The sequence below is a fragment of the Saccostrea cucullata genome, unplaced genomic scaffold, assembly GCF_032062105.1.
Source record: "Saccostrea cucullata isolate Sc308-1 unplaced genomic scaffold, CSIRO_AGI_Scuc_v1 ctg1865, whole genome shotgun sequence".
NCBI classification, from domain to species: domain Eukaryota; kingdom Metazoa; phylum Mollusca; class Bivalvia; order Ostreida; family Ostreidae; genus Saccostrea; species Saccostrea cuccullata.
The window spans coordinates 1-131,861 of NW_026923196.1; the positions used below are offsets into that span (position 1 = coordinate 1).

At 34.0% G+C, this 131,861-nt stretch overlaps 4 protein-coding genes across 14 annotated transcripts; 1 reads left to right on the forward strand and 3 right to left on the reverse strand.

The window, feature by feature from the left end:
- Positions 1-3,325: 3,325 nt before the first annotated feature.
- LOC134263420 (dehydrogenase/reductase SDR family member 11-like) lies at positions 3,326-13,449 on the reverse strand. 3 transcript variants are annotated; one of them, XM_062745757.1, is made up of 8 exons: positions 13,218-13,449; positions 9,896-10,099; positions 9,436-9,530; positions 9,034-9,163; positions 6,407-6,496; positions 6,273-6,362; positions 5,343-5,408; positions 3,326-3,603 (listed from the first exon to the last, which is right to left on the reverse strand). In XM_062745757.1, the coding sequence occupies exons 1-8, from the start codon at positions 13,347-13,349 to the stop codon at positions 3,562-3,564; spliced, it is 849 nt and encodes a 282-aa protein (XP_062601741.1). In that variant the 5' UTR covers positions 13,350-13,449; the 3' UTR covers positions 3,326-3,561. The 3 variants fall into 3 exon arrangements, with proteins under 3 accessions (XP_062601741.1, XP_062601740.1, XP_062601739.1); XM_062745756.1 differs by lacking the exon at positions 6,273-6,362 and having other exon boundaries at positions 13,218-13,448; XM_062745755.1 differs by lacking the exon at positions 6,407-6,496 and having other exon boundaries at positions 13,218-13,444.
- Positions 13,450-17,235: 3,786 nt separating this feature from the next.
- LOC134263421 (uncharacterized) lies at positions 17,236-45,839 on the forward strand. 4 transcript variants are annotated; one of them, XM_062745760.1, is made up of 20 exons: positions 17,236-17,819; positions 18,538-18,621; positions 19,612-19,662; positions 20,143-20,307; positions 28,044-28,190; positions 28,379-28,424; positions 28,654-28,730; positions 29,429-30,193; positions 31,674-31,796; positions 34,019-34,093; positions 34,371-34,481; positions 35,590-35,771; positions 36,590-36,652; positions 38,616-38,717; positions 39,225-39,257; positions 41,553-41,666; positions 41,960-42,004; positions 42,121-42,211; positions 43,156-43,194; positions 44,197-45,839. In XM_062745760.1, the coding sequence occupies exons 1-20, from the start codon at positions 17,340-17,342 to the stop codon at positions 44,473-44,475; spliced, it is 3,072 nt and encodes a 1,023-aa protein (XP_062601744.1). In that variant the 5' UTR covers positions 17,236-17,339; the 3' UTR covers positions 44,476-45,839. The 4 variants fall into 4 exon arrangements, with proteins under 4 accessions (XP_062601744.1, XP_062601742.1, XP_062601743.1 ...); XM_062745758.1 differs by lacking the exon at positions 39,225-39,257 and adding an exon at positions 40,058-40,207; XM_062745759.1 differs by lacking the exons at positions 39,225-39,257; positions 43,156-43,194 and adding an exon at positions 40,058-40,207.
- Positions 45,840-47,850: 2,011 nt separating this feature from the next.
- LOC134263422 (WD repeat-containing protein on Y chromosome-like) lies at positions 47,851-82,443 on the reverse strand. Of its 6 annotated transcripts, XM_062745763.1 has the most exons (24): positions 82,397-82,443; positions 82,010-82,220; positions 73,177-73,238; positions 58,829-59,078; positions 57,879-58,025; positions 57,397-57,459; positions 56,926-57,154; positions 56,634-56,680; positions 56,136-56,273; positions 55,642-55,860; positions 55,231-55,422; positions 54,857-55,120; positions 54,518-54,682; positions 54,124-54,276; positions 53,494-53,678; positions 53,250-53,405; positions 52,932-53,068; positions 52,577-52,722; positions 52,034-52,204; positions 51,654-51,735; positions 50,105-50,283; positions 49,473-49,583; positions 48,969-49,118; positions 47,851-48,673 (listed from the first exon to the last, which is right to left on the reverse strand). In XM_062745763.1, the coding sequence occupies exons 1-24, from the start codon at positions 82,402-82,404 to the stop codon at positions 48,416-48,418; spliced, it is 3,723 nt and encodes a 1,240-aa protein (XP_062601747.1). In that variant the 5' UTR covers positions 82,405-82,443; the 3' UTR covers positions 47,851-48,415. The 6 variants fall into 6 exon arrangements, with proteins under 6 accessions (XP_062601747.1, XP_062601751.1, XP_062601746.1 ...); XM_062745767.1 differs by lacking the exons at positions 82,010-82,220; positions 82,397-82,443 and adding an exon at positions 78,335-78,410; XM_062745762.1 differs by lacking the exons at positions 73,177-73,238; positions 82,010-82,220; positions 82,397-82,443 and adding an exon at positions 69,425-70,531.
- A 7,163-nt stretch (positions 82,444-89,606) lies between these two features.
- On the reverse strand, positions 89,607-92,630 carry LOC134263414 (uncharacterized). The gene is made up of 3 exons (XM_062745752.1): positions 92,369-92,630; positions 91,702-92,069; positions 89,607-89,720 (listed from the first exon to the last, which is right to left on the reverse strand). Exons 2-3 carry the CDS (start codon positions 91,942-91,944, stop codon positions 89,607-89,609), a joined length of 357 nt encoding a protein of 118 aa, XP_062601736.1. The 5' UTR covers positions 91,945-92,069; positions 92,369-92,630.
- Positions 92,631-131,861: the final 39,231 nt, after the last annotated feature.

A 131,861-nucleotide genomic window follows, 5' to 3' on the forward strand; every position in this document is an offset into this window, starting at 1 on the left:
GTGGTCCTAACCTGTTGAATGGTGTCGTGATCACAAACACTAGACTGTAAATCAAAATTGGAAAAAAGTCATTTTTTTTTCAGATGAAATCCAAGTTATGTTAGGAACAGACCTTTAAGTTTATGTCTAGAGAAAGGCCGATGAAATTCAAAAATGGAGACGGGGTGCCTTGAATTACGTTCAGTCCGTAATGGTTGAGTCTGCCTAATCTGTTTCGTTTTGGGGCTGTATCTGCTATTCAGGAGTAGGCCTACTTACACCAATAGATTGAAATTTAAACATAGATTACACTTCTAGACAATAATTTGTGGCAAGTTGTTGCCAAAAATTTTAGTAGCAACCCCTGGATATTTCAAGACGATAACTGTCCTGCCCACATGTCAGCTACCTAGGGCTATAGAATGGAAACAACAAAATAATAACCCTTATTTAGAGTGGCCACCTAAATCTCATAGAAAATGTATGGAGATCAAGTAAAATTGAACTTTCAAGGGAGCAAGATAACATCAAAACAAGGCAAGAAATTATTGACTGTGTGCTGCAGATCTGGGGCCTGTTTTACAAAAGAACTTACGACTAAGACCAAAAACTTCAGATGATGGCAAAACTTTGCTCAATTAATAATTTTCTTTGAAATTGTTTGTGTAAAAATATCTTACCCCACTCCTTTTGAGAATTTTAAAATAATTTTTTAAATAAAGTTAATTAAAAAGTTATATGAAGAATTAAATTTGGTCTTAAGTCGTAAGTCCTTTTGTAAAACGGGCCCCTGGACGTCCCTCGCCCCTGTGTATATACAGGGTTTATACGAAACCTTACCAAACAGACTAAATACTGTACATAATTAAAGCTAAAGATCATGCCACTGTCCAAATACTAAAAAAATCAGAAGTCTGTAATCAACAATAGTAAGGTAAGTGGATTTTTTGTAACATTGAATTTTAGTACTGAGCAAGGTTGACATCATGATAACGTGAAACACTTATGGCACCACACTGTATGTTTAGGCGGCTTACCTTCCGAGATATTATATTATATAAGTAATTATTTGGATTTATTGTATGTTTAACTTCCCTCTCGGGAATTTTTCACTCATGGAGACGCCAACACTTGCCAGTAGAGAGCTACAAATTTTGTTCTATACTCGGTACTTAGGGCCATTAAGCAGTGGGGGATCTTTTTCGTGCCAGCACCTACTGCGACACGGGAACTAGGTTTATACGTCTCATCCAAAGGACCAGTCTCCACGTCCCATAGTGGAATTCGAACCCACGACGTGAGGATTGACTCCTTACTTTGCGACTCTAGAGCAGGTGCTCTAACCACTGCGCCACGCGGATGACAACTTTACTTGGACGACATTCTTTCAAAGTAAATTGTTTCATTGAGTCTGGAAAAAGCAAATGACTGTGGGATTTGAATGCCGAAAAAAGAAAACAATTATTAAACGCAAATAACAAATTAACCACAAAACTGTTGGTTTTGAAGCTAAAGGACAGATGTATGTACGAGGGGTTATCAAAAAGTTCGTGGACTAAGGCTATAACATTAGTACTATGTAGCTAGTCTGATCTTACAAAATTTTTAAGGATTATTAAACAACAAAAATATGAAATATTGAAAATTTTAGCTTGATAAGTTCATTATTTCCCAAATTATAATATAAAATAAAAACGACATTATATCATCAACCGTCGCCGTTTAGTTTTATGACGTTCGATACATGTAACGCCATTTTTTTTCAGTGTCTGCTTCTTCTACTTCATAGACTTATTTTGATGAGATTCCCGGAAGCTGAGTAAGGACTTCAATCTCTCTTGTTTATAAGACTTTACAATGTCATGAACAGCGGCTTTCATTGCATATACTATTGCAATTGGATTTATACAATGGGAGATCTTCGCTTTATTGTGCCAGCATATTTCGCTTTTTGGAGTTCAAAATCTACAACACATGATCAACGTCATTTTTTGACGTGATTAACTTTTCACATCTTGACTACAAATCGATATTTACTATGCATTCCTTTTCTTTCTAAATCTATTTTGGCGTTAGGAAACAAGTACTCTGGATGCATATTATTTCTCCCTAGCCAGTTTAAACATTTCGAGGTCTATACCATTTTTTTCAGGGGAAAAACTTTATAGAATGTTGGAAAAGGAAACCCCTCCACCCTTTTGACGTCATTTTCAAGCAATGTTTGTTTGGATACTCCATGTAAAATTTACCATAACATTTGATGGAACTTCCAGAATGAGGTAAAAATTCCACAATAGTGTCGCAACACATACCTGAATAAAAGCATTTTTGGATGTCAAATGTTCATATCAACATAAGTTTTTCTGTTCCACTTAAGTCGGAAAAAAACGTCGTTTTCGAGGTTGCGCCGCCTGCATGGACATACCATTGCTTACAAAAACATTACTAATTTATGAAAAAATAAAATTTATGATGTTGTTTAGTCTTTTGATAGAAAAGAGGATGCTTATTAGATATTTTAAAATTCATTGATATACCTATAGCGGTTCTAATTTTATGGCGCTAGTACACGAACTTTTTGATACCCCCTCGTACATGAAATATTCAGTCAATATATGTTATTAAAAAATTACGTTATATCGGTTAATTTGGTGTTAAGGGAGATGTAAACATTTATTTGATAAAATTTTTTTTGGAACGTTGTTAAAATAAATTATACATGAAATAAGGCTTTATTAAGTTTACCTAGTTCATTAGGTGAAATATTGCTGACTTGGCGTTAAGCAATCAATCATTTTCATAATACTTTCTTCAGGAAATAAGTTCAAAATTAATTCAATTACTTTATCCCCAGACAATTGCGATATAAAGGGCTTATAACTCTAATTGCAAAAAAACATGTTTAGCGATTACTTAATAAAACTTAAACCCAGTTAAAATTATTGACAAAGTTTTATTTCCTTAAGCTTGTGTTTGTTTGTTTCAAATTGTTTGTTTTCTTTGTTTGTTTGTTTTTTTTTTTTTTTTTTTTTTTTTTGTTTTGTTTAAAACTATATTTGTTTAAGAAAAAGAAAAGAATCGAAAAATTCCATTTATTAAAATAGTTACAAAATTTATGTCTTTTAAAAAAAAAAATTCATAGATCGTCGAAACTAACGTGACATTTCACATACCTTAAATAATAGCTGGTTTTGAAAAAAGAAAGCAAAGACCTTCACGCGACTATCAAAATGAAAGGGAGATATTGAAGGTTTGATTAATCAGATTAAACCTTGCCTTAAATTGCCTTTTTACAGAGTTTCCAACATTTCTTGTACTCCCTCAAAAATAAAGAGGAAAAACATGCTGAAGTGAGTAACCTTTTATTTTCTTTGAATCCAACAATATTTTCACTTCAGATCCGCAGTGTATATACATGTATCAGTGTACATGTAATATAATCACCGATAATGGAGGTACAAATATAGCTAAACTACGTAACCAGTGAAGTACTGTATACTGATGTATACGGATGTATGAAAAAAAAGAAATTAATGTTAAAAAAACAACTGTAATATTTTATAGATCTCCGAAATCATAGAGTTAGGATTTCTGTTCCGTAGGCCGCAGTCGGATATCGTGAATCTAAAACGTAAAAAAAAAAAAACATTTCATAAGTGACAAGATTTCAAGAAAATATTGACTCATTTTGAAGATCAAAGATGCATCAGCTGACAAAATTTGATGGTTCTAAGCCTCTTATTTGAAATTTTTAAGAATGCGTTCATTATTCAAAAAGTAGTTCGTGGTGACCTACTTTTAAGTTGTTGCATCCTGTGAAGGCCAAATCAAACACTTCCTATTAGCAAAATTTGCTAATATAACAAAAAGTAACAAATTTAATATTTGAAATATTAAAATAAATCCATAAATTCCAAAAATAGGTCTCAGTGACCAACGTTTTGGTAACCCCCTCCCCCAGGACCTAAGATACATCAACTGAGAAGTTTGATGATTCTAAGTCAATAAATATCTGCAATATTTAAATTCAGCTATAAATTTAGGTCACTGTGACCTATTTTTGGTTGAAGAAATGCATCAAATGTCCAAGTTCTAGGGTTCAATTTGTCCAAAATTGCCTCCTACATATATGTAAAGAATATGAAATGAATAATAGCAAAATTCTAAAAGTAGGTCATTGTGAGTAGCTTTGTAATAAATGTGTTTTAAGGCCTCAAGGCTTGATGATTCTTAACCTCTGAGTATAATAATGACCTTAAAATATTAGAAAGTTATTAGCCAATGAAATGAAAATGAATAACAGCAAAATTCTAAAATTATGTAGAAGCTATTTCATGATAATAAGTACTAGTGAAAATTTAGAAATTACACGTATCATATATCAGTGGCCTATCACTGTTCCTTGAAAAGTAAGCAACACTGATACATGTAAAACATTTGAAAATAAGATCAATCTGAGGTCAAGAAAAGGATGCAAGTAAAACAATCAATACTGTAGAGTGAAACTATTTACGAGTAACTGCAGAACTCTAACTCTCCGAAAAATATCATTTATACGGACGGGAGAGCTACAGTGCCACCCAATGAAAAATAGTGTTAATTTATTGCGCACAAATAGTGCGCGGTTTCTCGATTCATTTCTCCCTGTTTTTCAAACTGTAATCTTAAATTATTCCTTACTGTGTGTTTCTAACTTGTAATTGCTATTTTCACAAGAAAACTTTCCTTATAATCGTTGTAAATAGTCCTTTTATGTGCCTGAAAATTGAGATCATCGAAAATCTGCCCATGGTTTACATTTCCATTTCGGATGGCAATATAATTCGGTCCGACGCGCTTCGTGCAGATATCAAAATGAGAGTGCTTGATAGAGCTCAAGGGAACATTTTTAAATCGAGCTTTTGTACAGTTGGGGTAAGAATTAGGAGAACTTATTCCAATTTCGAGCGCAACTTAATTTTTTTTTTCTTCTATGGGTGTCACTGTAGCTCTCTGGTCATCCATCCTAGTTTTTTTTTCAGAGAAACGAACTACAAATCTACAGCTCATTTTCTAGCAATAGTATATAGACCAAGCATATTATATATTTAAATTGGGTGATATTGGGTTTCTTTTTGTAACCGTCTTTTTTTAATCAGTGAATGTGGTCTCTTAGTCTATCACTTTAACAAAAACAAAAACATGCAATTTTAAAATTATGTGTTTCAAGTAAAATATGGAAATGACGATTAGTTTTCAAGCTAAAAGTCCATTTCAACAGAGCAGAGCAAATAGGGACCTAAAAACATAAGACTTGGGATCAGGTGCCATGGAGGAGTAAGCAGCTATCAACCGCCGCCGAATACAGAAAAGGGAAAACTTACTTGTACATGTGGTGGTGCACTCAGTGCATATACAACTGCGTCTGCTATGTCATCAGCCTCCAAACACTAAAAAGTAAGTACCGGGTATATGTTATACTTCATTGCTAAGCAACTTAATCATTTTCTTGATTTTATACAAGTATTTTTTTGATATTTTTGACATATGTTAACTTAAGGATCAGATGTGCCAAACAAATGGAGGTAAACACAAGTTTAGAAAACTGGATAAGCAATTTTTTTCCTAAGAACTGGAAAATGAAATAGACTTGTAAAATATTACTAATACTAAAAAAAAACAAATATTGAAAATCACACTCATTAAAGGTTTACAGGTGTAAATTTCCAATATGGCTTGGTGTAAAAAATGTAATATAAACTTTAGAAATATATACCGAGCCAGGTGAATTTTATTAGGAAAAGCAAAATGGTATAAATCACCCTTATTATATGGGCTAATTTTGACCTTTTTGCTTTTCCTCATAAAACTCACCTGGCTTGGTGTATTTTTCTAAAGTTTATATTACACTTTTAGCACCAAGTTAACATATTCTGAAATTTATTCTCATCTGTAAACCTTTACTGAATGTGTTTTATCTATTTTTATAATTTTATTGAAATGCTACTAATATTTTCCAAGTATTTTTCATTCCAATTGTAGGAGAAAAAATTCAGAATTATCCACTTTTGTAAACTTGTGAAAAATTAAGTCTCCTGTAAAATTTGTTTGTAAATCAAAAAATTGTAAGAAACAGGAAGTAAAAAAAAATAAGGTTTTGGCCATCTTCAAAATGACGAAAACATTATCGCGGTACATAGCAGATAAATATTTTTCCTCAATCAATTTAGTTCAACTTTCAAAATTTTAAGAAAAAACAAACCTTTGATAAAGTAAATCTTTGAACAAGAAAAAAAAATTGAAATGCCCCTGACCTTGAGGTGACTGAAAATAGCTTGTGCCTTCTCTTCACTTTTGTGCATTCTTTGGTGGAATTCCGTGGCTACTAAACCAGGACTTACAGACTGTTAAGGTTAAAAATACATTAATTAATTAATTAATTAGATACCTGATACTCTGCATAAATTTTCTCTCCTTCCTCTCTACTTTTTGTTCGTCTAATTTCAAACTCCGTTTTCACCATTCCAGGACTGACCGCCTGTACATGAGTGTAAATTCACATTTAAATGTGTATATAATTATGTATATTCTCAGCTATAATACATGTACAATAGAGGGAACGTTCTGTCAGCACAGCCCCCCCCCCCTTTCAACCTCCTTTCAAATTCTTAACAAATTTTACAAAGAGGAACCGGAAAATCTTAAAACAAAATTACTTTTTTCAAGTTCTTTGAGATCAAAACAATATCAAAGCACAAAGTTTTATAAAAATCTATTTAATTTTGATTAACAAAATGGAGTTTTGATATAAGATTCACTCGAAAAAAAGTTTTACTTGTTGCTTTTAAAATAAGATATTAGATTAAGAAAAACTAGTAATTATTAGTAATCCATTTAGTCAGAATAGCAAGTAGATGACTATCATTGTTAGTAATTTTAAACATAATTAGTAATAAAGATGAATTCATTTACTCATGAAATGATTTATTAAGTATCAATACTTAATAGGAATTGTATTACTTAGTAAATGAACTACTCATTTTTAGTAGTCATTATTACTTAATTTAGAGATAATATGCTTTCTGTTTACTAATTAAGTAAATTGACTAAGTAAGTGTAATTCTGAAATTAATTAAAATCTAGAATTTCATTACTTAGGAGAATACTAAGTAAATGAAATACTTATCATATTTACTAAAATCAACATTATTTCTTTGTAATTGTTTTATTACATTTAGCAATAAAACATTTAATTCCAACATCAAAAGCCTTCTAAATTGAATAATTTGTATATTTTTAAGGACCATTTTAAAAATGGTTTAAAGTTTCAAGTACTTAATACAGCATTTTAATTACTATAACTTTTTTTTTTTTACATGAAGGAATATTTAGAAGAAAGATAACTCCTCCTCACAGACAATTAATATGAAAATTTAAGAATTCAATCCTGATAGTAATTAGACCACCATTTTTAAGTAATTATTTGTATTGCAACTGCTCTGAATTCTCCTTGATTCAGTAAATAAATTATAGTTTTAAGTAAATCAATTGTATACAATTTAAACAAGATGTGTTTGTGAAACACTAATGCCCCCCATATGGCAACATAGCAAAGGTTTAACTTTTCTTATATGCAAATTCAATATATTGGTATTTCTTTATATCTCAAAGGTCAAGGTCAAATGATCAATGTTATTGGTATCTAATGAAAGGTCCTGCCACAAAAAATACATATCTGAAATATGAAAGCACTAGCCCCAACCCTTCAGAAGTTATGGTCAAGTTTACCAACTTTGAAATGTAGATCAAACTCCAAGGTCAAGGACAAAGGGTCAGATTTGGTGGTACCCAAAGAAAGGTCTTGTCACAAGGATGAAATATGTGAAGTATGAATGCACTAACCCCAACCTTTGTAAAGTTAAAGTCAAAGTTTGCTTTTTAAAAGTGGGTCAAACTCCAAGGTCAATGTCAAAGGGTCAAAGTTCTTGGTATCTAATGAATGGTCTTCTCACAGGAATTATGAACACATTATTTTATTCACATATATGTAAGTATGAAAGCCCTATCCCTTATCGTTCAAAAGTAATGGCCAAGGTTAAAGTTTTTTCACAAGGATTGAAATCTCCAAGGTCAAGGTCAAATGGTCATGGTTGTTGGTATCCAATGAAAGGTCTTTCAACAAAGAGTATATATGTGAAGTATTAATGTCCTGGTATTCACTGTTAAAAAGATATGGCTAAAGAAAAAGTTTGGAATTTGTAAAGTGGGTCAAACTCCAAGGTCAAGGTCAAATTTGGCGATACTCAAAGATAGGTCTTGTCAAAAGGAATGGACATGTGAAATATGCAAGTCATACATGTAGCTCTGCTAAATCAAAAGTTATGGGCAAGGTTAAAGTTTTTGTGGACAAACAGAGAAACAGACAGACAGAGAGACAGACAGATGGACACGACAAAAACTATATACCCCCGAAACTTCGTTTACGGGGGCAAAAAAAATATTAGTTATATATAGAATTTAAAATTAAATTCTGATGTCTTTATTTTTTTATAATAGTACTAGACAGTGTATATATAGTAATTAGACTACCAGATTTAAGTAAATTGTTCTGCAGCTGCTCTGAATCCTCCTTGATGCAGTAAATAATTTATTGTTTTAAGTAAAACAATTAAATATAGCAATTTAAAAATATTTCAGTAATAGCTAGTAATTAGTGGTAAACTGTAAGTAAAAACCAAGTAATATGTTATTACTTACATACACAAATTTAAGTAAATATGAATTACTAAGTAAAACTTTTTTTAGAGTGAAATTGGTTTCACTTAATTATACTGTTGCACTTGAACACATCTAGAAATATTCCAGAAATTTTTTTGAAATTGTATGCTCATTTCTTGAATTGATGGGAGGGGAGAGGATGCAGAAAGATTATGAATACATTATTTTATTCACAAAAGGTAAATGGGATTGGGCAGCAGTCAACGCCTATTTTAGCCCTATAATTGAGTGCACAACGCAAACTTTTCTTATCATATTCTTACATGTACATTATTGTGATAAATTAGATTTTTTCACCGTAACACGTATGTGGGTTCCCAGTTGAACGAGTTCGTTCCTTATTCCTTCCAATAATGCAGATACAGCATATTTTGAAACCGAATAAAAATGTCCACCGGGATTTAGAACCACACGATGTCCAGACATACTGTAAAAGAAACATCATTCGAACACTTGTAAGAAAAAAATGTTTACTTTTTTCCGTGAGTGAAGAAGAAGAATGAAACCTATGGTTTCAGTGGTGTGTCAATTAGGTATACTGATAACAAAATTATTTTCAAAGTGCAAATTTTTGCAGGGCACATCCTAAGGACGCTAAATTAGTGATGCTTTAAAGCACGAGTAGAATTTAAAGGCTATAATAGATATACGCGAATATCAATATTCATGTCTTCCTTTAGGTTCACTTTTACATCTTACCTGTTGATAAGAAAAATATGACCATCGTCTACTTTATTTTTCTTCATCTGTTGAAAAGCTTCTCTGGTACAAATACAAGGGCCTAAAACATTCACCTATTAAAAATACATGTATATGTTGTAATATTATCTTAGTAGTCAGGAATTGTGCTTAACTTGCACATTTCATCTATATATCCTAATCATTTCCTCATATATCCTTAATAAAGAAAAATAAATTACCACCCCTCATCCCCTAAACACGATCGAATTTCCCATTTAAAAAAATCATATTAAGAAATTTCGACATGATCGAGATACATGTAGATTTCGAAATCTAAAGATAGAAAGATTTCGGTAATATTCGGTGACAAAGAATGGAAGCTTAAAAAATAATATATTGTACGGTACCATAAATTTCTCCATAGAATAGACACAAAACTCATAAAACTGATATATCAATATGTCTCTTAATAACGTACATCCAGCATATTCCGCCAATCTGCCGTACTACCAGACAGGAGGGGTGCGTTATGAGCTAATCCAGCGTTGTTAATACAAACATCCACACCCCCTAATTCGTTCTGGATCCGCCCAAACATGGTGAGAATCTCCTCTTCTTTCGTTAGATCACATTTCACTGGAATAAGTTGTCCCTTTTCTGATTTTAACTCGTTTTTTATTACCTGGAAATTTAAAAAAAGAATACCGCACACAATGCTACATCTTTGAAACCGTCATATCCCTTTTAACTTAATATATTTTTTCTACTTTGTATGTCCTTTCCCCATCTCATTTCATCCCAGATTGAATTTTTGCCTCCCGGCTTTGTTGTTGTGTACTTTTGCTTCCATTGTAAATCATGGGGAATAGAGGTGTCACATTTCAATGCCCGTTCATATAATTGTATTGTTAAAATTATGTATATAAGGGATGTCAAATCGTTGAATATTTGACAATCGGTTTTACTCGGACGATTTTCCGATCGAGTACCCGAGTACTCGATAAAATTGTAAAATACAGTGTGTAAGTATGTAAATTTTTATTGAGACTATAGGTAAGCCCAGATTAACCCCCATCATTAATTGATATTTTTTCACGTTTTCATGCAAGTAACATCATCGAGCCAAACGAAATTTATTTCTTGTCCTAACTTTATTTATAACAAAAATTAATCGACTAATCAATTAAAATACAACAATAAATACAAATGGTTAATTTTCAGCTTTAATAAAGGGGAGGGGGCAATCTGTAATGCAGCTTTGTATTGGTTAGAAAAGCGAAAGAGGATATCTTTGAAGAAACACAACTTCTCAGGATCGGTAGACTTGAACACAGTTCAGATACACATTTTCAAATTTATTTTTCCATTTTTATGTTTATAAACTCTTAACTAAAGTATTTTTAATAATTATCAAAATTTTGAATTTTAGCTGTCGATATACAGAATTAGAGCTCCAAACCTTTGTTATGTAAACAAGGCCCGTGCCATAATTGTATTTTCAATGGTGAAATATACTAAAACATGATCGTTCCAAGCAGATTTTTAAAATAAAAAAGTTAATTCTAAATACCATTATACAGTTTCTGGCGATTTGCTGAATCTCGATTGGTTATAAATATGATATTTTCTAGATGTGAACAAAAAGCAAGGCTCGAGCTTTGCCTACATTACGAAGAATTTTAAGTTCTGTATCTCCTTTGTAAATCAACAAAATAATTATGTTCAAATTTTTGCTGATCATCTTCAGTTGCCTTAATTAGGAACTGTAAACATTAGATTAATGGACAGGCCTTAAGATCACTTAGAAAAAAAGTTGATGTGTAGAACCGATCCAAAGGCCTGTAGATTAATGTATAAACTACATGTGGAGGTACTGTGAGCAATGAGCTCACTGAATGATACACCCGCCTCCCATATGAAAATATTGACAGTGTCCATGTTTTGCTGTGGGGAATTTTCCTCTCTTTATTGTTTTACGGTAACGTGAAAAGGGGAATTACTCGTGGTGTCCCAGAAGCCGCCACACTAATAGCAGTGTCAAGTTTTTCTATGGAAAACCCAAAATATGTGTCGGATCAAAAAGTGAAATAGCAGGTGCAGAATGACATTATGTAATAGAGATTCTCTGAGAGTCTCATCAAATTTCATTCAGTGGTATGAAAGGAGTTTCGGATAAGAGACGGGTACCCCAAAGCTTCAGACGGACGTACAGCTAGACAGACGGACGGACGGACGTACGGACAGACGGACATACCGATTACTAAATACCCTCCCGCTTTTTAAGCGGGGGTATATATAAAAATACACATACGAGTAACCGAGTTTGTGATTTTAGTATTCAATACTCGGACGTTCGATCGAGTACCCGGTTAACCGGGTACTTGCTGACATCCCAAGTCAAAAAATATATTACACATGCTATAGTAACCGAGTAGCGTTTTGTATCCGATACTCGGACGTTCGAGTTAACCGGATTCTCGTTGACATCCATAATCTCTCTCCCTCTATCAGAGAGAGAGAGAGAGAGAGAGAGAGAGAGAGAGAGAGAGAGAGAGAGAGAGAGAGAGAGAGAGAGAGAGAGAGAGAGAGAGAGAGAGAGAGAGAGAGAGAGAGAGAGAGAGAGAGAGAGAGAGAGAGAGAGAGTGGAGAGAGACGGTCAGAGAGAGAGAGATCCGTTATCTTAATTCATTTTTCACTGCATTTACTTAGTCCCTGTCTGAATTTAGTAATAGTACATAGTCAGGGATTTAAAGAGTCCCTATAAAAAGTTTAAACCAACGAATCTTTTAAAAGAAACTAGTAATCGAATAAAAGATCGGGTGTTTTGAAAAGAAGCGGTTAAATGGTCCGGTATGTAAAAAACTATATATATATATTGATTTCTCAGAAGACAGGCGCTTCTGGGGTTTTCCAAATCTTTGATTCTTAGAATTTTCATTGATAATCATGACGACAAGAAAACATATTTTTTTTATTGATCTTCAAAATATCTAATTAAAAAATGCATGAGCGCCCGCGCCCCTTCTAATATATCAAACCTAAAATAAATCATGGTTAAAATCTTAGAATTTATGAGCTTCTAGGGGTCTCACTCCCAAGCCTGGTCCCCTTGGGCGTCCATGCAGGCGACCATGCATAAGACCCCTACTTAAACACACATCCCACTTCTCCAGCCTGAGTCGTTAAATATTGGAGCCACTCTTTTATTATACCCCCCGCTTGAAAAGTGGGAGGGTATATAGTGATCGGGATTTCCGTCCGTCCGTCCGTCTGTCCGTCCGTCTGTACGTCCGTCCGTCCGTCCGTCCTTCCGTCTGTTACGCTTTTTCTCTTATCCGCAACTCCTCTTATACTACTGAGTGAAATTTAATGAAACTTTCACAGAATCTTTATTACATATTGCCATTGTGCACCTCCTATTTTACTTTTTTATTCGACACGTATTTTAGGTTTCCCAGAGCAAAACATGGACATTGCCATTTTTTGTTTACCTATGACGTCACATAATAGAAGCTTCTGGATAACATTTCATATGACGAGTTATTCCTCTTTACACATTACCGTAAAACAATATAAAGCAACACATCGACATTATGGGAGGCGGGGGGGTATCATTTAGTGAGCTCATTGCTCACAGTACCTCTAGTTTATTATTTGCTTGCTTCACGAGTTCAATTTTTTCCCCTAATAATACATGATGTATTTGCTATATGCTTTTGTAAGTCCTATACACATACAGTGTACATAATAAAACACTTTGACACCTACCTATAGATATGATTTATATTCTTTACACTAACCTCAATTTGTTGGACGTTTCTAGCACAGCCAACTACTTTCATTCCATGCTTAACGAGAGCTCGTGTAATTGCGGCCCCTATCCCAACCGAAGCTCCGGTCACCAGCGCTACCCGACCAACCCAACGTTCCATATTCTGTGTATCTGTTTAGTTTGTAGTAACTCTTCAGTCGTTATCATCTACCCTGGTCTAGCGAGCGAGTGTTTATGTTTACGCTGCCTCATGATCTAACGACCTAGATTCTATTGGAGCGGATCCAAAATTACCTTAAATTGGTAAAACCGTTTCTTTCCTTTGTCTCATATTCGCTATAAAACGATTCTGTTTTTTATGCGCCTGGATCGAAAGATCCGAGGCGTATATTGTTTTTGTCCTGTCTTCTGTCTGTCTGTTTGTCTGTTTATCTGTCGGTTTGTCTGCAAACTTTAACCTTCGACATAACTTTTGAACCATAAATGGTTGAGACTTCATATTTGGTATGCATACTCCACTAATTAAGCTCTTTCAAATGACACCAAGGTCAATGACCTTGTGACCTTGACTGTGACCTATATGCTAAAAATAACTTTTTTCTGCAAACTTTAACCTTCGCTATAACTTTTGAACCATAAATGGTTGAGACTTCATATTTGGTATGCATACTCCACTAATTAAGCTCTTTCAAATGACTCCAAGATCAGTGACCTTGTGACCTTGACTGTGTCCTATATGCTAAAATTAGATTTTTTGAACATTCACCATAACTTTTGAACAATGAAAGATAGAGACTTCATATTTGGTATGCATACTCAACTAATAAAGTTCTTTCAAATGACACCAAGATCAATGACCTTGTGACCTTGACTGACCTATATGCTAAAATAGTTTTTTTTTTAACTTTGTTGCCGCCGGGCGCATAGTGTTTCACAAACACATCTTGTTTTTTTTAATTCTTTCAACATTTTTTTGTAAATTTTGTTTCATTAAAGTTGGATTCCTGTCTTTTTTATGACTAATGAAATATTCAAAATGTATTTGCTTAGTGTATGACTTATGATATTATAAGGTATTTTTCTTGCCTCCTTATAATTATACAATCGAATGTTAAATAAAAATGGTAAAATAAATTTGAAATTTAGGAGAGAATTTAATTTTGGCGGATCGGTGGTGTGTCAGTAAAAATATCTCAATTTCTTTACTTCTCATACTACCAAAAAATGAAATTAGTCGCTTTTTTTAAACAATCGAAGACCTAAAAAAAAATTGACTAAAATTAAAAATAATTAAAATATATCAAATAAAATATAATTTTCCAAGCAAACTAAAATCTTGTTAGCTTTTGAAAGCTACATGTTCCATTTTCGTACAGATTTGAGTTAAAATTAACAAAATGTATTTGCACTTGAAACCGTTTACCGGAGGGTCAGTGCTAGTGCAGCGGCATTGTGACGTCACAATCAATACCCCAAGAACTAACGTTCAAAACATGGACCCACTCCACCCCCTCTCAATGAGAGAGTATATATATTATATTAAATATATCTCAACAATTCAGTTGATGTGTTTATCAATAGAATGGGATCACTTTTTAAATGATTTATTTTTTAAGATTCAATAAAGTTTTTTTTGTGCTCATCAAGAGTACATTTTGCCTTATAATTGAATTTATGCGCGCGCACCAATTAAAAAAATAGTTGCTCACTGGCGGAATTTTAGGGGGGCAGTGGGACCATACTTCTTGTGACCGCAAAACAAGTACAAAGGATTTTTATTCGACGTTGCTATGGGATGTTGCATTAGTTAAAGGTGAAGTAAAGAAAAAAAAGAAGACCATCTGTTCCATTTACCTAGGGCTTCTGGGCATAAATTGAATTAATGCGTTTAATTCAACATTGAAGATACTTTGTGATCCGACTCTTAAATTGAAATGAATTCATGATATTTTCGAATGAATCAAAATATGAAAGATATCTTTAACAAGCGGTAAGAAAGCGGTGGAGTTGGGGGTTACCAAAATTTTTTGCTATTGAAAATATTCATTGGAAACCCCTTAGCTCCTTTTATTGCGATATACATGTAGTGAAATTATGGTAATGGAGTAGCGTATAAATAAAATTAAATATTGAACGAATATTGAAACCTATCACCGTACCCAACCCCATCCCCACAAAAATATAAGTAGGATTTCGAGTTTGAAGACTTTTTTAAATAGAGATTTCCTTTTTTCTTTGCGTGCATGTTTTTTTTTTAATATTTAATTTTTTTTCATCATTTTAACTTACACAGTCAGGAGGATTTGTAGAAAAGATGTATATTAATAATTTATTAAGTGTTAAAAAAAAATAAGATGTATTTGTGAAACACTGATGTCCCCGCATGGCAACATAGCGAAGATAAAACTGTTCTTAAATGCAAATTAAATATGTTCGTACCCAAAGTAAGGTCTTCCCACAAGCTAGAAAAACAATTGTGAAATATAATAGACCTAGCAACTCATGTTCAAAAGTTATGGCCAAGGTTAAATTTTTCAAACTTAAGGTAGGTCAAACTTCAGGGTCAAGGTCAAAGAGTCAAAGTTCCACTTGTTGGTTTCTAAAGAGAGGTCTTGTCATTAGGATTATAAATGTGAAGTATGAAAGCCCTGGCCCTAACCGTTCAAAAGTTATGGCCAATGTTAAAGTTTTTAAAAAGGAGATCAAACTCCAGGGTCAAAGATTCAACGTTTTCCAATCCAATGATAAAGTCACGTCACAAGGATTAAATATATGAAATATGAAAGCCTTAGATCTAACCCTTCAAAAGTTATGGCCAGGGTTTGTTTTTAAAAGTAAGTCAAACTTCAAGGTCAGGGTCAAAGGATCACGTTTTTTGGTATCCAATGAGAGGTCTTCTCACAATGATTACAATTGTGAAGTATGAAAGCCCTAGCCATTATCATTCAAAAGTTATGGCCAAGGTTAAAGTTTTCTTGAAGTACTCAAGTTTCTAAAGTCAAGGCCAAAAGGTCAAAGTCGTTGGTATCTATATTAAAGGTCTCGTAACAAAGAATTAATACATATGTGAAGTATGAAAGTCCTGGTATCTACCATTCAAAAGTTATGGCCTAAGTAAAAGTTTTTGTGTAAAAGTGTCAGAGCGTGTCAAACTCCAAGGTCAAGGTCAAAAGGTCAACTTTGGTGATACCCAAAGAAAGATCTTATAATAAGAAATACACATGTGAAAAATATGAAAGTCATAACTCCACAAAATCAAATGTTATGGGCAAGGTTAATTTTTTTTGCGGACAGATAGACAGACCGTTAGACAGACGGACGGACACGACAAAAATTACATGTATATACCCTGAATCTTCGATTACGGGGATACAATTTAAAAAAGATATCTGATATGCCTACCAGAAATACTTTGTAGGTTACATGGTGTATGGAGGATAACTCTTGTTAGCTTAAAAGAATTTTTGAGTTTGTGTGTATATTATCTTAGAGATATCATATAGGGTTACATATGAGAGTTTGTACACGGAATGAGTATGGTTCCGAGATTTTATTGGTAAAATTGTACAAAGAACAAGGCAGTGAGAGACTCAGAGAGGGGTGGGGAGAAATATGGAATCTAGAATTTCTATTTTAAAATTATTTATTAATTATTATAATTTCCTTTTCTGCGATTTCATGTGCTCCTTAGTTTTATCACTGTATTAAATAAAATTTAATTAGTTTTCATGGCTTTTTAAAAATATATTGATTTGAAGACATCGTCTCTTTTGTGGTTGTTCGTAACAGGGTTTAAAAGTATTTTGTCGCTTCTTGTTGTCAAGAACAACCTAACTACAAACTAGTTCGAAATGCTACGCGCAAACAATAGTGCAACAATTGTAGAAATGAAATTCCTAAATTTTTCCTAATTATTTGATAAAATGTATGACGAACGATAAAATTTCATCTTATTATTTAAAAAAAATAATGTTTTGCAACAGTTATTCAGTGAAAGCATTCTAATAAATAAACCGGAAGTGAAAGGCGCATGAATACCAATTGTATTTCGAGAGGAACATCATGGGCATGGAGTGCGAAAAGTTGAATATATTTTAGTTAAACCTTCTATTCTCGTTATTGTCAGTCGGAAATTTACATTCACTCCAAAATGCCGACTCAAGTGAAGCTTGCACAGATGGTCGATCTGGCCCTTGGGACTCCAGAAGTCGGTGCTGTTAATTTTAATGTTTTACACAGTCTTTTACATGCTATGCTGAAAAAGTTGAACATCTTGGATGTTCAAGCAGAAATTAATGAATTTGATCGCGACTTCCTGTCATCCTCAAAACAAAGGCAGATTTCAAGTTTGAGTGATATAGATAGTGGTAGAGGTGAAGATTCTGAGGATGCTTTGAGTGAAAAGTCAACATCAATTAAAAGTCGGAATAAATCTCCTTATCATCATTTGGAAGTCAAAGTTGCAAAAATGTCCGAACAGTTGGAGAAGTATGGAAACGAACTACCAACTTACAAAGAGCTATTTGAAAGGGGTAATATGGATCCATCTTTAAATACTCCAGTAGCTGATGTCTGGAAATATATTAAAATCCAGAAAAAAGTGGATGCTAATTCAGATGGGTTGGATGAGGTAAGGCCGCAAAACAATGAGTTTCCAGTCAGCAATTTTGCTGAATAATAAAACATTTCATTCCTCCTAATAAATGATCACATCCTTATATGTTAATTGTAGCTGTCAAATAAAGCAACTGTGACAAATACAACTATATATATATAGCTTATTCTCTTTAGAGAAATGTACAGGCTTTTGTCTATGGACTATAGATGTAGGTAAAAGTCTGTCCACTTCACTAAAAAGAATAAAATATAACTATGAAATTGTATATTATTCAAAACTTACAGAAAAGTACATTATGCTTATTGTTACTGAAAAAAGAAACAAATCAACTATATAAAGAAAGGAAAAGAAAAACACTGAATAGATGGGGATCTGAATTCTCTAGTGTTCAAACAGAAATAGCACTCTTTAAGATACAATTATTATCTATATAGTATAATACTTATAATAAGGTATACACGTACACCTAGCTTGTATGTATGTTAGCATGCAATCATACTCCAATTTCTTGGTGTCCTCAGTATCAATAGTCATAATGATGAATAACATGCAGAAAAGAAAAAGAAATATATGACCATGCAAGATGTGTGATAAAATTTTTTTTCTAAATTTTCTACCTCAAAGAATTAATTTAACTCATTTTTGATATGAAACTGCATGTATTGATAATAAAATTTATGTAATATCATGTACATATAAAGAGAAAAAAATGTTTTTCTGTTCATTTCAGTTACACAACCTTGTTGATGGCTTAATGAAGAACATAAAGAAACTGGAACAGGAAAACAAAAGATTGAATGACAAAGTCAGCGGGGTATGTAAAATGTAAAGATGTACAAATATAATTACTGTTGCATATGTTAACTGCTGACAGATACTGATAATAATATAACTCATGAAATTCTACCTTATAGAATCATTAACTCTACCAATTTTAAGCTGAAAAGATTTTTGCATGAACTTACAAATATAACCAGTCTATACAGAAAGATACATAAATGTACAGTATTTGCTAGAAAAATTACGTTCTCTTACATAAATTATGATGTTCTGAAAATTGGTAGTCTAATATAATTTATCGTAAGGGAATGTGTATATGGAATCTTTTGGATATTTCAGAGTGATAATTGATACTTGCAATATTAAGCAGTAATAATTTTTCAGACTGGAATTCTCTCAAATTCTCTGAAGTATCCCATTCCATTTTTTTTTCTTTGAGCATCAGTTTTCATATCATCTGAAGCCATGTGAATCATATATATGTACATTTTTATACAGTCCAAAAATATACATGTAGTAATTAAACATGTTAAAAAAAGAAGATAGATGATAGATTAAAAATCTCACATTTTGGGAAAAAAGTCTATTAAAAGATATATAGTAAGATCATTGTAAAATCAATCAACACACCATTAATTTCAATGATTCAAAATCAAGAAGCTATTTGACCTACAGTACAGATCAAAGGCTAAAACAGATTTAAATCCAAATTTTTAAAAGTACATGTACACATTAAACTGGTTCTAATGTTTCCACCAAACAAAAGCCCACAAGGTTAATCCAAAACTTTTAGCCTGTATTATTTACCTTATGTAAATATAATTCAAAAATTCAATTTTGAAAAAAAAGAACCTTAAAGTCTGGAGAGTTTTAAAAAGTAAATGATATTTCAAGTCACAATCTTTTGGACTTGATTATTACATTAATTTCCTTGTAGTGTACCTTTTTATTTAATGGCATATCATAATAAATTACTTGGTATCTAATATTAGTGAATTTTAAAAATCTTTTTAATGTGTTTCAGTTGAATATTGATGACCTCTTGAAAAGACTGGCTGATTTAGAAAAGAAAACGGTAAGTAAATTGAAATTTAAAAAAGTAACGTTACCATAATGACTTAAATTTGATCTTATTGTTGTCCTAAACACTTCCATGGCAACTTGAGGACATGCACAGTGTACAATTACATCTACAGGTACTTAACATTGTACCTTTCCCACTCGTAATTTTCACAGATACATTTATTCTTAACTTATCTCTACCTTAAAATCAAAGTACCGTCAGATGTTCCTAGCCAATAAATCAGAATTTTGATACATCATCAGGTGTTTCAAACACATATCAATTAAATGATGAAAATCTTTGCATTTTTTAGTACAAAAATTCATGAAATATATATATATTTTTTCCCCCTGGTATTTCCTATCAACTTGATTCAGAGGGGAGCATTACCAGGCAATTTTTGATTTAATTTTTTGATTCATGTTATACTGTACTTTAATTGGCCTACATCGATCTAATATAAATATATTTCTTTTTGATCACTTTTTGCAGGATGAGTTAAACGAGAAATTTTCCCTGCTCCCCACCCCCGAGGAGTTGGCCCAGTACGTGACCTGGCCCTCCTTAGAGGATGCTCTTTTGGGGATCAAAAGAGACTGGGAGAACATGCAGCCTCAGGAACGGGTGGTCGTAGAGATATCCGCACAAACAGACCCTGTAAGTATCGGATTTTCCTCCTGCCCGTATTGACAGATAGATAAAACTGTTGTAAGCAAGAGTTGTTTTTTTTGTGTTTTGGTTGCGAGAAATCTGAAGAAGGCATTAAACGGATTATAAAATGAGGTTACCATAAATATTTGATCACTCAAAGGGAGAAAGAATTTTATGATCGAGTTTTGGGTCAGGTGATTTAAATAAGCAAACAAAAAAGTTATCTGTTAGGGAAAATTAATTAATATTTAATATTTACATGGATAAGTAGGTAAAATATAGATAATATTTCACTACTAATTTCTTAAATGTAGTCTATTCACAGTATTCACAATGCTTGTCAAAGTGTTAAAGCTGATTAGATTTACAATATTGAAATTATAGACAATAGCGTCTGTGTCAGATCAGGTTCTGGTCATTTAAGTATTCATTGTGTATCGGGACTTAGAATAGGAGGGTTCATTAGATAATGGTATCGTGTTACAGGTCTAATGAATGTAGATCAATGCTCCAATCAATATAGACATTCGACTTTGTCGAGGCGGAATATACCCGATAAGATTATACCACTGTCAAATATTTGTCCAGTGTCTGTGTTTGACAACTTCAAGTATCGGAGGAGTTCCCTAGCTAGCTACCCTGCGTCTTCTTCTCGTGTAGTTGAATTGCTTTGATAAAGTTTTCTACCCGTTTTGGACAATGCATCTCTTCTTCTGTTCTTCTGTAAAGAGTTTTTAGATAATCCTTTAAGTGATTTCAAGTATTTATTGTACATAAACTTATCATGAAAACTATTGAAATCTGACGTACAATAGGAATTACTTGTATAATATTATTACATGCATATTTATACATATCTTTTCTGTTTGACTTAAAATCTTTTCTTAATATATTGACAAGTAATTGATAGAAAAAATATTAACTTGCTTATATAATGTGCATAGCATATCACAGTTATTCTTGAGGTTCAGAGAGATCTGACACAAAAATCTGATTTATCACAACCACACAGTTCAATTCCAGACACTCCTCTGCCTTTGAAACTGCATATGATACATCAAAAATATTTTTTGTTTCATTTTATTCCATTTTTGGCTACTATCTCTGCTTTGACAATTCATGACCCCCCCCCTCCCCCAAAGTAAAAATGACAAGGGGGAGGGAATATTAATAATTTCTAATAGCAAAATGACTTCAGTTAAAATCACTAGAACAAATAAAAGTGTTCATGATTGATGAATAGTTGTTTTTTGACTTTAATGTGCTTTTAGTCCTTTAATTTATTTTTCGGCTATTCTTTTCATTACCTCTATTTGAGTATTAAAATCTACCTTAATTGAACAGAAGAATGTTTTTCCTTTTTGTGTTTTTCCCCCTCTTTTTTTATGATAACTATTTTTGTTGTTTTTTTTATTTCAAGAATAGATTAAAGGTTTGTATGATGTGCTCTGTAAAGGCTATAAGCAAATTGTCAATGTATGTTAAATGTCAAGTGTTTTTATGCAGTGCAATGGTGCAATGTCCGTCTCATACGTTGGGTATATTCAGGTACTAGCATTAGGCATGGAAAAAAAAAGTCACAGGTGGTGGTCCATTAGTTTACTCTGTGAAAGGGAGTGAATACTCATACACATTTTATGAATTTGCTTTTACCATGTGAAACATTATTAACTCTTAATTGATAGTCAAAAGCATATTGAAAAGTTTTAAATGTACGTAGTGTGTGAGCTTTACAATGCCACATAAATATTTCATTGCAATAAAGTAGATTTGATGAAAATCTGAAACTTGTGCTATATTTCAAAGAAAATTTAATAGATCAATTATTGACCTTAATAGATATGTACACAGCAAAGGATTTGCATGTCTGCATTTTTAGCTCACCTGAGCTGAAAGCTCAAGTGAGCTTTTCTGATCACCCGGCGTCCGTCGTCCGTCCGTCCGTCCGTCTGTAAACTTTTCACATTTTCAACTTCTTCTCAAGAACCACTGGGCCAATTTTAACCTAACTTGGTACAAAGCATCCTTAGGTGAAGGGGAATTTAAATTGTTAAAATCAAGGGCCAAGACCCCTTCCAAGGGGAGATAATCAAGAAAATACGAAAATAGGGTGGGGTCATTAAAAAATCTTCTTCTCAAGAACCACTGGGCCAGAAAAGCTGAAACTTATGTGGGAGCATCCTGGGGTAGTGTGTAATAAATTGTAAAAATCATGACCCCCGGGGGTAGGGCGGGGCCACAATAGGGAATCCAAGTTTTACATAGAAATATATAGAACAAATCTTTAAAAATCTTCTTCTCAAGAACCACTGGGCCAGGAAAGCTGAAACTTATGTGGAAGCATCCTTGGGTAGTGTAAATATTAAATTGTAAAAATCATGACCCCCGAGGGGTAGGGCGGGGCCACAATAGGGAATCCAAGTTTTACATAGAAATATATAGAACAAATCTTTAAAAATCTTCTTCTCAAGAACCACTGGGCCAGGAAAGCTGAAACTTATGTGGAAGCATCCTTGGGTAGTGTAAATATTAAATTGTAAAAATCATGACCCCCAGGTGTAGGGCGGGGCCACAATAGGGAATCCAAGTTTTACATAGAAATATATAGAACAAATCTTTAAAAATCTTCTTCTCAAGAACCACTGGGCCAGAAAAGCTGAAACTTATGTGGAAGCATCCTTGGGTAGTGTAAATATTAAATTGTAAAAATCATGACCCCCGAGGGGTAGGGCGGGGCCACAATAGGGAATCCAAGTTTTACATAGAAATATACAGAACAAATCTTTAAAAATCTTCTTCTCAAGAACCACTGGGCCAGGAAAGCTGAAACTTATGTGGAAGCATCCTTGGGTAGTGTAGATATTAAATTGTAAAAATCATGACCCCCAGGTGTAGGGCGGGGCCACAATAGGGAATCCAAGTTTTACATAGAAATATATAGAACAAATCTTTACAAATCTTCTTCTCATGAACCACTGGGCCAGGAAAGCTGAAACTTATGTGGAAGCATCCTTGGGTAGTGTAGATATTAAATTGTAAAAATCATGACCCCCGGGGGTAGGGCGGGGCCACAATAGGGAATCCAAGTTTTACATAGAAATATATAGAACAAATCTTTGAAAATCTTCTTCTCAAGAACCACTTGGCCAGGAAAGCTGAAACTTATGTGGAAGCATCCTTGGGTAGTGTAGATATTAAATTGTTAAAATCATGACCCCCAGGGGTAGGGCGTGGCCACAATAGGGAATCCAATTTTTACATAGATATATATAGAACAAATCTTTAAAAATCTTCTTCTCAAGAACCACTGGGCCAGGAAAGCTGAAACTTATGTGGAAGTATCCTTGGGTAGTGTAGATATTAAATTGTTAAAATCATGATCCCCGGGGGTAGGGCGGGGCCACAATAGGGAATCCAAGTTTAACCTAGAAATATATAGAATAAATCTTTAAAAAACTTCTTCTCAAGAACCTCTGGGCCAGGAAAGCTGAAACTTATGTGGGAGCATCCTTAGGTAGTGTAGATATTAAATTGTTAAAATCATGACCCCCGGGGGTAGGGCAGGGCCACAATAGGGAATCCAAATTTTACATAGAAATATACAGAACAAATCTTTTAAAAATCTTCTTCTCAAGAACCACTTGGCCAGGAAAGCTGAAACTTAAGTGGAAGCATCCTTGGGTAGTGTAGATATTAAATTTAAAAAATGACCCCCGGGGGTAGGGCGGGGCCACAATAGGGAATCCAAGTTTTACATAGAAATATATAGAACAAATCTTTACAAATCTTCTTCTCAAGAACCACTGGGTCAGGAAAGCTGAAACTTATGTGGAAGCATCCTTGGGTAGTGTAGATATTAAATTGTTAAAATTATGACCCCCGAGGTTAGGGCGGGGCCACAATAGGGAATCCAAGTTTAACCTAGAAATATATAGAATAAATCTTTGAAAATCTTCTTCTCAAGAACGTTTGGGCCAGGAAAGCTGAAACTTATGTGGGAGCATCCTTTGGTAGTGTAAATATTAAATTGTTAAAATGATGACCCCCAGGGGTAGGGCGTGGCCACAATAGGGAATCCAAGTTTTACATAGACATTTATTGAACAAATCTTTTAAAATCTTCCTTTCAAGAACCAGTAGGCCAGGAAAGCTGAAACTTATGTGGAAGCATCCTTGAGTAGTGTAGATGTTAAATTGTTAAAATCATGACCCTCGGGCGTAGGGCGGGGCCACAATGGGGAATCCAAGTTTTATATAGAAATATATATAGAACAAATCTTTTAAAAAGATCTGCATCACCCAAGTTACTCAGGTGAGCGATGTGGCCCATGGGCCTCTTGTTTTGTACATGTATGTTAATTGCTATTTTACAGTTCATTTTCGTTCCTAGATTTTTAAAACTACATAAATTATAATGATATAAGCATTCCTCTAGGGTACATAGTGAATTTTAAGTGAGAAAATAATTACCTTATAACTAAATAAAAGAAGAAAATTTTGCCGAATAACAGTAACTTTTTGCAACAGACCTCAACTGTCAATCATTTGATCCCAGCTAGCTCAAATGATCGTTTCAAGAAAAAAGGACTATAAAGTCAAATCTAGGTATTTGTAGACAGACTGAATTAGAAAACGAATTATTATCCGTTATCCACAAATACAGTAAAACTCGGTTATAACGAAGTCACTGGGGCCTTACGAAATTACTTCACTGTATACATAATTTGTTATATCCGTATAAGGAATTTGTTAAATTTATATAGCTGGGGATCAAAGACTTCACTTTATCCATGAATTCGCAATATCCGTGTTCATACTAAACAAGTTTTGCTGTAATTTGTGCTTTTTGGACTTTAGTTCTCAGATTCTCGCTTGAAACCAGAATCTCAGCCCCAGTCTCGCCCAGTAAGTATGAGGGCACATATTAATGAGTTTGATGTCTGAGGCCCCTAAACCCCCCTCCCACACAATTCTAGATACTAAAATCATGCAGTTGGAACATTATTTTCTTTAACAAAATCTAACTGGATCTCGAGTCACTACATATTGTATTAAGATAACATAATGAATACCCTTCTTTCCACTTATGAAGAAATAACTTTCTAAACGAATATTTTCCCTTGTAATTACTTTGCAATGTTTAATACATTTCTTTAGGTATTACAAAAAATATTTTATTCCCCTCAGCTTGTAAATTGGAGATTCTAGTGCATATCATTATAATCATATACTATATTATAGTCTGTCCATTTGTATACAAAACTTTTTGAACAGTTGGAACCAGGGCTTTCATATTTTATGTGTTTCATTGTAGCAGACCCTCTTTTGATAGACCAACATTATTTCTTTTACTTCATATGACATTGACCTTGGAGATTTACCTACTTTTGAAAAATTGAACTTTCCTTAACCTTGGACCATATAACATTTAAACAGTTTGTGGTAATAAATGCTTTTATATTTCTCATGGTTACATTCTCTATATTATTTGTGACTAAGCGTATCCTTGGGTACCAAAATTTTTGCCCTCCTGACCTTGACCTACTTGAAAAAAAAACTTTAACCTTCACCATGAACTGTCATATGGGACATCAGTATTTCACAAATACATTCCTGTTTTTGTTGTTTTAATGTTTAAATTAACTTTTTTCATGTTGTCCGTTGCTTGCAAGCTAGTAATGTAACATTTGTTTACGTGTCCACTTGTTTGTCATGCGGTGTTAAGTAAATCTTGAATTCAATTAATCAGATGCAATTATTTGTCTGTTTTACGTTTAGAATATGGAGAACACATAGATTCAATAACTTTGCATTTCAGTAGAAAAAAAAAATAACATGTGCAAATACTTTTAAACTTAAATCACATTTGAAAAAAAAAAATTAATACATGTACTTTTCATTTTCTTCACTTTCTTCTTAGCATAGACTCAGGGTTTGTATTAAACTGCAGTATTGGTATACTTTTTTCAATTGTGAGCGCGCTATTTCCACGAAACCGGTCAAACTTTCCAGGTAGAATCTTTACCTTTTTTCCAATAAATATACAAGAAATTTTTGCTCTCCGGTGATTATTAAAAAATATACAGCTTTTTTATTTTGATAAAACTTGCTTCACGGAGCATGCTACATTTTGGCACGTTTACATCACAAAGACTCTTTATTAAAATTAAAAATTGCACAATTGTAGCGCAAAGAGATTTATGATATTTTACCTGCCGCTAAAGTATTATATCACTGGGAGAAATTTCGAACTGAATTGGATGGTATATGCCTGTTTTATAGCCGTTTATAAATGATCAACGCGTAAAAACACAGCCAAAAATCGGAGCGTCAATGAGCGTCATGGAACACTGCGCTACGTAAAAATTATGTAGGCAGACTGGAAAATGTCTAAAAAGAGATTAAAACAAACTGTGAAATACACCTACAAAGGAGAAGTTTTCAAATGGTTGTAGCTTCATAAGAATGGAAGGTTTGAAATTTTACCCCCGTATCGCATGGACATTGCGTTGCGCCTATATGGTTTTGCATAGTTTCCATACCTGATCGATTAACTGATTAACTGCATAAACTTTTTTTCATGTCCAATAATATCCGAATCAGTACAAAAGACATTGTAGAAGAAAAGTAACATGTCTTGATATAGATATTCAATTTAAAAGTAGAAAAAAGATCAGAAAAATCTAAAGATTTATAGAACTGCGACAAAGGTTAACGGGTTGAAATCTGGTCATTACATCTCCTTACGTCAAGTGATTGCTCCGTGAATCCCATAACCTCATAGTAAAAATCGTTGTAAATTTTCAAGATGTTATTATATGGACCTGATTTTTTACATACCAATAAACAAAATGTAGGAATTTATTCAGACATAGGTCATACTTCACAGTACACAATAGAAATTTCCGTAATTTAATGTGTCCGCGAACTTTTCTAACGACCCTCGTATTATTTATTGTATAAGAAATATACACCAAAAAAATGAATAACTCTACAACCCCCCTCATCCCCCCCTAAAAAATGTATTTACTACATAGCATGTTTCTTACAGTATGTAGTATCAATACATACGCAGCTTTTGTGTCTCTTTTCACTTCTCCTTTTTTTTCATTTTTACTCTGTGAATAAATGCTTAGGAAATGTCAGTCAGGTAATGTCAAGAGACACATAACCAAAAACTTATGCATACCTTAGCCTTATTTCTGTGAACTCTAAGATGAAATATTGCAGAGATATTGCAGGTACCCTATTTTGATGCATGACTTTAATTTATATTTCCCGTCAATTCACCTATATCGATACTCGGTCATTGCTCTTTTTATGAATAAAAACTTGCAGCTGTTCATTTAATTAAAAAATTAATATGGACCTCTTATGATATAAATAATATTAAAGTTGTTAATCTCAGCAGGTGTAAAAACATATTTTTAATTTAAAGAAAAAAATTCCTCTGTTATAAATGATCACAAAATTTTAATTAAAAATTTTTGAATGAACTTTTTCAGTTATCTTTTATGAAAACTGAAGTGTTTGACAGAGAATTTTAATATGTGGCAAAAAGAAAATCCCAATAACATTTATAAGATCTCTTTTTTAATCCCTATACATATTAATTATTTTGTTTTGAAATTGAATTTTTTATCGTGATGTTGCTATAGCTGTAGTTTTTTTTTACTCTGCTGCATATGTTCAATTTGAAAGTGATTCATTTTGATTTTATTTAATTTTAATTGAATTTTTAAGCCCTCCCGCCCTGTTTCCTCTCGACCCCTGTCTCGAGTCAGCACCGCCAGCTCTGGTCCCTCGGCAGAAGTACTGGACATCTTGGAAAAACTCGGAAAATTGAGCGAGAGTCATGATGCTCTTACCAAAAGGGTAGAAGCTCTAGAGGTGGGTATCAAGTTATAAAAGTTTTTTGATCGTAAAATCATTGTGCAAATTATTATTTTCGGGAATGAAAAGGAGTACAATATACCATTATTGTTTTTAAATTCTTAAAGGAGCTAGTGCATATGATACTGCTTTTAAATTTGAAGTAAAATTAATGTCATTTGACATGTCCTTGTTTTTTTTTCCAGGCTGAAATTAAGAACAAACTTGACAAAGATGCATTGGAAAACCTAAGTAAGAATTCAGTGAAACTGTGCAAGCATGAAAACTAGATTTTAAAAAAGAACAACCTCTTTTGAGCAGTAAAGCCTCCCAAACTCAAAAATTTGCAACACAATTTAGAAAAAAAAATTAATTTAAAAACTCTGGGATTGCAATATTTTGATAATACATGGATTACTTTCAGTATAGATTGATGATCCTTTTTTAAACATAATATTTCACAAACAATGTCCGATTTTAGATCTGTCTGGAGACCTACTGGAACAACTATCTAAACTGAAGGAAGACTTGGACGCCCTTGCCCAGGCTAGAGAAAAGGTATTTAATTCTTCGGTGTTGACCTTCCATATAATCAATTTGTAATCCTCTTTACTACGCAGAGTGAAATTAACCCAACTTTGTGCTTGTGATAGTGCAGAAATTTTTAATAATACGCTTACATTCTAGTCCATTCACCTACAATCATTAACTGGCTGGGTTTTAATCATATGGCTATGCATATAGTCCAGCAGGTGCCTTATACATATATACACTAGTATATGGCCAGTCACTTCTGGTTACCTTTTAAGCCTTTCGAGTTTTGATTGCATATTTTTTATAGTCATCAAAATTATATTGTAGTAATTGCTATAATTTATGCCAGCCAATATTGCTAACTTTATTTGTTTAACATTGCCAATTTAATTTGCTTATTTTGTATATGTAGAAATCATTTATCGATAATACTAATGTTCATCTATATACAATTAAGCCTCATTAATCTGGATGCTTGTAATTCTCAATTGTCCATGGTTTATATTAAAGAGGAATCTAAATTAGCGAAACATTATTTACATAATTGGTAATATTAATGAAAATTCTCTACCCCTTCTTCCCCCAAATGTCCAGAAAATAATCATTCAGATTTAATGAGGCTCTACTGTAATTTGCTAATTGTTGTCATTCTTCCGCTCTATCTTACATTTCTGTCTTTTCTCTTTGTCATTCTCTACCTCTTTCTGCTGTTGATTATAAAGAAATCACTTGCTGAGCTTGGGAAAAGAATGTCTGATGTCTCCTTCACAAAACTACATGCGCATGAATTACAAGACATTGCCATCGATGTCTTGACTCAAAAAGTTTCCAATCTGGAGGACAAACTCAAGATGTTCCAAGACTTGGTGATGGATGACAGTGCCTATCAGAGCCAGGTGTCTGATCTTACTAGCTGGCTGGAACAGCAGAAAAACCGCCCAGATCCTTTGGTCGATTTATACGGGTCATCCAGCAGTGCCCAGAACATTAGCAGTGAATCCAAGACGGATCAGAAAGATGGTACTAAGGTGGAGACAAAAGTTAGTAAAGCAGATACCAAAGCAAGCAAGGCTGATGATAAAGAGCAGAAGGTAGGCACCAGTGCTGGAGGAAAGCGTGGAAAGAGCGCTGAAAAAGAGAAGGCTAAGACAGATTCTGGGGAGGAGCAGAAGCCAGGGTCCCCCTCCAAGAAGGAACGGTCTGAAGAGAGCAAGGAGAGGAACTGTGAGTTTGAACAAGAGATCATGGCCATCTTTGAGGAAGAATACACAGAGATCGTGGCTGTCCGAGACACTCCAGATCGACCAATCTCCAGTGCCGAGCTACAAATGGCCAATAATAAAATGAAAAATTTAGCTTTTGTTCTGAATGACCAGCTAGTTTTGGTCAGGGACAAGATCTTCTGCTTGGATCATGAGTTGAAAAGAATGGCTAAAGGAGTTGAATTTGCTCTCATGAGAGCTAAAGTAGCAGGCATGAACGAATTGGTTAGTACACTTTTTCTTTCATAAAACTCAATTTTCTTTTAAATTAATGCAGGGTTATAATTGTTTTAAGGGCCATACAAAGAGTCATTTGGACGAGCAAGAGAGAATAGTGCATAATACTCGCATGTCGGTCATAGAGTCAAAATCGGATGGATATGTTGGCAAAATGCGTGAAATACCTACGGTTGCCACAAATTCAAAATCGGCGGTTGTCTTAGAATCAGAATCGCAGAATACATCTAGTATCAGCTTTCCTGAATTAGATAGCAGTGTAAGGTTTAAACAATCAAGTTAGCAGTTTATTTCTGTTTCACAACACTGAATGTGGCATACCATTTTCAACAGACATTAGATTTAAGTTAAGATTATGCATGAATTTTGCATGAGATCATGTTTCCATTGGCACGAATGTTACTCCTCGCTAGTTACAGTATCTTGCTTCAATCAATATTTCTTTATTTGTAGGTTTTAATTCATTTCCTGAACATTTCAATGATAACAATTTAAAATTCCCTTTACTTTTCATGGATGTTGGAAAAGAGGTGCTTAATATCATTTTAAGTTTCAAAAAAAAAAAAATCGATATTACAACACTTTAAAAGTTCATTTGTATTCAATTTTGTTCCCATTGTATCGTTCCTCCATTTATGTTGCCAAGAGAGGGGTGCATTAGACAGGGGAATTTAATTGCATTATATATGTATGACAGTGTTGTTGCTTTCAGTACAAATCCATGAAACGGCAAAAGATAAAAAGCCAGTTTTTGTAGGCGGTGTTTACCAAGCATATACAATGTCTAGGCTAGGGCCAACCCTGTATAAATATGTCTCTTTGTTTACTTTTAATAATGCACATATTCTTTGGTCTTAGTGATTGCTGATACCTGTTTTTCTTTGCTTTTTTTTTCACTTTTGAATGTGGCTATGCACCATAAGCTTGACACAGTATTAGTTTGTTCTGACAGAATAACTATACACTAACATGAATTAACAATTTTGATTTTACTTAAGCATTCTTTCATCACCCAAGTGTTTCAAATCAATCAATCTTTGTGTGCATGCCCTCCGTTGCCCAGCAAGTTTAAACAACAAAGAAACAAATATTAGTAATTGAACTTCAGTAACTTTCAAGTTGTTATTTTTCTTTATTAATTGGAAATGATACATTTGATTTTCTTTCTTTCTTTTTAATGAAGTTGAATAAATGATTAAAGTAATTTTCTTCAAATATTCATACATGTAATTGTAACTTAATACTCTTGGAAACAAGTTTATTGAAGTATGTGAATGTAATAGAATTAAGTGATACATGTATTAACTGCCAAATTTTAATTAATACATGGAAAAATGTAAAATATTTTTTTATTATTATAAAGTAAATTTAAAATTATAAACAAAATATTTAAATAAAAAAGAATACTATAAATAAAAAATGATCCATATAGATATTTTTGTTAACCCATTTATATTTGTGTCCATAGGACAGCGATGCCCTCAGCAGGGCTCAGCAGGCCATTTTACAGCTACAGGCTGAGGTGGAGAAACTTCACAGTACCACCAAGGATATCATTGAAGAAAACAATAACAGGACTCAGCAGATAGAGGTAGGACTGTAAAGAATTCAGTAGAGCATTGCAGCAAACTGTCTAGTGATAGATATTTACAGTAAAACATGGTTAGCGTGAACATGCTTATGATGTGTTTTTGCTTACAGCAGAGTGATTTTTCATTCCCTGCAAATTAAAAAAAATATGATGTTAAAATATATTGAGTAATGTCACGATCTAACTATATTGAAATTGGTTGTTTCTGGCACTTCATTACAAGGGTGTTTACTGTACTGTTGTGAGACCTGGTTATATAGAAAATGTTTGAAATAGATTTTGTTAAGCATCAGAATGGCAAATGAACAGACAATCTAAAATTATTCTTATGATTAAGAGGGTATAGTTAACAGTTAAAGCAAAGTTAATTAAGTAATATAGTTAGTGTCCAAGCTGCCCTTATGAATTTATTGTTTGTGAAATTTGTTACATCGCAAATTTATTTATTGTTAAGTTTCGCTGAATTATAGTTAGCATGTGGCAGATATACCCCGGTACATGTTGTCTGTTAACCTTGCAGACTGCTGCATGTATGAACTGAACTCTTTAAGATGTGTTTGCATGGTTTTCTCTTTGTAAGATTTATCAGAGAACACTGTACCGGTACTTCTTAAAAGCTATAGAACTATTGGTTGTAATTAAGATGACAAGAATTTTTCATTCATAAAATAGTTTTATGACAAGTCTGCATGAAATTTCTGTTCATAGTTTTATTTTCCTTGCAATATTTTTATAGATATTTTATGTCATCTGCTTATATGGAACAATTTGGTAAAATTGATTGGTTTGAAAGGATTCCATTGAGAATAACTGAACTGTGACCCATGGCACAAAAAACTTTGCAATATATATTAATGCTCTCTCTTCATATTTGAAAAGCAATATCAACAGGGCAATAAAATTTTGTGACAGCTATTGAACGGTCACTCATCGTGTAGACTAGGTAGGAATTCACAGGTGCTGTTCGCCATTATTGCTAAGCAGAAACTGATTATCAGCTTTCATAGAAAGGTCTACACTAATATAACTTCTGAAGGAAAAAAAATACCTGGGTTGTAGTTATTAAGTAGCAGGCATTGATCACAGCAGTGTCTTAAAAAGAGGCTTTGTGGCGTAACATTCTTGGCAAAGGGAGAGACTACATGCCAAGCTGATGACTGAATCTGGCAACATAATGCCACTTTACTAATGTTAAAGCATGTTGTTCACATTTTAAGATATATACACTCCACCCTGATCATGTTTATGAATTTTTGTCCCCCTCAAATATTCAATAGCCTTATTTTGGACCAAACCCCCAAAATAACGATAGATGGGAGAGTTTTGAACGGTTAGAAGATAAGCAGTAAGCCATTTAAAATTTTTAAATGGAGTAATTTAGATTTTCAATTAATGGTAATTGTTTGGTTGACTTTGCTTGTAGGTGATTAATGGATCTGTATGTGACATATTTCTGCCCACACATTTAAATGGCCCAGAAAAGTGACTGTTATTGACACTATGGATATTTGACCAGACCTGGACTTAAGTGGAGAGATTTGTGTAGTTACCTCACCAATTCCAGACATTTTTTTATATTTTTCCATTAGACCTTGCTTATATATATTTACCTAGACAATCAAAAGTCCACTTTGTTAAAATTCACACCCAAATAATCAATAAAAAAAGTAACACAGTTGAAGTCATCAAGGGACAAAATAAATCAGAATTGCTCTTTAAATTTGATAAGAAATAAATTTAGTTTGTATGAATCAATGCTCAAATCGCAAACAGCCTCGAGTCCATTTTTATACTGTAGCAATTATTCCAATTCGGTAGTTATTTGAATAACTAGTAAATCTTAATCTTTAAATCCTGTTACATATTACTTATTATATGTTCAGAAATTTCACTAATATGTGTATTTAAAAAATATTACCTTTGATCTCATGATTATTTGTCAATTATATAAATTAAATAACAGCTCCACAAATCTAATTTTGTGACAATAACTAACAGAGTGGGGAGTTCCTAAAAGCAAAGTGATAACGATACAACATGATTATGCTTATAGGAGGAATTATGATATAGCGAATCAGTCCTATTATAAAGGTTGCTATATAGTCATGTTTTACTGTATTTTACCATATTTTAATTCTTTGAAAAATACAATAATGAGTTTTACCAATATATGAATACCGTAATTTATACATTTTAATAACATGTATCTATCTTTTGTTTAGAGTCTCTTCCAGCACTGTGAAAAACTACAGGAAACCAAGGCAGACAAGGAATATGTGCAGATGGAGGTTGATGTTGTAAGTATATCCAGGGCAAAGGTCATTGAGGTCAACTAGGGGTCATATCTAGAAACACCAACAGGTCTTGAATTTTCATGATTATGGTAATATTTTTCTTCTTCCTTGATATTTCACAAATACCCTTTTAAGGGATTATCAAAGTGCAAATTACAGTAAAATTTCAATTTCCCCAAAAATTGGTATTTTCACTCATCTTTGTAACAGGCGTTATTTTATTCATTAAGATAATACTTGTTGATTGAAATTAATTACACATAATTTGATTGTACTGTAGAAAGCTGACAAGAGGTCCTTGGATAACAAAGTCAACCATAGCCTGTTTGATTCCACGACCAACGAGATCAACAAAATGATTAAAGATATCCTCGACAAGCTGGCAGGTCATGTAAGTGCATACCCGCGCAAATTAGATTTACTTACGTACTTATGGGGCAAATCACATCAATATTACGCAGAACTTTATAATCTGATGACATTGGATAAAATCAAATTCAACACACATCATTTGATATGGTGATAAATTAAAGCACAATATACTAAAGAGCAATGAGAAATATTTACAATCATTTGGTATCTTACTGATATATATTGAAAGTATTCATAGTTTTATAAAATCAAAAGGTTCAACAGAACTATTGAAAATGAAATTGTTTATTAAAGTAACTTTCATTTTTACAAAAATGAGTAATAGCGTCCTAAAATTGTTTAAACCCTTAGTCATTTAATGCAAAAGTCAGCCATTTTTTGCTACTTCCGGTTTGATGTGATTTACGTCTGTAGCTATCAGATAAATTAAATCACAATATACCTAAAGAGCCAATGATATGAAATATATTGATCAATGTTTTCAAATAAATCATCAATATTGTTATTGTGGGCAGGTTAAAAGTGAGTGAAGTTGAAATTACTGGGACTATATCATGGAAGAGTAGATATTTATTATTTGATAAGTTGTTGTTTTTTATAGTTCATAGTTTTATGGACCAAAGGATGCTTTGAGAATATTTTTTGAAAGTGAAATAAAAAGTTTGCTTAAGGGAGGTGTGTACTTTCCACAATAGTACAGAATAATAAAAACTCAGGTGTTGTGGCAATTAAATAACATGGTGGTATAGAGAGGAATTTGAGGAATATGATGCTTATTTTTTTAATCTTCAAAATACCCATTGTATGTGGGTCTGGTACATATATAAAAGAACCCAGTGCCACTTAAAAATTTACTCCCCCCCCCTCCCCCAAATTTAGTTAGCAATTTCCAAATGAAAAACTAAATTGGATTGTTCAATGATTCTTTTATTCCTTATCAAAACTCTGGATTTTCAGATAATGAGCTAGTTCATACAAGTGTGCATATAGCATATGCCTATCTTATTGTCTGATGAATAGTAAAGCAAACATGAAATCAGTATTTTCCCATTTTGCTTCTTTTCAATTTAAACTTCTTCAGGGCCCTGCGTCATCAAGAATTTAATTTAACTTTGATTTATTTTTAGGAGGAATCTTGGAATAGCACCATTAAGAAGTTTGCAGATGATATCGATGGCAAACTTGATAGACTAGAGTTAGATCCCCTGAAGGAATGGCTGGAGAGTAGGTTAAAGGCCCTTAATGACAAGCTACGTAGGCAGCAGGCACAAGTGGAATGGACTGAGGATGATGCTGCAGGCATTAGAAAGTATGCAGTTAGCATATTGTATACATGATGAATATACATAGTGCATACATGTTTAATATACATATTGTGTACATCTTGAATATACATATTTAAAACATCTTGAAACACAGCTATTTTATTCAACATTATGGCAACACTGATAATATTTATCGGGTGCATTTGAGGGAATTTCCTCATCAATTCTTCGTCCTATCAAATAAAGAGTTCATAGGTCAAGTAGATTCATATTGGTCTATTTCTGTAATGTTACTTTAAGGTAAATATGTATCATAAAGTAATAAAATTTTATAAATATGACAGAAATTACATCACAGGATGTACCGGTACTTGATATTGTCATAAATATTTCTTGGTATGACCTTATAATAAACTTTATGAAGCAACCATTTCAGTAATATATGCCACAAGCAAAGAAAATATTTACATACTAGCATATTTGACTATACACATAAAGTGGGTGTATACAGACATGTTTTATATGCTAACAGTATATAGTGTACTTTTCAAATAATTAAATTCTATCATTTCTCTGTCTCTCTCAAAGAGTGTATACTTTTAGCCATCTGTGAAATATTGATTTAAGAATGACAGAGCTGCAAATTTAAAACTGGTGGAAATAAAATAAAAATTTACATTGTCATGCTTTTATATTTGTTTAAACTGCAAATGAGATCTGCAATGTATTTGATACTACAGTTAAAAATTATGCACTGCATACATATCTTGACTTTTTAAACGCTTGAATAGTGTCAGTTTTGGTGGCCACTTTGAATTTAAATCCACAGAAATCTTAAGACCATTTTTTCTTGTCATTTCAGGCAATTAATTCAGCGATTCCACTGCATTAGCTGTGACCGTCCAGTAGATCTAGTGCCAACAGGGTTAGTATTTAATGTCTGTATTAACACCCCTGTTTTAATTTAACGAAGCATGCCAATTAATTGTAGTTTAATTTTTATCGTAGACACCTGTGCATGTACAGGAAATATATCAGCAGTGCTTTCCTGGCCGTTTTTCTGTACAATTCTAAATATATATTCATCAAAATTTAATTTTTTGATTAGGGATTGTGTACATTGAAATAAAATGAGGATGATTTCACTGATGAATGCTAGCTAAGTGTTTAATTCTATTTCTGTTAGATCAGCAAGTCTTGATGAATTTGTTCAAACTAACTCAAATTTCCATATTAGAGTTGAATATGCAAAAAAAAAAACAGTATTCTTTATTGTTAAAGATCAATTTAGTAGAATGATTTGCATGTATCATATTGAATTTGAATGAAAGAACAACAGTTCAAGTATCAATTTTAAGTAGATAATTTCTTTACTGAATCAATTTACTCTGAACTGCAAATACCGTACATAAAACTTCTTAGACACTTGCCCAGAATGTTACATCAGCTGTATAAATTCAAATTAGTCAAGTTGTAGATCATTTCATAATAAGATATCTATTAGTACAGTTATATGATCAATATTTACCCTTCAGAGCAATTAAGTTATGAAAGTCCCATTCCATTTGATTAATTAATTTGCCAATAATTTGATTGAATGCCTACCGGTAATGATCAAAGTTAAAATGTTGCAATTAATAATTTATCAATTCGGTGCACAAGGCTTTTTGTCCAATTAGGAACTCCCTATAATAGTCACAAAGTCATGTAAAGTGAAATTTAGCCTTTAAAATTAATTTATGCACTTCCTTAATTAGTAATAAAGCATAAAATATACTTTGGAACATTGTGAAACATCGAAGTAAATCGATTATTGTCCTTGCTGGCTATAGTCTCTTTGATTTCTACTTTACCAATTGATTTGTACAATCGATAAGATATTCCGTTTCATGTTCATATTTTTTCTTTAACTTTGATAACTTTACTGGTGAATAATACATATAATTTGCTAATTTTAGCAAGTTGCATTTAAAAAAAAATGCAATATATTTCCTTGATTATTTTGATAGCAAAAATCAAAGAAAGGCCTAGAAAATTATGGCTGGTTTTAATCGACTAACAGAAGAGATTAAATTTACAATTGTAAATTGACTAATAATTATAAATAATTTTAGCAATACTGAGGAAGACCAAATTGTAAAATTCCCCACCGTAAGACTATCAGAAAGCAGGTAAAATGTTGGTAGACAAGGAATGGGTTGACAGTACAATAGATTTCAGTATTTTAAGTGTACATGTAGTTGGTGCTGTGAGTATAATGAAGTATACAGTTGAACTCTTTGGTATCTCAAACTTTGTGTGTTGAATACATGTACCATATTAGATATATCAAAGTGATTTGAAAGTATCAACGACCTATTTTTTAAAATATTGTATCTTTGCTATGTTGAATTCTTACAAATTTTGAAGAAATATTATTTTCTTGGTCTCATGGAGTTTGAGATAACTTGGTTCGACTGTAGTTTAATTAGAAAGAAAAGGAAGTAGCCAGATTTTTAAAAAAAATTAATGTTTTTTTTTTCTTTATCCTTAAAAATATTTAAGGACACGCAAGTGTACAAGCTAGTTGATAACATGTACATGTATATTAAAATGTAGCTATTTGGTTAATCAGTAGAAGACGTACATTTCAAAATGTAGATTTGATTGATCAGACAATTGTAATGATCACCATAATATTAATCTGGAAAGAGAAAAATCAGAAGATTAAGAAAGTTAAAGAGTGTACACGCAACGTACAGTTAAATAAACAAAATCGGCAAATAGTTTTATTGAAGTGTTAAATAGAATTATAGTTCTGGACACAAAAAAGCATTAATTGCCATATCGACAGTAAAATCATGCATATAAGATACCATTTAAACCTTTTCTGTCTATTTTTTTTTCAGTCCCGTGCCTTCCCTCCCCACCACCAATGGCCTGCCCCCCACCAGGTCCCCGCGCCCCTACACCACTTTTGAGTTGGACCAGATCAGACAACATGCAAAGAGGTATTTATTGTTTACAATAACGCAGTATTCTAAATGTTACATGTAAGCAGGTTGTGGAAAAAGCATTATTGTGGAGAAATTAACCTATCGCTTTGCTTCTTGTATAAAACAAATGTGTTCTGCAGTATTTAGATTAATTAAATTAGATCTTTTTGATAATAGTTTATCGGTTCTTATGGATATTATATGTTGTTTAAGTATTATGAGTAAAATTAGCATTTTACTTTTTAAACAGATTTTTGTTTATGGCTTTTTATGATCAGATAATTTGCACTTTTTGTTAAAAGTGGTAGTTTAGAGGAATAAGTACAATTTTTCAGTTATTTTGGCGCACTAGAGGTTTAAAAGTAAAATTGATTAATAAATTCAGAAATAAAGCTTTTGTAGATTTTTTTTTTTAGTTTTGCTTCAAAGCTTAACAAAAGAGGGAAGAAATATCTCCAATACTCTGTGTTACTTAATACAAGAGATTGAAATGTTAAACAGAATGTAATATTTTGAAAACAGAATGTATGTGGGAATAGACAAGCCAAGTGTTCGGTAATTACGTTTTCATTTTAGACCAGCCTGCAACTAACGTCACCCAACATTTGTTGTGTCCCCCCTTCCCTGTTTGTCTCTATTGTAACCTTTCCAGTCTTTTCAACCCTTTTCCTTTCCTCTACCCTGCTTGCTAATTGAAATATACCCATGCAATAATGTTAATGTTTTATTTCGTTTTTTCAATATTGACTTTGTTTGGAAAGTAGGGTGCGCTGAAATGGAACGGTTTCAGTGTCGGCAGGCTGTTAGAATTTGTCAAAAAGGCAATAAGTTCAATGTTCTATTATTTCATAGAGTCTGCTCAATAAATTTTAATTATATCCCATGGAGACTTTTAGTGGTGCTTTTCAAAACAAGTTTATTTTGGAGACTTAATTGTCGCACTTAGGTGAAAATATGTGATTTGAAACAAAAATATTTGTCAATGAGTGGACAATAGAAAAAAAAAAAAAACATTAAAAGCATGCATGTGGCTGAATTTATGTATCGATGTTAATTGATTCACTCATGGAATGAATTCAATCATTTTATCATATCTTTAACCCTTTCTCTTATCAAATTTCAATGATACGGTAATTAAGATATATTCATTTTATTTTCATAACTTAGGGGAGAGTTTGGGAATTTTTTTTTTGGCAAAATGTAGAATATTTCTGAAAAAAAATTTTGCTAAATTAATTTCAAAGTATTTATGATAAGAGAAAAGGTTAAAACTTCATTGATTGTTTAGATACCATGCACTCATCATTTCTTCTAATTCTTCACTCTCTAACTTTTTTCCTTCATCACTAACCAAGGGGACCCAGAAACAACATAAATTTTGAGCGAGCATTAGCTGAAAAACAGTTGGCTCGCATGCGCAAAGCTGATTTGAAAGCTTTTCTTGTTCACTTTGGCCGTGACCTTGAGGCGTATCGAGAACAGAGAGAGGAAGCAGCTCGCGCTGCGTAAGTCCATCATCAGTTCCGAAAATTTTTTATTTTTGTTTGGGAAATATATATGCATGAAAATTTCATCTATAGATTTATTTTTACTTGAAATAATTTTTTTATTTGGATTCTGAAAAATATATTTCTCTTTTGATTGTTGGCTGGTGCTTTTACATGTATTTTGTATTTTATTAGTATAATCTTATTGTTAGATGTACAGTTGTAGAATATAACAATTAACAATGTCTTCTGCAATCATTTATTATTGATGATTTAGAAAAAAAAAATGTATTTATATAGCAATAACAATTGAAATGCACTTTTAAAAAAGTGTTCATGACCATACATCCTGCCTTTTGTTTAAAAAAAGTTTTTATGACCATCCTAGCTACCTTGCTCATTGTACCTGATGTATTTATATTTATCAACCTACTAATATATTAAAGTACATTTCACATATTCAGACCTCTGAACATTTCGTTTGAAGTTTTCTCCCAGTGACAATGCTAAGCCGTCAGTATAATCCCTGAACAGTTTCACAAGTCGACAGAATCACACATTTTAAATCAAGCAGATCAATACATTATGTCATTCTTCATATTTACTTGTGGCACCAGGAATCAGATACAGTGTTGGAATATATTTAAATCCTGCTATATAGATTTCCTTTACAATTATGGGACTGCTCTTTGATAAGCATGGGGGGAATAAAGTATTCATTGTCACATTCAGACATTGATTTGTATCTATATATATACAGATTAATTTGCACAGAAGTTTATTTTTTGCATGTTCACCAATCAGTTTGAAGAGTTTTGCACATTTGAGCATGGATTCACACCTCATGGCTTAATTGAAATGTATTTTACATTCATATACATTGTACTGTATACATGTACTAATCAACAACTGCATGTTTTACACACATCCTCGACCATTTCCAGTAGCATTTAGTACAAAATTAAAAATACATGTACATGTATGCTTAGAAATAGAGGTTAAATTTAATAAGTGCAGGCAGTTGGAATGCCTTATAAGCTTCTGAAAGGTGTTTTAGATTTGTTTATATTAAGGCTTAACAAATCAATGGATTGCAGTTTATATTTTAAAGCTTCTCCATTATGCACCATGTTTTTTATTTGATGGCAACAAATATTTGTAGTCCAGATTATTTTGATTTATACTAGTAAAGACATGCATACACATTAGTCTTTTTGAGAAATGTGTTATAATTCATAGAAGGTAATCATGCAAAAGTAACTCAGATTTGTAACATTTCATAATATTGAGAATTTATACACATTTCTAGAAATTAAAATTCTCTATTAGAAAAATAATAACAGAATTTGTTGTTGTTGGACAGTTTTGCTGGAAACAGTGGTGAGGTGACGGACTATTATGCCACCACGCGAGCTTGTGGAGGAAGTCACACCACAACCTTCCCCAACAAGAGGATCACACGCCTCTCTCACCTCAGGTAAGTATAAAACACCAGGTGTATTGTCTATTTATAGAAACTATATGTCTATACAAATGGTTTATTAATTCCTTGTATTGACCATGCAGTTTTAAATCTATATAAATTGGGAAGGTCAATAATCTACCGGGGTACATGCAGTCATAATTGTGATAAAGCATATTTTTTAAGTGACACAAAAAATACTCTATGTGCATGAAAATAGAATCCCTGACTTTGCGGGCAGTTTTAATGCTTAATTTACAGCTGATGGAATCTTCTTAAATAGTTCATTACATGTACACTTATTTCAGCCACCTATTCAGGGAGGAGGATGGCAATGTTTTCCCCATCTACAAGTAAGTGATGCATCAAAGAAAGATTTACTCTATGAAGAAATTCAAGCAATGCCTTAATCTTATGATAAATATGGAAACTGAAATTGCTTTTTAATGACAGCTATCTGATATTTCAGAGAGGAGGTAGATGTTCAGGGAGCAGATGGTCACATCTACAAAGGAAGAATGGGGGCTAAACTAGAGGCTAGACTGCCCTCTGTCACTCAGGTACAAACCAGGGGGAGATTACTCCGGGCAATCATTTTACTCTTGTTCAGTTGATATCCATATCATCTGCTTTGGAATTTTGTCTGCTTTGCGATTTTGAAGTTGATAAGTTTTGTGGCTTAATTTTCACTCAAAGGATATTCTTATTGAATTTAAATACCAGTATGCTTATGTCAATTGAAAAAGAATTTAAATTTAAAAATTTTAAATGAAACTTTTCAATAAAACTTTTACTAAATTGCAGAAGAGATTCACATAGAGAAATTTTGTCAATGATAGTATAATTTTGCACGGTATCCACATGGTGTCCATACAAAAAAAATTCAGTATTGCCTCTTTGATTCTCAGTAATGAAAAACAGAACTATATAGCGTAAGATTTTCAGAGTGACGTGATAAACTTCATGTAAAGTAGAATATATTATCTTGTATTCAGACTCGTCATGTTAGATGGGGAAGCGCAATTGAACGTGGACAGGTACACAGTGTAAATAGGATAAGATCACATCACATGATACTTGTATATGTATCAAAATATCTGTGAATATTTGAATGAAAAGTTAGCATGAAGAGTATTATTAGATAGCCATAGTTTTATTTTGGACCATATTACATGTACTTCATACATATATTTTGGTAGTAGCAACTAGAACTTGTGTATTCAAAGTATCTTTTACCAAAAATTTTGATAGAACCAGCATGCAAATATTTTTTAAAGAATACCAGAATTTTGCACATTTCAACATCATTTTATTATTTAAAATCACAGTACTAAATTAAATGATTATAAAACACAAGATGGAGAATATCTTCACTTGAATACAAACTCTGATGATTTCTAAAGAAATCATCATAAAATTTATGTTGAAAATTTCATAAAATCTTTCATATGAAGCTGATGACTGAATTCTTGATTTATGTATCTATTGGCTGTTTGTTCCATAGGAATATGGGTATAAAGATATGCCTCAGGCCTATTTGATGGTAGGTTGCACATGATCAACATGTACCCATGCAATACAAGTGTATTAAAATCTAGTGTGTGTGTACACTGAGTGAACTTTCCATCTCTCTCATTCATTCAGGAAGCTTCAACTCTTCATCCATGCTCCTCAAACTCAGCTAGATTAAACAGAAGGATTAGTTAGCTTGTAAAATGAGTGCATATATTTTTAAATATATTTATTGAACAAGTTGGAATTTTTTTACGTAACTTGCAATATTGCATGGACAGGTGATGGAGAATTATTGTTATGTAGGCCAGTATGTATATCTACATATAATCAATAGTAGCATTGTGTAATAATAATGTAATAATAACAAAATGGTAGAGAATATGTATCAGAATTATATCCATACTAAATACAGTATCATTAAGAATTGGAAAGGGGTAATTTACTCATGGTAAAGGAAAGCTTTTACTAATACATGTATGAGATATAATGACGTTCTTGAAGAGAAAAGTTAGTTTGACACATGAAAATTAATTCACAATTTATAGTTTTCACATTCATATGTAATACATGAATGTTTTTGTTTTTTTTCACGATTTTCCACAATTATTTAAGCCATATGATATAAGACTGTAAAATGTTAATTCATGAAAGACATGTTCTGCCACTATACAAATGAACTTTTCATGAAAATTAATTCACAATTTCTTAAATCCCGTTTGGAGTAATATATAGGAAAAATCTTTAAAAACAAGAACCATTTTCATCCTTGGGTAATTTCATATCTTGGGCAGGGCCACCATTTTCCATAAAAAAATGATTAAACCTTGTAATACATGAATGTTCTTGTTTTTTTCTCCCGATTTTCCACAATTATTTAAGCCATATGATAAATGTATTGTTTTTTGATCAAATAAATTTTCTCCACCTTTATTTCAGGTAGCTATTGTTTTTACTAATTATAAGAACCTATATTTTATAATATCTTGTTTTGATAAACCCTCACTAAAAAATCTGTCTCTGATCTTTTCAGGATCGATCCCGCTCTCCCATTCCAGTGCCTGTTTCCCATAGGAAGACCACTGTTTCCCCACCCCCAGGGCATAGGGTCATGCACACACCACAGAGACCCACATCTGCCCGGGCCTCTCCCAGGCGATCGACCAGTCGCTGTGATTCCCGCCCCCAGTCAGCTCACCCCCAGAACACCAGGGGGGACAATGCGGAGGAATCCTCCCACACCACCCCCGCCCCTGACGAGTCGGCACAACCCACTGACGCCATCGAAGTCCCAGTCCAAGGAGATGCATAGATTCCCAACCTATATCTATAGATAGCAGTGTTACATTATTTTTTGTTAGAAGTTTTCCTCCTCTCTTTTGTGTATCGTAAAATACTTTTTTCCAAATGATAAGTTTATTTTTTTATTTTCGTGTGACCAAAAAAATAAACTTCTGTTATATTGGAAAACAGCTACAGCAAATGAAATTCAAAGAACCAAAGCCACATTTCTAGAATTTAAGTACAGTTCACCATAAGGCACAAAACAGAGGGCAAGGCATAGTGGCATTTTGTAAGAGTCTATTCATATATTTTGTGTATTTGTATGCACCCCTTTCACTATGTGCAATTTGTAAATATTCTAGCCATGTTAATTTATTACTGGTATGTGACAGCATTTGAAATTTTATTTTGTTCCCTCAGTGTAGAAAAAGATTTGTGATAGCAGTTTTTGTGCAGGGTTGAATTCTGCAATAGAATGACTTTCTATATACATGTATTATATTTGATGTTCACAATATAGAACACTTGTAACTGCACATCTGAACTGTGTAGTATAGAGCATGACATTATGTTAAAAATTCTTAGTGATTTAGTTTTTATGTTTGATTTCTCTGTTGTTGAATGCAATACATGTGTTGTTTTCCTATAGTGATGATCCAGTCATATTTTATTTTTAGTCCACAAAAATGATTTGAACTAAAAATAGATTGAGAAAAAGCCTGTGATATTGTTGTTTTTATATATACACTTAGTTAGATGTTTTTGGAAATATTCCCTATACACTGTTTTTATTTAAATCCATTGTTTTAGTTGAAAATTTGTAATAATAAAGAATTCCATTTTTTTTTTCTTTGGGGGGAACATGTTATCTTTTTCCGCTCAATATTTCATTGGTGCTGTAGAGTTAAAATTTTAAAAATTCCTGTAAATATACATATATGTGATACAGTTTTTCCAATTGCTGTATACAAATTTGGCATGCTCAAACTTTATTTTTCTGTATATTAAGTACCAATATAATATTTCTAAAAACCATATACATTTATCTATTTTAAAAAATTGTATTTAAATTTATTTATTACATTTTTATGCTGGGCATTTGAAAATGTATCACTTTACCAAATTTTGTCAAATGAATGTGTGGAATATAAAAACTGTCCTTATATTTTGTTTTAGAGTCAGGTAATTCCTTTACGAATCAGGATAATTAATTAATCAAAATTAAAATTTTGTTGTATAAATCAAATTACTTAATATGCACCTAGGAGAGTGGCTCTCGATGATTCCGTCCAACGTAGACTCAAAATGTGCACAAGCAGTATTGACCAGTATTTATACATCTTCATTCTTTGTTGATCTATATTCTGCTAATAAAGAAAATATTTCTTATAATTAGCTATCTTTTATTTTCATTATCAAGCAAAATTAAATGTTTTTGTTGGTTAACATCCCTCTAAAGAATTTTTCACTCTTATGGAGACGCAACCATTGCTGGTAGAAATTATGTCCTATACTTGGCATTCAGGGCCATTCAGCAGGGAGGGATCTTTTTCATGCCAACACCTTCTGTAACACAGGACCACTTGCCAGTCCCACAGTGGGAGATTAAGGATGTCCCAACTCTATCCAACCACTGCTTGGCACTCTTAAATAAGCAATGCCATTGAACAGCAAAAAACAATTTTTGAAAGAATGGATGGACTTAATGCCCTATTTTGGACCTTTTGCGACTCCTCTGTCAAGCTGTAAATGAAAAGCGGGCAATGGAAAACACATATACTTGGTTATATTTGGTAAAACATTTGTGCAAAAACAATGACTTGTTGACCTTGGTTTCGACATGCGGAGTGACTTTTATTCTTAGAAGGCGGGGCTATCGATTAGCGTCATTGTTGACATCTCTCTCTCTATCCCTCTCTCTTTCCAAAAATTTGAATACGTATTTAGCATATTACAGTGATGTCAATATGAAATTGTAATTAAAATGTGATGACATGCAAAATTAAAACGATATTTCTTAATCTGCTAAATTCGGAAAGCGGCAACAAATCACTCTCAGAGACGTGATTTAGATTGAGGTCAGGTTGAAGAATACAATGTAACTGTTTTCATGAGTACACTTGCAGGTGGACATCACTTGATGAATTGTAAGAGACATGACAATGGAGGCAAACCACATGTTTTTTGCACCATATAACAGTTCAATATACCACCAAAATCAATCATACGATTTTCCCTTAAATATTGCAGCATGCGATATTTATAGAATGAGTTGGCGTAAAGATATATAAATATATACATCGGGGGAGAAAAAAAACAACATTTTATGAAACTTAAATTTACGGCAATTTTTGAAGTTTCTGGCAAGATCTGATGATTCAAAGAGTTATTCCCCTTTTGCTGCTAACAACCAATGTGTAATGCATTCTCCTATAAAGCTGGATTTGCACTAAATTCTCTCTCTGTAGACTGTACTTTTCTTCAAAACCTTGATGCAATTCTTGATACCATTGTGTATTCATTACTTACCTGCATATGGTACTTGTCAACTAGAAAACCTCCCCCTTCCTTCATCTTGCCCCACATACTTGGCAATGGTGCATCAAAGTTATGCACAAGGAGAGATTAGTAATGTTGGTGACACTTTTTTTTTATTACTTTTAAGAATTGATCTTTGGCTGTATATATATATATATTCATTTTTAATTTCGAATATTGGGTATTGACAGATGTTAGGAAATTCGAACTAAAATGTACAATCTCGAAACTCGACGGCTGTTTCTGACATTTCAGAACTTTATAACGGAACATGATATAGATTGTATTCAAATATAAGTAGGTAAAACATCGGATAAAGGATTTTTTTTATCCGTGTCGTTTGTACTAAATATCTTTTCCTATTTTTCATATTCCAATTTTAATTGGCAAATAGCGTTTCTGTGCACAGACTGGTCTAAATTCTACAGAGCAGGTATCTTGGACGACATATTGCTTAAAATACAATAGGCCTATAGCCGTCGAGATTAAAAGCAAATATTTTTTGAAGTCATGTTTTATTTGTCTACTCAGTATCTCAATTGGTGTATACAAGGCGGCTACATGAAAGTGTTTGACGCGTGACCAGGCAAAGGTTATGCAAATCAAGTTTTTTTAATGAGAGATTAGATCTTAATGTTGGTTTATTTTAAGCCCATGACTGTCATCAGTTGGCATACATGATACTAATTGCAATTTTCTACTCACAGAAATATCCTACCGACAAATCACAAAATCATGTTGATTGAAAGATGTTGGAAATCTAATGATAAAGTACAATTCTAGGCAAAGAAACATCATTAAAAAAAAGAAAAAGTTCATTTTCAAATTTTTATTTTTCTTAAATATCTAAAATAATTGCATGAAAGTATGTTATAAATTGTATTTTTGTTAAGCAGAAAAAAAATTATACAGTTTTAATATAAATACATCACAATGTGCTACATGAAAGACAATGGGTATTAAAAATAAAATTATTATCAGTCTGGGAGATATCACAGTCATGTCTGGACATGAGACATATATAGTCTAGGTGTTGAGCTTCATGTGCAACAGTTACCGCATATGCTTTTAAAAATTATAGCAATATTATAGTGCATGTACACTGATGGCAAAAGCAGACATATACCGTATATTTAAAATTGAAAATAATAATTTAATAAAGAAATCAGATGTAGTGAATTGTTCTCCAAATTTCATGATATTGATCTATCAAATTTTTATTATGTCATAGCTAGAAATAAAATCAGTAATATTTAAAAACATGTTTTTGTCCTGGCAGTGACTAGCACATTACAGTTTCCACAAACAGTACATATTTAGCCAAAACAATTCACATTCAAATCCCAACTTATAAACTTATAGTTCCAGAATTGTTTTCAATTGGTTCAAGCACTTAATTCTTTCAGTACTATTCATTTATTTTCACTTCATCACATAACGGTATTAGTCTTTTTCAGTGGTGTCAGCCTCACAGGTTTCCGATGGCTCCCGGCAGTCTGGGATTTGATTGGGATTTTATCCTTACTCCTCTCCCCTGCCTGGTCCTCGGTAGGGGGCGTGTCGGGACTGCCGTAGGAGAAGTCCATGTTCTTCAGGGTGTCAGAGGTCATGTTCTCTGGGTTATACCCCTTGTTTAACATCCTCTGACTCATTGGAAGAATTGTAGGAATTTGTATCTCCTCTACATCCTGTAATATTGTTTTGAGATTCAAAAGAAAGTCGGACTTTTTGCAAAATACAGCTGCAGAACTGTAGTCCCTTCCCCCCAAAAAATTGACAAACCAGACTGTCAATGTACTGTATATTTTTCTGTAACTATAGTGTATATCAATTTAAATAATTGCATTACTTGTTTTATAATTAAACTTCATTGTAAGCATGAATTGAGTTTATGCCTGTTGTCTTGTAATTAACTTTTTAATATACATTCATAATTACTGCTCTTTCATATGGAGTTTTCAAAAGTAAAATTAGTATGCAGACCTTTGTATTTAAAGCCCTGTATGGTGAACAGATCTTGCCAAACTTGTGAATATCTTTGAAGTTGACGTCTTTACTGAGTCGGTTCCTTCTGTCTATCCTCGATTCTTTGATGGTCTGTAGCTGCTGAGCAACTTTAGCACCAAGGAATGTCTGCAAAATTCATGACACTTGAATATTTTTTTTTTCATCACATATATTCTCATACAGCTTACTTTTCTATTGATGGAAATAGGGTTTCTTATCTGAGGGAATTTTTATCATTGCATCAGTTTACATTTATTACTGTGAATCACTTTTCATTTGCAAGGAATGTATTTTTTTTTCGTAATTATAGGCAAGCTTCTTATGAAAATGTCATTTTCATCTTTAATTCTATTTATTCTCTACGATAATATAAAACAATAATTTGACAATTTGTGGAAATTTATAAAAATGGTCAATATTTGACATATAATAAATAAATAAAAATAATTCCAATTTGAAAGATGCCCCTGCAGTCAATACCTGTGATCTTTCCACCCTTGGAGGGCCTGTGGCAAATGACTGAGACCGTATACCCAGATTAAAATCAGAGTCTACACTATCTTCTCCTTCACCATTCAATTCCTCCCCCTCCTGTAACAGTAACCAATCACACAATGCCATCACCCAAACAAACTGTGCATGTTATTTGTTCACGTGTTATTTTCAGATTAAATGAATTAAAAAATTCCTCTGAAAATCTACTGGCTTTTGGGCTTTAACTTATGCATATTAATTAAGTCTTTTGTAAAACTTCACAGTTTTCTTTTTTCTCCACTTGACTCAAAGAGCAATAATATGTAGACAACTTTTTTGTAATCATCAAAAAAAAAAACTTGATCTCTTCTCAAGAAAACTTGTAGGGATTACCTTTTAAACATAAAAAGTTAATGCACAAGTGACTCAGTAGATTTTAATATTTTCTGGAGCATTTTTTTCTTAAAATAATTTCTAACATATCATTATAAATGGTGAACATAGTATGAAACCAACACCATTTTCAATCCAATGAAATAAAACTGATAAAATTACATACCCTACAAATGTAAAATACTTTAAACTAATAACACCAAGTGTTTTTAGCTATATCTCTTTATGAAATGCTACAACAATACCTGAAGTTGCTTTGCCCTTTCCCTGCTGGGTCTCTCAATCTCTCCATTTTCCGTCGTTTCCCTGGAGACACCATTAGCTACTGGAGTTACCTCCTCTTTTTCCACTTCACCGTTGTTCAGAGTTTTCATACTGGACACAGAGTCAGTCTTGCTATGTTTTCTGCTCTTCTTGCTATCTGCTGCTTGCAAAATAATATTTCTTACTTTAATGTGTAATGATACTCCATACTTTTATACATTTTCATGATATAAAAATTTACAGATTTAATACCATCATAGTGAACCAATTTTAGAGTAATTATTTTTTATTTAATAGCTCTTTCTTAAAACAAATGGATCAAAATCTATCCTTGAGTAATCGTATCTTTTTTTTGGACAAAGGGAGAGAAAATAAATCCACACCCAGGCTTTCATATATAGAGATTTGCTATGACCACGACCTCTGACCTGAAAACATGGTTCAAGGTCATTGCACACCTTTATCAATGGGCTCTCTATGATCAGATTTGGCCAAGTAAAAAGAACATGTTCTTTGAACAAGGACATAAAAAAATATATACTTTGACCTTGACCTTTGGTCTTAAAACAATAAAAGTGTTTCATGCTGAGTCTTGTATCTTCAAACGTCAAATTTACCTTAACCCAAAGGAAGTCATATTAAATTCCAGAAAGACAGATGACCTTCATTTTGACTCAAACCTTTGACTTAATATCTATTCTGTGTGAAATTCTCCATGAAAAGTAATGGAAAAGATAGCAATATTTACTGGTAAATTCCAATCTTGTGACCTTGACTTTGCAAAACTGTCCTTGGGTTCAGAATAAGTTAAAGGTTATACAGACAAGGAGAATATAAATTAAAATGCAGATGTAAAATGATTCAAAATCTCTGATCTATGTGGCCTTTAAATTAAGAAACATGAATATATTGAGGGATTGTGTGAGAGAAAAAATAAGTGTCTTTTTTTTTCTTTGGATATATTTCTAACAAAAAAAGGACAATCTTTTTTATTTTCAACACCCTCACTCTTAATCAAACCCCTGCCATTTATTTTAAACACATTATTTAAAATATAAAATTCAAGCAGTCTTAAGAAATAAAAGAAATCGGCTTGCCGCAAATACCCAAACAAAGGACACATGCTAAAAATATTTACCAGGCTACAGATAATTTCATTCAGACACTCTTAAACAATAAGTCAACATTTCACCCCCATTATCAGCAAAAAAAAATCCAATTTACCTCCCAGTGTTGATAAAATACATTTTTAAATTTCTATGTAGCTTTTTATGGCATGTGCAATAAATTTTGCCACTATCACTTTTATTGTAATTTCACATGCCAATCAATATTTTTCATTACATGGACAACAAAGCAAATATCAACCAAGGTAAATTATGCAATTCAAGTAGCACTGAAGATGAAGAGTTCCAATATTTACTTTCAAATAACAATGGTAAGGATTTTTTATAAAGGTACTCAACAAATGAGTTTTCTCCCTTTCATCATGCTACGGCACATAAAAAATTGATTAGATTTACGGCATACCTGAAGAGCTAACAGATTTTGTGGACCAAGGAGTCTTTGGATGCATCCAGGTTGATTTATTTTTCAAGTTCCAGGATTTTTTCTGCAAATGAAAAAAAAAGCTGAATGATTAGGATATTGTGATACATGTACATGTATCTGTAACAAGAATTATAAGTTCCAGACCCAGTACTAGTTGCCAGAAACTTTTTTTCTCAAACTTGAATTTATCAAGTTTTAATGCTACTGGTCAGAGAACAGAAGAGCGTATGCAGTTGTGAGGTGTTTCTTATTCTTAATTCATTATTCATTCAATAGTTTATTCATTGGTACAATATATATTAAGTTACAACCTTCATCTGAAAGGAAACGGAATCAGTCAAAGAATTTCGAACACCCACCTGACCAAACGTTCCCACATAATGTCCCTCTGTTGACCAGAGCCTGGCAGCCTGATCCGTAGAGGCACTCACTATGTAGTTCCCGTCCTCATGTTCTATGTACTCAAGACTTACAATACTTGAGTCGTGAGCCTTCCAGCTCTCTAGCAACTCAGGACTAGTCTTTATTCTCTATAACAAAAAGTCAAGCAGCTTTAAAAACAATTTATAGATTTATATAGATATACCTTTCACTTCCATAAAATGCATAATCAAGAGGAATGTAGTGAAACTTGTTGAATCTGGACACTAATTGTTCCAAAGAAATTGGCCATATCATACAACATTCTGGATTATACAGCATTTCAAACAATTGAAATTATCAAAAGGAACTTTGGCTTTATTTTGTATTAGGCAAGATTTTGGAATACACAACATCTGGGTTAGACAAGTTTCACTGTACTGTTTCTCAATGTTCAACATTTCTAGCATCATTGGAAACCCTACGTAAGTGTAAAGGTAGATTGACACAGGTTTCCAAAAGCAAAGTTCTGGATCCCTCACCCTTTCCTCGGCATGCCTGCAGTAGCCACTGATGTCCCATACTTTGATGTTTCCAGACGTGTCCCCTGTATACAGAGTATCATTGGACGGGTTGGTACAAAGTCCTAGTACTGACTCATCCTTAGTGTCAGGGGCATAGAAATAACCTGTTGTGGTACAAATTGTAACAATGATTACAAAAGATCCTCACTGAAAAATAAATGCTGCTTCATGTACATGATACAATTAAAAGTTTCAATAAAAATATATAAAATAAAATTTTACATCAGATATGTTCTGGCTTTTAATGAATTGTTCCTGTACTGTGGGTGCTCTTTTTAAGTGGATCTTGTAAACATTTTATAGAAAGACTTACCCACTTCATGTTTAGCACCAAACAATGCCCACCAGTGGAGGTAGCCGGCCTCGCTGGAGATCAGCATGGCCGCATCAGAGGTTTTAGAGGTAAGACGTGTGGGGAGGAACAGAAGCTTGTCTACTGGGGAGGGTTGTCTGAAAATACAAAGAATTAATTTCAAAAGAAGAAGTTACCCTAATATGTGTACAAATCAGTTATATTCAAATTGGCATAGTGTGTTTAACTTTGGTTTTGTGAATTTGAAGTCAAATATTGCTCCTGATTATGACATAGCTGGAATATATGTGACCTTATACATGTAAGTAAAGACCTTACCCTCGGGGTACTCGGTGAGACTTTCTGTGCCTGGAGTTGGGGCGGGGTACTTTGGTGGGGGACAGGGGGTGATCATCTACACTCATCTGAGACTCGGTGGTGGTGCTGTTCTTACTCAGTACACTCATCTCCTTTATGGCCTCAATCTTCTTTAATCTACCATAAAAGATAATTTTAAATAAATGAGCTCCTTGCTTTAATGACTGAAACTAATTTCACATTAAATAGCCTCTTTTTTCCTTACATGTCAGCCTGCTGTCCTTTGCGCAGCCTAATTATCATTTTTTCAGTCTCTGTATCCCACACAGCTATCTCCCCATCATACCCCCCTGTGGCGAGGTAGTTAGGAGGGGCATGGTCCATAGCGAGGATGTCGTCCTGATGTATCTGTCCTCCTTTCCAGTGTAAGTTTGCAGGAATATACATATTCTGTATGACAAAAAAGCAACAATGCCTAAGAATGCAACTTTTATTCGCGAGACTATTTCGATTTCAGGGCATCGCAACGATTAAGATCAAGCCTTTTTGCATCTGTTTTTAATAGACAAATATACTATAAGGACCGGTTCGCGGCGAGAAATATTCGCGATGACGAGGCTCTCGCGAACTTCGTGAAAATTTCTCGCACGCGAATAAAAGTTGGTTTACAGTATTTCTCAGCATTTAAGGTTCATTGATACTCTGACAAGGGAGATAACTCTTAAAGACATAATTTTTTATTATTTCAAGTTGAAATATCTTTTTTCTGTCCAATTTTGCTATGATATAATTGTTTCTATTTTACTTTAAAATTACTTTTCTTTTTGAAAATCTTTAAAGCAATATTTTACATGAGTGAGCAGAGAGTTCTTGAATATGTTTGAAGGAGGCTTACATCAGGATCTGAGTCATCGTATTGAGCAATCTTCCGGCTCCACCCCACAGCGATGATGATCTTCCGGTCCGCACAGGGGAAGATCCCCGTGACCTCCGCCTCAGACACAGGCTCCAGCTTATGGAGGTTGTGTCCATTCTGAAAATTCCAGACCTACAGGAAAAAGGAAAGTGTATTTACTTCACTAAAGCAAGCAGTTCTCAGCAAGAAAAATTTACTTGGATTTATTCTGTTGATTACTCCAAGGATTCCATTTCTGACACCCCCTCCCCCACTTCTTCTGAGAACATTAATGGTCTGGCAATTTTCTGGCCTCATTCTTAATTTTATTGATTACCCCAATTGATTATTATTGATTATCCCAATTCTGGAAAATTTTTTGGAGCACATGTACCTTAATGGTCCCATTCCTGGCCCCTGTAAGAAGTCTTCTGTAGCTCTCATCAAAAGCCATACAAGTGATTTCTTCATCACCATGAGCATTAGAGAAGACAATGGCTTTATTCCCACTCTCCAGTTCCCAGACTGCTACATTAGATGAGTCGCAGCCTGTCACAATCTGAAAAAGGTACCACAGAATTATAATTTAGTCATAAAAGGAACAGACAAAGGTGTGATGGAACTGCACAGGACACAAAAAATTCCCTAAATGCTAGAATTGTCCATTAAAATGAAGGAGAGTTCACAAAAGATCTAAAAGATAGTCCAGTATATCATTCTAAAGTTATTTCACCTGTTTGAATGTTTTGTTGTAGATGGCACCACAGAGCTGAGAATCATGGGTAACAGCATCCAGGTTCTTGGGTTGTGATATGTTTCCTAGTTTGAGCATACCAATGTAGTCATTACAAGTCACCAATAGTGCATTATGAGGAGCAGGCTGCATGTGCATCGGAAATGTCCCATGCTCGGGCATTCTACCATGAATACTACTGGGAAATTTCAGCACCACTGTTTGCAGGCAAGAATGTTCCTTGATATCCCAAACCTTTATGACCTGTTGAAATCCATGTCTTATTATGTGGATTAAGTGTTATATTAAGACAAGAAGTTTCAAAGTTCTTGTAAAATAAAATTCAAACACCTTGACCTCTCATCTTCACTTACAGCATCTTTGGAATAACTGAAAACTTGGACTAGTCCTTCGTGAATTTTGACCCCGATGACCCCTGTAGCATGACCCTGGAGGACAGCCATTGGTTTAGATGTGACATATGGATTCCAGATTCGGACCATGTGATCCAGACTGCCTGTCACCATGATGTTCAGGTTCTTGTTGTGATCAAAAGACTCTATTCCCTGTTAAATGTGGATATCATATGCTTTAAATCCAAACTTTATTGACACATAAGTTTTTATCATTGTAAAAGAAAATCTCAAGCTTCCAGGTAAAACTGCATGATGCCACTTTCAAGATTTTTAAGTCCGAAACACTAAAATGTTTGATAACAAAAACTTTTGGTGGACAGTAATTCATTTATCTTGGCTATACATCTCATTTTCAAGAACTAAACAGACCTTGTCAATATTGAAGACGTAGGATTTTTTGAATTCCTTTCTATCTGCAGGGGAGATAACTAGTGACTGTTGAGCACTGCTGGTGGAGGAGATAATGTAATCGTTATCAGGGAGGTACATGACTTGTTTCACAATGTCAGGGAGAACCTGTAGGGTGGGGTCTCCGTGGGAAATCTTCTCGTGGGCCACAAACTGGGATTGCTGTCCCTTTTCTATTTCCTGCAAAAATTATGGAAAATTAATTTTTATGTACATATATGAACATTTATTGTGACTATGTAATGGATATACTTCAAGATAATTATATTTTTTCTGTTTGAATCTTGAAACAATTTTCAGAACTTTTTTTTTATTCAGGACATGTTGAAATTTGGCAATTGTCATAAAGAGAGGTAAAATATGTCAGATTTCAAGTCTCAATCTGAACTTCAAAAAAAAAATTCCAGCCCTTGTAACGAGTAAAAATTTGACAATATTGTAGTATTTCTACTCACACTCCAGAAGATTTTTTGAACCCCCTCGTCATTCTTGAAGGGTGTCTCAAACAGTTGAGAGACAGGTTTCTTGAAGGTCATTGTGTGAATGTAACCTGTGTCTACTCCAAATATCAGCTTGGATGGATTGCTAGGGTTCTGTGGTTAATAAGATGAAAAGTCTTTTACTGAGATGTTTATCATACAAAACATTTTTACATCACTAAAATATATTTTGACACCTGTTTTTTTTTAATTTGTTGCATAAAAAATCATGCATTTATTTGCTTTAATTTGGTTATTTTTGTTTTTAGCACACTGGATAAGATTGAAAGTCTGTTACTAACAAATATATACAATGACTCAAATCCATTTTAAACAACCAACTCAATAGTAAAGAATCAAACACAGTGTCCAAAATCTGTTTCAATTCAAGCTGTCTTTAAATAGAAAGGACATATAATCTCAACCAAAAAATTATATTTATCAAAGACAAATTTATTAGAACCATATATCTACCTTGACGTCGTACCAGTAGTCAAAGCAGTATGGAACATCTGACATAGCTGAAAAGATAACAGGTATTTTATGTACACCTCTGAAGTGATACATGATGGATTTCGTATTTAATTATAGCCATTTTAACCAAATATACCCCAAACCAAATCATATCTCACACAGAAAAAGCTATAAAATATTGTTGTAGAAGGACTTATTATTAGACACTTGAAATTGATCAGAGTAGTATATAAATTATATATTTGACCACAAAAAGTTCTTTTAGGGATAAGTTTGAATAAGGAAGTCTCACCAAAGAGCTGGAACTCTTCAAAATGTTGATTTGTGGAGCAGTCGTAGAATCTAATATCGCGACTTGTTGAGCCAATCACCAGTTTATTACAATTGGGCAAGAATATGGCGTCGGTGACCCAAGTCTTAAACCTCCTCTTCTGCCCAGAAGAGTCATTCTCTTCATTGGTTATGGAATAATATTTCTCTACATAGTTAAGACTTGGCTGCCAGACATTCACAACTCCCTCCTGAAATTATAAGAGGTTTTTCTTTCTTGCTGATAGAAAAAAAATTAAAAAGCAGACCAAGTGTAAGAATTATACCACTAGAGCATAGTTCTTTTAAAAGAATTTGCCCAATCTACAAGTTTATGCTCCAAAATGTTTCACTGAGAAAGAACTTTTTCAAAAGTTGAGTGTGGAGAAAAATTAAGCCATTGACATAACATGGTCTCAGGCTAAAATTTTTGGCAAAAATAAAATAAACTCACCTTGCTAATTGTGATGTATCTAACTGTTCCTGTTGTAGCAACTATCTTGGTTGTTTGCTCTTGCTGAAATATATAGGAAAATTTAAACAGACTGATGTTACTGGACAAAAATATAACATCACTGAATTCCAAGATTGTGAGGGGTGATTCATTCACATATATTTTTTTGTAGGTAATCTAGAATACTGGTAAGAATGAGGGCTGCAAATAAAGCAAGAGAAATTTTTCTGTTACTGTAAAATCACATATTTTCATGGGGTCAAAATTTCGTGGTTTTAGGAAAGAGTCTTGGTTTGTGGGGATTTGATTTAGTGGATGAAGAATTGTTGAGTAGTTATGTATGTAACATTTTACATTTCGTGGTGGAGATGAATTCATGGGTCTCTTCAGACCTTGAAAACAACGAAAATTAAACCCCCACAAAATTTGTGATTTCACAATATTTAATGAGCAATGTATTCTTTGTGTAACACAATTCATACCCTATTGTGAACTATGTGTCTGAGTTTGGGTTCCACGAGGAATGGGATTTCCCTTTTGGTCCTCATGTAGTCATTTTCTCTATACAACAGCAGCATGTAGGTGCAGAACTCATTCCAGTCCACATAACCATCGAGGGAGGTGTCGAGCTACAAAACATGTACGCCAAAAGTCAAACTTAAAGGCTATCTTACACTTGAAATCACAAAAGATAACAGGGATGTGGTTACAAATAGCACTTTCAAATTTATGTTTGATAAAGGATGAAAGTGTTATTACACCCTGAGAAATAATTCTTTTTAAATGCACAAAATGCTTCTTTTATTGCTATGAAATCCCCTATGCAATTTCTTTCAATGCAAAATCAATCAAATTTCTATAACAGGTAACAATTTATTTTCAAGAGATTTGGGGGTAATCCCTTAAGGTGGCACGGTGATATAACCAGGAAGGGTTTGATGACACTGTCTGCACCTGTGCACATAAATATCTTTTTTTTTAATTCTTAGAACATGTAAGTATTTTCCACACTAACGAAGTAATATATTCTACAAAACACAGATTGAATATTATTTATAGTCCACCAACTCAACCCCAAATATGGATTTTTTCAAAAGTTAATTTTTTTAGTGAGCAATTTTAATAAAAGTCTTTGGTAATACTTGATATATAATTGTATATAAAATTATTTCTGCAAATGCAGAAGATTAAACATATTTTTTTTCTGAATATTATACAAACTAATTGCTAAAAACTTTACTGTACATCCTTCTAGCCATCAATAATTTAATTCATGCAAACAAAGCTCCTTTATAACTCATATTGAACCCTGCAGTACTTTCCCTCCAGTTACAAGATATGCAGTTGACTTACAAACAACCTACTTTTGTATTTCAAGATTACCTACTTTTGTTTTTGAGATGACCTCCTTTTGTACTTAGAGATGACCTACTTTTGTAAAGAGTTTCTCCAGATACTCCTCATACTCATGAGTCCTGAGGACCTGAGCTACGGTGGCCTTGAATTCCTCCAGGTTCATGGCCCCTGGGGTCCTCTTCTCGACCTTGGCCGGGAAGTAAGCTGACCCTGCCTGCTTGACAATGTCATCTGGTTTGTGTTCCTGGAAGGCTTTCATCAACTGGTGAAGATGGTGTAGCTTGATTTGTTCCTCTAACCGCTGGGTTTTGTCCTTGTCACTAAAACTACAAAGAGAGAAATATAATGTTAAAACTTATTGTAAAACCCTCAAATAATTGCTACTACTGCTGGTTGTGACTGTTTTATGTCTTGCAGTGAGGGGTTGTGATTACACATTTAATGTCAATTTGAAAGTACTGCAAGTACTAATGAGCCAAAGGCATACATGTGAATTCACATGGTCTTAAAGAAGTCATTTCTATTTAGCTTCATTCTTGTGTGCATTGACTATATTAAGCATAGGCAATATTGCAAACTTCATAATATTTTACATGGAATTTTTTTCTTTACTGATACTGAGATATATCTGATTATTTTTTAAAGTCAATAAATAAACTTGCTAATGTGACTTCGCAATCATTTAATTCCAGATTTTAACATTTCAAATGTTCATACAGAGTATATCTTGATGTCTATCCAAATGATTTTGAATTTACTTCTGATATTATTCAAACAAGTAAAATTGCAATGTATAGCTTAAATTGTCAATAAAGTTTTAATCGAATAGAATTTGGTAATCCCAGCACAGGTGCCTGGAATTAGCCTAGCTGACATTTTGTCACTTAAAACTAAAGTGAAGTATGTGAAACTTGAACCAAATTACCTTCAAAATCAACAGTTTGACAGTCATGTTTGGTACTGAAAATGCTCATAATAACACATGCTCTATAGTTCTTTAAATATTCATGTATGTTCTGAAGAATTGTTATAAACAATGCATTCTTTTTACTTGTGTAAATTATCAAACTTTTAGAATATAAGAAATTTTAAAAAAAATTTTAAAAGATAAAACAAAAGTCCATAAACTTAATTATAAATACCTTTTCCACATGCACAATTATCATCCTTATTTGTTCATCATGTAAAAGTAATTGTGCAATATGTCATGATTTAACAAGTCAACACACATAATATGATCGAGCCATCCATGGCAATGCAAGTTACATTGGGACAGATTTCTTCATTATTCTTGGAAAATTTTGAATATACAATATATTTTTTTATTATAGTTTCATATTAATGGTTTATGAATTATGAAATTGTAGTCTAGAAATTCATTTGGTTAATCTCCATTGATTTTCACAATCTTTTCAGATGTCTTTAAGTTTATAAGAGTCTTCTGCAAACATAATATTAAAACATTATTATGTTCCATTTATGTCCCTTTAACATTTCAGTTTTTAAAACAATTCTGGGTCAAAGTTATTTTATCAATATCTATTTTAATTTCTGGCTTTAAAATGCCACTTAAACCTTGAGTGACTAAGTAAACTTTGAAACTGGCCATTTATAATAAGTTTGTCATATACAAGTGCATTAAGTGAGTGTATGTCAAAATTTTCTGTGGCCAAAATTTACACTAGATTAGCCAACTCCATTCCAACTGTTTGTGATGTCAATGGTGACCAGAAACGTGGACAAACTGTTTGAAGTACCTAGTATGTATCAATGTTTTAATATGTTTCAATTATAGAGCTTAACGCAAACAGCCCTCTTGATCTACCCAATAAGGGCTTGATTCTAAGGTTTTGAGCAGAAAGTCCATTACGCCACTTGTTGGCTACTTGAATTGAAGTTAAAGTGACAGATTACTCAAAGCAAAGTTTCTTGATTATGTTGATTAACATGTGACATACATGTTTTATGATTATAAATGAGTTTAAGAAGTTTTTCTTCCTTTGAAGATATCGATATATGGAACACTCCAAAATAATCAAAACCCAATAGACCAATACAGCAATTAACTTCTCTATACTCATTGCAATGCCTATATATCTGGGAATAGAAGCAGCAAAAGAATCCAATTTTTTTTTAAACTTTTTAAATCAATTCAAAAGATAAATACATTAGGTAAAAAAATTACAAAAAATTATCAAATATACCCTCAGACCCTTGACATTTTACCAGCTGTAGTCCACCTGACCTGAAGGCTTAAAAAAAAAATTGCTTAGCTAATTTCATTGTTGTCATTGTAGACATAGTTAACTTTTCAGATTTTCATCATCTTCTCCAGATCCACTGAACCAATTTTAACCAAACTTGCTACAAAGTATCCTTAGATAATTTAGGGAATTCAAATTTGTTCATATGAAGGGCCACACCCTTTCAAGCGGAGATAATTAAGGAATCATTGTCTAGTTAGTGTAGTACTATGCCAGGGCATCAACGGAAACATGGGATAATAATGGCAAAGCCCGTTATGCATAAATTATCCCATGTTTCCCACTATCGTTGATGTCCCAGGCATACTATACTAACTAGACAGTGATTCCTTATATTTCCATTTCATTGTGAAATAAAATTGTAGATTTAGACTTTAAAAATGTAGACTAAAAGATTTAATTATAAGAGGACTCCTATGCCAATTTCAATAGTCCTCGCCCACTGACGTCAAACACAAAGGCAGTTGCACGTGATTTACATGCATATTTGGCTTCCTTAGTGTCAGACACAGTCAGATGCGCACGAGATTTGCATGCATATTAGCCTCATTAACTCCTGACCTATCTACCTGCCTAATTTACATTGCGGCAGAATTATCAAGAAATAAACTCTCCTAACTTTCAAAGAGTTATCACAGAAAAAAAATTAGAATTGGAAATATTTAAGAATTTAGGAAAATTAAATGACAAAATTTCAAAAATCTCCTCAAAAACCATTGGGCCTGAGAAGATGAAATCATATTACCTAGTGTAAATTCAAGTTTATTCAAATTATGATCCCCTAGAGACCCAGATATGAATTACAAGCTATTCCATAAATGCATTCAGGTAAGTTTAACATTGCCAAAAAATTTATAATCTTGGAGTAATGTACTCCATTTTTTTTTATAGAGACTAGAGTCCTGCTAATGTACATCCCACATCCATTTGCATACATTCAATAAGTATACATCAAAACATATGTACAGTAAAACCTGTCTACTATGGCCACCACTGGTTCCAATCTAATTCTCCATATTAGACAACATTATGGATTGAAAAAAAAACATTTTAAACAATAAAAAAAATTATTGGAAGAAATTTTGCATTTACATTGTATTAGGCAGGATTTCATATTATACAGCATCTGCATTAGACAGGTTTCACTGTAGTACACAACACCAAAGAGAGGGGTGAACACATTTACCTTTTATCCATTCTGAGCATGATTGTTTATTTATTAATGCTATTTTCAATCCAAAGAATTAAATCTGTTGCTGATGAGTACAACACTTAATTGCAATCCATAACAACACAAGGAATAGCTTATAATTAATTTTCACTGTTCAGCCACTGACAAATGCCTTACAACATTGAAACTTGAATATGAATCTGTATGATTAACAGAGCACATTAGATTGTTTTGGATTTATTATCCAGAATTGATCCCAAAGTTTATATAACTCCTGAAATCAAATACAAAGAAAGCTTTGAGAATCACTCCCAGTTTTCAACAGATCCCTTCAAGTAGAACTTTCACATTAAAGCTATATATAGCTCATAATATGTACACTTTTATGGAAAAAAGTCATTAATATCCTATGAAATCTTTGATCAGGAAATGTTTACCCTTATTGATTCTAATGAATACATCACCTAGCATCCATTAAAGAAACAATTAGTATAGCAGACAAAACACCTTTCTAGGTCTACATCAACAGACATGAATTTTCTTTTGTCAAAGATGAGCTCGGTATTGAGCCATGAAAATTAGAAGTCACATAATTTTAATAACCCCGCCCCTGCATAGCATTCTCGGGTCTTCATTTCTTTCTCTTCCATTGTCAAAAAAGAAGTTCTAACTTTTAAAAGCCGACAGTCAAGTGAATATCTAATTGTATGAAAATGTCAACATTTGTCAGTGATAATAATTTGGTACAATTGATGTTTATTTTTAGTCAAACATCGAATAAATTACTTTTGGGGTTCTCTAATATTAACTCTTTTGTGACTATACTACCAACTGCCGATTTCCATCAACTTTGTAAACACAGTTTAGGAAATTAATTTAAATGTGAACATGCAGTTATGGACTGTTCAAAATAGCAATTAGAGATCCAAACATATACGGGTTAAAAGCTTTTTCAAGCTGCAAAAGTTGACCTACATAAACTTGAAAACACAGACAGAACCTATTTGCAAGGTCTTGGAAAAAATTCTTATTCACCTAGATATTTTGACTTGACATGACTTGACATCTGACTCTGCCAATCAGTCAAATTTCAGTAAACATTCAGTCAATTGCCAGTTAAATAACTGACTGGTATATAACTTCATCATGTGCATGTATTTTACACAATAGTATTGATCAGTGACAAATAATTTTTGGCCATTGATATACTAAATGTATGATCTTGAGTCAAAAAGCCATCATAAGCCTTAACTTCTTGGCAACAACTCTTGGCAATTTGAATCCACTAATCAAGGGTGTAAGAGATTATAAATGAGTCTGATTTTGCAACAGATTGGGATCCAAAGAAGGCAGTTGCCTTATTATTCTTATTTCCTCCCATTGGAGAGATTTATGGTAAATGAGCTAAGGGTACTTCATTGATTTGTCCTGTCCTAGAAATTTAGAATTTACATGCACATACTCTAGTTGTGGTAGAAATCAAAAGTTTTCAATAAATTTCTCAAAATCTTAATGCCAGTGTATCATAAAATCTTTCTTATGCTCCATTTAACTTTAAATAAAGGATACATTAATTTATTATTTCTAAGCTAAAAAGGTGAAAGCAAAGAATTAAATAATTAAAATTTTGATCTGCATGAAGATCCTATATAGATCTATAGATCAAGATAATTCTCCATAAGGAGTAATTTCATACTTTTAAAAATAGAATGACAAAAGTTAATTTAAAACTCTGACACCATTTTTTATCCAAATATGAAATTTGATACTCTATGATCATGCCTTCATTAACCATATACCAGAGAGGAATATCTCCTTAACAGAATAGGTATTTCTCACGAAACACAATTAGGACACACATACCTAAATATTTCCTATAATTGAGAACCTAAGATTGAGATTTTCAGTTCTCAGAGTTTGAAATTTTAATTAAAATGTCAAAATATCTTGGGATTTTATTCCTAGTTTGAATTTCTTTCAAACTATTATTATTCGCCCATTGGTAGACCAATTTAAGACATGTCTTTGCTGCATCAAATATATGTGTAAATTCTAAATCATCATCATTCAAGTTTAAATTTTAATTCATCTTACAAAAATTATATTTGTTCTATTATTAGTTGTTTGATTTTAATTATTACAAAATTTTTACCATTTTAAGTGCGTAATTAACTTGATCGACAGAGCAAAACCATTCAACTAGCTATAAATATGTTTTCATTTTTAAATTCAGAAGAAAAATATTAAATGAAATTAAAGCAGATATATTCATTGATTGATTATCCAGTTCCTTTACTATGGAAATAAAAAAATAAATCAAAGAATTCTGTTTCCGGAGTATGTAAAATAATTCATTTTTAATATGCAGGAAATAATTGTGCATTGCATCGAGAAAAAAAATTTAGTTTAGGAAAAATAGCCATTGTTCAAGTTCTAATATCAGAATGTCTGGCCTGGGATAGTCTCATGTCAACATCCAATACAAAGTTAAATATTTAAACAAGTACTAGAGGTGAGATTAATAGGGACCACAATAATATTACACAACTATCACAAGAATATCACTGTTCTGTTGCCCAACGTTATACTCACTATTTCACTCACTGAAATCCAAATTTACTTTAGTGATTATAGTAAATTCAGAGTTACTCTTCTCTTATGCTTTGAATTTCTCTCCCACTCCTCAACACCCCCCCCCCCCCCTCTTTACCTTATTTTGAATGATTACCTAATTTGAAGGAGCCTCATGGAGTATTTAAACTTTTGATGTTAATTCCATTTTTTTTTCTTGGATTTCATGATATAAAATTTATTTAAGATAATGTGCTATGAAAATAAAGATCATTTTTGAATTACATTAAACAAGTGATGCTGTATAGGTGGAATTTTTAGCGAGATGAAAATTGAGTAATTTTTCATTTGAAATCAGTATTTCATTTTAACAAAAAGTAATTTTTGTGAATTTTTGGTGAACAAAAAGATAACTAAATTCTAATGAGGATTAAATTGTTATATGGAGATATCAATATATGAACTCTTGTTTTCTGGTAGAACTAAAAGTAGAATTTTCAAATAAAGACTTACACACTGCTGTCAAAGGACACAGATTTGGGTCCCAGTTCTACTGGTGCTGCCATTTTCTTTTAAATCCAAGAAAAGTCAGAATTTCAATATTTCATAAAACTACTAACAAAACAGTGAAAGATTCAACAACAAAATCACATCCTGCATACATTTAAAAGGATTAAACCTCCCGACGTTTAAAGACGAGAGGAAAATTCTCATCGAAACAAACTTGTCCACAGATCTCCCTCTCAGAAGAGGACAAACATTGATTAAAATAACAATTAAACAGTTAAAGAGTACTGCCCATAGTCAATCAGATCAAATTAATGGCTTTTAAAGGGCTCATTTTCCACCTACGGCTGACAGCAAGTGAAAGCCTTTCATGGACCCCCAAAGGTATCCGCTTACAAACTACGGTTCCACCATGTGCGCAGCAAAAGAGACCATTTCTAAGTCTATACAATTCATTGAAAATGAAAAAGATAAAACACAAACTTCTGTTTGTCAAAAATTAAAAAACATTACTGAATTATTCAGACTCATTGGGCATGATATTAAAATTCTACACAATGAACAATGTTGGGTTTGTTGAATTTAGGTTGAATAGACAAATTTAATTTAGAATACCTGTGTCTGAATACATGTATTGAAAGTAGTGCAGGGGGTTGTGGATTTAAATGTGAAACTGTAAAAATAATGCATTATAGTCTAATCATTAGAACAGGGGCTCTACACCTGTATGTTACCATAACAAAATAAAAAGAGTGTCAAGGTACTTAGTAGGAAGATCAATTTATTAGTGTCAGATAAGAAAATGAATGTGTGATTAATCAACCTCTAAAACACAAAGGTGTACAAAAAGCCAAACAAATTATGTAATATATGGATTAATATCCCCTCCAAATGAATTGCATTAATTGCTGTCTCTTCCAAAGGAAAGGAGCTTATAGTTTGCAATTGCAAAATGTTTTTTCTTTTTCTCTGATAAACAAATTTTCACATGTCCATGATCTAATTTCAGAATGAGATCCATACATGTACAAATAATTTTGTTTCATCATTCATTAAAAAATGTGTACTTGGATGCCAATTTAAGTTTTAAGAAAATCAGATGAGTACTTTGGGAAGAGTAGCATTTTGAATATATTTTCACATAAATTTCTATTTTTGTAACCCTGGTGGCAACATTGTTCACTGATCAGACTTGTGTATCTTGGCATCGTTTGTGCTATTATCATTGCAATGAGTTATCCTACTTAGAAAATTTTAGTCCATAAATTGTTCTTTGAAATGGACAGCCACACAAAATCTGAAGGAAACACCCTATATTTGCAAATGCATAATGCAATTTAAAATCCAATCTCAATGTTCCACAAACAATGACTATATAATGTTCCACAAACATTGACTAATTAAGTAGTCATATATCAGTCATGTCAAGTAGGACTATAGCTACTGATGTCTTAATAACTTTGCTTGTCTTCAAGGCTGAATTGATTATACCTGGCAGAACTACTTACAAATTTCAGACATTTGAATGACTACCTGAATATGTATTTTACATAACTTTTCATAACTTGTTTATTTAGCATTTAAGTGATGGGTGTTTTGCATTGATTTTGAGTACAGAGAGGAGTGTGTAGTACAAACTATTTGTCGTGGGTCCTAAAAAAAGTGTATCCCACCCAAGAACAATAATGAAAAACAGACAGAGGGATGGACTGGGCAAAAACAATACACCCGCAAATCTTTGATTAAGGTTGTATAAAAATCTCATAAATTGAATGACATACCATGCATACCGAATAATTAACCTCTGGTACTTTCTTGTCATTAAACAATACGTTCTCAATTAATTTCATCAAACTCTTTTTTGTATTTCTTCTTTTAATTATTTCTAAAATTAACCATCTCCATCCAAAATCATAAACAAGAACTTCAGAAAGCCTAGTATCCCTTATAGTATTCCTTATGTGATGTCATGCATTCTAAGAAATACAAATTCTCAACAAAACAGTACCACCAACATAAAACCTACCAGTTGATTTGACTTCATTTGACCCTTTATAAATTCAACAGGTTCTTGACCTCTGACTGTCTCCTTAGATTTTATCCATAACGTGAACATGCCCTAATATTACCTTGACATTGAATTCAATAAATTTCCTGACCTTGACAACCTCCCAGGTCTGAAATGGATGAAAGCAATATGGTTCTCTTCATTGTATGTACATGTATCTTGCACATGCTATATATGGAAGGAGAGGGAATTAGCAAGCTTATAAAAACTTGCTTCCTAGTATGTTATAAACATTGCATGCACAAAATTGCACTAACAAACTTCAACGATATATTTCTTTACAACTTTAACTAAAAGGACATTTCTGTCTATTCAAAAGGCAAAAGCAATCTATAAGTTCATTAATTTTTTAATATCAATAAATTTTTAACTGTACAGTCACTGCAACAACAATTTACAAACAGAGAAAGAGACAAAAAGTCCTCCCCTTAAACTGCATCATATTTTCAAACCTAGTGTAACTACAACATTCCATTAAATATTCCAAAATATTTCAAAGCATAATTATTTATTAGCAGCTTTGTGTCATGAGCATAAAATTCACCATGATAGTTACCTAAGTCACAAAATTCATTAGACTATTTTTTTTATATTCATCAAATATAATGTGCTTATTTTAATGAAAAAGTTACAGCAAATCTACAAAAATATTTCAGCACAATATTTTCTCCATTACAAAGTTAATATTTGCAGTGTTTACCTGTTATCGGCCATGCTATATATCCCTGACAGCTCGTTTTGGATATAATCTGTTTGCAGACCAATTATACTGAGATGGCCCTGCTTCACAATCAATCTAAACGCAAAAACCTGCCTGGTCTGGTCCTCTTATATTTTCCTCCCTCCGATCAATCGAATCTCACACAATATTAATATCTTCCATCTCATCAGTGCAACGGACTTAATTAACATGAAGGTCCGCTCAACATCCATACACTCTATACCTTACCATGAAAGCTATACTAAACAAACTCCCTCTTTTTCAACATTTAGTAAAGTTGGTTTGAGGTTAAATCAATTCTGAATTGTTGATTTAGCTCAACATTAGAACTCGGCATGTCTTCAAAGACAACATCTCATGCATGCTCAACCCAATTTTAGCTTTCCTATGTTCATAGTATTATACCCTATTCAGTTTTATAGTTCCCTGGCTGCTAGCTATGAAAAATGCCAGTCTTATATGAATTATGTTAAATTGATTTCTTAACCATTCAAACTTGTTTTTTTGTTAACATTTTCCCAGATACTATTAAATACACTATCATAACCTTTCTACAGGTATTTTCTGGCTAACAATATTAAACATTTTTACTGCCTAGTTGTGAACGAAAAGTCTCAACAGAATATCATTTTACATGAAAAGTATACAATTTATTGCATTTGCTGTTTTTGAAGTTGAAAATTTCAAAAGGTATTAACTTTGTCTCAATAAACCTAATGTATATAAATGTTTTATCTTCACAGTTTCCTTAAAATTCATTGATCATAAACTCTTTTTTAATGTTCCAATGAAACCCAAGCTCTGTTTAAAGAACGGCTTTTACACGTATTGGCATTTTTCTCACCTTATAGCCACTACAATCCCTTTTATTGACGAATAAAATAAATATATTTTTTCATTTGTGAAAGAGGAGGAAACATTCCTTTAATAATTCAATTATTGTGTCTTAAATCCAACAGGGTGCAAAATCGCATACATTTTCCCTTGAAGTAATTGATTAAAAGACCGTTGAGAAGAAATGACTTTGAGAAAGTACTTTTAAATATGAAAATTCATAATTAAACAAATACTTTTAATTTTTTACTCAAAAGTTCACTAATGATAAGAAGGACCCTACTCACTGAAATCCTGAGGAACAAACACACCTGGGATATTGAAAAAGTTGTCTAATTATAATAGCGGCCTCAAGTCAATACAATCTCAATTTCATTTAATTTTTCTAATTTTGGGTTCCTTTTTCTATGCTAAAAAGTATTTTTTAACCAATGTGAAAGGAAATTTAAGGAATAAAGCACAATTGGAGTACCTCCTTAAAATTAATTCAGAATTTTTCAGAACCTCAAGGGAGACAACTCTCATACATTTCTTACCTGCTCTCCTCATCTGAGTCTGCATTATGTATCCTGTCTTTCTCCTTCAAAATTTTGGCATAAAGCTGAGAGGGAATCATATCATAAAACTCCTCGTTCATTTCCCCTTCATCTGAGTCCTCCCACGAAACAGAAAGACTCTCCTCTGAGCCCCCTAGAAGTTCATTCCTCCCCTCTGCATTTAACCCTGGGGCAGAGTAAAGCCTGCGTGATTCCGTATTGAATGACACAAAGTCCTCCGGTGGTGGCAGAGATAAAGGGGAGGTAATTATCCTCTCATCAGAATGGTCCGTCGGCAAATTGCTGAATACGGGCTGAGAGGTGGTGCGAGAAAGCACCCGCTTTGGAACGTTTTCCATTGTTATGTAATTAGCAAGTCCTATATTCAGTGATACCTTTTTTTTTCAAAGATTAAATTTCTCTCAAAGGAAGAATTTGCAGATCAAAAAACGATAATGCACGCTTTTAATTACCTACCATGCATGTAATGTTCAGTAAACATCGACATTGAGATTAATCTCGTTTCACACAATGAAAATCTTTTTGTTTGTCCCGGGTACCTTTTCTTGAGTTTAGATAAAAATCACCACGAATCCATAATGGTCAAAGTCTGATAACAGTTTAAAAGTAATGGTAAAACATACTCAATTGTTTATAGAGGAGGCTCTCCAAAAATCTACACAAACTTTCAGGAATTACTTCCAAATAAAGTCTCCGATCAATAATTGATTTATTTGCACTTCTGAAGTGTGCCCAGCTTCATTATAAAGTTTTTCTCAAATATATGCACAAGTAAATGATCATCAGAAAAAAAAAATTAAGAGTACGTTCAAATAAAGTGTTTGATACTTCCGATTTTAATATTGATTTCCTTTGTGAATTAACTCTGTACTCTCCTTTCATTACCTATTATCACATTCATTCTTTTCTGTATCAGTTCTTCCAAAATCTTTAGAATTTTAATTTGGAAAATTTCAATGAATGTCCCTGGTAATTAACACAAAACTGCTACCAAACAAAGAACAAAATCCAAATCTGGGGAGTCACACAGTACATAATCTCAAATCAGACCTTGGGAAAAAAAAAAAAGGTCTGCACTAGAAGAACATGTCATAAAACTTTCAAAGAAAATATTGTAAAATTCAGAGTGAAAAAAAAAATCCATTCAATGATTTATCACCACGGGGTAAAAATAAATAAAAAAAAATTCCAAACTCTATCTGTGAAATATATATCCCACTTTTTCCAAAAGAGGAAAAGCCCAAAAAGTCAGGCACAGGGCATTTTCAAGAGATCACAGACACCGAATAGATAAGTTAGGACTTTGACGAGCCCAGCTGTTTGGAGGTAAATCCCTTTTTTATCTGGCACTGACTTAGGGAGACAGTAATTACTCTTCGGTTGTCAATATATCCCAAATTTTTAAACATATTATCATTGTTTCCCCAATAGTGTCAAGTATGGTGAGAAAACTATGAAAGACATTGGAGAAGACCTCAATATGAATTGCTGTCAGGAGGTATTATGCATTGTCAGTTTCTTTACCCCGTTGATGTATTATATAAGTGCATTAAGGGTTTCCTTTACTTCAAAATTTAACTTGTTGACCTTAGCCTTTCAACTTTTTGATTGTTCTGTCCCTGTATAAGCTCAATTTTGACAAATCTTATTACATTTGAAACTATTCAATATAAAAGTGTGTAAATATTGGTTAAAGTCATCTTATATTTTCTTTAGAGTTCATTAAAAAGTTTATCTTGCTCTGTATTTCAATAAGGAACTTGTACAAATCATTGTCAGGCTGTAATTTAATTTCGTAATTCCTTTCCCCACCTCTAAGGTCACTTAGTGAGGCCATAGCAAGAAGACAACCTGTCTCTTGACTACAATCACAAGAGGACCTTTAAAAATTAGCAAATAAGTCTTAATTCATTTGGATTCTTTGAAAAAGATTTAAAGAAACACAAAATATCTTGTTGCTAGGTAAAAAGGTATTTGTGCTACTTATATACAAGTGTTCTATGAATTAAGCAATTAAATGCAGTTTTAAGTGAAATGCTATTGAATACTGGTAATTTTCTGGAGTTGTAAAATGAGTAGAAAAATATACTTAATAATTATCATCACAAAATGTTAAAATTTCTTAAATTACCATTCCTCTATGCAAACTATACTTAAAAAATGTTAAAAATCTTAACATTTAATCTACATAATGACCAAGATTAGATTACTTTGAAATTTCATTGAAATTCCTATACTACTGGAATCGTACAATTATGTTGTCCTTAAAGTTTGTTTATGAAAAAAAGCGTTACATCAAAATAAAATAAGAGCTCCTAATCAAGAGTGTACTGTCAGTATAGATTCCTTAGTTATTTTATGTGAATACTTTAATAATATGTATTGCAAAATGACTCTTCAATTTTTTTTAACAGAATAATTTTTGTCAAAAATAATTCTCCTAGAAAATCTGTTTATTACAATTTAATAAATTTCAACATGAGAATGTTACTCTACACACTTCATTCACAAACTGATCTGAGTATTTTTTCTTTTATAAAGCGGAAGCTATATATACTAGCATTCTGCAAGACTTGTTCATGCACCCATCGCCTTTGGACAGTTGATCACGAGATTTGACATGGATTAATTAGCACCATCATAAACACAAGTTATTTTACTCTTCAAATGATGCTTTTTACAAAGTTACACAATATAGTTGCATATATACTCAACAAAAAAAGAAACGCATATTCAGGTTAAACATGATAATCTAAGTTTTCAGTTTAATCCTTATTTTTTTAAAAGTGATTTTTGAGGGTTTTGATAAAAATTAAACATATCATGTGTTGCGAGTAGAAAAGTGAAGTTTATGTCATGGTCGACGCCTTCAAATTCTTGGGGCATGCCATCTAAACTAATCCATATGTCCTTTGCGACATAAGCGCTGGTGGATTTCCAATGTACGGATGTTGTGCACGAATACCAGCTCCTCAGTCTCTTGCGAACAATGTATGCACTTTTATGCTGATTTTTTCATCAAGCAATTGTAGCAGCAGTTTTTACAGCAAGTTCTGAATCGCGTGAAGTGCTGAAGGGGGGGGGGGGTACGGTCCTGCCTGGGTGTGTGTTTATCTCCAATGATAGTTTAATGGCTGCAAGGGCCATTTATGTATTTCAAATGCAGTTGCAACTTCCTGTTGCGTAGTTCCCTTTAATATGAGATTAATAGGAGTGTTAATAATTTCTCTAAATCCAAAATATCAACGAAAATAGACGTCTCCGATTCAGAAGAAATCATGAAAAACACTACTTTCATAAACACGTTTAATCAAGGGAGATAATTCAACACTTGGGTTTTAAAACCCCGTGTTGTCCTTTAAATAGGTCATAGGTATCCAATGATATAAGAAATAGTTGTTCCATGTACATTTGAAAAATTTCTTTGACGAGTAAAGCAATATGCGTTTCTTTTTTTGTTGAGTATATTTAAGAATCTGCAGTATTACCCGATAACCCTATGACTAATTCAACATTTACGTGACAGCTAAAGATGTTTATAGTTTTTAAAGTTTTCCTTATTTTTGTTTTTGTTTTTAATTTATCATTATTATAATTTCATGAGTAATTAATCCTAATTAACCACCTCATTTAAACAATATAAATATAAAATAAGTCCTCATATGATTTTGAAATGTTAATGATTTGCTGTATGCAGTCCAAGAAAGACAACTCCAGTTCTCTTCACTTACTTTTCAATGTTCTCAGGATTGTTGAAACTTTTTCTTCTTTTTCTTTCAGTGGCTTGTTTGAGCTGAAAAAAGAAGAAAATTCATGACAACTAACAAGAAAAAAAAAAAAAAAAAAAAAAAAAAACCAGAAATTAGATTTATCTTATTTTATTTTTAAAAGTCAATAGGATATGAATGCCCCAATTAAAGGCCATATCCAAATGGTTACAGGTACTAACATTTGTTTAGAAATATTTTATGCTCAACTGTAAGTGTTCATTATTAAGCCTGCATGTTCACTATTAGCATATTGTACTGTAACTGATATTAACTACTTTTGGTCAGTTCTGATACTTGAGCTTTTTCATGTATCATAACTGCTTGCACACATTTTCCAAATTCCTGTGAAAATTTTGAACTTTAATATATGCAAACACAGTGAAACCTAGCTGTCAAATCAGTCATGTACTGGGGTAAATTTTGTGTTGGAATAGGCATGATGTCGGATTGCACAGTGTAAAGAATATATAAAACAGTAAAATGAAAATTTTAAATTGAGATTGGAATTCACAGTGCAACACATTGCAGGCCCAGTGTCGGAATAGACATGCGCAGTTTTCACTGTATACTCTGTGAAATCACTAATTTTCATAGGGGTTTAATTTTCACGGTTTTCGAGATATGAAGAGACCCAGGAATTCATGTCCTCCATGAAATATTATTTTTTCAGATATCACTACTCAACAATTCTTCATCCATGAATTAATTATATCCCCATGAACCCATTTCTCCTCAAACCAAGAAAATTTGACCCCTTGAAAAAACGTGATCTTACAGTATATATATGTCATTCCTTTTATGTGGTATTATGTTATTTTTGGATTGATGATGGACCTATACCATTCAGTTATACCAGTACAGTCTTTTTACACTATTTAGTCAACTGAATGATGACTGAATGGTGACTGAAAGTCTGGAAAAGTCAGAGCTCTACCATTCCTTCACTTTTCAGTAAAGAAAGAATTAGAAACAGGTAAGTATTAGAAATTTGAAAGATTAATTAAAAGCACTACTTATAACTACTTTTAGTCAATATTTGTTAAGCTCAGATTGCTTAGAAATTGAAAAAAAAAAAGAATCAGTGTTATATATATACTTTTTATTGTATGTCAGATCTTAATTATTATGGTCAAAAGATCCACAGGGTACAACATCTAATGGTTAATGAAAGAGATGGTCACAGGTTTTTCTACTAAAGCAACCCAGTAAATACAGTACAGCACACATATGCTACACATTTTATCTTCTTTTTAATTTATGGTTTCTTCTTGAATTTCCAACTCATCTACATTTATAATGTTGCTAGCTTGCTGCAGTTGAGCATTCAGTGGACTTATGTAACATCTGCATAAGCATTCGGTGGACTTTAAGACAACATCTGCATATGTGCATAAGTGTATTACAAAATTCAAGTGCTTATTGCCCAAAAGGGCTGATCTAAAAGTCCTTCCTTAATTAATGAATTGACTGTTTATCAAACAAGGACAAGGCCAATCAGGTTATATTATTTAAGTTATGACTACATCTCCTTAATTATTCCCAACATGAAAATAAGCTTCATCTTGTAATTTTCAATGATGTTCAATTCATGCTAAAAGTAAAAGTTGGTTTTAGCAAACATCTTCAAACAAGCTCTTTTAAAACCAAGGTAAATATTCAAATGCCTTATTTATGTGACATTGTCTCTACTCAAACAAATAGCTGAGCCAATTCTATGAGCCTTTGAGATTGCATTTGACACCTTTAAAACACATAAACTAGAAACTGAAGAACTCTCAAGTGTTACTGGTTCAACAATTTAAGTCAGATCGTGCCTCCAAACTCTTAGATCTGCTTGTCATTTTAGGCAACTCATACAAGAAAGGACATTAATTGGCATCTTTTAGACTATTTCTGCAGAAAGACTTGAAAATAGTTCAAATGTTATCTTTGAGTAAATTAAGCTTTTTAACTGTATGTTTACAACAAAAGAAAGTTGAAGTACACACTCAATTACCAGAATTTGAAGTCCTTTGAGAATTTAGCCAATTTTTCAGTGTACTAGTATATGAACTAGTATGGATACATGTACTCACTGATTTGGGGGGGGGGGGGGGTATTCTTCAGGGGGGTCAATATATTTTAATGCCTGACTAAACAAAAGATGTGTTAAAAATTAAAACTAGCAAGTGGGCACCTTCAATTTAATTACACTGATCAGGTCAAATCTAATTAAAACAGACACAGTTTCTTTGCATGGCTAAGAAAATGTACCATAAATGCGGATCTTGGATTCGATCACTATGTACAACGCCTGACTAGCAAAATGGACATAGCATTCAAGACTTCTCAAGATGAACCAATTCTGTCCACAGAAACCATGGGTACTAAATATTTTGCTGGCTGTAATCCATGCATCATGCATTCTGTGCAGCATAAATAAACCCACCCTAGCTATTATATGTCAGACCATGACAACACACAAGTACCGTGTCAGGGAGAGCAAGCCATGATCAGTGTCTCTTCCGTTACTAAGGGTCTGAAAACTGAATGGACTGTGCAGAGACAAAAAATTTACAATCTCGTTAAATAAGCTTTCAAGTCTGGAGGATCTCCCACAATGAATTATTTCTTTCAGGTTCTGTTGATAGAATTTACACATCTGGTTGCTTGGCAAGGCAACTTCAAAAGTGCAGTTCCGTGGGTCTCTAAATCTTTTCGATCTCCATCATTAGGCAGTCCTATGGCCTTTCTATTCTAGCAACCAAGAATATGAAACAATTTGTCAGTACTTAAAAAGTTGTGCTTCTAGTAAGAGTTTATATATGCATTCTTTGAATACAGTCAGTCCTTAGTTTATAGCAAGACCAGCTAGTATTTCATCCTAAAATTTTATTTATTAGATTTTAACCTTTAAAATTCCACTTGTATTCAGTATGATGTATGATAATATCTACTAAACAACTTATGCATACTACTGTTTTCATTCTGACGTTGGCGATTTTTAATCTTTTTTTGAAATAGCTAGTCAACTTCTGTCACCCAGATCTGTGGATAAAACCAAGACACTTTAAAGAATATAGTTTATTATCTCAAGATTTCAACCATATTGCAACATTTAGAATCTTTTACAACGAAAGTTTACAGATTTTTTTTTTTTCATCTAAAAGTATATTTAGTCAAGTTGTTGCCGTCAACACTCCTTCACTCCAATAATGTGTATCTTCTCTTCCTTACACTCCAACAATTAATGCCAATACAGGTTCTTTGAAAAAGAGAAAGAATTTGGAAAGAATCCTACATTTCACAACCTCTGACATTACCAAACAAGGTACAGAAAAGGGAACTTCAACCTTTAAATATATGTACCAACACAAAACACAGAAAGGAGCATTTTAAAATCTTTCTTCAAATAAACCCTTGTTTGAAGATGTGACATACCTAACAAAGTAAAATTCCATCGCAAGTCAAGGAAGATTCTCCAAAATATTGTTAGATTTGATCTTACATGCACTCTTCATTATCCTTAATCAATCACCAGGAAGATGTCAAAAACCCAGCTCTCATATTTAAACACCACTTGTCCAAAGAAGTTTGTACTTTTTGGATTATAGTGTTTTCGATTCAAATTTTAGCACTTAAAGACATGACCAGAAAATAAAAGATTTAATTTTTTTATTTAAATCCTACGAAATTTCAATTGACTGCATAAATTTGGATATTTCTTACAAAATAAGTTTTACTTTTATATAAAAACTTTTAAGAAAAAAAAACTTTTGAATTGTATATTTTGCTTTATTTCTACCTAAATAAAGTACAGTCAAACTTTGTTATCTCGAACCTGATGGGGCTGAGAAAAAAAATTGAGATATCCGAGAATTTGAAATATCGAGGGTAAAATACTTAAAGAATATGTGGTTGGGACTTCCACATCACTTCGACATATCCATGGTGTTTGAGAAATTGGAGTTCGAGATATCGAAGTTCAACAGTTTCTGCACTACATTGTAAGACAAATAATCAAGTGTATTCATTAAAACGGGACTAGACTAGAAAAAAACCCTGACATTTCAAATGAAAACAAATTTAACTTCGCACAAAATGAATCCATATAAATCCAATCAGTGAATTAAGCTTAAATCAATAAAATGCTTCATTAAAGAGTCCCATTATGTGCAATTCGACATTTTATATCCCTGCATCAAACAATTTACCAATCTGCAATGTTTAGTTTTTGTTTCATCTGAAATTGGTCTTCAGACGATAAAAGAGCTGAAAAAAATAAATAATTCAGTCGTTCTTTATAACCTTCATCTCCAGTATTCTCTTTGTTCAATGTTTAAAGCATACTTTCATTTATAACTATCAGTACAAGTAATTATTATAACATATCACTAAATAATAGCAGGGACTTAATTGATTCACCTTTACCTTTTAACAAAAGACAATTGATTTACATTTGATTTTTAATATTAACCATAATTTAGTAAAAACTTCTCTCTATTAAAAAAAAAAAGAAGATAATTTACATTTTTTAATAATGACAACTCCTTGACCATTTGAACAATCTATTAAATATGCTTTCAAGAGGGAATAAAATTTACAGTCAAAATTTGACTATTAGTCTGGCTGTTGACTCAGACAAAATTGTAGCTCTACTGGTATGAACTTATCAAGTTTGCAGAAAATATGCAACTGGGCTTCTGACATTTCTTATTTTAATATTTATTTGATTCAAAAAATAATATATGTCAGACAAAAAAAAAATCAATTCAAAGAGATTTCATGCTTTAATAACTTTTTTGGGGTTAAATTGCTTAAATTGCAAAGACTACAATTCAAGACAGCAGTACTTTCTCTTAAAGTGAAAATCTGATAAACATAATTAATATGTGCGTGTATAATTTTATGAAATGTCAATTTTAAACAGTATATAAAAATCTGCAATGGTGATAGTTTTAAATCTTTCAATTCAAAATTCTTTAGGTGAAGTAACCACAAAATCTTGCAATACATTCATTTTGAAATGGATCAATTTGATTTTCCAAAATTACTAAAAAAAAATTTTTTTTTAACCTTTTAAAAGCATTTTTCAAAATACTGGTACATGTAGCAGCAATGGTAACCCTATCATATTTACCCTCTGTTTAGCATGCAGTATGGTACCAGTACCAATGTGTGTCTGAGAACGCTTATTTCTCCATCCGTGGATAATGACATCCTCGTTCGGATTATCATTCGGAACGGAAGAAATCCCCGTCACAGTGATTGGTCTTGTAGCACTCATCTTACGAAAAACTTGTACAAATCCTTATTTCCGAGGTACCTTCATTTTTGTATTTAAATCCTTATAAAAAGTCTTAAAGAGAAAGTAATCTTCCTTGTACATCCATAAAAACTTCAAGAGTCAATTTAAAGGGGTGTGTTTAAAGTTTACACACATAGCAACTTTGTCAATCTTTTCATGTGCATCACCACAAAAAAAGTCCCATAAAAAGACACAAGATGAAATAGGGCATATATGGAATTATGTTATCATTTAGTAATTTTAAAGTATAGAGTCATTGCAAGCACAATTAAAATCATATTTGTTAAGAGCTTATACCCTAATACATTGAGGGATACTATCTAAAGTGCAAATCAAATCTCTCAATAGCTACTCTGCAAGACTTTGAGATAAGAAATGTCACCTTTACAGCATGTTATGTGATAGAACGGCAAAATATACACCAGAGTTCAAAACGGGAAAATCTAATAAATTAATATAAACTGTAGGGGCTTGCTTAAGGGCCAGGATTAGCTCTGTTCTTTTTTAATTAAAATGGTAACGAAAGCTACCTGTAGCACAGGTATGGCAATCAACGGCAGGTGTCTAGCCTGGACCTTGCCAGGCGACTGGGGCTTTATTCAGAGAGAGCTGTCAATAAGCTGATTGGGCCTGTCCAATAATACAAAACATGCTGGGATGAAAAAAGACCCTTCTTGTATGGAAATCTTTCTAGTAGCTATAGTACTCTTAGATCAATGCCATGCCTTTCAGTCAGTCTAAAATAACAGGATGTATTAAGATTCTTCTCAACCTCTTGGAAATATTTCTAAAATTATCTTATATGATTGTTTTTAACATATATGTTGCTAAATTTCAAGTTTAAAAAGTTTTTTTCTATTAGATATACATGTATAAATACATGTAATACAATTTGGGAACCATGTGAATTTTTCAAAATATTGTATCGCATTCCAAATTTTCATTCCCTCAACTGAATTATGAGTTAAAGGATTTTCTCTCTGTGAAGCACTTATCATTTACTTTGAGGTCAAATTGACAGAGCTTGGGTATGTCAGCTAGATGAAAAATCCCAAAATTTTGATAGTACAACTCTATACCCGTTTCCAGGTATAAGGCATTCGTTAATGCTAACTTGTATCTTCCCCAAGAATTCACTGTTTTTGACAACTCTCTGAGGTATTACTTGAATGGGTTGTATATATTTATTCAAGATGATAAATTGAACATAAAAAGGTGCTAAATTGGTAAATTTGTGAGCATTTGATACTGACAGGGAGACCACCACATTATGACCGTAAATCAAACACACTTCTCCAAGTGCTTTCTAGCAAAACTAATGATCACTATACAAAAATAAAAATAATAAATCAGGAAATGTGTCTAAAAAAAGAAATTAAAGACCAAATAATCAATAAACTTTTAGTTAATTTTCAGCCCTGCATAGTTGGATCAAATTTTTTTTGTGTTGAATACAGCTTAAGGTACTCAATTTCTTGTATTTAAAAATTAATGAAAAAAATAAAGACAATATCAGTAATAATCAATGAAATTTTTAGTTAATTTTCAAGGTCATTATCTTTTTCCTGACATAGAATAAAAAAATTGTTGCCAATCAAACTTTTTTTTTGTGTTAAAAAGATATAACTATATTGGGCTTATAGCATGGTATTATCAAATTTACATAAATAATTTAACAAAATTTTTTAGGATATATTAGTTATTTTCATATGCTTCCTATATTTAACTTTTTCTTATTTTCACATATGATAAAGTAGTCTTATAAAGGTACAAAATGATACAAGAACAAAAAGTTTTGATCGTTTACTAAGAGAGAAAAAATACTTTTTATGGATTTTTGGCTCAAAATGTTCTAGTTTGTTTGGAAAATCATATTTATTTGATATATTTTGAAAGTTTAGTCCCTTATTGTTAATTTAAATTACATTTGAAAATTTATTCAAGTCTTTGCTTGTGTAAAACTTATAATTAAATTCATAATTTTGAAAGGCAGAAAATTATTGCAATTTTTAAATAGATAATCCTATTATCATAATGTAACTTAACAAATGAGCTTTGTATGATATATATTTTATGTCTTAATTCTCTGTCTCTAAGAACTAAAAATTATTTAATTCCTCTACAGAAAATAGTCTTTAAATTGATTCCTTTATGTTAAAAATGATTGAAAATGTCATACCAAATTTGCTTCCACTGTTGCATAACTATCCTTATACATGATGCCAAACATGTAGCACACAGATTATCAATAATTTATCTTTGATTTGTCAAGCAAGACATCCATTTCAAACACTTAGAATTGAAATTCAATTTTGAAAAAAAGGAAGCTCACAAATTGACAGGATTAAATCAATGGTGGAGAAAAAATAAAATAAAGAAGAGGAGAAAAATTAAGACAACCAAAAATGTGCCATATCTTAGAAAGAAAGATATTGTCATTCAGTGTGTGTTGGCAGTACGAAAAATTTATCTCTCAAAAGAAGAAACGTAGATTTAAATCATTTAACACAGTTCTACTCTTAGTATCTTCCCAATTCATAATAAAAAAGATAAGGCACAATAAATTGATGAAACATTTATCATTTTTCCTAATCTGAGAGGAACCACATTGCGCATATTTAAATAAAATCTATTTTATCAAAATTAACAAACTGCTTCTGTAATCAATACAATTTGCACATCAAAAAAGACAACTTTCTGTCAATTTGAGATTAATTACTTTAATTTGGGAACTATTAACGATAGTTTAAGCTGACAAATGAGTTGGCAATGAGTGGAAATGTTTTGTCATTAGGTCCAGTATTTTTTTTATGCGTCTTTTATCATTTATGTAACAGAACACAGCTGCAATCGAGCCTCCAATAAACTATTTACCAGAAGCTTTAATTGTGTCTGTAAAGTCAATACAAGTAATTTTCGACTTTATTCATCCTCATTAATCATTGAGATCATAGACATCATTAGTCCATATTTACCTTCTATAAATATTTTTTTTTAAAACCTGCTTGTTCTATCAATAATATTTGATATATGTACTTGTATTCAATATAATATTCTTAATTTGGGAGTTCATAACTCTCTGTCTGCGTAATTATCAACAAAAAAGGCACAACATTTATCAATTTAAAAAGAAGTGTTTAATACATAAAGCAGTCCTTATATTTTGACTAAGATTTCACTTTAATTCTTTAAACCACATTTTTGAAGCAGATATACTAGCTGATACTAGTACTTTTGATTTCTAGCTTTTTCAAAATGATGCCACACTTTAACTTTTTTGTCACATTATTGATAACCCTTGCCAACATTATTTTGAAGTTTTACAATTCTCAAGGTCATTGTAATATTAATCATGGGCATGAAAATGCACATGAACATGAAGTCAAAATTAAGATTGGATTAAAACTACACAGAAAGAGGGAAATTAGTAAATACTAAAATAAATGATGTGACAATACATTGCATTCAACCCATACTAAACTAATTAAAGATAAGTGATGTACTCACAGCTCCGATGGTTTGAGCTACTGGAATAATGAGTTGAGCCGCCCTTCTCCACGACTGAAGAGCTTTCTTCTTCTTGGCCTTCTTTCCGAAAAATCGCCTCGGAACCTCCCTCTTTGGAACAGCTGATGCTGACAGACTCGTTGACATACTTGAACTGGGCCCTTCATCTTTATCCAGCTTGCCATTATAATCGTCAGGGTCTGCATTAACTCTGTCAGAATTAAATCAATTTTATCCTCTTTTATGATCACATATTGAATCTAGAAGTACCTGGCAATATTAACCTTGAATAAATACCCTTAAGGCCCAAAAAAATATTAACACTAATTCTAATTTTATTAGATATTCACATCCCTGAAGCATACTGAAGTAATTTAAAATACTTACTCTGACATAGTTTTTCAATTAAACCATTGAAATTAAAAGTCACTATCTTATTTGCCAATCACAGAAATGATACAAGGAGACAGCAACTATCAAATTGTTTCCAATCCTGTGATAATATTCACTCAACGATATCCAACACATCAATAATGCAGAGACTAAATGGCAACAATATATCCAACCAATACCATCTTAAAAGCTTCAATGCTCTTTCCGGGTGTTCACAATGCCCCTCAAAGAAATTCACACAGCCTCTTATGTAAAACTAAACAATTTTATGATCATGTGAAATCAGTTGTCACATATTGTTTAATTGGGCATGTCAGAAGTCAAACCGATTTTCTTTTTACTTAAATTTTTAAAAAACATTTACGGATGGAGGATTGACCTGTGTTTATATTAGTAGTCTATATTATCAAAAAAAGAAAAAAAGTTTTATTTCTTCGGGACAAATACCAAAGTCTTAAATAGTTTGTTCATTTTATTTAAATTTTTCCTTTGAGGGCTGAAAGTAAACAAGTTCTGTTGAAAGTATATCAAGATAAACAATACAGTAGTGTTGATACTTCTATTTGTCTTACAGTTAAGATGTGAATGTTTTAATTGTTCCCTTATCCAGCTGGTAAACTTCAAGCTAAAATAAACATTCTGATAATTTGTGCTGACTGAAACATGAACTATATATATGAAGTGAAGTACCCCCCAGATACAAATGTATTTTAAAACTTAAATCTTAAATTCCACTTAATTACTATTTCACTTTTTTTTCAGTACATGTTTTCAAATTTTTATCTGAGTAAAAGAGTTTAATTATCCAAAAAATAAAGCAAAAATGTACAAATATCAATTGTAACATGTAAATCTTTTTCTTAGGCCTAGAAAAATAAATTGTGTGTTCCCAGTTCCCCGACCGACCCTAAAATATAGGAGCCGACCCTGAACATTTTTTTCTGTCAATATCTTTCATGAAGTAAACTCTTGCAGTTTACTTTACTGAAAGGAAAAAGAAACGCATAATAAACTTTTGAATAAAATTAAAACTATTATTTCCAATGTGTTTTCCATGATTGTTATCAAACATTTTAATTCAACTTTAAACAAGTAACCAAAATCTTGTGTGACTTTGACTGATAATTCCTGAGTTATTGAAATTGATATGTCGATACCCCCCAAAATTAAAATAAAAATTCTCATCATCTCCCTTGCGCATCAGTAACAGCCTTAATTTTCTTGTGCATTCACTCCGCAGGCCAAGGGCAAAATTTTCACCTGCAGGACCAACAAATCATATGTTGCCCGAATCCCAGTCTATAACTGTTTTGTTATACCCTTTAATGCTCACTTAAGATTTCATCAATACACACTACGAGGGGTTATCAAAAAGTTCGTGGACTGAGGCTATAAAATTAGTACTATGTAGTCTGTGCTTTCAAAATTTATATGGAACATAAAACAACAAAAAATAAAGAAATGTTGAAAATTTTAGCTTGATACGTTCATTATTTGCCAAATTATTATAAAATAAAAACGACATTATATGATCACCCGGCGCTGTCGTCGTTTATTTTCATGACGTCCGACAACGTCATTGTTTTTTCAATGTCCTCCTCTTCTACCTCATGTACTTTTTGGGATGAGATTCCTTGGAGCTGAGTAAGGACTTAATCCCGCCTTGTTTATATGACTTTACAATGTCCTGAACAGTGGCTTTCATTGAATATAATATTCAAAATGGATTTATACATTGGGAGAGATCCTCGCTTGATTGTGCCAGTTGCTTTTGGGAGTTCAATACCTACAACATATGATCAACGTCATTTTTTGACGCGATTGATTTTTCACACTTTGACTACAAATCGACATTAATTAACTGTGTATCCCTTTTCTCTCTGAATCTATTTTGACATTAAAAGATAAGTATTCTGGATGCATATTATTTCTCTGTAGCCAGATTAAACATTTCTTAGGTCTATATCAGTTTTTTCAGGGGCAAAACTTGATAGAATGTTGAAAAAACAAACCCCTCCCCCCCTTTTGACGTCATTTTCAAGGCCTCATTTATTTGGACATTCCATGTAAAATTTACGATAAAATTTCATAGAACTTTCAGAATGATGTGAAAATTTCATATTTTATGGAACAATTGTGTCCCGACACATACCTGAATTAACGGGAATATTGAATGTCAAATGTTCATATCAAAAGAGCTTTTTCTCAGTTACACATGGGTCGCAAAAACGTCGTGTTCGAGGTTGCGCCGCCTGGACATACCATTGCTTACAAAAACATTACTAATTTATTAGAAAATAAAATTAATGATTTATGGTTTATTCTTTAGATAGAAAAGATGATGCTAACTAGTTATTTTAAAATTAATTGATGTGCCTAAAGCGGTTTTAATTTTACAGCGCTAGTCCATGAACTTTTTGATAACCCCTCGTATATTATCAATTACTTTATATGGAAAATTATGGCTTAATCAGAAAGTATAAAACAGTAGCTGAGAAAGAACAAAATTAATTATATTTACTATATCACAAAAATTAATTATTTATCACAAAACATACTGTACTCTTCCCTTCTTCCTTACCTTGCTGGTAGCAACAACTCTTGCAGCTCTTAACTTCGGCTATTTCCGTGTCGCCGATATTGAACGATGATTAATTACTTGTGACGTAGCAATGACGTTGCGGTCTAACAATTCTTATGTTGGACCGGCAGGCCAGTCAACAGTGAAATTGTTAGACGTAATAAACATTTCTTTTGTTGGACTTTTTATTAGTAATATAAATATATAGAAAGATATATTTATAAGGGTATAACAATTAACATTGTTGCTGTGGTTATTAAAAATAGAAATCTTTGTAAAATACTCTCAAAATGCTACACAAAACAGTTTTAGTCTGATTTTAATATTATAAGGCATGCAAGTAGACTACACCGAGATATATAATTTTCTTTATTGTTTTTTAATTTTTTAATTTGATGAATTATTTTGCCATGGTAAATAAAATTGAAAATATTGTATTTTTTTAAAGCTACCTCTACACAGTTGAAGTCTTGTTGCAATATCTTAATTCCCACAAAAAGAGACTTTTAATCAAGGATCATCATTCTATTTATTGCCTTTGTGAAGTTTCAAGTCCCAAGCTACTTTTCTCTTCCTTTGTTATAAGTACAAACCAGTAGAGCTTCAGTCTCGACAGAGACTTCTGATTACTAAATTATCAATAGAGTGCCACTCTTATACAACAGAACCATGACAATCACTTTACCCTGACCATATTCACAACAAGTCTGAATCCCCTCCCACTTTTTTAATAGGTTTGTAGCCAAATTAAAACGTGTAACATGTTTGTGTTACATTAAGTACTGAACAACATGAATTAATTTCATACCTTGAAGCAAAGATCATTTATCTCCTCTTCTGCTGCAATTATGGAGGAACTAGAAAGATGTTGACTCCAGAAATATAAAGAGGTCCTTCATCTGTTCACAAACCAAATATCAAGACTGTGACCATATTATTTCACGAAGGCACCCTCATGTGCATCTTTAAGGCATAAACCATGCTGAGATGTTCAACTTCACCTCAATTTCAATTCAACTTCCATTTATTTCATTTGAATGAGACAGGAATCTGTGAATAAAATGGAAAAAAAAAATAGGACAATGAATATTCTATAAAACAAGAGATGTTTGTAAAACACTTTATGCCTCCTCTTCCAAATACTGTAATTGGAATTTTCTATGTTCAAGGGGCAAAACTCTATCTTGACAAAACTTGACCTAGACATTTATGATAAATTTGTATATCAAATTTTATTTCAGTATGTGCAACTGCTGCAAAGAAAGTGAACTGGTATTCCAATAGAAACAATATATTAAATAAAAAATCTTTTTGAAGCTTGATATGACAGCCTTGCAGTTCAGCAGCATTTTGAACCCTGAAGTCTATTCTTATGTACTGTATAGATTGTAAGAGCAGAGCATGATAGTCCTTGTGCTGGTCCTCAGATATCTCAGCAACTTGTCAATGAAAATCTTACAGAGAAACAATGAAATGCAAAGGCAGAATTTATTATTCCTGTATGGTGTAGATTCAAAGAACTATATGCGGTATATTGCATATGTTTGCCCCCACAAAAGTCAAATTTTGAAAACTTCCTGAAATGTGCTGAATTCAATAAATTGTACGAGAAATATAAGTTAACAGAAAATATTATAGTTCCAGAGCAGTGTATTCACAATTTCTGTTTTTATGACGTCACAAACTAGTCCGATTTTATATCCTTTTTCAGAAAGAGGACAAAATGGACAAAATTTCAACAATTTAAGCTTTAAAATTTATAGAGCGCATGTGTGTTCAGGAACAATATTGACATATTTCATTGATATTATCATTCTACACATTATATCAAAATATTTATCCTGAACACACATGCGCTCGGTGACTTTTATTTAAAATATCGACGAAATATGTACATTTTTCTGCAAAATTCATAAAAAACTGAAATTTACGTCATATTTGTGACGTCATTACGTACATATGACGTCATTACTTATGAAATTATTCAGTGCTTTGAAGTCAGCATATACTCCCCTGTTTAAGGACTTAATTAAATCTTACTCCATCAAAGTTTGATTTTGGGGGGCAAATGTTGGTTAATACCGCATATAGTTCTTTGTTCAAATGATTGCCTGGAATAGGTTGCCAAAATGTTGAGGGGGATAAATGCTTGACATGGAATTCAAATAATACCGTGAAAAATCTAAAACTACATGTAAAGATGGACATGCATGTCCTTTAATTGTCTAATGTTCATTTACTAAAAGCAAAATGAAACAAGAAGTGTTTGTCAAACACAGCTGATGCCTGTAACATTTCTGAATTTTTTGGATTATTTAGTTTTAATATTTTTTTATTACATAAATTTTTTTTTACATTTCTTCAGCATTAGGGTAAAGTTTACAGTACTTTCTGAAAGTGTAAAGATGTGTCAATCAAATGAGTCCCAAAATGTGGTAGTTTATATTTTATGAGAAATTGTATATTGTTATATCTTTAAAAATTTGCTCCTGTACAAATCTATACAACAAAAAAGTCTTCTATTTCTAATGTTTTAATTTGTTGAGTGGGCATATAAAAATTGATGTTTGAACGCTGAGTGAGATGTTGGACCGCTTAACGTCACAGAATGGGCGGAGCTTAATCACATTTTTGTTTGTTGGTGTTCAACAGTGATGGACTTGATGTTACATCAGGGAAGATAGTACATAATACATGTCTGTCAAAAAATAAAATGAAATGAAAGGTATAACAAAACAATTATTGACTAATGTTCTTGTGAAACATGCATTTAATTGACCCTCAAACCACACTGTCTGCCTGAAGCCATTAGACAGTTTGGTTCTTGGGTCTGACAATTCACATGTTGCCCTCAAACTCAGTCAATAAATGTGTAGAAACATATAAGTTATGATACAATCTTAAATATGCATGAACTCCAAATCTATATGTCCCTTTTTTTAAAATTACCGTGGAAAAAAACAATGAAAACTAGTTAAAATATGAGAATAAAAGTTTTTTTGTTTTTCTACTTGTAACTCAAAATTACACAACTTAATTAATAATAATCATTTGAAAACTGCAACAAATTTGCATATGGAAATAAAAATTTTTTTGCACTCATTTCAGCAAAACACTGCAAGATATAATATTGAAGATACCATAGCTAGAAATCATTTGATAAGATAATTGACGCATTTGTACATATCAGATGAATTAATTGATATTTTACAATGATTTTAAAAAAAGTTTGAGCAGCTGCATGCATACATTTAGTGATCATACATACAGTGAAACCTGTCTAATCCGACATGCACTGGGGGATAAACTTTGTGTCAGAATAGACAGGGTGTCAAATTGTACAGTGTAAATAAATGGAAAGTAGTAAAATCGGAAAGAAATTTAACTTCAGAATTCATAGGATTGCACATGTGTCGGATTAGACAGTTAACACCAAAACTTCTCCTCTGCTTTTAAGGGCTTGGAACCTTCTGCTTGAAACTACACCGAGATATATAATTTATTATTGTTTTTTAATTTTTTAATTTGATGAATTATTTTAACATGTAAATAATTATGTTAATACAAGCAGGCAGCATTAAAATTTTTGTGCCTTTTTTAAGTTTTTTTTTAATTTTTTTTTTTTTTTTTTTGATTTTCTTTTTTTTTTTTTTTTTGATTTTCTTTCATTTTTTTAAATTTTTGTTTCCTGTTTTTTTTCTTTCAATCTTTTTTTTTGTTATTTCTTTCTTTTCTTTTCTTTTTTTTTTTTGTTATGTTTTTTGTTTTGTTTGCTTTTTTTTTTTCTTTTTTTTTTGGGCACAAAACTTGCCAATGAGATTAAATAATTTCACATTTACAATTCACAATTTCACATTAACAAATCACAATATCGCATCAACAATTCACAATTGCATTAAAAAAATCATGAATTAACATTTCAAATTATGATTTAATTAACATTAACAATTTAAATAACAATTTAACATTTACCAATCACAATTAACATTTTTAGAGGCAAATCACTATCTTACATTTTCAAATGCAATTAATAATTTTACATTCATTTCTTTCACTGCATATAGTCAGTTAATATACATGTAATGCATTCCAATTTCACAATAAGCTATAATAACCAAGAGGCGACTAAACAAATTATTATTGCTACAATAGCTGGAAAAAATTTACATGTTCTAGGAATACTTATGTCATTATAATTTAACAATCATATTACATCTGGAACATATTTAACTTCATCTACACAATTCCAATATAACGAACTATTATCTCATTGGCATAATAATAAAAAGATAATTATAAGACAAAGCAGCCTCCAAGTAGTCCCCTTCAGCTTCTCCTCCCGAAGCCAGCCTGGCTACCGTAGCAGCCAAGGAACTTAAGTTCCAACCAGTAATGCCCCAGGGTATCGACAAAGCCTACTTACAACTAGCCTTCAACTACTTCAAATTAACAACATGTATAGCTAAGTCAAGAAAAAAAGAAAAGTAGGGGGTCAGTGTGGGAGGAAGACGGAGTACCCGTAGAGAACCCACGTGTCCGAATGGGCGACCCCATACCCTAACATAATTCGGACACCCTTTACAAAAATGTTTTTAAAAAAAATCATTGAAAAAAACATTGTTACTAGAATGCATTCACATCAGTGAAGATTTGGATTGATCCTGCATCAAGTCCTGCTTTTTCATCCACATATGGATATGATCTCCAGGATGATCCTTCTAAAATTTCTTTTATTTTCTGTAAATAAACATTGTAAGGTTTAAATAAAAAAACTAACAAAAGACCTATATATGCTGCATTGCTTACCTGAGCACTAAGGCTAGGAAAAAGCAGAAATCAGTTCAGTATTGAAAACTTCAACTTGAATCTACACTACCTATGATTTGAACACATACTTGAATCTTCACTATCTGAAGATGCTTCTGCATTATAAATATGAATTATCATAGCCTTGCTCATATTTGAGAAGAAAACTATATTGAACTAGAACTGTCCAAACGGGACAAAATACCCCCCGCTGGGTTTTTCAGAAGTAAGTTTTTCCATAATAAAAATATGTATCAAACACCAAATATGAAATTTTTATTCCAGTGACCTTGAACTTCCCCAGATAATCTTGGGTCAAGGTCATGACACACCCTTGGGTCATGGGCAATCTTTCAGTGAAATGAGAACCTACCAAGTTTATCCATAAGAAAGATATGGACCGGACACGAATTATGATATTTTTCTTCCAGTGACCTTGAACTACCCCAAATGACCTTGGGTCAAGGTCACGACACACCCTTGGGTCATGGGCAATCTTTCAGTGAAATGAGAACCTACCAAGTTTATCCATAAGAAAGATATGGACCGGACACGAATTATGATATTTTTCTTCCAGTGACCTTGAACTACCTCAAATGACCTTGGGTCAAGGTCATGACACACCCTTGGGTCATGGGCAATCTTTGTGTGAAATGAGAATCTACCAAGTTTATCCATAAGAAAGATATGGACCGGACACGAATTATGATATTTTTCTTCCAGTGACCATGAACTTCCCCAAATGACCTTGGGTTAAGGTCATGACACACCCTTGGGTCATGGGCAATGTTTGTGTGAAATAAAAACCTACCAAGTTTATCCATAAGAAAGATATGGACCGGACATGAATTATGAAAATTTTCTTCCAGTGACCTTGAACTTTCCAAATTTACCTTGGGTCAAGGTCATGACACATCCTTGGGTCATGGGCAATCTTTGTGTGAAATGAGAACCTACCAAGTTTATCTATAAAAGATATGTATCAAACATGATTTTTGAAAATTTTCTTCCAGTGACCTTGAACTTTCTAAAATGACCTTGGGTCAAGGTCATGACACACCCTTGGGTCATGGACAATCTTTCAGTGAAATGAGAACCTACCAAGTTTATCAATAAGAAAGATATGGACCGGACACGAATTATGAAATTTTTCTTCCAGTGACCTTGAACTTCCCCAAATGACCTTGGGTCAAGGTCATGACACACCCTTAGGTCATGAGCAATCTTAGTGTGGAGTAGTAGATTCTAATGTCCCTCTGTAAGAAAGATATGGACCGGACACGATTGCACAGACAGACGGACAGACAGACAGACGGACGGACGGACAGACGGACAGACAGACAGACAGACAGACAGACGGACAGACGGACAGACGGACAAGGTGATTCCTATATACCCCCCCAAACTTCGTTTGCGGGGGGTATAAAAATTCTTTATATTTCTTTGTATATAAACTTTGATCCCCAGTTGTGGCCTCTCTTTACTCTTAAGGGATCATCATGGTTTGAACAAATACTTTCTGGGGATGCTTCAATAAAAATATGACCAATCATTGCTTAGTTGTTCTTGAGAAGAAAATTATTCAAGATTTATTCATTGTATCAAAGGTCCATTCAATAAGTTAAATTTCATTTTTTTTTTGCATGTCAAATTCGAAGTTCTAATTAAAGAGCTCCTAAACACAGAAAAACCCATGAAATGTCCTCACAAAGAAGTTCACTTATTAAAGTACGCATGGTCACTAGCCACACTGTACTGAATCACTGCCAAGAAGATGGAAATAAGATCGTATATGTGAAAAAAAAATGTGCCCTGGACTAAAAATTTTGCCTACTTGTCAACTAAAGATTTGACCTGTTTATTACATTGTATTTATACAATAAGATGGTTTTGGAATATGATAATGTCATACCTGATTAGTATCAGCTATCCACTGTGGTATCTTGGTGGAAAAGTCAACATCCATCAGGCAAGTCTCCTCCAGTTGTATAATCAACCAAGTCTTGTTGGGTGCATCTGCTGTTTCCACATCTTGAAAACCATAGTGTCCATCAGGCTTGTCTATTTTAGTTGTTTCCACTAATATCTTTTGGGTGTAGTTGGTGTTTTCGCATATTAGAAAATCATTGTCTGTAAAGTTTGCCTCAAGATTCATTGGCCTTGCCTCCTCCAGATTTTTTCACCAAGTCCTTTTGGGTGCATTTGCTGTTTTCTCATCTTGCAACATTATTATCAAGCTTGTCTATTCCAGCTGTTTCCACAAAGTTCTGTTTGCTGCAGCTGCAGTAAGAGTGAAAAAAAAAACAATTGAGAAAATATATCATTGAAGTTTGTTTAGGAAATCCACATTTAACTTTTTTAACGTGTTCATATTGTCTTAACAATGATTTAAGGTATGCTTTACATGTTTATGCAAAAATTTTATATGGTGTAGAGAAGTGGGTTATCTGGTTGAACACCATAACAAAAGTCAGCTATTGCTGACTATAAGAAATAAGACTTATAAGCTAAGTTTTAAGCATGCTAGTTAACTTGACTTTGTTAATAAAATGATCTTGGATTATGATAATGTCACATACCTAATAAATGTCAGATCAGTATCCTTTGGCTATTCATCCTCCAGCTGTTTCTATCAGGTTCTTTTGGGTGCATCTACTGTTTTCTCCATGTACTGTTGGGTGCATTTGCTGTTTCCTCTTCTTGGAAGATCAGCATGTACTGGCTGTGCATCATCCAGTTGTTTCTATCAGTGTCCTGTTGGGTACATCTACTGTTACACATGTCTTGTTGAGGACATCTGCTATTTCCACATCTTGGAAGATTAGCATCCATTGGCCCTGCCTCCTCAGCTGTTTAAATCATGCCATGTCCTTGTTTACTATCACATTAAGCTATTTTTGTCTCTGACCAGTAGAGCTAAAAATAATCCACGCTAAAAATAACAAGCTAATTCAGAGAATTTGTGTCCCCCACTTAGGGAAAAAGTAAACCATGCACAGTTCGAGGGGGGGGGGGGTGTGTGTGTCGGATCCCCTTGACTGAATTTGAATAATTATTAAATGTATACATGTATACTGAAGCAAATAAAATATGCCAATATGGATAAAAAGGTTTGATTGCTTATTTTTTATTATGTGTATAGATAATTTTTTTTTATAGGGAATATTTATCACACTGTAATGATGATTTTGAGTTTGTACAAGCCAGGTCTCATAAATTTTTCATTTTACATGAATACTATCATTTAGTAAAAAAAAAAAGTATTTTGAAAAAAAAAAAACTTAGATCGCCCGGGATGCGAACCCGGGCCCTCTCACATGTGAAGCAAGAGATATACCACTACGGAGCCGCTTTAAACTAGCGAAAATTATATGCAAAGATGAAGTCACATACATGTATACATTCACATTCGATATTGTCAAAATTTTACACAATGCATGATATCTAATTTAACCTTTATTGAACAGTTCTAATAGATGTAATAAGAATATAAAATTCACCGAGAACCTGCTTTATATGTAATAACTCTCCTCATGCCCCTGTGCTAAAAATAGCAACATGTAATACAATAAATACTAATTAAACAAACGTAGGGGCGGGACACTTTGAGAGGGGTGAGAGAGGTTCTAGGGAGTTTTGGTATAAAATTACATTGCAAAAACTCAAAATCTACTTGAAATATTGCCCGGAAATGATAGTGTTTCATACATACAGAATGTATAAATTTACGATCTTGAACTTACACCTTTTGACCTCAAAATCAATAGGGGTCTTCCCTCGACCACAGGAATTTGTTATGTAAAATTTCATTGCTAAAGCTCAAAAAGTTCTTGAGATATTGCATGGAAATGAAAGTGTTATAAAAGACAGAATTTGCAAATTTATGACCTTGACCTTTTGACCTCAAAATCAATAGGGTTCTTCTTTAGTCCATAGGGAGTTGCTATGCAAAATTTCATTGCGAAAGCTCAAAGGGTTCTCGAGATATCATGTGGAAACGAAAGCAATACAGACAGACAGAAAGACGGACGGACGGAAAGACGGACAGACCCATATTAATATTCCCCACTTTTCAAGTGGGGGACAAAAATTCAGCTAGTAAATTGGACATAGTTAATTAGATGATCTTTAATCATTACTATGTCATTTACATGTACCTGATCAGTGTCAGTTATCTCCTTTGAAATGTCTTGTTGGGAAGGTCAATATCATCGGACAAGTCTCCTCCAGTTGTATCCACCATGTCCAGTTGGGTGTATCTGCTGTTACATATGTCTTGTTGAGAACATCTGCTATTTCCACATCTTGGAAGATTGGCATCCATTGGCCCTGCCTCCTCAGCTGTTTAAATCATGCCATGTCCTTGTTTACTATCACAGCTATTTTTGTCCCTGACCAGTAGAGTTAAAAATAATCCAGGCTAAAAATAAAAATTCAGCTAGTTAATTTGACATGGTTAATTAGATGATCTTTAATCATTACTATGTCATTTACAGGTACCTGATCAGTGTCAGTTATCTCCTTTGATATATCTTGTTTGGAAGGTCAACATCATCAGGCAAGTCTCCTCCAGTTATATCCACCATATTTTGTTGGGTGCATCTGCTGTATCCACCCTGTCCTGTTGGGTCCTACTGCTGTATCCACCCTGTCCTGTTGGGTCCATCTGCTGTATCCACCATGTCCTGTTGGGTCCATCTTCTGTATTCACCAAGTCCAGTTGGGCACATCTGCTGTTTCCACCAAGTCCTGTTGGGTGCGTCTGCTGTTTCCACCAAGTCTAGTTGGGAGCATCTACTGTTTCCACCAAGCCCTGTTGGGTCCATCTTCTGTATTCACCAAGTCCAGTTGGGTGCATCTGCTGTTTCCACCAAGCCCTGTTGGGTCCATCTTCTGTATTCACCAAGTCCACCAAGTCCTGTTGGGTCCATATGCTGTTTCCACCAAGGCCAGTTTGGTTCATCTGCTAAAAATATTAAGACCTTTATTTCACTGCATGCATTTTACACTAAAATACCCTGGTCAGTCCCTTTCAACTATGATTTCATTTTCTTCATTTCTCAGATTTGTAACTTTTACTCTGCTCCTTAAATTTTTGGTCTTTATTTTGTTTAAAATGATTGCATAATTAAGGTGACCACTTAATAATAAAGTTTTATAGGATATTTCATTAGGAAAAAATAAAATGACCACCTAAGAAAGATCTCTGCTGTATAAAGGTGATTACTATGAAGTTTGGATGTATATCATTGATTTGAAATGGAACATTATAAATCTGTTCTCTAACAATATAATACTTCATTTCATTTTTCCCAATTCTTAAATTCAAATTTTCTGTCTTACCTTATCGATGATGGTTTACATTTGGCTTATATTCCTCTTCATTTTGAGTGAATTGTCCAACAACAAAATACTAAAAAAAATTTAGAATAGAGCTGAAATTCATTTAGTATGAACAAAAGAAAATGTGAATTCATGGATATAGTGAAGTTATCTTGAATCCCCAGCTATATATTTAACAAATAGTTTATTCGGATATAAGGAATCATGGATATAGCGAAGTAATTACTTAGGTCCCAGTGACTTCATTATAACAGAGTTTTACTGTAATAAGGCCCTCACTAAGACAGATGTTTTGGGTGAAACACACTGTTTCCTCGATATCCAACATGTCTAATGTTGATGATGCTAATGCACAATGCAACAATAAACATTAGACATATTCTTTTAATTAGAATAACAATAACAAATCAAGCTCGTAACAATTATCAAGAATTCATAACAATAACAAATGAATAAAAATCTCAACCAAAGCAAATAAATAAAACTCATAACAACTAATTAAAACTAAAAACAACTGTCACAATAACAAATAACTAAAACTCATAACAATAACAACCTAAGCTAACACTCATAATAATAACAAATAATTTAAAATCACAACAAAAGCAAATAACTAAAACACATAACTGTAACAAATAAATTAACTCATAACAACTAGTTAAAGCTCATAACAATAACAACTAACTAACACTCATAACAATAACAAATAATTAAAAATCACAACAACAGCAAATAACTTAAGCTCCTAACAAGTAAAATTCATGACTTCCTCAATAACAAATAACTGAAACTCATAACAATGTCAACTAATAAAAACATTAAAAACATAATGTAACAATTAACAAATAAAACATGAAAATTAACAACTTTTACAACCCTCACAAACAAAAAACTAAAATAACAACTCAATAAACAAATAACAATTATAATAAAAACCTAATGAACAAATAACAACAAATACTAACAAAGGAAACAAAATATAAACCAAAAAGTAAGAGCTAAAATAACAAATAGACCTAACATCAAAGAAATACAAAAAAACCTCCACTCCAGAGTTGTTGGCATGCTATTTCATCCAATATGCCCAGCCTCCTCCAAGTCCTCTAATGATGAAGAACCATCCCCCTCCAAGTGCACCATCTCCAACGATGACATCCCGGCAAAGAGAGAACAGAGAAGATTAGACAAAGAAAAAACAACAGAACAAAAAAACAAAAGGAAAGAACTACTACTACAAAAAATGTGTTGAGAGGGGAAGGGGAGGGAAATGTTAGTACTAATTAGTAAGAGTGCAAAAATGATAATGAAACCAACTCACCTCTGCTTTTACATAACAACTAAGCAATACCTCTGTTCCAGCGTTGTTGGCATGCTGTTCCAATCCAATATGCCCAGCCTCCTCCAACGATGAAGAGCCAGCAGCCTCCATGTGCACCATCTCCAACGATGACATCCCGGCAAAGAGAGAACAGAGAAGATTAGACAAAGAAAAAACAACAGAACAAAAAACAAAAGGAAAGAACTACTACTACAAAAAATGTGTTGAGAGGGGAAGGGGAGGGAAATGTTAGTACTAATTAGTAAGAGTGCAAAAATGATAATGAAACCAACTCACCTCTGCTTTTCCTTAACAACTAAGCAATACCTCCGTTCCAGTGTTGTTGGCATGCTGTTCCAATCCAATATGCCTAGCCTCCTCCAAGCCCTCCAACGATGAAGAGCCAGCAGCCTCCAAGTGCACCATCTTCAACGATGACATCCCGGCAAAGAGAGAACAGAGAAGATTAGACAAAGAAAAAACAACAGAACAAAAAACAAATGGAAAGAACTACTACAAAAAATGTGTTGAGAGTGGGGGAGGGGAGGGAAATGTTAGTAGTAATTAGTAAGAGTGCAAAAATGATAATGAAACCAACTCACCTCTACTTTTCCTTAACAACTTAGCAATACCTTCGTTCCAGCGTTGTTGGCATGCTGTTCCAATCCAATATGCCCAGCCTCCTCCAAGCCCTCCAACGATGAAGAGCCAGCAGCCTCGAAGTGCACCATCTCCAACGATGACATCCCGGCAAAGAGAGAACAGAGAAGATTAGACAAAGAAAAAACAACAGAATAAAAAACAAATGGAAAGAACTACTACAAAAAATGTGTTGAGAGTGGGGGAGGGGAGGGAAATGTTAGTACTCATTAGTAAGAGTGCAAAAATGATAATAAAACCAACTCACCTCTGCTTTTCCTTAACAACTAAGCAATACCTCTGTTCCAGCGTTGTTGGCATGCTGTTCCAATCCAATATTCCCAGCCTCCTCCAAGTCATCCAACGATGAAGAGCCAGTTGCCTCCAAATCCTTATTCCACCATCTCCAACGATGAAGTGCCAGCAGGTCCAAGTCCACCGTCTCCAATGTTGAAGTCCCGGCAAAGAGAAAACAGAGAAGATTAGACAAAGAAAAAACAACAACAAAAAGCAAATGGAAAAACCTACTACAAAAAATGTGTTGAGAGTGGGGGTGGAAAGGGAAATGTTGGTACTTAGTAGGAGTGCCAAAATGACAATGAAACCAACTCACCTCTGCTTTTCCTTAAAGACTTAAAAATACCTCCACTCCAGCATTGTTGGCATGCTGTTCCAATCCAATATGCCCAGCCTCCTCTCTTTAAGTCCTCCAACGATGCAGAGCCAGTTGCCTCCAAATCCTTATTCCACCATCTCCAACGAGAAAGTTCCACCCACGTCCAAGTCCATCATCTCCAACGATGAAGTCCCGGCAAAGAGAGAACAGAGAAGATTAGACAAAGAAAAAAAAACAACAAAAAGCAAATGGAAAAAACTAATACAACAAATGTGTTGAGAAAGGGGGTGGGGAGGGAAATGTTAGTACTTAGTAGGAGTGCCAAAATGACAATGAAACCAACTCACCTCTGCCTTTCCTTAAAGACTTAAAAATACCTCCACTCCAGCGTTGTTGGCATACTGTTCCAATCCAATATGCCCAGCCTCCTCTAAGTCCTCCAATGATGAAGAGCCAGTCGCCTCCAAATCCTTATTCCAACATCTCCAACGATGAAGTGCCACACATCCAAGTCCACCGTCTCCAACGTTGAAGTCCCGGCAAAGAGAGAACAGAGAAGATTAGACAAAGAAAAAACAACAACAAAAAGCAAATGGAAAAAACTACTACAAAAAATGTGTTGAGAGTGGGGGTGGGGAAGGAAATGTTAGTACTTAGTAGGAGTGCCAAAATGACAATGAAACCAACTCACCTCTGCCTTTCCTTAAGGACTTAAAAAAAATACCTCCACTCCAGCGTTGTTGGCATGCTGTTCCAATCCAATATGCCCAGCCTCCTCTCTGAGTCCTCCAACGATGCAGAGCCAGTCACCTCCAAATCCTTGTTCCACCATCTCCAACGATGAAGTGCCACCCACGTCCAAGTCCATCATCTCCAACGATGAAGTCCCACAATCTCCAATGATGAAGTCCCGGCAAAGTGAGAACAGAAAAGATTAGACAAAGAAAAAACAACAACAAAACGCAGATGGAAAAAACTACTACAAAAAATATGTTGAGAGTGGGGGTGGGGAAGGAAATGTTAGTACTTAGTAGGAGTGCCAAAATGACAATGAAACCAACTCACCTCTGCCTTTCCTTAAGGACTTAAAAAAAATACCTCCACTCCAGTTTTGTTGGCATGCTGTTCCAATCCAATATGCCCAGCCTCCTCTCTAAGTTCTCCAACGATGCAGAGCCAGTTGCCTCCAAATCCTTATTCCACCATCTCCAACGATGAAGTGCCACCCACGTCCAAGTCCATCATCTCCAACGATGAAGTCCCGGCAAAGAGAGAACAGAGAAGATTAGACAAAGAAAAAACAACAACAAAAAGCAAATGGAAAAAACTACTACAAAAATATGTTGAGAGTGGGGGTGGGGAAGGAAATGTTAGTACTTAGTAGGAGTGCCAAAATGACAATGAAACCAACTCACCTCTGCCTTTCCTTAAGGACTTAAAAAAAATACCTCCACTCCAGCGTTGTTGGCATGCTGTTCCAATCCAATATGCCCAGCCTCCTCTCTTAGTCCTCCAACGATGCAGAGCCAGTCACCTCCAAATCCTTGTTCCACCATCTCCAACGATGAAGTACCAGCCCATCCAAGTCCACCGTCTCCGATGTTGAAGTCCCGGCAAAGAGAGAACAGAGAAGATTAGACAAAGAAAAAATAGCAACAAAAAGCAAATGGAAAAAACTAATACAACAAATGTGTTGAGAAAGGGGGTTGGGAGGAAAATGTTAGTAGTTAGTAGGAGTGCCAAAATGACAATGAAACCAACTCACTTCTGTTTTTCCTTAAAGACATAAAATACCTCCACTCCAGCGTTGTTGGCATGCTGTTCCAATCCAATATGCCCGGCCTCCTCCAAGTCCTTATTACTTCATCTCCAACAATGAAGTCCTGGGAAATTAAGAAGGAATAAGGTGAAAAAAAGCAACAAAAAAACATGAACAAAAAAAACACTTTGTTAAGGATGGGGAAGGGGATATAAAAACAAGAGGCCCAGGGGCCACAGCACTCACCTGAGCACATAAGCTTGGAAAAAGCACATATCAGATCAGAACTGAAAGTTTACCGAGGTTGGAGGGGGGCTCAAATTTTACCCCCCCCCCAGGGGGTCATGATTTGAACGAACTAAAATCTAAACTACCATTATGATTCCATGTAAATATTACTAATCATGGCTTTGAAGTGCTTAAAAAGAAGATTTTAAAAGGTTTCTCTACATATTCCTATGTAAAACTTTGGTCGGCCATTTTGGCTCCACCCTACCCCTGGGGGGTCATGATTTGAACAAACTTGAATTAACACTACCTGAGAATGATTCCACATGAGTTTTATCTTTCCTGGCCCAGTGGTTCTTGAGAAGAAGATTTTTAAAGATTTTTCCTATATATTCCTATGTAAAACTTTGGTCGGCCATTTAAGCCCCACCCTACACCTGGGGGGTCATGATTTGAACAAACTTGAATTAACACTACCTGAGGATGATTCCACATGAGTTTCATCTTTCCTGGCCCAGTGGTTCTTGAGAAGATTTTTAAAGATTTTTCCTATATATTCCTATGTAAAACTTTGATCAGCCATTTTGGCCCCACCCTACCCCTGGGGGGTCATGATTTGAACAAATTTGAATTAACACTACCTGAGGATGATTCCACATGAGTTTCATCTTTGCTGGCCCAGTGGTTCTTGAGAAGAAGATTTTTAAAGATTTTTCCTATATATTCCTATGTAAAACTTTGATCGGCCATTTTGGCCCCACCCTACCCCCTGGGGTCCTGATTTGTATAAACTTGAATCTACACTACCTGAGGATGATTCCACATGAGTTTCATCTTTCCTGGCCCAGTGGTTCTTGAGAAGAAGATTTTTTTTAAAATGCCATTAATTTTTCACTAATTCATAATTATCTCCCCTTGGAAGAGGGCTTGGCCCTTCATTTGAACAAACTTGAATTCCCTTCATCCAAGAATACTTTGTGGCAAGTTTGGTTGAAATTGGCCCAGTGGTTCTTGAGAAAAAGATGAAAATGTGAAAAGTTTACGACAACGACAACGACAACAACGACGACAGACGACGGACAAATTTTGATCAGAATAGCTCACTTGAGCTTTCGGCTCAGGTGAGCTAAAAAAAACAAACAGGTAATCAGAGATTACAGATCTCACCTCAACGAATGTTGTCTTTAAGTAAGGCACACAATTAACCATTATATTCTAAAAGTGCACATCCCAAAATGCAAAATTTATGCAATTTTGATTTGATAAGGCTTGCAGTTACCGGTACTTTGGAATAGACCTATCTAAAACTTCAAACTAGTCACTCATCAAGAAAATGTCATTCAAATCCAGCATCTGAAGCAAGTTTTAGAGTTTTCATCCCTTGATGCATCATTCGTGCAAGCTCCGTTAATATAGGCCTTGTAGTTTTTAATGACAGACCTGCACCCATATCTTTTACCTGGTCCATTATCTGGAAAATGTATGTCAAATTCAGCATCTGAAGCAAGTCCATTAGTGGGCATGATCTTAGATGTATCATCCATGCAAGTTTGCTCAACATAGGGCTCATAGTTACTTCGAAATGAAACCTGCATAAAAACTAACCTTTTCAGTCATCCAGAAAATATAGGTCAGATTCAGCATCTGGAGCAAGCTTGGTAATATGCATCCATAGATGTATCATCCATGAAATTTTGGTAATTAAAGGGCTCTTAGTTACATGGAAATGAAACCTGCATAAAAACTAACCTGTTCATTCATCCAAAAAATGTAAGTCAGATTCAGCATCCGAAGCAAACCTGGTAGTATGCATCCTTAGATGCATCATCCTTGCAAGTCTGGTAATTAAAGGGCTTTTAATTACTTGGAAATGAACCCTGCACCAAAAACTTTAACCTATTCACTCATCTGGAAAATGTAGGTCACATTCAGCATCCGAAGCAAGTCTGGTAGTATGCGTCCTTAGAGGTATCATCCATGCAAGTTTGCTCATTATAGGGCTCTTAGTAACTTGGAAATGATCCCTGCACCAAAAACTTTAACCTGTTTACTCATCCGGAAAATGTAGGTCAGATTCTGCATTTGAAGCAAGTCTGGTAGTATGCATGCTTATATGTATCATCCATGCAAATTTGGTCATTATAGAGCTCAAAGTAATTTGGAAATGCGACCTGCACCAAAAACATTAAAGCAATATGAGCTGCATTTTTGAAAAAAATATTTTGCTATTAAAATGTGTTAATATTATAATAAATTTATTATATGTAACAAACCTTTGTGATCAATAAGACTAAAATAAAGCAGAAGAAAAACTTCTCTACACAATCCAATAATTACAGTTTTAAATAAGAAATCATTATTGTACAGGATGACATTAATATAATTTTGATTCAATTAAAGCTTTTAAATAGTTCTTTCATCCCAAATATGAACAACAGAAGTTTACCAATGCTATTTCTTTCTGTTAGTGAATAAGTTAATTATTATTAACAATTTTTCAACAAAAAATTTCGACATCAACATTACTTAAACCTTTTCACTCATCCGGAAAATGTAGGTCAGATTCAGCATCTGAAGTAAACTTGGTAGTATGCATTCTTACATGTTTCATCCATGCAATTTTGGTCATTATAAGGCTAATATTTACTTCGAAATGAGACCAACAACAAAAATGTTAACCTGCTCCAAAAACATCAACCTGGTCATTAAAATTCCTTTGCTGAAACTGAAGCATCTGAAACCTTGACTGGTACAATGAAACACACTGGAAGCATTTTCCATGCCTGTCTAATCAATATAGGACATAGAAGTACTTAAAAAGAAAACTGATCTAAAAAACTTAACCTTGGACGCTGATGCTGAGGGTATCATATAAGCTCCCCCAACTTCGTTGAGGTGAACTAAACAAGAGGCCCACGGGCCTTATAGGTCACCTGAGTATCGTGTAACAACTTTCAAACAAATAACTTTGGTTCGTGTTTTAAAGAAGAGGCCATGAAATTTACAATTCATAATTTTGAAAGCGGCACCATTGCTTATCATAATTATAAACTTAGCATGCTTAGTCTATTAATTAATACCCAGAGGTTGATTAGAGTAACAAAGAGAAAATGCACTTCCACTTTATAACCAGTTTTGCACCTCACCCCAAAGGAACCACAGACCATGGTGCCATATATTTCAAAATTTTGCAAAATTTATCATAAAATGATGAAATGGTTCATTAATACCAAAGAGCAGATTTCAAAGCATTAATTTATTTTCAGACTATGTACCCCCCCCCCCCAGTTGACCCGGGGGGGGGGGGCATAAAAAATAACCATTTTGCTAGATGCACCTTTCTTCATCATAAATATATATACTTGGATCATTGGCATAAAACCCAGGAGCAAAGGAAAAGATTTTCAAAGAATTAATGTATTTTCACTATATAATCTATATAGCCTCTCCCTAGCACTGGAACCCCTGATCATGGGGCCTTCAAATTCATAATTTTGGAAGAGGCATTCTTGCTCATCATAACTATATGCTTAGTTAGTTTATTTAATACCCAGAAGCAGAGAAGAAGATTTTCAAAGAATAAATGCATTTTCACTATATAATCTATATAGCCTCTCCCTAGCACTAGAACCCCTGATCCTGGGGCCATAAAATTCACAATTTTGGAAGAGGCATTCTTGCTCATCATAACTATGTGCTTAGTTAGTTTATTTAATACCCAGAAGCAGAGAAGAAGATTTTCAAAGAAATAACGCATTTTCACTATATAATCTATATAGCCCCTCCCTAGCACTAGAACCCCTAACCCTGGGGCCATAAAATTTATAATTTTCGAAGAGGCACTCTTGCTCATCATAACTATGTGCTTAGTTGGTTAATTTAATACCCACAAGCGGAGAAGAAGATTTTCAAAGAATAAATGTATTTTCACTATATAATCAATAGAGCCCCGCCCAAACACCAGAATCCCTGACCCTGGGGCCATAAAATTCACAGTTTTGGAAGAGGCACTCTTGCTCATCATAACTATGTACTTAGTTAGTTTATTTAATACCCAGGAGCAGAGAAGAAGATTTTTAAAGAAATAATGCATTTTCACTATATAATCTATATAGCCCCTCCCTAGCACTAGCCCCTGATCCTGGGGCCATGAATTTCACAATTTTGGTAGAGGACTCAATGCTCAATACATTCATGCCAACAGTTTGCCTGCTTGATTTCCAGGAGTAAAGAAGAAGACTTTTAAAGATTGCAATAATTTTAGTGGTTTTGGCCCCACCCCCCAGGCCCCAGGGGGTTAGGGACCATGAAATTCAAATTTTATGTTCCCCTTTACCCATAGATGCTGTATACTAAATTTGATTGAAATTGGTTCAGTGGTTTCAGAGATGTTCAAATGTTAACACACGACGGACGACGACGGACGAAAACAGATAGCAATAGGTCACCTGAGTTACTCAGGTGACCTAATAATCATACTTCAATTTAGTATAAGTGCATAAAGACATAAATGAAATATAATAGTTGTATCTTTACTATATATGGTTATGAATGAAAAATATATAAACCTAAAATTGATGATACTATAACTGCTGTTGACACCATTATCATCAGGTTATTAAAATTTTGGACCATGACAGAAGAGCGAAAAAGCAGGTTTAACATTCTGAAATTTTCATTTCCTTATTTTAGTCAAAATTCTTGCAAACAATTACTTAAATAAATGACATTTTCTGGAAGAAATGAAAGCTGCCCTTACATGTACATGTATTTAATGAATGACTCTAATTCTTGGCGAGATTATGGAGTATAATCTGGTTTGGTCATTTTGAGCTTTATAATCCGCGAAGCAACGTTTTGGATTTTTTTTTAGTAGGATGGACCCCACTGAAAAAAATTCCTGATTCTTCGCATTTGAGAGTGGTAGTAATTCTTAATTAAAGAATCCTATTTTGTTTAAAAATGCAGATGATAACAATGATTTACATTGCTTTACAGCATACACAGTAAACTGTTACTCTATAAAAAAAAATGTTGCTTGAACTGTTAGAAGAGTTCAAAGATTTTTAATTCAGCTTTGGTTGGCTTTTAAAAACCTCTGACTTAAAATAGTTGTATATTCTTGCAACTTTATTCCAATATTAAAAGCATGTTATGGAAAACTAGATAATAGCTACAACAAGCTATTTTGGATATAAAGCTAGAGAAAAAAGTATAGCTAATTCAAGGTATGTGGCCAAATCTAGTGCTTGAACAGACCTCTGTAATTGATTTTTTCGCCTGCATTCTCTTTCTTATCTCCCTATTCCGAGTTACCGCCACAGAACTACTAAAAGTTAAACTGTGTCAAGTTTGTTCACTTTGTTTGTAACTGTCACGTGATCTTACCTGCTGAGGACTGCAGAGAAACATTTCTCTAGGAGACCGGCGCTCGAATGAAGAGATACCGTCAACTGGGCATTTCCCATTTCACCACATCGTCCAGGACGTACATCTGATAACAAGTAAAAATCATTGAAACATTACCGAATTGTCCTGTGTTCATATTACTGTCAATACTGATAAACTCAGTCTCACAAGTTTGGAACAAAAACCTATCAAACTTCCATTTTTACAAACTTGGAACAAAAATGCATTTATTTCAATTCAACTCACCTGGAGTGAAAATTAAAAAATCCATGTCAACTTTAGAACAAGACAAAGGATTCAACGGAAACACCTCACACGCACATTCAGTAGGTCAACACAACAAAAAATTCCCACCTAAATGAACACGTGACTGAAGATCAAACGATGAAAGTGCGCCCAATGAAAAGCAAGGTTCGTCAATCGATATATTCTATTTATAGCATCAAAGTGAACAGACCTAATTGTGAGTAATGCTCTCTTTCACATTCAAAAGAGGATACCCCTGACTTAAATTTCTATACATAGTTTGAATCACATTTTATTTTTAGCACACATGATACGAAATTTTCTGAAGTATTAATTTTTATTTATTCAATTTACATTGACATTCTTACAAACTATATCTTAATCATTTTGATTCTAATTTTTGAAATTCTCTTTCAATATGTCTGCACTATCTTTTGCGCAGTATTGAACTGCTTGACTATGTTCTTCATAAAAAAAGATAGAAAGAAAAAATCAGACTGAGGATATAACATCACATAGGCGTCGGAACCGGGGGTGGGGGCATAGCTCCCCTTTTTTGAAAATAATATACAAAACATAGGCATTGGAAATTGGTATTTGTTTTTTTGTTGGTTTAGCCTCCCACTTTCACTTAGCCCCCCCCCCTCCCCCTCCCCACTTTCAATATGCTTCTGATGCCTATGCATCATTGTTTCCTCTATTTAATAGATTACGATATTCCAGATCAATACATTTTATGTTGATTTTCACTTTATTTTTTAATTGCTTTTGGCTAGGGCGTTATCAAATGTACAAATATCGAGGAAGATATGGTTTTTTTACTTAATACCCCGGTATGATATTATTGGTTTTTTTTTTTTTTTTGGGGGGGGGGGTGTCAATACGATGATTTAGCCACCCTTGAGGACGATGGAGACTAACAAAGTCCGTGTACAATTAAATTAAAATACTTTAAGGGTGCTTAATTCATTGCATCGTATGACAAAAAGTAATAAATGTAATATAATATAAAATGAAAAATACAATTAATAGAAAATGAAGGAATGAATAAAAGAAAACAATAAGAGAAAAAACGAGGATGAATGATCAGAATAGCGGTAGATAGCATATGCATTTCACAGATTACTACTTTAAGACATGTATTTCATTGAGCAAGTAATTAATGCAAGGACGTAGCATCGTTTTGGAAAGGGGGGTGCCAGAAAAAAATCGACTTTACCTGAGAAAAAAATCTTTCAGTACCAATTTTTTACTACTTGTATACTGCAGGAAATAGTGTTGAGGGGGAGAAACGGCCTTTCAATGAGCATTTTCAATGGTAAAAAGTTAACGGAGGGGCCAGGCCCCTCTGCCCCCTTCCAACCCTCTGATACTACGTGCCTATAGTGTTAGTTTAAAAATAATTTTTTTTTTAATTAAAATACCCAAGGATGTATACGTTCTGTTCCGTTCTGTTCCGTATATGCGTCGAAATCAAAATGGGCTCAGATGGAATAGAGAAAATGTCCGGGAGAAATAACTATAATATAGGCGAACAAGGCGAGCAATTTTGCAACAAATATAAAAGTGACAAAATTGAATATCAATTATAACATTTTTCTTTGATACTTCAGTTTAAAACATAACCGTCACAGTTCCACTTTTTTCTCAAAACGACATTAATTTTCTGCAAAAAAGGACCCTGCTTTTCCGCAACAAATAATACTGCTTTTTCGCGATTATATGTATAGTTTTTGCTTTTTAGGGATTTATATTTTAATATTTTCATTTCTGTTTTTTTCCCTATGTGTTAACTCTTTAGGGGAGTTGATTTCTTGATAATTCTATTGGAATGTAAATTAGGCAGGTCGATAGGTCAGGAGCTAAGGAGGCCTAATATGCATGCAAATATCGTGCGCATCTGTCTGTGTGTCAATCTAATTAAAATTAGATCCTTTACGCTCGTATTTGTTATGTCGCTGTAAGCGACATAACAAAATACATGAACGTTTACAAATGATCTAATTTTAATTAGATTGTTTAATTAGTATAATATGCCATGGACATCAACGACAGTGTGAAATATTGGATAATTTATGGATAACGGGAATTTATCCCACATTTCCCACTATCGTTGATGCCCAAGATCAAAAGTCCATAAAACAATACAAAATAGGGGCTATTTCTTACCTTGAACCTTGACCTAAAAACTTTTTTAATGGTCACTGCACAATCACTGACCAAAGGCACTCTGTGGGTGAAGTATGAGCAACATTGGACTAATAGGAGAGACAATATGCTCCGAACAAGGGTTTTCACATAATTCTGCTATGGTGTTAACCTTTGACCTAGAAACATAGTTCAAGGTCACTGCACACCCTTCACCCAAAGGCACTCTGAGTGAGGTATGATCCTAGCTGAACAAAGGGCAGAGATATGCCCCGAACAAGGATTTTTCATATAAATCTGCTATGACTTTAACCTTTGACCTAGAAACATGATTCAAGGTCACTGAACACCCTTTACCCAAAGACAATCTGTGGGTGAAGTATGAGCCAGATTAAGCCAAGGAAAGAGAAAATATGCTCCAAACAAGAATTTAAACAGAAAGGATATTTTTGACCTTGACCCTTTACCTAGAAACTTTGTTTAAGATCACTTCACATTCGCTGACCACTAGCACTCTGTGAGTGAGATTTGAGCACATTGGACAAAGGGGAGAGAAGATATGCTCCAAACAAGGATTTTTCATTTAATTCTGCTTTGACCTTGACCTTTGACCTAGAAACATGGTTCAAGGTCACTGCACACTGGTTACCTAAAGGTACTTTGTGGGTGAAGTATGAGCCAGATTGGGCCAAGGAGAGAGAAGATATGATCCAGACAAGGATTTTTCATATAATACTACTTTGACCTTGACCTTTTACCTAGAAACATGGTTCAAAGCCACTCCAACTGGTTACCGTAAGGTACTCTGTGGGTGAAGTTTGAGCCAGATTGGGCCAAGGAGAGAGAAGATATGATCTGGACAAGGATTTTTCATATAATTCTGCTATGACCTTGACCTTTGACTTAGAAACATGGTTCAAAGTCACTGCACACCAGTTACCTAAAGGCACACTGTGGGTGAAGTATGAGCCAGATTGGGCCAAGGAGAGAGAAGATATGCTCCGGACAAGAGATCTCGGACGAACAGACTGATCACTATAGGGCGCCCGCCGAGCGGAGCCCTAATACAAAAATCTTCCTGCAGAAAGAACTGAGATATCGTTCATACTTAGGACAGACGAGATGTTTCTCAATAATATATAATTTTTTCCAAGATTTGTCATTGAAGAATTACTACTGTAACATGTTTACTCACAAAAAATCGAGGTCCCCTACCAGGCATTTGTGCGAGATACCACAGGATGGCATTTCTTATATAATCCTTTAGTTTAAAAAAACTTAGTTTGTCAAAATCACATTTTAAGTGTTTCAAATTTTAAAAACAATTAGAAATAGGTTTAGAAATCAGAAAGTAATTAAAATTTTGTATATTTTTCATACACTAAGAAGATTTACAACACAGATATTTGGGTGTAGTGAAAGTAGTTTGAATGATTTTAATAATGCATATAGTTCCTACTGTGTATTCTAACGCGCGGTGACAAGGTTTCGCGTGTGTTATTTAAGAAATAAACAACGTTATTCAGTGAACATGGCGTTATGAATAGCAATTGCTCTGCTGGCATATTCGCGCATCATGGAAAATATGCCAGCAGAGCTATTGCTATTCATAATGCCATGTTCACTGAATAATCGTTGTTTATTACTTATATTTGCATTCTTTGAGTTTTTCAAGAATATCAGAGGAAATCCTGACTTACATAAGGACGCAGGTTCTTGTCTTTACTCTTTAGTAATGAAAAACATACGGCTTTAAAATCACTACACCTGATCAATGATCCTTTTCTCTAATAAATCACAAACAATTTATTTAGTATTTCCCTCTCAAACACAGTTATCTGGATACAAGCAGCGCCGTCATCACATTCTCTTAATTTTTGTTTTGATGCAGTTGTGACGTCATCGATCAACGTTATTGAAACCCTCCGACAAAAATCAATAATTTAAATCTATGATGAAAAATGAGAATGCTTTTATGATGATTATTACACCAGAATGCTTTCTAAGATTTTTTTTTTTTTTTTAGTTTTTCTATTTATTTTTAATAGCTGAAATCATTCTTGAAGTAGATATACTTGTTAAATTTTCTCTTTCTGAATATTATTACCCAAGTGTGAAGAGTTATCGTTCTTTGTACAAATATGCATGATACGAAAAAATAAAAATATAGCCGTTCTCTAAATTTTTAAAAAGTTTTATTATACAATTAAATACATTGACCAAAATTAAATTTTTAAAGATACGAATCAGCAATTTTAAATATTCTGAATTTCTTTTTTTTTCAAAGAATAATATTAAAAACTTATTTTTATTCCTCTCATGAAACATTTCATATATATACTTCTCAACACGGTATATAAGTGTAGTAGAGATTGTTCTACACGAGTGTGATAGAGCAATTGCACTCATAGCAGAAGCAGTTGCGTCTATAGTGCTATGAACGCAGTTAAAGCCTGCAGGTTCATAGTGGGAGAGAGAAGTGGATTTGCAAATGTAGAAATTTGAACGTTGTGGATTTCTACTGGATTTCATAAGGAAAATTACACTGAATGTAAATATTTCTTTATAACTACAACCCTTTTTCGTTTTATCCAAAAAAAAAAATATTTTCGCATTTAATAAAATGATATAGAGGTTGTCACTGAAGAATTTAAATAACATGTACATGTAGTAATGAATTATTACATGCGTATATATTTCATAAACGAAACCTTTGCATACAGAATCTGAATGTTTAATCTCTTTAGAGGAACCAGAAGTCTATGATGAGACTGTAGCTCTACTGGTCTGTACGTATACATGTAGCAAAGGAAAAGTAGAACTTGGAGTTGAAACTTTGCAACAGGTAGTCCGAACAATCTGACGTTTTCCTGGCTTTTTTACGATTTTGATATTTTACCTGCCAGGAAAAAGTCAGAACCGGCGCCATTACGAAAACTGGGAAATCGCCGCCTCCAACCGAAGGCGGCATTCTCGAGTAAAATTATATACTTGCGAACCGAATCAAATTTCAGAGTCCTAAGTTTTCAATAGTACAATACTTTTAGTACTTACCAATATCGTTTTATGGTTCATTTATAAAATATACAATCCGCTGAGAAGATTTTATCACACTGTCGAGAATTGTCTTCATTTCTTGCATTTTAAAATCTTGCAAGTCCAGTAACGAAATCTGGAATGATATTTTCTTTTCATCGATATTGGTAAGTACTAGAGGCGTTGTTACTTTGATAAATTCTGATTTCGGCATTTATTTCGGTTCGCAAGTATTAAAAATGAACTTTTGTTGGAGACGGCGAAATTTCCAGTTTTCGTAATGGCGCCGGTTCTGACGTTTTCCTGGCATGTAAAATATCAAAATCGTAAAAAAGCCAGGAAAACGTCAGATATTTCGGACTATGCAACAGGCAGCAATAAATAGAATTATGTACCTTAGTGTAGCTTGTGTGCCAAGTTATTTTGACATCAGACAAAAACTGTAGGAGGAGTAGCGTTTTATAGGAATTTCACAGAAATTTCTATTTTTAGAAACCATGGCAACACCGTTCATCCAAATCCGAAATCGGTGCACTAGTCTATGTATCTTAGTGTAGTCTACTAGTGTGACAAGTTGTATTGAAATCAGAACAAAACTATAGGAGGAGTAACATTTTGAAAAATTGTTTACAGACAGACAGACATCTAGATGGACGGACACCATACTACCGCATAAGCTCTTCTGTACTGATCGAGTTTTACTAAAGGTCGTAAAATTTGCCGTAGACGTAAACGTAGACTTTACGACTGAATTTTCGTGTGCGTAGAGAGCGTTTTACTAAAGGTCGTAGACCTGCACGTAGTTGTCTGCAAAGTTAATTGTTTAGACCTAATGGATAAAATAAAAGTTCGTTAACCTAACTGGAATGAGATAGAGCTGGAGGTGCTCATAGAAGCATACTGTAAACGTTTAAAGGTTATTCAGGGCAAATTCTTACCGGCTATAACATAAGATGCAAAGAAAAGGGCCAGTAGAGCTAAAACGAGTTATTAAATAATTGCATTAAAGCGTCAAAAGCAAATTGAAAGGGGGGGGGGGGGTCCAACCAAAAATTGTTTGCGGGACTGAACCCCAATTTTCAATGCCTATAGATAAAGTGTAATATGGTCTATCTTTGCAAAAAAAAAAAAAATTGGGGGGGGGGGGGTAAGTCTACTAGCCTCTCCCTCGGTTTCGGTGCCTAAGACTATTACATTAATTTAGTAAATTCAGTACGTATTACAGCAAAACTCGGTTATAACGAAGTCGCCGGGACCTTTGAATTTACTTCGCTATATCCGTAATTCGTTATAACCGTATAAGAAATTCATTAAATTTATATAACTGGGGGATCCAAGTTGACTTCGCTATATCCGTAAATTCGCAATATCCATGTTCGTACTAAACGAGTTCTACAGTAACTGTATATGATATATAGTCAATTATAGTGTATTGTTTTCCAAGCTTTGTCTAGCGGATCTAGCATTTTCAGAGACGCGTTAGGTGTTCTGTCAGAAGAAGACGGCCGAAATGAAGAATTTGAAGCGTGTCTGCTGTCAAAATGTTCATGTCAAGGACAATGGAGATGGAGGTATACCAAAAAAAAATTCAAATTTTAGTTATAAAAAAAATATTGGAATTAATATTAATTTCAATTTTTTTTTATTTGTTTTTCCCTATTTGTCACAGGCCAGGAGGATGTCAATCACATCAATGCGCAATGCGTTCTCTATGGCAGCAATTGAAAACCGGATGACATCAGTTGCCGAGGTGAGAATTTCTCATCATGTACACTTATTCTATTCAGTTTTATTTATGGCGTTTTCCTTTCTATTTGCATTAATAACAGAGAAAAGCATATCTTAAGAGATATTCTTGGTGAGACTCACTTTGAAAATGTATTAAACAAGCAAATTCAAAGAACTGTTGTCTCCCGCTTTCGGTGTCTATGTGGGTGGGATGTCATTTTAATGACATATTGTGTCAAATCTTGTCATATATAGGTACATGTAATGCACATGTCAGAAATGAAAGCCCTATCTCCTCTCAATCAAAAGTTATAAGGAAGTGAATCTGATGACCCGTATGGCAAAATAGCGAAGATTCAACTTTTCTTAATTTAAGGAATAACTGTCTTATTTTTCGAATTCATGAAGTGATCAATGGATTGGCTTGTGTGATAATTTGCATAAACGCCGAAGGCGTTTATGCATAAAATTATCACACAAGCCAATCCATTGATCATCTTCATGAATTCGAAAAATAAGACAGTTATTCCTTATATTTACATGCTTTGATTCCGCCAATCCACGGGCTCCAAGCCTGCTTCTCTCTAGTGTAGGTGTTGTCCCGCCTTGCACGTGGTTTTTTTGGAACCGCGCCAAAACATTCATGAGGAAATCAATTACATTTACAATTGGTAATTTTATCTCGGACAAAGACATTGGAAATGTAAATATTGCAAATTAAATATATATTGGTAGTTTCTTAAGAAAGGTCTTGCTACAGGTATTACATTTACTACTCAAAATTTGATAAGGATCATAGAAATGTTTCTATAAATTTAGATATCAATAACTGGCAATATTGTGTCCAAGTGCAATAAGAAATGTCTTCAACAAACTTGCACGTGCATTTCATTTCACACAAATGGTTATACTTTTGGTACAATTGCACGATTTTCACTCAGGCATCGGTGTACGATTCTTTCTAAGATTTAAAAAGAACTCACCTGAGTGTTTACGTTTATCAACACAATGGCTCGTGTAAGGCATCGCCTAACGATAGAGCAACTAGGTAGATGTATTGAAATGCATGACGCTGGCTATTCACAACGTGACGTTGCAAATACACTAAACATCAGCCAGAGCGTTGTAAACAGGGCCTGGAATGGACGGAAAACTTTTGGTACAGCAGCACACCGACATGGGGGTGGTCGTCAGAGATCGACAACTCAACGCCAAGACCATTTTGTGGCTCTTCAGGCACGACGCCACCCCTTCTGGACAGCAACCAGCCTGCGTAACGACCTCCTGAACGCCTCGGGGATGAATGTGTCGATTCAGACGATACGGAATCGGCTTCACACTGCAGGTCTCAACTCGAGAAGGGCATGTGTTCGAATCCCTCTGACTGTGCGACACCGGCGGGAGCGATTGGACTGGGCTGAAGATCATGTCGTTTGAACATAGAACGATTGGGTTCCAGTTCTGTTCACCGATGAGTCCAGATATTGTTCGCACTTTACAGACAGTGGGCACCGAGTGTGGCGACGACGACGTGAACGTTTTCATGATACCCACATCAGTGAACATGACCGTTATGGTGGTGGTTCCATCATGGTCTGGGGTGGAATCAGCAGGGATTGAAGAACAGATCTTCATGTCCTGGAGAGAGGAACAATGACTGGGGTGTGGTACCGGGATGAGATCCTCGATGTTTACGTCAGACCCTACGCTGGTGCTGTTGGCCCTGAGTTCATCCTGATGGATGATAACGCCCGCCCACATCGCGCCAGGGGGGTGGAACAGTACCTTCAGCAGGAGACAATTGTCCGTATGGACTGGCCAGCGCTCGCCGGAATTGAACCCGATTGAGCATGTATGGAGCATGCTGCAAGTTGCCCTTTCACGTCGTAGAGCACAACCCACGACTTTTGCAGATCTAGGAAACGTCCTCGTTGAAGAGTGGAACAACCTTTCCAGTGGAAACATCCGGTTGCTTATCGACAGCATGGCTCGACGTTGTCAAGCCGTCATTGATGCAAGGGGAGGCCATACCCGGCATTGATACTTCATCATCAAAAACTGTGTAATTTTTTTCTCTAGTTTGCTGTAAACTTTTTGTAATGAAATGCCTTTTCCTGTTGTTATCAGATTTCAAGCATTCCTTATTGATAAAAGTTCATGTTGTTCATAAATACCCATTCACAGAATGAGTTAACACATTTCTTGAGTTAAATTTATGTCTGTTGTTATGTTAGTAGTAAATTACACATATATAACCATGTGATCCTTATCAAATTTTGAGTAGTATATGTGAAGTATGAAAGCCCTTGCCCGAACCGTACAAAAGTTGTGGCGAAGGTTAAAGTTTTTAAAATGTAGGTCAAACTCCAAGGTCAAAGGGTCAAAGTTCTTTATACTCAATGAAAGGTCTGGTCACAATGAATACATATGTCAAAAGTTATGGCCAAAGTAAAAGTTTGGAATTTTTGTGCAAAAGTGGGTCAAACTCCAAGGTCAAGGTTAAATTTGGTAGTACCCAAAGAAAGGTCTTGTCACTAGGAATACATATGTGAAATATGAAAGTCATAGCTCCACTAAATCGAAAGTTATGAGCAAGATTAAAGTTTTTGTGACGGACGGACAGACTGACTGACAGACGAATGAGAGTTAATGTCCCCTCCTTTTCGCGAAAGCGGGGGACAATTATATAAATTATATCATGTTTTCCCTTTAACAGAAAAACTGCAAAGTAACAAAAAATCCACTTTTTGGGTATAGTATATATATATATATATATATATATATATATATATATATATATATATATATATCGTATTCGCTTCAATCTCAATTATATATTCTTTTTTTACAGCCCAGGCGGGGTGTTTTAACCGAATCTTAAACTTTTTTAAAAATGTACTCCTTACTGCGGAAGGAGAAATGAATGACTTATAAATTAATTATCTATTTCATATATAATGTATATATTGATATTTTTAAAAATAATATATTGTGTAATTTTTTGAATAACAAATTTTTAACATAACATATTGTGTAAGTAATTTTTAAAATTTAATACTCAGTGTTGTATAAAGTGTTTCTCTATAGTAACTGCATTATTCTAGTGATAGCGGAACTGTGCAGAGAGAACACTATAGAAAAATAACGATATTCTATTATTGCCCGCAATATACTATATATATATAACAATATCGGAGCTGACAAGGACACGTCCGTACTCTGCAGCACGTAACAGAAAAGAGAGAGAATCGTACACGTCACAACAGTTGCTGTGACGTATACCATGTGATCGGAGGAAGCAGGGCAATCCGTGTCCAGTACCTCCAGAACTATGTTGGTCTGTCCTCACCCTGAAGTCTCTACCCAGCAGGTAGTGGCGAAATTATCTTGTGAATTTTATTAAAGCCAGAAACTCCTTACGAGTGGTGGAAGAATACCTGCGCTGTTCTGCGGATAGCACTGCACTCCCATACCCTATTGTTCTTTCTCTCCCACCCAGGACTTGGCTTTATTCCCCGCCTATATACAGCATGGTCCGAGGCATCAGTATCTAGGATGAAATGACTTGTACTGTTCGGTATCGCGAGAACTGGAGGTTTGGCCATTAACTGGATGAGTTCCACGAAAGCATTATGCTGTTCTTCGCCCCACCGAAAACCACTTTTTCCGGTAACCACATAAAGCGGAGCCGCAATTCTGGAAAAGTGAGGGGTAAAACTACGGTAGTAATATTGGCGAAACCGAAAAAGCGCTCTACGCCCTTGACATCACACGGAACAGGCCAAACATGCACTGACTCGATATACTGATCCCCCATTTCCACTCCGTGCTCGCTTACGGTTCTACCAAGGAACTCGACCCTAGTCTGAAAACAGTTCACATTTCCGAGTTTTAAATTTGAGACAAAGAATACGCTCGGAACCGCCCAAACATTTGACGCAAGTTATCAATGTGAGCGTGTGCTGAAGATCCAAAAACTAGGATATCGTTTAAGAAAGCTAAGGCAATTTTCTAGTTAAGTCGGTGCAACACCAAATTGATAGCCTTGGCGAAGGTCGCGGGGGCATTGCACAAACCGAACCCCATTCTGGTAAACTCAAATAATCCATATATTGTTATGAACGCAGTCTTTTCCGGAGCTATCTTGCCAGTAAGCCACTTTAGCGTCGAGCTTAGATCGAGAACCAGCGGTTTCCTGCTACCGTTTCAATGCACTCCTCAATGACGGGTAATGGGTACGTGTCCTTGACTGTCACCTTATTCAGAGCTCTGTAGTCTGTGCACCAGTAGTAGTCTGCCATCTTTCTTCATAACCAAAACTGGGACAGACGCCCAGTCTGATGAAGATGGCTGAATGTCTAAATGACCTTCTCCCTCCCCTTGAAATACAGCAGGAGTGCGACGCATCCGCTGTTTTATGGGAGACGCATTACCAGTGTCAGTTTGGTGCTCGATGTCGTAGAAGTTCACAGATCAAGGTCATCTACAGCGAAGACGTCGGCAAATTCTTTAACGAGCTCCGCAGCCTGAGACTTTACTTCCACAGGCGCGGTCTTGCCTAACTGTTCAAGGAGCGTGGCAATATGTTTATAACTGCCCCCCCCCCCCCCCGACTGACATACGACGCACTGTGGGATCGGTACCTTTAACCGACACGACAGGGACGGCTTCCCCTACCTTAGTACCAGTCTAGATTATACGTCTTCTGTCCGTCAGGTTTAGTATATATAGCTTGGCTTTGCTTCTTGTGGTATTATATGTTCGCGAAGCCACAATACCAGACGGAAAGCATTTCCTTAATAAGGGCACACACGATAACTTGGGCAGTGTGCGGGAAATCTCGCACTCTGCGGACTGAAACCGCATTGAGCACTGACACTGTCTCATCAGCACTCAGGGCAAAGGTAGTCTCTATGCCCTTGACCCTTCAAGTACCGGCTTCACAGGAAATCGATCCTTCATAACAACTCGTCTTGTAAGGGGCCAATATAAATCGGATGTATAAAATCATATTCCCCGATGCGCATTCTCAGATTCCCGAGGAACTGAGCGGTCATACCCGCTCCCTCGCCAGCTAACTTTAGTGTCCCTAATTATCTCAGGTTGCGGTCGCAGAGATCTGTATACTTTTCTTGAGATTATCGTGATGTCGGCTGCTGTTTCAATGGATGACTAATGGATGGTATGACAAAGGTTGCGTTCACATTCGATTCATAGAACTTTACTTTGGTTCCCAGACATGACGCACGACGTTTGTCTGTGGTCCTAACACCATTTTGCTTTATACAAAGCTTAGGAGTCCTCGATTTACCTCTGCGTTTGCGGACCAGGCATTCGCAACGCATGTGCCCTGATATTTATAATAGATAACTGGCCTCGACGCACGAGAACGTCTCCTATTCAATGACGGTTCCCTTAAGGATTCCTTAAGGATCCACGCTCGGAACTGGAACCTCTGTTGCTGTCACCCGACTTATGATATAATGTACACGAGTCCCGGTCCTGTGACTCGGCACGTTCCCTGTTGGTGCGTCGTCGATCCTTCATAACCGACCGAAGGTCCCTTAGGAATAATGCGCGCATCATAACGGTCCCTTGCATCGGTGCACTCCTTGTGCTCGACGCAAAAACGGTCCCTTGTGTCAGTGCGCTTCCTGTGCGCGACGCAAAGATCCCGAGACACCGAATCTGAGTTCTCCCGGTAATGACCTGACACGGTGACAGACCACGGTCATTCCGACTTTCTCGAGATAGAGATCTAACCGCTCTGAGTCTCGGCCGACGAACTAAAAGCTTTGACTAAGCTGGTACGTTTTCACACGCTTAATCGCGTCCTCTAGAGTCCCCGCGAGATTATTGATTAACTGCTGCCCTACCTCGACATGATCACACCCCAAACCAAAACGAACAATTACTTGCCCTTAAAAAAATTACTTGCTCTTAAAAAAACTTCCGGCTAAGTTCCGCCACCAAACGCTTTCAGGGCAGTGTCCATAACACGGCCCCCATTGCTCTATAGCTTCGTCCGTCCGCTGGCAAATAGAGTTAAATTCCAGCTTTGGGGCGGCTGTCGGAGAAGTTGAACCGAACCTATCCTCCATCTGGAGAACCTTTTCAGAAATTTAGCAGCACTTAAGAGACTTAAGGCAAACAGAGAGTCGGAATCGTTCCATTGGTGGTACTCGGCAACAGTGGAGAACTTGGCATAAAACGGACCCCACTCGACATCCCCGTTATATCTAACCCCCTTTTACTTCGGTTTGCATGTTTTTACTGTTTCCCGTTGAAAGCAAACTCGGTACCTGACTTAGTTCGCAGTGCTCATTAACTATGACCTTGAACTGTACTAGCCCCCACCCCCCATGACTAGGTACGAGTGACGGACTACCCCTAATGCAGCTGACAACCGATCCAACCCTCGATAGTGTCCAGCGCCCTGACCACTCGAGTTAGCAACACTAGGATGCGCGGACGCTAAGGGCACGGTCGCGAAAGTTCCCAATCGGGAATTGCTTTGAAAGCAAGAAAAAACTGTTGAGTGTGCCACAAAATGACTTCGATTTCACATGTATTACTTTTGAAAGAAATTCAAATAAGATGAGACAGATCATATGACTGAATCAGCAAGATGGTAGATCACCGTTGACGTCCGAGGTTATGTGCGAGGTACGAGTCATCCGAGTGCCCTGACGCGAATGAACCCAAAGTAATGGTGCTCGGAAGTCCTGAGGCTAAACTGTCACTGCCGATCGACGATAAGGAATGACCTTGAGACGCACAAACACTATGTCCTCTCACAAAAACAGGCAAAGACCCTCCGCTAAGTGCGGACACAACTGTTGTCACTGCAGGTATATCATGTCCGGATAGTGTACTAGGGACCCAAGGACTCCCCCTGGCTATTAGTCACTACTGGCTTAATGACCTTGACTTCCTGTATAGATAGGGGTGACTGTGGCTTCCTCACTTTCATCACTTAACTGGCTTCGCATACTTTTCTCCATAGACCCAACCTGTGAGGACATACTGGTCTCAAGGGCATTAATATCCCCCGCAGGGCTCCCATATCCTGACCAAGGGTATCTACCCTTCGGGTGACTTGACCTAGCCCCCCCCCCCTGAACTTGACCCATTTCCCCTCGAATGCTGTCCACCGCCCCCTGCAGGATATTCTGTCTTTCCTGGAGGAGCGCATAGAACTCGGACCATCCGGGAGCATCCCCTGGACCCTGCGAAATAGTACCTTGAGTGAGTGACATGTCCCCCTCCCCATACTGAGTGACATTATCCGGGGCACCCCACCCCCCACCCCCGGGACATCGGTGTACTATCGACACTCGGGGCGAACTTCACACTCCTAGCAGGCGGAACTTTCCTTGGGCTCAATCCACCGGGGTACCTTTTACACTCATGTTGTCTACTCCTCCTACTTGAGCGTACCAGCCCCTCTCGGGTCTCAAAGTTCCCCTGCCTAAACCAAACGAACTATAAAACACTCGACCGCAAGATAAATTTACAAAATAGACATAAAAATATCTGGCAGCTAATTAGCTATAAATACAAGCAACAATAAACGAAATTCAAGAACGTTTACCTTATAAATTGACTTTACATAATAATCAAAAGTAAAAAAAAAATCAAGTTTGCGACGGCACTAGCTAACACGTGGTAGGCCGGCACCCCGCTGCCCAAACAAAACCAGAACATGCAGAAACCCCTGTTAAGACTAGCTCTACTGGTTTGTACTTAAAATAAAGGAAGAGAAAAGTATCAGTTGGGACTTAAATCTTTACAAAAGCAATAAATAGAATAATGATCTTTGATTAAGTCTCTTTTTCTGGCAAGATTGCAATAAGACTTCAACTGTAGGAGTAGCTTTTGATAAAACTTTACAGAATTTTCGATTTTAGTTACCATGGCAACAGCAACCATCAGAATAAAAAATCACAAAACTGATATTTATGTATCTTAATTAGTATTGTCTACTTGTGTGTCAAATTATATTGAAATCAGTCAAAACCTGTAGGAGAATGATTTTTAAAGCATTTCAAAGAAATTTCTATTTTTAGTAACCACGACAACACCGTTCATCGAAATCAAAAACCGATACGTAGAATTATGTGTCTTAGTACAGTCTACTTGTGTGCTAAGTTATACTGAAATTGGACCAAAACTAGAGGAGGATTAGCATTTAAAAAGTATTTTACAGAAATTTCTAATGTTAGTAACCACGGCAATACCGGAATTATGTATCACAGTGTAGTCTTCCTGTGTGCCAAGTTATATTGTAATCAGACCAAAGGAGGAGTAGCATTTTGAAAAATTGTTTACAGACAGACACGGACGCATTACTATCGCATAAGCTCTCCTGGTCTCTGACACAGCGCCAATATATAGTGTTTCTCTACAATAACTACATTACCCTAGTGATGGCGGAACAGAGAAAACACTGTGGTAAATTAACACGATATTCATTAGTGCCCGCAATATACTACATATGTAACAATATCGGAGCTGACAAAGATAAGTCTCTACTCTGCAGCATCAGAGACATACACCATACGTCTCTGGCAGCATGTAACAGTAAAGAGACACGCTTTGTACACGTCACAACAGGTGCTGTGACGTATTACCATGTGATCGGAGGTAGCAGGGCAATCCGTGACCAGTACCTCCAGGACCACACCATATACATGTATTGTAATTAATAATTTAAAAAAAATAAAAAAAGTTATTGTACATATCTACATGTACATGTGTTAATTTATTTATAATTTAAATTAATATCTACATTACATCCACTTTTTGATTCCATAATCAATCACATTGTGAGTTGATTAAGACGATTTTCACCTTAGATTGGAGCTACGAAATGGCGAATACTGGTAGATTCTCATTAGTTAAGAAATTAATAACATCAGCTAGCCCATGATCAGGAACTTTAAATTTTTGTTGACAACGATGGGACGACTTATGTCCCACTTCTGTGCCGTTGGAGAACTTTTAATTGGGTATTTACTACTCCAGTTGACAATCGGCCGAACTAAGCTACCCCGGTTTTGGTCCTAAGACCTTGTCGAAAAAGTTGTCACAAATTTAATACAGTACCTGAATAGGACATTGAAGGTTTCTTTTCTATGGGAACGTACATTTTATTTAGTGCTTTTGTTTAAAGAGCATCCTCTGAGATGATTAAGTTGTAGACACAGTTAGCATGTAGTCAGTTACATGTAGCTTATAGACAGTTAGCTTGTAGACACAATTAGCTTGTAGGTTAGCTTGTACTAGAAGACACAATTAGCTTGTAAGTTAGCTTGTAGACACTTCGGTTTACTTCATTTAATTGTTCCGTTGCTTTGTTCCGGAGTTTTACACAGCATGTCAACATTTTGTTTTTTAAATTTCATTTCCGACAAGGTTTATATTCGTTTCATTATTTTTAGGTCACCTGAACTCAGGTGACCTATTGCTATCCGTTTTCCTCCGTCGTCGTGCATTTACATTTGAACATTTTCAGCTTCTTCTCTGAAACCACTGAACCAGTTTCAACCAATTTTGGCATAAAGCATCTATGGGTGAAGGGGGACAATTTTAAATTGTGAATTCCATGGTCCCTGGAGCCTGGGGTGGGGCCAAACCACTAAAATTAATGCATTCTTTAAAAATCTTCTTTACTCCTGGACACCAAGCAGTCAAGATGTTGGTATGATTGTAATCAACATATTGAGTCCTCTACCAAAATTGTGAAATTCATGGCCCAAGGGTCAGGGGTTCTAGTACTAGTGTGGGGCTAAATAGGTTATATAGTGAAAATGCATTATTTCTTTGAATTCTTCTTATCTTCTCCTGGCTATTAAATGAATTAACCAAGTGCATAGTTATGTTGAATAAGGTTGCCTCTTCCAAAATTATGAATTTCACGATCCCAGGGTCAGGGGTTCTAGTGCTATGACGGGCTATAAATATTATCTAATAAAAATTAATTATTTCTTTGAAAATCTCTGTTCGTGGGCATTAAATAAACTAAACAAGTACTGTGACATAGTTATGTTGAATAAGGCTGCCTCTTCCAAAATTGTGAATTGCATGTGGCCCCTGGTTTGGGAGTTCTGGTGTTGGGTGGGGCTCTACGGATTATATAGTGAAAATGCATAAATTCTTCAAAAACCTTTTTTTCTGCACCTGGGTATTAAAACAATGATAAGAGGAGGAAGGGGAAGGATGCATGCACCTCTTTGAGATTTGTGAATTTCAGCGCCCCTGGATCAGGGCTTCTTGTGCTAGGGTGGAGCTCTAATGTTTATATAGTGAAACTGCATGAATTCTTTGAAAATCTTTTCTTTTGCTCCTTGGTATTATGCCAGTGATCTTTAGTACATATTTATGACGAAGAAAGCTGCTTCGGGAGGGGGGGGGGCATAGTCTGAAAATTATTCAATGCTTTGAAATCTGTAGTTTGGGATTAATCAACAGCATGATGAAATAAGATTTGTAACATTTCCAAAATTTTTAATGATGTGACCCCAGGGTCATTGGTTCCTGTGGGATGGGTTGCACAACTGATCTCTCTGTTACTCTGATCTACTAGGTATTAAGTAGACCGAAGTAAGCATGCTAAGTGTAGAGTTATGATAAGTCATTGTGGCTCTTTCAAAATTGTGGATTTCCTGGCCTCTGGTTTAAAACACGAATCAAATTCAATTGTTGAAAGTTGTTACATGGTACTTCGATGACCTATAAGGCCCATGGGCCTCTTGATTTCGTTTTCTGGAATGTTTGCAGGGTACCTATCCGACAATTTTAACATAAGTGTCGGAAGCAAATTGAGAGAGGGGTTGCTAATGGAAAGTGGGGGCTAAAACAACAAAAAAAGTTAAATCCCAATTTTCAATGCCCATCTTTTGCTAAAAAAAGTGGGGGTGGGCTAAGTCCCTTTTCCACAGGTCCCCCGGTTCCGACGCCTATGTTTAATGTTAGTAGGTGGAAATGACATTTCAAAATATTATTTTAATAATATATTCCAAGCTCTCTGATTGGCTTAAACCTGATCACATGATTTAGTATATAACAGCATATATACTTGAGTTACTATTTATAGAATCTTAAATGCATATCGACTTAATGTTTCTTAAAATAGAGGTAATTTTCTGTAAAATATATATATATATATATATATATATATATATATCACGCATTCTCAATTTATAGTCTCAATTCGCTTTAAATTATATATATATATATATATATATATATATATATATATATATATATATATATATATATATATATATATATATATATATACTTCAACTTGTATTTAAATTTGTAATGTTCTGTAACTCATAAGACATAACAATGGCCTGAATTGGGATCTACTTAATATTAGAACATATTAAATATCTTTGTCAAAATTGATACGAAACACAATCAAAAAGATGTACATTTGAGGTAATCCTCTAAATTATGCAAAAATCTAAAAATGTCAAGGAAAGTTTAACACAGTTATATTAAACAACTAAATTTATTTTGATATCTAGTCTCTAAGTGTTTAAGAGAGAAACTTGTGGTTTGTTCCCATTTTTTTAAATTGTTTTTTATCAACCTCTGTAAAAAATAATACAACAAATGTAGCCCTTTAATTCGGTCAATCCATAGATATATCGACTTCACAGAGAAGCATATCGACCTCGCACTTCGTGCTTGGTCGATATGCTTTTCTGTGAAGTCGATATATTTATGGATCGACCTCATCAAAGGGCTATATTTATATAATAATGAATCTAGTTTAAAATAAAATTCAATGAATATACATTTTTTTACCGTTTATACAGTGTACATTAGGGCTGGGCAATAATATCGATATTTCGGTATATTGCAATACAATGACAAAAAATATCGTATTGCAATACGTTTTTGTAATATCGATATATCGGCAAAATGTGTAGACTAAGGAAATTTATCATTCAATATAAAAATAAATGTAAGAAAAGTTTGTTATGATGCCAAACAGTAAGATAGAGGTTGTTTTATGGTTGCATTTCAAAGTATAACCTATTAAAATCAACAAGATTTTTTTTTCTGTTGCTGAGTTTTCATAGTTATGTACATTCTGCCTGTAAATTAAAGCTAATATAATAAGAAAATGCCATTTTATTTTCATTGAAAATATTGCAATACGTATTGCAATACAGTTTAAAATATCGCAATATATCGCAATACGAAATCTCTGGCCAATACCCAGCCCTAGTGTACATACTAGTATCTCATTTACATGTGCCTCGGTAAAAAAAATCCATATTATTTTTCTCACTTAATATTTACGTAAAACTCATAATTCGGATTTCTGATGAAATTTTCATAAGTGAAATCTTCAATCCTGGTTTCATTGCCGAATTAATTACCTGAGAAATGTCGGAGATGAAAACTTTAAAATGTCGGAAATTTAAACTTAAAAAAAACTAGTGCTAATTGTAACGGGGACCGTTACAGATGTTCCCCAAACGCTCCCCAACTCCCTTTTGGTGCCATATTCCCTGTAATCTCTATTAAATAAGAAATACTTCATGGAATTTAGACTTAATCAAGGTCTTCCCAGAAAAATACAAAATATATTTAAAAATAGGCATTGCACGCGTGTTCATGTGCGTAACGACCATATTATCTTGTCTACGCTATCTAAAATTTTAATATACTTAATATCAAAGCATTTAATCCAAAAGTATTAAAAAATACACTCATTGGAATGTATTTTTTATTTTACTCATTTCACGTGCACGTACGTGCAAGCACGTGCATAATTACTAAACCTTCTTGTAGGAGTCCCTTATATTTATCTATGTTCTAAATCCCATCCTGTTTGGTTGAAAAACAAGGGAGTTATAGCCATTTGAAGTTTCAGCCAATCAGATTGTAGCACACAAGCATGCACGTGATTAAATATATTTTTATCTTTATCGTATTGAAGGATATCTAAATGAATGACTATATTTTAAAATTCCAAACATTTCGTCAAAAAACAAAGGAGATATAGCCATATAAAGTTTCAGCCAATCAGATTGCAGCACACGTGCATGCGCGTGATTTCATGAATTTTTTTTCTATATCATATTTTAGGATATCCTAATGCATGACTATGTTTTAAATTTCAAAGCATTTCGTCAAAAAACAAAGGAGATATAGCCATTTAAAGTTTCAGCCAATCAGATTGCAGCCCGCGCGCATGCGCATGCTTTCATGAAAATTTTTATATATCATGCTGTAGATCTTCATAATGTAGGACTATGTTCAAAATTTCAAAAGATTATGACAAGAAACAAGAAAGATATTGAGACTTTAGTTTCAGCCAATCAGAGCGAAGCGCACGTGCATGCGCGTGAGATCTTGCTATTTTGACCATGCCATCTGGTCTATACTACTAATGTATTCTTCCATTATGAGTTTCAAAAAAATTCATCTAAAAAAAGAAAAGTTACAGCAATATCCATTATATTGGTCATTTCACGTGTTGCACGTGCGCGCTCTTGCAAGCACGTGCGCGCAAAATGACCTTCGTTCGGCAAATCTACATAACATGTCTACTGACCCTAAAAACATTTTACCTTAGTCGGATGTGTAGTTTACAAGATCACTCGTGGACAAAATTTTCCCAGGAAGAAGAAAAATAATAATAACTAGAAAAGAAACTCGTTGCGAGCAACGAGAGGTCTTCCGTCCGATTCTGACCCCCCCCCCTTTCGCAAAATCGAGCTGAAAAAGTGATAAAACTTTTTATGGAAACAAAGGAGATTGAACCCGGGTCGCCAGCATGGAAATGTAAAGCGCTCACTGTTGCGCTATTGGGACCACATCTCTAAATCTACTTGTATATTACTTCTGAAACAATTCATCTGTCTTAGAATAATGAAAGGCGGTCACTATTCATAATTTTGCGTTAAACCCCACGAGTTAATCTTCGCGCCAAACTTGCTCAAGATGATCACATCGGAACTTGTTACTTGAGTTTTAACAGTATTTTTTAGGATAGATAATCTATTAGTGATGAACAGATGATACTGTTTTCTTTCCTTTATTCGATATGTATTCAACTTTTTATTCCATGCAAAACCATATACAGGCATGCCAATGTTATATATTTCTGCACTATTGTCGCCATTTGTCTACTACTGAAGTCGGCCATGATACATTATTTCGTGCCAAACGTCACAAGTAGTTCTTCGCGCTATTCCTTTGAAATGTTTGATCTATTTAATGGATCTGATAGCTTCAATGAAAATTAGAAATGTATGTTCTTATAACCGGAATTTCGGGCGTAAGAAAGTATATTTATCACATGGTACAAATATAATATCGTATACGGCCAAGTAACACTAAAGCTGTGAATTCGGTGAGATTTTCCACGAATTTTGTATCCTGTTTACCCCCAAAGTGGAGATGAGTTACACGTTCATGAAAAGACTGGAATGTTTCACTGAAAAAAAAAAATCACTCGCCTTCCGACGGTCAAGGAATCTGATACTCTTCATGTTCAATAACTTGCATTTATTACAAGAATATTTATATTACCTTTAATAAACAATCTTTTAAAAAAATGTTTTTCTTATTTTTGTCCTTTCTATTCATTTAATATGACATAAGACTTCGAGGTAAAATAAACAGAAGTCAAGTAATACTTCAGAAACATAGTAAATATTAAGTCAGGCAAGTTTCTTGAAAAGCTATTACTTATAACCATGGTTTAGGATAAGTTTTCCCTGGTGCAAAACAAAAGATTGTATTCATCGTATTTCCACTTGTAGTAGTCATGTTGTATTCTACTATGAGATGCAGACAAAAGCCATTTCAATAGAAGTTTGAGGAAACCTCATATAAAAACTATACTCAATGCAACGTAATTGCGATGTAGCAATCTAAAGAATCCTTTACATTTCATAAATCTTTTTTGTAGAAGTTTCGTTCATCTAAACGCTCAGCTGACCTTCGAGAACCCGACTTGCTTAATGGCGGAGTTTACGGAGACCGCCGCCATCTTGGACACGCTTCAGATTTTTAAATGCGAATATCTAGTGTGTGGATTGATCAATTCTTAAATAAATTATATATTTGGCCTTTCCATTAGGATCTTAATTACCATTAATTATATCAAAGAAAAGTATTGAAAAACAAAAAAAGTTGAAAAAGTGCACATTTTGAATTCATTACCTGTAGCGACCGGAAGTACTGACGACGCAAACGAAGGCAAAATTGCACATCTATAACTCATGGTCTATCATCTCTAACAAGTCTCCAGTTAATATCTTGAGCCGTTTTCAAGAACATTCGAAGACAAAATTGCATTTTAAAATCAGGAAATTGTCCATAACTTGGCACTGGTAGCGAATTTTCCAACAAACGGAATTTTATATAAAATTCATATAATGACCTATAATTCCTGAAATTTTCATTGAAATTCACCGAATAGTTTACGAGAAATCGTCTGCACAAAATTTTGTCTAAAAAAAAAGAATAATAATAAGAAACAATAGAATAACTATAAGGTCTTCCGTGAAGACGGAAGACCTTAACTAGATGCATTCTTGTTGCTGTGCAACAAGCAGGTCTTCCGACCGACTTCTCTTTTGCAATCAAGTCCGTGTCATCCTATGAAATAGATTCCATAATGTATTTTTTCGTTTACGTTCATTTACAGTAGCTTCTCAACACAGATCGTGATTGTTCCAAGTATTTCACAAAATATCTCCAAATATAGCTTTTAAAAATCAGCAAAATTTTCCACACATGTTATAAAAGAGTGAAAAGTAATTTGCAACTGAAAAAAGACAAAAACAAAGAAAAAATTTGGGGAACGCCCCGAGCGGGATTCGAACCCGCGACAGTAAGACAAAGTTTGGTTCTGTCATATCTTTGCAATAAACGCACGCATGAAAAAAATGAAAACATATATAGATATCGTTGAAGACACTCTATAAACCCTGTAAATCTGAAAGAAAAATATTGACAAACAAAAAAGTTGAAAAATTAGCATTTTTGAATTCACTTCCGTTTGCGACCGGAAGTAGGAACGACAAAAAATGAAGGACGTTCGGCACATCTACATGTGATGCTCTTTCATGTCCATGAGTTTCAATGTCATATCTTTGGCCGTTTTCGAGAAAACTGGGGTACAAAAATCCATTTAAAAAATACAAATTTCCCCAAAAATCGCGAATGGAAGCAAATTTTGAAAAAATGAAAAACACGTCTGGAGATATTAATGTGATGCATCTTTCCTGTAAAAATCTTTGAAGTCCGTACAGTCACAGCTGAGATATCACCATAACTATGAAAAAAGAATAATAATAATAATAATAATAATAATAGGAAACCGACGGAAAACAATAAGGTCTTCCGAAGGAAGTCGGAAGACCTTAACTAGTGCTAATTGTAACGGGGACCGTTACAGATGTTCCCCAAACTCTCCTCACCTCCCTTTTGGTGCTATATTCCCTGTAATCTCTATTAAATAAGAAATACTTTATGGAATTTAGACTTTATGAAAGTCTTCCAGAAAAATACAAAATATATTTAAAAATAGGCATTGCACGCCTGTTCATTTGCGTAACGACCATATTATCTTGTCTACACTATCTAAAATTTTAATATACTTAATATCAAAGCATTTAATCCATAAGTATTAAAAGATACACTCATTCGAATGTATTTTTAATTTTACTCATTTCGCGTGCACGCACGTGCAAGCACGTGCATAATGACTACACCTTCTTTTAGGAGTCCCTTATATTTATCTATGTTCTAAATCCCATCCTGTTTCGTTGAGAAACAAAGGAGTTATAGCCATTTGAATTTTCAGCCAATCAGATTGCAGCACACATACATGCGTGTGATTTCATAAATTTTTATCTTTATCGTATTGAAGGGTATCTAAATGAATGACTATATTTTAAAATTCCAAACATTTCGTCAAAAAACAAAGGAGATATAGCCATATAAAGTTTCAGCCAATCAGATTGCAGCACACGTGCATGCGCGTGATTTCATGATTTTTTCCTATATCATATTTTAGGATATCCCAATGCATGACTATGTTTCAAATTTCAATGCATTTCGTCAAAAAACAAAGAAGATATAGCCATTTAAAGTTTCAGCCAATCAGATTGCAGCACGCGCGCATGCGCATGCTTTCATGGAAATTTTTATATATCATGCTGTAGATCTTTATAATGTAGGACTATGTTCAAAATTTCAAAAGATTATGACAAGAAACAAGAAAGATATTGAGATTTTAGTTTCAGCCAATCAGAGCGAAGCGCACGTGCATGCGCGTGAGATCTTGCTATTTTGACCATGCCATCTTGTCTATACTACTAATGTATCCTTATATTATGAGTTTCAAAAAAATTCTTCCAAAAAAAGAAAAGTTACAGTAATATCCATTATATTGGTCATTTCTCGTGTTGCACGTGCGCGCTCTTGCAAGCACGTGCGCGCAAAATGACCTTCGTTCGGCAAATCTACATAACATGTCTACTGACCCTAAAAACATTTTACCTTAGTCGGATGTATAGTTTACAAGATCACTCGAGGACAAAATTTTCCCAGGAATAATAATAATAATAATAATAATAATAATAAGAAACAGAGTAAAAACAATATGTTCCCCAACTTCGTTTGGGGAACATAATAAGAAACAGAGTAAAAACAATATGTTCCCCAACTTCGTTTGGGGAACATAAATATCAGGAAAATCAAAATACAGCCAATTATTTATCTGTTCCTCTCTACTTAGCGTCAGAAACAGAAACATATGCGCACGAGATTTGCATGCATACTAGTATTAGACAAATGTCATCCTTAGTTCCTGGCCTATTGACATGCCTAATTTACATCCGGTACTATTATCAGGGAAATAAACTCCGCTAACTTTCAAAGAGTTATCACAGAGAAAACAAAATTAAAGATGAAAATATTTGGAGAAAATATTCCAATTACCAGGAACATTTTTTAAAATTATTAAAAACGATTATGGATGTAGATGTGAAATATCTTCTAAATAAATTCTGGAACTGCATGGGAGTTTTTGTTGCATTTGAGAAACGTACGTTGGCCTTCACCATGGGTGCTCATTTAGGGGTTGGAGGACATTAGTGTTTCAAAAACAGTTAGTATACCCCCCGTAATCGAAGATTCTGGGGTATATAGTTTTTGTCCTGTCCGTCTGTCTGTTTGTCCGCAAAAACTTAAAACCTTGTCCATTTTGACTGGGTGGGGTTATGTTTTTCATATTTCACAAGTGTATTCCTTGTGACAAGACCTTTCTTTGTGTACCACCAACTTTGACCTTGACCTATTTTGACACACTTTTACACCAAAATTCCAAACATTTACTTTGGCGATAACTTTTGAATGGTTTACACTAGGATTTTCATACACATATGTATCGACCTCCTTTTAAAAACACTTTGTCATAACTTTTGAACGGAAAGGGTTAGGGCTTTCACACTTCACATAATTTTGATGTAATCCTCTTGACAAGACCTTTCATTGGATTCCAACAACTTTGACCTTTTGATTTTAACCTACTTTTATAAACGTTAACCTAGTCAATAACTTTTGAACGGTTGGTGCTAGGGCTTTCATACTTAACATTTGTTATTTGTGACAAGACCTTTCACTGGATACCAAAAAACCTTGATTTTTTTTTTACCTTGACCTGGGAGTCTGACAAACCTTTAAAAAACGTTAACCTTAGCCATGACTTTTGAACAGGTGGTGCTAGGGTTTTATTTTTCACGTGTATATTTCTTGTGAGAAGGCCTTACTTTGGGTATCAACATATTTGATTTGCATTTGAGAAATTTTTTTTTATAAATTTGATTTTTTTTTTAATTTTCGTTATGTTGCCATACGGGGCATCAGTGTTTCAAAAACACATCTTGTTTTCAATACATGTTGTGCCTAGAAACACTGAGGGGAAAATTAAGAATATTCAAATTCATCAAGGTCTTAATCGTCATATCAAAAATTCAGTTCATTTGAAATTTACAGTTTGAAAACAATAGTTTTTTTGTAATTAATAATAGTAATATGATTTGTGAGGTCAAAAGGTCAAAGATCAAGTTAGTAAATCCATACATTCTATACGAATGTGTGAAAAACTTTCATTTCCGGGCAATACCTGAAGACGCTTTTGAGATTTTTCAATAAAATTTTATACCATAATTCCCTTCTTAAATTGCCCCATCGACCCCATCCACCCGAGTCAAGTATATTATATTCTTTTTTCCTTCAGCGCGTAACACAGATTCTATGGACCCTTGTATCATGGTTGCGGCACTTTTCCTTTGAAATTCCCTGTACAATAACTGGAGATACACCAGCAGGGGGCGGAGCTCATTATACAGCAAAACTGTGCTGTTTAAATAATTTATTGTACACCTTTCACGTTCCAGTGAAAAACAAACATTGCATCATACATTATTCTAGTAACATTTTCGAAAATGTACAAAACAACTTTTTAAAATTGTTATATGGAAAAAAAAATATTAATCTGAAATTTCCTTTGAAATAAAAATATTCAAATTACATCCATCTTGGACAGTTGTATAC

What these genes read in the sequence shown, in the direction of transcription:
- LOC134263420 (XM_062745757.1), bottom strand. Translation starts at nt 13,349, where the DNA reads ATGGAACGTTGGGTTGGTCGGGTAGCGCTGGTGACCGGAGCTTCGGTT. An exon ending in CATATTTTTCTTATCAACAG is followed by an intron (nt 9,164 to 9,435) that starts GTAAGATGTAAA and finishes TTTCTTTTACAG; the next exon opens with TATGTCTGGACATCGTGTGG. An exon ending in GAACCCACATACGTGTTACG is followed by an intron (nt 6,497 to 9,033) that starts GTGAAAAAATCT and finishes ACTCATGTACAG; the next exon opens with GCGGTCAGTCCTGGAATGGT.
- LOC134263421 (XM_062745758.1), top strand. Translation starts at nt 17,340, where the DNA reads ATGCCGACTCAAGTGAAGCTTGCACAGATGGTCGATCTGGCCCTTGGG. An exon ending in CTGATTTAGAAAAGAAAACG is followed by an intron (nt 19,663 to 20,142) that starts GTAAGTAAATTG and finishes CACTTTTTGCAG; the next exon opens with GATGAGTTAAACGAGAAATT. An exon ending in ACACGCCTCTCTCACCTCAG is followed by an intron (nt 41,667 to 41,959) that starts GTAAGTATAAAA and finishes CACTTATTTCAG; the next exon opens with CCACCTATTCAGGGAGGAGG.
- LOC134263422 (XM_062745762.1), bottom strand. Translation starts at nt 69,783, where the DNA reads ATGGAAAACGTTCCAAAGCGGGTGCTTTCTCGCACCACCTCTCAGCCC. An exon ending in GCAGGCATGCCGAGGAAAGG is followed by an intron (nt 52,205 to 52,576) that starts GTGAGGGATCCA and finishes TTTTTGTTATAG; the next exon opens with AGAATAAAGACTAGTCCTGA. An exon ending in ATGTGGGAACGTTTGGTCAG is followed by an intron (nt 51,736 to 52,033) that starts GTGGGTGTTCGA and finishes TTTCATTTGCAG; the next exon opens with AAAAAATCCTGGAACTTGAA.
- LOC134263414 (XM_062745752.1), bottom strand. Translation starts at nt 91,944, where the DNA reads ATGAATCTTGAGGCAAACTTTACAGACAATGATTTTCTAATATGCGAA. An exon ending in GGATAGCTGATACTAATCAG is followed by an intron (nt 89,721 to 91,701) that starts GTATGACATTAT and finishes GTTTATTTACAG; the next exon opens with AAAATAAAAGAAATTTTAGA.